Consider the following 131,293-nt stretch of genomic DNA (forward strand, 5'->3'; position numbering starts at 1 on the left):
ACCTACACCCAGTAAGGAATAGGGGGTAAACCCTCACTCTTATCCCTGCTAGTAGACCTAGTCAAGAAATATCCCAGAGCCTAAGTCTTATCTCTAAGGGTTATATGTTCCAAACTAATAAAGCCACCCCAGGCCAATTACGGGGGAAACTCAATAAACAGTGTAATTAACGAACCTAAACCTCCCCACTTCTTTCATAAATAGTTTGATAGCATCAGAGAAAGGCTGTAAAATCCCCAAAAAAGTCACCTTATTTGGCCATTACGAGCTTGAGAATACCCAATAATCTTGTACTCCAATAAGCTGACGAACGCAACATTTACTAACACTTCAGCTCTCCCCTGTGGACGCCCCTGACGATTTGGTTTTATCAAATAATCTGTTTCATTTAAAGGAAGCAAAAGTATATGATAAACATACACAATAGTATCATTCTTCATTACTTTCAAAACAACCCTCTCCTTAAATGAGATAGAAAATGTAAATTTTCTGGAGATGGTGATAAGGTGAAAACAAAAAAAAATTATCAAGACATCATGAGACGACAAAAATGAAGTAATATGAGACATGAAGAGAATACTATGTATACGAATGAAATCATCATGAGAAATATCTTTCTTAGAACAAAGATTAATCATCATGATAGTTCGTGAAAAGTCATATAATTGGTGTAAAAAGCAATATATGAGGTCTGATCAAAAAGAAATCTATTTTTTCTCATACTTAATTAAATTCTTTTGAGATTCTCAAATCCTTAGGTCGATTTTGTTGGAAGAAAGGGATAGTGGAGTCATGCCTTATTGCCCCAGGGATCCTTCCCTATTGTCTGCACGGCGTTACATCGCTAAAAGAAAAATACGCTCTGTATTTTGTTGTTAGCTGTCGATTCCCTCCTCTCACTTGATACGTCATTAGTATTATGTCGGTCCTTATTTAGGACCGACTTCCAGTCCAGTCCAGTTCCAAGAGTCGGTCCTTAAGTAAGGTAAAATCGATCCCTCGTGACGTCAATGAGAGTGTTTTTCCTCTTTTTAACTATTCTGATAAATTATATAACTAAGTGACAATAAAATGTGTTCGTATTATATTGTATTATCGCGAAAAATATAATATTTTTTGCAAGATATGTACAATAATCTTAACACATATTTCATATATCTTATTTTCCTTAACAAACCTTCGATATTTTTATTAAAAATTCCAAGGAACGACAGTTAAGGACCAATACCAAGGACCGACAGTCATAAGAATCGGTCCCAAGGACCGACTGTCTTAAGCACCGGTCCCAAGGACTGACGGTCCTAAGGACCGATATAACTGGTCCAAAGACTCGACTGGACCAAAAAAATAAGGACCTTCACAAAATTTAACGTTCTGGCGATTTCTAACTTTATTATTTTTGATGGTGCTAGATGATTTTACTCCTAGTAAATTCATTCGCTGTCTTTTCATTCTTAGTAATTTAATTCCCAGTAAATTATTTAAAAATGTATCATGACGTCATTTATAATCCATTAACCCCATAAATCATTCACATCCGTCTCCATCCACTCCATCATTCATCTCTAGTACCGACTGCCACTGCCCAGGCCTCCCACTACAGCCCTACACAAAAACTAATAAGTAGGGTAGAAACATAACCTGTATGACGTATGATTTTATTATTTATATGAAATTTTTTTGGCTACTTAAATAAAGGTTTTGAATGGTTTTGTGGGATAAAAAATTTGGACGAAAAAAAATATATATAAATTATAATTTATATGAAACTATTGATGGTTACCGGAATTGCCCGGAGTTAATTGGGATCGAGTAACAGACTAATCTTCTTTACTAATATAAAAGATAACTCCCCAGCAAATCCTCGAAGTTACACTATATCTTTTTTTCAGTCAATAGTAGTTACTCAATACTAATTATTTTATTTTCATTCTTGAGGAGAGAACATCGAAGAGCTGAGGAAATAGTAAAAATACATTTGTCAGGTTGCCAACAACAACAAAACTTGCACGCTCAAAAATGATGACTTCCTTCATCATCCTGGGCAGTTCGGTAGCAAGATTATCCAGGACTCTAGGATCCAAAGTTTCCCATCCAGATTTTGCCTGTTTGATTAGCTTCTCCTTTGATGTACGAGGAGGGAGACTGTTACAATTATCCTTCATGATGGCCCACAGTTCTCCCAAAAGCCAGGGAGATGTTCTGAACACCACCTTTGAGTAGAAGCATGAGATGAAGTATAGTCTTGTATGAAAGCCTCAGAAGGCAATGGAACAATTTTTCGGGTGATAATTGTTCCACTTGAGTTCGAACAAGTCATGTCAGGCAAAGCACACTTCTCAAGAATCTTGGTCTGATTGTAGACACTATTAATCTTCTTCTTGCAGTCAACTACATGAAGATCACTCACTCCCAGAGCCCCGAAAGCTCCCTAAAAAAGGATTGTTAGAGGGTGCTTCACAATTGGCACGTATGGAACATCATCCTTTTTCTTGCAACGATCATTTTGTGATTTTTTTGTTAGCCAATGATTTGAATGAAGCTTTCATCTGACCAGACAATACTTTTCCAGTCATTCAGACTCCATCCTAGGTTGTCCTTCGCAAATGCATCCTCTTTTTCTTCATTTGGTCTGTCAAAAGGGGCTTGGAAGCCTGCTTGTAATTTTCGTAGACATTTTGTTTGTAGCAACGAGCGTATATAGGGGGTGCACTGTTTATTGGTGTTGTATCAGTCCATATTTAGGACTGAGGACCGTTGTCCAGTCCAGTCCGAACCTATTCAGTCCAGTACAACTTGTTGGCCCTTAAAGAAGGTAAAATTGATACCTCGTTACGTCAATGAGGGTTTTTTCTTTAAATAATAGAATAATATATATCTAAGTAACAAAATCATATGTTCGTCTTATATTGTTTTATAATGAAAAATATAGTATTTTTTGCAAAATATGTTCAAAAATCTTAATAAAATATTTTATATATCTTATTTCGCCTAATAAACCATCGATATTTCTATGATAAATTCCAGGTACTGATAGTTAAGAACCGATTCCAAGGACTGGCCGGACCGGTTCTATGATTGGTTCTGGACCGAATAAATAAGGACCGACACAATACTACTGCATATCGTCTTCCCTGATCTATATTATTTATATATTTTTGATCTAAGAAACGGTGATGTAATCATATTAATATCGTAGGTTTTTTACATGTAGGATCAAGCTTGTATACATGATACTTTGTATATAGGGATCCCTGATTTATATCATGTACATACTTTTGATCTAAGAATTAACAATGTAGTCATATAAATGAATTTTGGAGTGGTGTTTTGTATGTAGTGTTAAGCATATGATGCTAAGACTTGGGCAGGTAGCGCTTGAGAGAATAAAGTACTTCCTAATTATTCTTTATTTTGAATGAGAACATCTCTGTATTGACCCCTAATAGATATGTAAAAAATTAAAGATTAATATAAAAAATGTGCAAATTTTTAGTTCCTACCATGTACGTATTACTAGAACAATCATAATAATTTCGTAGAGGTTTCGTGATTTAATCATTAAATAAAATTAAAATAAAAGTTTTTCTTTTTCCCTAAAATCATTTCAAATTAAATGTTATAAGCAATCTGAAGGCCCATTTCACAATTTTCTACCTTTAGATAGGAGTAACAATCACATGATTTATTTGAATGACTTTTGAAATTTGAATGTGCTTCTAATCTTTTTATTTATGCATATATAGTATACCTATAGAATTAAGTATTGTAAAAAAACCTATCAAAACAGTACTCTACTTTAATTAGAAGGATTATTTTATATGTAAGCTCTTTAAATATAAATCATGATTTATAATTTTATCAATAAATTTTTACGTTCCACTCTGAAGGCTCAATTTAAATAAATCCTTCTCTTAGTCCTGGAAGAGCCCTTTAGCACTTCACTCACTCATCCTTGTTGGGTTGGGAGAGACAATGGGGTACTCAGACGCTGAGTAAGCTTTTGAAGCGTAGATCATCAGTCAGGATTCTAAAAACCGCTGTGGTTGGTAGGGAAAGCTTCGCTGATACTTACTGACACTCAATCTCCGTTTGTTCCTTACCACGTTCTTGACTTCGGCGATATTGCTGGGTGACCTTGTCTCCTGGGGACGTTCTCATGAGACACCCTTCTCGAGCTTAAAAGTGTTATCCCGGATTTTGATCTCAGACTCTGTTTTGTCCTGTTTGTAGCGTATCAAAAAGTACAATCGAAAATTGTGCGTCTCCATGTTCAGCGACCAATAGAGACACATGTGCAAATGTGGCATGTAGTGGCACTAACTACACAGTGGCACCAACTACACAACCTTCATGTAATTTAGTAATAAACTATTTTTGGGTTGTTAGTCACCAGGATTACCACAAAAGTTACGGATCAGCTTTGATCAAGTTTGGTCCAAAGATTATATATGATCACAGTGAAGGTGTATTAAATTTTGAGTCGTTAAGGAAACACAAAACATTAATAAAAAATGCATAATCAACCATAACTTTAGAATAAATTGAGGTACATAACTAGGGTTACCAACCATCCCTCTAAAAATGGAATTGTCCTGTATTTAGAAAAAAAAGCACCCCTTCCGTATTGAGCTGAAACGGGACGCGCTTTGTGCTATAATATGGCCAATAAAATGTCGTTGGAAAATGAATAACAATGCGCTTTATATGAAATTTAACGAAAACCTGTTCCCAGGGCATGGCTTACTCCATCACTAGTGAGCTGATAGCATATTCACACACGTGTACGATGACACAAAATAACTTCATCCCATTGGCTGAGAAGATACTGCTGCGCGCACAGAAGATAGTGGGGAAAAACAAAGGAACATGACTGACAGTAACTCAGACGCTGACACTGCTGCTTCAAACAGCTATTCAAGTCGCACTCCTCCTAAAAAAAAATTAGGGCTCCCTTACTTATTTTTCAGAGAGTTGCCAACCCTTTACATAACTCAATTTGATTCTGCCCATTCTAGTTGATTATACTTTCATCGCTCTTCTCGGGGACAGGAAAGTATTATAGTCTTAGTATTTGGACAAATATTTAGTAAGGGATTTCGGTTCCGTTACTTGGCTGTTAGCTTTGGTTCTAGGGGGAAAAATATATATAATTAGAGCACAATAAATAAAGAGCGAAAATTTTGCCCGCTAACTGTACGTCACTCAAAGATTTTGCCCGTTAATTCTTTGGTTCAGATGTTCATAAATGTACGGAAAGCATGAACAACGCTCATTTTCCTATCCATATTGACATAAAAGTTGATGGTATGAACTCTCGAGATAACATTGTGGAAGGATAATATCCTGTGACAAAAATTATATAAATCAACAGCTCGCAAAAAAATAAAATGCAAGTATTCTTTGTGTGTGATGTTTAAAAGCAGTGGGTAATGTAATTTTCCATCATCATTTCGTAATGCACTTAATATTTTATTATAATCCAACAATAATCAGCTTTTGATTTCCCTCTTATCGTTCTGACTGCCTTCAGTTCTTATTATCTACTCTGAAACGTTAGTTTTTAAAGCAGAAATTAATAATAAGTATTGTTGGATTTGAGTTATAACTATCAAGTTTGAATAATATAGTATTTAGGTGAGTCGAGCTATTGAGCATTAAGACTCTATCTATAGGGAAACATTATCAAATAAAAAGCCAAATATTTATCTGTTTCTGGCTTTCTTCTACTCGTGGCCGATGTTCCGTTTTGTATGCAACGATATTTTTCTAAACGGCTTCGAGAGAGGAAGAATCTGGCATCACTGTAAACGCTTAAATAGCTTATACAATCTTTTTCTACAACATGAAATTAATATGTATTACAGTGACGACTGTAGTACATATTACATTTTGAAGGGGTCTTAATTTTTTTTAAGGACTTCTGTTTAGAATTTAAAAAATTGGGCTTGACTTTCAATTTTAACGAGTGGCCTTTTTTAGAAAAATAGGTTTAAACCAAAAAATTTGGCATTACCAATTTTCCTACAATGCAATTACAAAATTGTATCAATGTTGGTGAGTGAGCTCAACACGCTCCCTGCAGACGCCCCGGCATAGAAAAATTGCACAAATTAAGTGGAGACGTTGATTTTTATACGCCAATTGTTCTCATTTTCTCTTCTCTAAAAATAAGGTTTCCGTTACAAATATCAACATTCTTAACTGGCCGGGATTAAGCAAAAATGTATTCCTCGTAAACTTTTTGATTCATAATATAAAAAAATACGGCATCGTTTCAATTACATTGGGGTGTGGACAGAGGCCAAAATTAAGGTGAGTTTGAATTAAGGCATAAGATAAAGAAATAATTTTTTCATTAAATTGATAAATTCTGATTGTACGCTCAACAATTAAGTCAATTTGATGATCTCAATCATTATTAAGAAAATAATGTTGTGAATTTAAAAAGATTTTTATTTGCATAATAGGAAATCATTTGAAACAGTTATATCTATATAATGAACAGAGCGTTAGTCTGCTTAAGAAATCCTGAGCGTGCCCCGCTCCCGCTCAATGAAAAATGAACGGTGTTCATTTTTTCGCTCGTATTTGAAACTCACAACTCTGTATGTATGTTACAAAAAATCAATTCAATTTTTTTCCCCGTTTAAACCTGTTTTATCTAATAGGTAATGGTAAAAAAGACATTTTGAATATCAATATAAACTCTTGATTCAGCCACGAAACGATCATTTCTCCTCTTCAGAACACCGTTCACTTCTTGTCAGAGATCGACTTGTGCACGGAAGAGATCGCATACCCTCTGCCGTTTTCCTTGCTACTCAAACATTTTTGATCGCTCAGAAACAAAAAGAACTTACAATTGTAGATTTTTGTCTGTTCTTTGAAATGAAGCCAAGTTCAAAATTGTCAGACTTTTAGATATGACCTCGAGATGGCCTCGAAGGGGATTCTAATTTTTGAGTATTCACCCAGTATACGAATAAAATGTACGGGTGAATGTTTTTGTTCATGAATTACGGAGAGTAATGCTGAGTGGAATTGAGGATCGACATCGAAGTAATGCCTGCCTAGATTTAGATACATATAGGGGATTGGTGTTCATTTCCTTCATCTATTGCCCGTTAATTGAATGAAGAACATCTAAGCTCCTCTTCATTCAAGCATTCTTCAAAATGTCCGGGTAACCATGTTGATTTTCGACCGACACTTAATACTATTTACATGGCTACCAGTTAGTCCTTTAACAAAAAAAAAACTTCTTTTTTTTGTTCCTTCATTTATTCTTTAAGAAAAAAGAAAATCTTTTTTTCATTTTTTTTTCTTAAATTCCTGTTCGTGTCAAAATAGGTAACGATGTTAAGTCGTTAGTTTTTTGTTTTTTTTGTTGTTGTTTTTTTCAAAAAAAAAAAAAAAAGTTATTTATATCTATAATTACTTTTAGTCACATTTTTTTCCTTCACCCGTAAGTTTCCTTACGTGAATGTTGCTAAGTAATAATAACTTTTTAAGCTTATTATAGAGGTCAAAAAATTATAAGTATTATATTCTTAAGTACACAGTGGGTGCGCATGGAAAAGTATCCCACTTGATGAGTATCACAATGAAATTTGAAAGGTAATAAAATCTATGTATTAAATACACAATGTATTTGTATATGTGGTGTATCAATATAAAAACAATTTTGAACAAAAAACAAGAAATGGAGATTATCCTAATTTGGAATTTATTTAATATTTACAAAGTGCGCAGGTTATCTATGCCACCACTTTAGTGCACTCCCTATGGCGAACGCAGGCAGTTAGGCAGCTGATGTTTTTTGTTACATAGATTTTTCAACCCTGCAGCAGTTGGAAACTGTTGTGTCTTGACGAGGTTGAGGAGACACAAACTATTTAAACCAAGGAATCCGGGATGACCGAGAGAAATGAGGAGAGGAAAGACATGGAGGAGTAAAACAAAGGTGGTCTAATAGGAACAATTATATTTTTATTAACACAAAAACCTACTCTGATACATATGTACATAAAATATACGACTATTTATACTTAGAATGAGGTAAAAGACTGTACTTTACACATATATATACACACAAGAAAATATGAGAAGAGAACAAGGGGGAAGGAAACACGAATACATTACAGAAACAAATAGAAACAATTGAGGAATTCGTTGTCCTAAATATTGGAAAAGCCCAATATGCCGCGGATTCGGTGTCATTTTTGTTGGAGTCGGAAAATTTGTACAGTCTCCAACTACAAAAATAGTTATAATTTATTTAAACGAATCTTATTTATAATCTAAGGCTTAATTTGAGTATTAGTAAAGTTATTTTCTAAATGGTTTTAAATTATAGGTATTAAATACTATTCATTTAATAAACTTATCAAGTTAACTTATAGTTTAACTTTACTTCACAAATGTCCAACGTGCTTTAAAGCCCATACAACCACCCTTCCCAAACACTTCTAAAGTCTAAATTATTATGTAAGGTAGAGTATAGCCACTAACAGTGCAAAATACAATATTAGAAAATAAAAATCTGTGTTGGAGTGGGAGTTGGTGATATTCAAAATACTGGAGTTGGCGTTGGAGTCAAAGTCAGGCATTTTAAGTACCAACTCTGCAGCCTCGACTCCATGGAATCCGCGCTGGGGGTCAAAACAGAACAATTACTCCAATGGAACTCAATGAGATATTCGTTCGCAAGGTTAAGAGGGAATTTGAGAACAAGAACGGAGATTTTGAGTCAACCTCAATGTGGGCTGCGGAATACAATGTCTCCAAAACCATTTGACAGATTCATATTGGTGTACTTTAGGCTTCAAAACTTGCTGGATCTGAATCTGATTGATTTTTTTTTGTGTGTGGGGGGAGGAGCGATTGAACGACAAACCAACTCAACCCCCTGCAACACCAAAGACGAACTTATCAGTCAGATGGAGATTCTAGAATGTGCCTTGGGATCAAGTGGCGAATTCCTACTTGCGCTTTCGGCCTCGTATAGGCACTTTTATTGAGGCTGGGGGTGATTTTATTGAATAAAATAAATCAGAACCCATCAAGAATTCAATATCAAGTTTTTGTATGTTAATTTGATAAATGGTTGGAGAAAAAATGGCGTTTGGAAAAAAATCATTTTGACGATACAGACAGCTTCTGCACCCTTTAATTTGTGTAGGGTTGCAGTTTTGTACCAGTTACAAGCTCTACAAGTTGCAGCATAAAAAATGAGATAAATCATTTGAAAAAAGGATTTAGAATACTTCGGATGCAGATAATGCAGTTATTAAATATTCCATGGATGATCCACATATTAATGCTGTAATTTTTGACTATTTTATTACAAATTACTCCAATATAAGTATTCTGTAGGACAGAGGTTCTTAAATGGGATTATGTGTCTCCCTTCAGGTACTTGGAGGCACTCCAGAGGGTGCTTGAGATGACCAAACAGATGAGAAGACGACAAAATTGAATTCTGTACAAGTTGCAACTTGTACAGAAGGTATACATACAGGCAAATATTGTATAGACATAATTCGGTACATTATAGGATTTATATTCAAATTTGTGGGCTGAGTTTAGGTACCCAAGAATTGTCTCCTTAGTTAGAACCTCTACTTGATTTAAGAGGCTTATATTGGCCCAGATATGGTCCCTTTCATATAAAATATATCAATTTATTATTCGTTTATTGTGATTGACACACTTAAAGGGATAGTCACAGTAATTTGTTGGCTGAAATTGAAGATAATTCGGTTAAGAATACAGATGTAATCCATACTTAATTTTGAGAAAAAATATTTCTAGCTTGCTTTTGTGTGAACAAGGTATTACTGAATTAAGACGCTTTTGATGATCCGCTCCCTGTTGACGTTGGGGGGAAGAAAATGAATTACTTTTATAAAGAGAAGAACCTTCTACTTAAAAATGCATTATTGCATGAAAAATATTGTAATTATATTTTAATGAATATATATTTACTTTATAATGTATTTTAAAATCATTTACACCATACATAGGCAATAATTCTTCTTTCAGAGGGAGATGCTAACTCATCCACGACGGCATTTTAACTTGTAAATAAAGAAAAAGGAGCACTTGCAATTTATCTCATTTTTGAACGTAATTTTTTCATTACAAACATGTCAACTTTAGTTGTACCGATCAAAAAAAAAATAAAGGAAAAGAAGGAGGAACTTCATCATTAAAAGAAAGAGACATTAACGCAAATACAGTCTTTTTCCTTTTCATTCCTACGCATAAGTATTTCATTTCATCATGTTTGAATAGGCTTTTTTTTATTTTCTAAATTATAGGCTTTGTTTTTTAATTACGAAAATGACATCCTCACTGATTAGTTGTGTTCTGTCCTTAATTGAACTAAAGACTGGAGTCCTGTCCAGTTCAATCCTGCATATAACTCCAAAAGCATATTAAGTTCGGTCTTTTTGCGATCACTCAACCTTATTTCTTCTTCTTTCAATCAACTCTAGTACTGACAGTCCTAAAAACAGACAGTCTTAAGGTCCAATCCCAAGAACTGATAGTACCAGTGGACCGAATAAGTAAGGACTCGCACAAGACTACTTATTAGTAGTTTGTTAACATATCCGAGGATAGGGGTGCCATCTTGGATTTGATAGTATTGATTAATTATTTGATAGTTAGGTATGTACTTACTTGTTTATAAAAATAATTGTTCCAACTAGCGGATATCGATATTTTTTATTTATTTTAATTGCACATGTCCATTTGAATGGCCCATTTTTACATACTCACTCAGTACATAAAGGGAAGAAAGAAAAGGCAGAGGGTAAATATAGCGCTTGCCTTAAGAGCTAGAAGAAAAAGGTATTTAAGACAGAATAAAAAAAAGAAAACAGGAGATTATTTATAACATCTTTAAATGACTTTAAAATTGGATAATTATTTCTTAAGAGAATCTATTCTTTGCATGACCTGCTTCATTTCATTCATGATCTATGAGCATGTAGGTGTGTTCTTTATTTTATAGTCCAATACCTACTACACAGATCATATTAATGATATCATATTATTTTAAACGATTATATACGTATGTACAATGTGTGTTTTATTGCATCGATTCTATTTTGACAAGATTTATATTTTAGATTAAGAGGTTGTGTGAGTAGAAGGTTATTACAATAGATAAATTAATCATTACTAGCGGTAGTACAAGGCATTACCCGGAGTTTTTAGGTGTCAACGAAAAGACACACTTTGCTCTTGAATGTTAGTCCCCGTTTTTTATAAGGGAACTCATGCGTAGTTACTCAGTACTTAGATGTTCTCTCCTCAATAATGAAAGAATTATAAGAGGTATAAAATATGACGTGATTAGTCAGGTAGTCCTCATTCCTAAACCTCCTGAAAGTCCCATTCATTTTTTCATACATACAAATATAGTACTTCCTTATTTTTTTATATGAGTTGACCTAATATGAGATTTCATTCATTTTATAAAGGTTTTGATACCCATTCTTAAAGATGGGCTTTGTATAAGAGCGCAAGGAGAGGGGATTGGCCTAGGTTATATTATTAACTTCTCTGGGTCCAGTTTCAGGGCGTCCAGGATTATATATATATTTTTTTTTTTGGGGTAAAATTTGAAAAATTAAATTTTTTGGAAAAAAATTTCAAAACTCAATAGCTATTCTCAAAAATTAAATTTTTCGGAAAAAAATTTCAAAAATTTACAGTTGTTTACAAAAAAATCAAATTCAAATATTTAATTTTTTTGAATCAAATTTCAAAAATTCTTTACTATTCTCAAAATTTTAATTTTTTCGGAAAGAAATTTCAAAAATCCAAATCCTGGAACCGCTCAACTTCTTGGACTGCAAGAATAGAAATTCATCAATCTCATTCATGAGTAATTTTTTCAACTTGTTCGTAATTAAGAGTGCATAGATTTGTTTTGTTTTTTGGAATTAATTGTTTCTCCTTTAATATATCGAAATATGAATTAATTTCAATCACTCAACCTTCAATTAATAATTGAATAAGTATGACTTAAAACAATATAAAACGTGAAAAATCTGAGCTTAAATCAAAGTTAATACCACAAGAAAAAGATGTCGCAGCGTAATTGATTTGTTTTGTTTTTTTAGATAAATTCAACTTCGCCTTAGTATTTAAAATTTGAGAACTTGTCAGATATTGACTGGATAGAGGGCGTCCCAGTGGCTATTCTTGTATATGAGGGATAGTAATATGAACAATAGTATATTCCAAGGTTGTACCCTTATCAGTCTAACGATTCAAGCGGAACCGAACCGACGACAAAGTTGAATGGAGACTGCAGTATATTGCTTATCTGTCTCGGCTCTTGTGCTTTTGTTCCCATTTAGAAAATATAAAGAATATATCAGCTGATATATTATAAAAAATATATCAGCTTTAATCAATAATTTAATTCCCTTAGTTGTTGTTTTTTTTGTTTTGTTTTTTGTGCAATAGCAGCATTTTCCAATGTATGTTTGTTTTTTGTTTCTTTATTACGTCGCAAGGGGGATACAATTGTATCTGAGTTTCAAATAGTTAAGGGATTCTCATGGATATGGAAAAGTGGTTTTAGGGACAAGACGGTGTAAATAAAAGATGGTAAGGGAGGGTTTAGACCATGAATCCTGGTACGCTACTTAGCTTGTCAAGGCCCTATGATCTTAACCCAAGGTTTCTCAAGCTTTAATATAACATAAGCGAAATAGGTATATGTAGGATATAAGCAATTCTCCATCTTCCTGCACCAACCCCCTAGCCTTCCCTCACGGCCCCACTTTGAAACCCATAGTCTTGAGCAACTTTAGTTTTCGGGGTTCCAACTATAACTTGGGGCACTCTGTGTAAAAGGTAGCTGCGGCCCAGTTTGTATCCAATAACATGTCCTCGGTCCAAATTTTCTAGCGAGGCCCCTTGTTTTATTGCCTATACCACCTGTGCCTGTATACAAAGAACCGATACCGATAAATCAGAACTGAGATTGAAACCGTTGGAATGAGAGAACCGAGACGGGATGCAATAGAACTGCTGAACCTGAACCGGGCACAACCTCGGTTCCCTCTACTAGCTAGCAGCCTCGTCCTTTTAAATAAATGAGAGCTTCTTATCACTACAATGTATGTATTTATATAATATAAATTATAGTATAATTTAATCTATTTCATTTTGAGGTCAAGAAAAAAGTAATAATAATAATAATAATGGTAGCAAATTAAAAGGGTTGAGGGGGTTGGGTAATTTATTGAGAAGCATCTTGTTGTTGCTCTTTAATTTATGGGGTTTTTCCTTTTGGTTTTTTATACGGAGTCTCACAATACATACTCAGAAAAACTAATGTTCATTTTTTATTATTTAAACTAGTAAACATTTATTAAATACTAAATAAGGATCTAGAAGTAGGACAAAAAGAGCGGAGATTCAAATCGTTGATCGTAGACTCATTGTGAGTGTTAAATATGTAAATGCAATTACCCAGCATTCAAAAATATATAAGTAGGTTTGTTTATCAATAATTGCGTTAGTTAAGTTGACTTAGGAGCTATTAACCTACAACTATTTAATACTATCTCTTATTCATAAGGCAATGTGTATTTGTCATTATGTATGTATCAAAAACACTTACAAGGTGTACTGTACAGGGTGCCTAGAAAGTAATCCGATATTAAAATTTAATAAATAAGTCTGTATTACTACAGACACGTCCAAAAGAATAGAGACTCGTTGGAGTCAAATTATACAACGCATTTAATTAATTTATTTTAAAGGGATTTTTTCTGTACTCTATTGAAACAAAAGTTGCTTAATATTTTATTTGCTATATAATTATCGAATAAGGCCGGATCACCTTCAATAGAAGGACGAATCCGGAAAAACTGCCATGTCCTGATGAGGTAGTCCTTGGACATTGTGGCCAAGGCAAGGTCGACAGATGCCTCAAGGTCCTCAATATTTGGATGTAGCATTTGAAAGGCCTGATTCTGGATTTGCCACCATATAGAGTAATCAAGAGGATTGAGATCTGGGATTAGTGGTGGCCATAAGCCTTTATCCCAGAATTGCTTGTTGTTGGCCTACCACTTTTGGTGATTTTTCAGGTAGGTATATGTGAGAGGAGACCATTCACTAGCTCGTAAATAGGTCCAACACTCATTATTGATGGCCCTGGACACTGTAGAGGGGCTGAGAGTCTTGGCCTTGGCAAAGTCAGACATGGGCATCTTGGGATTGGTTTGAAAAGCTTCCTTGAACTTATTTGAGTCTTATTTTTTTTTTTTTTTGCTTACCACTCTTAAACTTTGTGATCATATCGTGTCCATGGTGCTTCTGGATCCGAAAAACAGTAGCCCGGGATGCTCAAGTAGTCTTTATGATATCAGGGAGCCCATTGCATAGTTAGGAGTGAAGCTACGTCAATCTTCTTCCGCTCATCAGCCATGTTCGTTGACTAGATTTAAAAAAAGTTTTTATCTCAAATATATTTTTACAGTGTTAGCTATCTGAAACCGTCGGAATTTTTATTACAATCACCCAACTCCAAGTTATAAGTCATTCAATTTTAGTCTTAATTCATTTGCAGGAACTGCTAATTAATAAATAGAAATATTTATTAAATTTAATAATAAAGTTATAACGTTTGAAATATATGTATACCTACATAATTAAATTAAAAATCAAAATTTGAGCCCTCAGCTACCATGCATTTTTTGAATCAAGGGCAAAAACTCCAAACAAACCCCACAGATTTATTCCGTATCCATTTCAAACCATTAACGGATTACGAAGTCATTGAGTGCTTTGAAACTTGAATGGCCGATGTGGCAAGCCTTTTTCTCGAAAAATTCATAATAAAAACATTTTCTAATTGGTCAGAGGAAAACTTTCGAGATTTTTTGAATAATGTTATGAATAAATTTTCCTAAAAAAATTTAATTTTTCAATTTTATTCCAAAAAATTAATTTTTCTATGAGTAACTATAGATTTATGAAGTTTTGATAAAAAAATGATATTCGAAGGATTCTTTTTAAATTTTTTTGTGATCAGCTGTGAATTTTTGGAATTTTTTGTCATCAGCTGCTCGAAAAATTTTGTGAGCAGCTATTGATTTTTTAATTTTTTCTCTCAAAAAGGTTAATATTTGAATTTTTCAAAAATTTACAAAAATCAAGCCCCCACCCAAAAATATATACATATATATAACCGTACGGACTCTCCTGCAAACATATAGTGCATTTTGATAATTTGTCTCAATTCAGGGATTGACAACGTCCTGGAGCTCCTGGATGTAGGCATTGGAGTCTATTCTTGGCCCATTGACAGGAAAAAGTTAGGATAGTATGACTTTACCATCTGACTAGGTGAAACCCAAATCTATAGCTGAGGCTGAAAACTTAGTCCGAAGCACGGCTCTACCCAGGGTTTTTATCGTTCTTGGCCGTTCTGGAGAGTCATTTTACTCACTTTGACAATTTTCGTGCAAGATAAATCCACATTGGCGTAGAGGTGATCAACAGTTTCTTCCCTTTTGAGTTGTTGCTTCGATCTCTGCCACGTGACACACACCTTTTTGAAAGATTGAAACCTAAGATCTCCAATCTTCAATGTGATCATTAGATTTGAAAAGTATTCACTATTCTAAATCTAAAAGCTAATTACTTAAAAGGAAACAAATTTAACACTCTCTATATAGTGTTCCTTAATGTTATCATAAACACAATTTGATCCAAGAAATAGCAATGTAGTCGTATTAATCAACTATTGGAGGCGTTTTGGAACGTATGTGCAGGATACATTGTATTTTGTGATCACTGATGTATATCAAATATATATATATTTATCTCAAAAATAGCAATGTAGTCGTTTTAATGAACTATTAAAGGTGACTGCATTATTACGAGGAGAACTGTTTTTGTATCATTTTGTTATTACTCTTTTATGTATATGATAATAAGGGATCTGTGTAAAGGAAAAACTAAGTTTATCGAGTAGAAGAGGAAAAAACGGTTGTTGCCCGTGCTCTTTCTTCCTCTTTGTTCATTATTTAATCAGCCGTGTGCTGTAAATTTATTTAAAAATGCATAGTACGTAAAGATATATCTATTGGAATCTAATTATAATATTTCTTCTTTAGAGCAGTAATTCATTTTTATATCTCCAAAATCATGTAACAAGCAGCTACTATAAAAAAGATCTTAATTCAGTAATAAAACGTATCTCACAGCCCTCTTTTCTTCGCACTCTTACAAAAATCCCTTCTCTAATCATAATTCATATGTATATTCATTAGAACAAGTACTGAGACCTGCCTCTATGTAGTCATTCAAATACTCATAATTGATCAGGATGATGTTGTACATAGAAAATTTTATTTTATAATATTTTTTTACTATCACAATGCATATTAATTATGAATCTGGCGTCCATCAGCTTCAAATACAGCTTCCAACCGCCTCCGGGGCCCTTGTACACATTAGCAAAGGGATCATTTTTCATTATCCTTCACTGCTGGTTAACAGGGCATCAAAATTCGGGTGGTGGACTTTGAAGGCCTTTTTCTCAATTTGCCACCAAATGGAGTATTCCAATGGATTCCAAAGGTTCTTGGACCAGAAGTTCATGTTACTACCCATTCACTCTTGTAAAATATTAGCAGTATGGTCCGGATCCCGTCCTGATGACATGCGTACGTAGCCTGCTTGGACTTGTTCATGATCTTGGTAATCTATGGGACCACATTTTCCTTCTACACCATCAATTAGTCGGTCGCAGGTAACGGGATTCCAACAGGAAACCAAATTGGATACATTTTTTCTACAATTGATGCCACAACCCCCAACAACATCATCCGGCTTTTATTTTCCAATGCTGTTGTCATTATTATTATATTCTTGAAGAGAGAACATCTAAGTATAAAGTAATATTTGTTGTGTGAAAGGTGAAGAGTAACGATGAGGATTTGTGAAAAGTTATAAGTGTAGGTCCTTGTTGGAATTGGGGTAGAATTGAGGATCAATAATGATGTAATTCCAGCCTAGATCATTGCTATATACGAAGTGGGGTTTCTGTTTATTTCCTTAATCTCATAGCTGCTTGCAGCTAATTAAATGATATGTCATGGCAGCTAAGCTGCTCTTCCCAAATATTATTCAATTTATTAAGAGGACCACATTACTTTTGGGGGTTTTTTTTAACATACCCGGCGTAGAGTATTATTTTCATCTATAATGGAATATTACCTTTCAGGGAGTTGCATTATTTTGCTGCTAGGTGGCATCCCTCTCAGTCGCTTTCTTTACAAATAAATATAAGTAATCCTGTGTGTAATGGGCATGCTAAAAAAACTAATTCGGGTCAACAAATAAGCTCGGTCCGGACCGATCTCATATAAAAATTTGGTTTATATCGGTCCAAAGCAAAAATTTCGGTCTAGTTCAGTCCCAAAAAAAAACGGTCTAGACCGATTTTATATATAAATTGTTTATAACATGACATCATATGTTTTTCAAGTAGAATGACGTTATACGAAGTTTAAACAGTCTCTTATATGTATACAATATTTGTTTTAGAACTTATCGTCTACTTTTGAGATTTTTTTGAAAAAAATGAATGAGAGTTGATATAGAAAAAAAAAATTAGACTCTCATAATATATGAGACTGAAAAAATAGGTCCATAAAGGGAGACCGCAGTCTATACTGAAAAATCGGTGCAAATTGGTCTAAAAAAATCACTTAAGACCAAAACGAAAGAATAATTCGGTGCTGGACCGAGTCTCAACACTAATGGTAAGCCTGACAATTTGAAGAATATTTTGGAGGATGAAAGAATAATCCTTATGATATTTTCTTATTAGTAGTTACTAATTTATATCTATAATATATTACTAAATGCTAAGTTTATATAATTGCGCCTATTCTATTAATTAATTATCGTCATTATCCATTCACTGTTCATAAACCACAATTTTGTTCGGATTAATTAAATATTAATTTTAATATCGTACAATTTTTATTCAGTTGGTGATTTTTTTAAATTCTAATACTATTCGCTTAGAATCAAGGAAACAATACTATTTTTATATTATGTTTAAACACATTCTGAGAATGGTTTTTATATAAAAGTTTTCGAGTACAAATAATAATTAATAAATGGAAAAGAGCAATACATCAAAACTCATTAATTAAAATATTATAAATAGGATTAGTACATAATAATATTTATTGTAGCTATCCCGAGTTACACAGAATAAATCTACAAGTATAATATTATAATAGTATGTGTTAGTTATTTTTCCCAACGACTAATATCTTCATTTAGGAAAAGTATATATTTTTATTTGTGGAATTTAGGTATCTGTTGTTATTAATAAAGCCTTCGCTGATTTTCTGATGATTTTTTTATTGTACTACTGTCATTTGGTCATCGTCTAATCTCTGATAGTGTAGTATTTATTTTATTTAAAAATATCCGTATGCATTTGAACAAATAGTCAATCAAGCGCTGCCAGACATGAACAAACCCGTTAAAGATGACAAAAGGTGAAAGAGTCGTCTTTTACATATCAGGATATATAGAAAGGCCCATTATAAATTAGTCAAAAATTGCCAAGAATACTTTTAACTACTATTTGATAAAATCTGAATGATAGAAGGTTGATTAGTTTCACTTTCTAATATATTTTATTTATCTTGTGTCTTCAATCTAAAACTTTTTATGGAAATTATGAACGATATCTTCAAATATATATATATATATATATATTAGTCGAATTCAAGGGCGAAAATAGTTCAGTTCAATATTAGCATTGTATGTCATGAGGTTCATTCTAAGTAAAATTCTTTCGACATATATCAAATGAACATTCAATGTTACTATTACATCTAAAATATAATTATGTTCAAAAGTAATTACTAAATTTTGAGTCTTGTCGATCTTATGACGAATTCTAGACGAGTTACGAGTCTTTCATTTTGAGTTTCATTTCAAATCTGAAATTTATTTTTTCTATTCCAAATCGGGTCTTCTTGGAGTTCGAAATCCCAATTTAATAAGAGTTAACTACAATCAATGTTGGAGTCTCTAATTGTGGTTAGTGAGTTACAATTGTAATTAATTAATGACCAAATAAACTGAATAATATTTTCTTCACTTCAATATTATTTTATGTATTCAGTTTAATGTAACTAAAGAAATTAGGAAACAGTTTGAAAGGTTGCGTGAGTTATTCAAGTCCTGAAGTAAAAGATGTCTTTGCTCATACACTACTGAATTGAACATTCACTAGTTTAGATCATATTTTATGCAACACTACTTTTGAATTACCACATATGACGTCACTCGATCATTTTTTTTCGTGATATATGCAGTTTCTATTGCCAGAATTCGACTTAATTGTAAATTCAATTAATAGTCGAATTTATGGGGGTTGCGTAATTAGTTATAGAGCTCAATTCAAATAATTTACAAAAAAGTCCTAGCCAGAACAAAATTTTCGGAAATTGAACACGTGATCGTCGTTTAGACACTTGGTTATAGCTTTACAGGATGTATTTGGATAATAAAAATCCAATTGTTTTCCTTTCAGGGTCTTAAGAATGAACGGAAAACAAAAACAGTGCTCATTTTTCTATCAATCTACAATCCTGAGAGCTAGAAATTAAGAATATAAACAGATATTAATCGAGTAATTATGTAATTGATACAAAATTCAGTTTGTGGAATACATATTATTTGGCATAGACAAAAATATTCAGGGATCCAGACCAGAAAAACAAAAATTGATCTCGTTTTCTTCTGTTATTTTAGAAAGAAATAATTTAAAATCGATATCCAGTATTGGCTCAAATAAACAAATAGTATATAGAATCCAAAATTGGGCATCACTAATATGAAAAAATGCAATTAATCAACTTAATTAAATTTTGAAATCCTCGATTTCAAATTGCAAGTCCACTCTCAAGTTATTTAATTAATTATTTGATAATTTCTCGAAACCATGTCATGTGACTCGATGAAACTATTCCCAATCTTTTGTGATTACTTTTCTATTTTTTCTTGTAATAGCATCAACTTGTTATAAGTATCCAAGATACTTTTCCGTATTATTATATTACTTGACTTCTTTAGGTTTGTAAATTAATTCTCCTGATATTGTCAGGAGAGCATGAATGTTTGACTCAAGTTTATTAAAGATCATGGTAAGATTTTAAATTCTAATTAATAATTATTGACCCATGTTCATATGTATTTTAATTGTAGACTCGATTACTTTTTGTTATATTCATCTTCGGATTATTTTCTCGGACCAGAGGGGGTCCTTTAAACATAACCGATATTACATCTGATGATCCATTGATGCCCTTTCCTGTAGAAGATGACGATGATATGGATGAGGAGGGCTCTACATTTCAAGATAATGATTTAAGAGACTCTCAGGCTTTAATAAACAGGTTAGACGAGTCATTTATAAGTGTAGGAGGACAATCGCATCTTCTTGATAGTGAAGGCCTAACTCAAACGGAAGTAGAGCCAGCTACATTTGAAATGTTGAACAATCCCAAGAGCAACCCTCAGACTCTGGATCAGTCTGACGAAAGTTTAGGTGAAGAATCAGACTTTGTTGATTTGGACTTAATTCCGACCGAAATTGAGAAAGAACCAGCGATACTTGAAATGTTGAACAATCCAGAGAACAACTCTCAGACTCTGGATCAGTCTGATAAAAGTTTAGATCAACAATCAGATCTTGGTGATGTGGACTTAATTCCTAACGGAATTAATGAAGAGGAACTACCGGGACTTAAAATGTTGGACAACTCACAGACTCTGAATCAGTCTGATGAAGATTTAGATGAACAATCAGATCTTGATGATATGGACTTAATTCCTACAGAATCGAAAGAGGAGGAACCATTGATACTTGAAATGTTGAACAATCCAGAGAACAACTCTCAGACTCGTGATCAGTCTGATGAAAGTTTAGATGAACAATCTGATCTTGATAATGGGGACTTAATTCCAACCGAATTGAATGAAGAGGAACCACTGACACTTGAAATGTTGAACAATCCAAAGAGCAATATATCAGAAATGGAAAGTGCAAATGACCCATTTGATGGAACGAATTCTTCCACAGACAACCAAAATATGTTCAAAATGGTTCATTTAAACAAAGTTCATAATATGACAAATGTCATAAACGAAGACACCATCACTGATGATAATTCAGAAATACAAGATCCTTCCACAAATGACGCTCAAATTTCTCCACTTAAACTTGATGGTCAGGAGCAATCGAACTCTGTAGAAAGTATTGAAAACGAGAGCTTTAAAGAACCAAGTCCTCCAGAAATTGACAATAAAATTATTCCTGAAACATTGCCGACTAGTGAAATGCAAATTGACACACTTAATCTTGACTCATTGGATACGATCCCATCAAATTTAACAAACGAATTAAATAAGAACAATACCGATGATAAGACATTCTTGTTACAGAACTTAAAAGATCAGGTTGTTCAATTAACTCAAGGTGTGGCTGGTTCAATTGAAATCCAATTTAATAATGAACAAGGAATCTTTAAAGAAGTTGATGAAAATGAATTGGATGTCACTGATCTTTCCCCAATTTCCATTACCTCATTTGGAGGGCAATGTCCACCTATGAGAAATGGAAATTTATCTGAAGCTTGTCTAAATTCACCCCCATCTACTTGTTGGACTTCAGGATCTCAAGATGCAGACTGCATTGAAAAGGGTGGTCTTTGTTGTAATGACGGATGTGGAAATTATTGTTTGGATGAAGTTTTATGCCAAAAAGTTCTAGTTAATGAGACTCAAATAATTGACAAAGAAGTTGAGATTTGCTCTGATGTTCCAGGAGAGGTTTGTAAAGAAATTCTCGTGAAAGAGTGTGAAAAGGATTGTAAAGTAGTCATTGAATCTGTTGAAGTCCTAAAAGATGTGGAAGAATGTCATTTGGAGCAGGATGAAATTTGTAAGCAGAAATTGACAACGATTTGTAAGGATGAAGAAATTCCACTTGTTGAAGAGGTTGAAAGTTGTGAAAATGTAACAAAAACTGATTGTAACAAAACAATTGTTAATTGTTCTATCATCTACAACCAAAATTGTCAATTCATTTTGCAAAAAATACCAAAGAATATAATTAAGGAAGAATGTCAAGATTTACCTCAACCTCCCAAATGTGAAATAGAGCTACGAGAAAAATGTCATCGCGAACTAGTTCCTATTGTAAAAACTTCACCAAAGGAAATTTGTGGAAATCAAACCAAGGAAGAATGTGTTGATAACACTATTGAAGAAAGTAAGAAAATATGTGTGGAAAAGCCCAAATATACTTGTAGAATCGAGAATATCCCGAAGAAAGTGATTAAAAAAGTAAAAAAATGTAAAATTCAAAACATCAAAAAGTGTCGAATGATATATAAGGAAGTTTGTAGCATCGATTCTTACTCAAAGTATAATTGCAAGAATCTTCCTCAAACCATCTGCAGAGAAGTTCCCACGAAGAAATGTGAATTTGAAACAATTCAAGAGGAAAAGAACGTTCCCCAAAAAGTTTGCAAAAATGAGTACATTAAAGACTGCCGAATGATACCAGTTCCCATCATCGTGCGTGATTGTAAAAATATAACTCGACCCTACTGCACAACAGAGTACGTAGAAACAGTCGTGGAAGTTTCTAAAGATGTTTGTGTCGATGAAGAAGTCCAGAAGTGCTCAGAGGAGCCTCTGAAAAAAGAATGTAAAGCCAACATGGTGACAGTGTATGATGATGTTGAGGAAGAGGTCTGCACCGAATCTCCGAATGAAGTCTGCGATGAAAAACCAAGTTGCAAGACCTTCACCGAAAAGGTTTGTTCATTAAAACCTATTGAAACGACTGCAAATCGCCATGTTTGTACGGAAGAAGAAAGGCCCATTTGCGAATTAGTTGAGGTTGATGTGTGTGAAACGATTCAGAGGCCTATTGTGAAAGATATACCAAAAGAGCAATGTCAGGATGTTTGTGAAGACAAACCCGAGACTCTTTGCCAAATCAAAATGGAAAATAAATGTAAAATTGTACTTGTTCCAAAGGAAGTCGTTGTCCTTGTTGAAAGATGTGAATGACATGCATTTTTTTTATAGAATTATTATTTTAGACTGATGTGACAGTCATTTCTTTTTTTAATTTCGTAATATCAGGTATAAAAATTTTTATTTAAAAATTGTAATAAAATATTTTTAATACTAGTCCGTTTTTTTCTATTAATATGAAATGATATCTCGCCTTAGAAGAGACTACAGGTAGATACAGGCATTACAAATTTTCCCATGGACACGGAACATGGGAACTTGTACTTGGAACTCAAAAAATCAACAGCATGATGATACGGGATCAGGAAGATACCGAGCATGATGACTCGGACATGGTCTAAACCATGGATTTCTCAACTTGTTTAGAAATGTATGCCTAAACACTGAAAGATGGACTCAAATACAGCTCTGAATATTGGACCTTTATTATTTTCTTTAATTATATTTAGTATTTAGAATGAGTAATTAATAATTTTTTTTGAAGTATGACGAGGATCTATAATGAAGATGCAAAATAACTAATGAGAATTATAAATTTGGTAGATACGAGTATAGTATTATATCTAAATAATTGGTTTATTATATTCATTGTACTATGTAGGCTTTATTGATGATAACCTCGACAAAAGTTGTAACGGCCTCATTCATAAGTATACATTTAAATAAGGTTGTGTCCAGTTCAGCGGTTCTATCGGTCTCGGTTCTTTCATTTCAACAGTTTCGGTCTCGGTTCTTTTTAATACACGGTCAGTTTGTAACAGGCACATAAAATTTAACAAATGACATTCAACATCATTTTGAAATATTGCTTATGGTTTTTACTGATTTTATACAATAAACTGTGCCATCGATAATGAAAAATTGATTCAATTATATACTTTGAATAAAGCTTCAAATTGTTATCGTCACTACAGTTTTTAATGCTGTTGAAATGCGAATTTTCTAAAGGCTTGGATCCCAAAACCACAAAAGCCACGTGACAAAAATCTTGAAGCCTTGCCATACTTTTTCTCCTTTTTAATCGGAGAAAAAGGAATTAAATTATATATAACAATTATACATTGAAAATTAATTTTTTTTATGTTAAAAAATAAAATTTAATAGTTGTATTTATTTTTTCTTGTTACATGTACTATATAAATTTAAAATATGTTAGAATTCCTCATAAGAAAAGTATGTAATATTGAAATTGTAGGTTTCAATACATTTTAGAATAAATACACTTAAAAAATAAAACTACCAGTAATACACGCTTTATACTTCATACAAATGGAAATATGTATAAATTTTAAATCCTATAAAATCAACAAAAAATTTTATTTTTAAATTTGACATCGTTTGTATTTAATTTTTAATCAAACTTCGAACAATGATACATTCAAACAATTGGAGTTGTCTTTTTGGGTTTTGATGATGACGATGGAATTTTTCTTTGACGTCCTACATAGTATTGAATCCCATCCTTGGCAACAATAGTTTTATAATTAAGAAGCTAATATGATTTCAATATTTAGAGGATATGGCAGTTTAATATTGTAATATCAAGGATCCATATCGTCTACTCTTCTTTTACCTTTATTCAGATTTCCACCATTTTAAGTCACAAATGATCTAGAACTGAATCATTTTCTTCAAATTGGAATATTTGGTACCTTGATAAAAACTGAGTGAGATAATTGATTAATATTGTAACCATTCTTAACTATACAAAATTGGTTGTTGGGAAGTTATACTTATGATTATTAACAAAGTCTGCTGTATTAATGTCATATTTTATTAAAAGTGTAGCTATACGTTTGTAATTTTTATGGTTAAATTTATAGAATGGGTTGATATATCCAGGAATGTTAGCTATTCCAAGTGTATGGTTTTTATTTAGATCAAATGCTATGCCACTGATCTAGCGGCCAGCAATTTTCCATACGATAATCTATTTACTATTTAATGGAGGTCACAGAGTTAGATGGAAAAAACCCTTTAATTTTTGGTTATTTCATTTATCATTTCTACATAAATTTCCCACTTTTACCATTCCCTTTCCAATTGTAGGAACTGTCTCAACTTTTCCCATATCCAGCGTAGCAATGAAGTCTAAAGTGTACAATCAGGGGCGTCCGCAGGGGGGCAAATCCACAAATTAAGGAATTCCCCTTTTTACTAGATTTTTTTTTTTTTCGTCATTCGGGCAAATTTTGTAGTAGAGTAAGTAAAAAAATTAAATATATATTTTTTTTTCGAAAAAATTGAATTTTTTGGGAATAGCTGTAAATTTTTGAATTTTTTTCCAGAAAATTTTTATTTTTTTATGAATAGGTGTGAAAATTAATATTTGAAATTTAATTTTTGATATTTCTTTCCAAAAATTTTATATTTGATATTTTTTTCCAAAATTGATTTTTTTTTTCTTGATCTATATTATATAAAATGGCGCTAGTAATTTTGACTTAAAAAAAGAATGAAGAAAGTATTCAATACAGCCTGCCCGTGCTCGCATTTGTATTGTTTAGAATTGATGGTCGTCCGTCATCCTTGAATATCCTTGCAGTTATTCAATTTTCCTTAAAAAAAATGAGAGTGATTTCAAATCCAAAGCTTATACGTCGGATTTTAAAAGGAACCTCCGTTCGTGACAATCATCATCTCTCAGTCGTGGTTCGTTTCAAACGATCTAATCATGCTAATCAAAGGAAGAAGAAGAAAGAATATCAGACTTCAAATGATGAGTATGACGGAGATGACGAAATGACGGGGGATGAGATGGTAAGGATCTAGGGTATTTCTTATCCATCACAATATTTCTATATTTTAATATTTTTGGATCGTGCTCTTTCAGCCCTCTGAGCCTAATGAACAAAACAAGAATGTAATTGATGTCATAATGTCTTCTACCTGGGTGAGGAATTCTTTTGAGTCATTTTCTCATTAATTCATATTTAATTCTCCCTTATTAGCCAATATCTGAGGAAGATTCTCGAGACGTCCAATGACCAATAAAACATATCGAAAATAAGTTGTAACACATACTACAAATACACATTCCTACATTAAATTTATTTACCCATAATGAATCCTGAATCAACTGATGAAAAATATTTATATTTATAATTTATGTCAAGTTCATATTTGTAATAATTCATTAATCTATGCGCATATCAATATACTAAGATCCAGTTAAATAACGTGACTTATTTTATCAAATATTTTTATCAATTTTGATATAAAATCTTTATTTTAGCTTGCATTTAGGGAACATTAGGATCTTGAATGGTTGTATCATGTAGTTGAATCAATTAAATACTAGATTTTCATCATATAATTAATGTTCTTAGTTCGTTCGCAGTAAAATGTTAGTGGTAAAAAGATTGTGGACAAAATAATTGCCTGATCAAATCGTGGTGTACAATTTCATTGTAAAACAAAATTGATGAGGGTAATATATCATCGTGAAGCAACATCATTGTAAACAATATTATTCTGAGTAATTTCATTGCAAGACAATATTATCTTGTGTAATTAATTTATATTCGGAATTTAAAACTATTCAATGATGAAGAAACATAACACGAAAGACCTCATTTAATATCATATAATACACCTAGGTCTTTAATACTCAGAGAGGCGGAAGAATTTAACTTGACTTGGGGCCAATCTGTTCACTTGTGGGCTGAGCTATATTTTGGGATATTAGAAAGGGATGTTTGATTCTCTAGGAAGCGTCAGGGGAAAAACTTAATATGCCTTAGACCTAGCAGTTCACCTGCACTACTCGTGGGCCGAAGTGTATTTTTTATATAGCCTATTAGCTAATTTTTGTTCCTTGATACAACTTGAAATGTCCATAATGCTCGAGGGGGGGATGGGCTGTGGTGGATTTTTTTTAAAAGCATTGAATAATTCGAATATAATAAAATTGCAACGAAATTGCACACCATAATATTGTATTCCAATTAACTTTCTCATAATTATATTGCTTACAATGATGTTGCTTCACTAGAATATTATATTACCCACGACATTTTTGTCTCACAATGATAATGAACACTACGGTTTTACAGCCCAACGATATTACTCCAACAATTATGTCCGCAACCTTTTAAGAAAATTATTTTACCGGTCACCTTCACTACTTTTAAATAGACACAGATTGAGTGTATTTTCAGTGATGTAAATCCTGTGAATTTTTATTTGGGCCGTTTTTTTGGAATTGGTAACCTATAGAATGAATTTTCTTTTCTTTAGCAATTTTCATTATTATTTCATTCCTGATTAGGGAACTTCCTTTCCTAAATAGATTTGATTATATTCAAAACTAGATTGTACATTCGTGTGTGATCATAAAAGACGGAGAGTAATCCTGAGGATTTGTTGCGGAGTTATAATTGTAAGTCCCTCTTGGACTCGGAGTAGAATTGGAAATCGACATTAGAGTAATTTTTGCAAATGTCCTTGTTTATTTCCTTCTACCTTGTCACAGCTGATTTAGCTGATCTCCTCCAAAAAAAAATCTCAAATTGTCAGGGTTCCCATGTTGATTTTCGTTTTTTTTGTTTTTTTCATTAATTTATTACTACAATATGGAAATAAGATTGTATAACGATGTAATAACATATTTTTAATACGTTTTAGGGTCAATTATATGATAACACTTGATAATAGAAGGGTATATGTTTGATAGGGCCTAAGGTTTACGACCTTTTATTTGTAGGTCTCATTTTGACGTCCAATAGTTGACTAGCTTCCTTAATATTAGGAAAAAGGGGCTTTCATTGTTATAAAACTAGGCTGTTTAGGCTCCAAAAATGTCCAATATTAACAATGTTAACGTCATCTAAAAATGTTCGATAGAGGTGACAAGGATTTTTACTTGTCTGCTTGGCTTACATGGCTAGAGAGAAAATAAAATATTCTAATCTTTATACTATTTTGCCTCAAGGATATTTGTCCTTAATATATAAATGAATGAGATTTATTGATCTTTTTTGTTAAAAATGTTCCTTTGAAATTTTTTAATCAAAAAATGTAGTATGTAATACATTAAAACCTATTAAATGGTTCTTTTCTGTTGGGAAAAGGATGGAATCATGCCCCAAAATTTCAATACATATACCAACTAAACCTCACTATAAAATGAATTCGAACCAGAGACGAAGTAGGTAATAAAATAACAACTATAATAAGAAAACAAAACTTTAAAAAACATGGCAATGATTCGAATAGAAGAATTACTAATCACTTTTCCATTAGTAATTATCATTAGACATTATGGAGTATTCATACTAAAAAGGCTTTAAGGCAAAGTGTCTGTCCAAAGGTGAAATAGTTTAAAGCAAAATGTCCTGAGGTAAAATCAACAAGCATCATATTAAATACGTTATTATTACTAAACAGTTGAAGTCTATTCAAGACTAAAAAGTAATGTCCTTTGACATCCAAAGTTTTTTTCTGTTTTATCGTTCATTATATATTAGGAAATGAGAATGTGAGTTGAGAACCCCTGGTCTAGGTCCTTCATTTTATTATGGAGACTTAATTTGTCTGGAATATTGCCCTTCCAATATAATCCATTATTTTTTACAATAAAACTCGAAGTGGAATTTACGACACTTTATAATTGACGATTTTTTGTAGGATTTAATATAGATATGGATGTAAATACGTTCGAGTACATATTTATGAATTATGATATACGATATTAATATATCTATTCATCATGAAGGAGTGAGATTAGTCATAGTCTATGAGTCATGGATTACTTAACATATTATGTTAAGTAATCCATGGATTAGTTTGTGGAAATTTTGTACCTAAGAGGATATCAATAAGAATCACAGGAATAGAACTACTTGACATGTTATCTAATATTATTAAAAGAAGGAGAGAGGAGGAAATGGAATGTGAGGAAAATAACCCTTGATGGATGATGACTGTGGTTAGCGAACGTATGCAGCAGAGTGACAATGCAAATGACAAGCTGAGGACTAAGGCGTGCTGCAGAGGGAAGAAGAAAAAGAAAATTGAAGGCGAGCTTGCATGGAGGGAGTGGAAGAAAATATTAGAAAGAAAGAGAAGAGTGGTAAGTGCCGATGGAGGAAAAGAGAGAGAGAGAGAGAGCTAGAGAGAGAAAGAAGAAGAGGAAGACGAATTCCCAATTTTTTTTAATAAAATAAAATTAGTATTTCTATCCAATATATAAAATAATAGGAACTGCAGAAAAATCTCTAAAAAGGGCTCTCAACTTTAATGGAATAGCGTAAAGGGATGGAAAATGGTTGATTGTGGCTTGTTGGGAGTGATGGTGAGGTGGGAGTGGTGACTGGTTGTAGGTAGGAGCCAAGGAAGAAGAAGTGGGAAGTGGGTATAAGTGATGAGGACAATGGAGTGTGAGGAGGATGAAGAAGGTTCCCTCCTCCGTCACCGACGATGTACTTGTGGAGAGCTCCAGATTATGATCGACGTCAACTCTGAGCATTTGGAGACGCTCCGCAACACTTGTTCAGCTCTAAGTTCCGAGCTGACCAAGAGAGAGATCCGGACGCTGGAAGGGAAACTCATTCAGCTGTTTGGGCGTCAGTGGTCTGCCGTGGAGGGGATTCCCTGCCTCTCGGACATGTATCCCAATGCGCATCAATGGCTCAGAGTCGTAGGCCTTTCCAAAGAAGGGCGGGAGGCTGTGGCCCAGCGATTTACCACTTGGGCCGCACTCGTCTCCCTCTCGGACCTCTCCATTCTTGATTCCAAAGCACTCAAAGAGGATCAGAGGTAGGATACTCAGTCTCTCCTCATCAAGCATTTCCTTTTCTCTTTTACAGGCGACTAAGTAAAGCCCTGCACAATCTTCTCAAGTTCCGCGAAGCCTTCATTAACAAAGGGGGCGTATATCAAGGAGATCTCTACTGGGATTCCTGGGAAGTTGTACCATCAGTCCACACTGAGGAAGAGCATTCCTCTTCTTCGTCCTCATCTATTCCTTCAGTCTTACCAAAAGGGGATTCAGCAGCATCTTCCTTAAGTTCCACTTCAGGTTCCATCCCTCCGCCCTCCCCTGGACCTCTCACTCTCAGTCCGCCGGTTATAGGATGGGATAGAAAACCAACGCCTCCTACAACCCCTCCATGGTCCACTTCATCTCTTCTGTGTGGAACGGCTTATAATAAAATGAACAACGCTGCGAGTAGCACCACTAAACAGTTTCCTTCTGTATCATCATCCAGCTCTGAAAATCATTCACTTGTAAAATCTCAGTCGCATGAATCAGAACTGGCTAGTCGAATTGATATTGTGGATCCAGGAGGAGGGCACTCCACGGTTATACATTATCAACATCATTCCTATTCAAGTAATACCCACTTCAAGCAGCAACAAAGACTTGGTCGTCCCAGACTAGCAACAGAGCCCTCTATCTTGCCAACAGATGAAGGTATAGAACCAGATCCTTCACCATTGCCCAGTCCAAGGTCGCCAACCTTTACTACCTCGGGGGATACGGATTATTCTATCAGCTCAAGTGGTCCATCGTCATTACAAGTCCCCAAGTCACCGAGGACTCCTAGATCTATGGGTCATGTTATTCGTCATCGATTTAAGAAGACGCTCAAACCCGCCAAGTGTGCACTTTGTCAGGAATATATGTTTAGTGGTAATGTTTATTTACTAATACTCTTGATTATAATTATTTGCTTTTAATTCATCCAAAATGATGCTTTAATAATTAGCATTATTTTTAATATACATATGAGATCCGTAATTATTTTTTTTCTATAACTATTCATTTTTTTCCCATTTTTATGGGTTCATTTTTCTGATTAATTCTTTGCAGTCCCTTTCAATTAAATTTAAATGTCGCAAAAATCCTAAGTAACGATGAAATAAAAGATTGATTATATTTCAATGGCAACAAATAGAGTCTCATGAGTCAAATGAAGAATCTAGACCAGGGATGTCCAACCAGAGGTCTTCAAGCCACAAGTGGCATACTGAATAAATTCCATTTATAGAGTAATATTTTCCCTACAAACATTTTATTATTAATGATGTACCATCAAATGAAGAATGGTACTATAATAGCAAGACCTCAACTTATGAAATCCGTACTAAACAAAGTACTTTCGTATATTTGTTATGAAATATGTATTTCACTTTCTTTTGCACTTTTCAAAAGTTTAATAGCGTAGGTCTTATTAATAGCTAATATTTTAAGGGATATTTCAACCCATTGCCAAATAATTTGAATATAAAGTCGTCCATAATTAAATGAAATTATATGCGTGTTCTTATTTTATTGATTTGTATTCAAGATTGTTTTGCAGTTGAGGGACTATATATACAAATTTATCAATTAGATTAAGACCTGCCTCATGTTTTTTTTTTCTTGTTGTTGTTTTATAGGCTTGAAATGCAAGGAATGTAAATATAAATGCCACCGAGACTGTGAGTCGAACGTTCCGCCCTCTTGTGGGTTACCGGATCCACTAGTCGCTTATTATATGAGTCATTTATCCAAAGAAGGGTCTCCCATACTTCCGCGCCATCCACATATTAGTACACTTCCTCCTCCACCCCCACCCATCTCTTCTACTAGTTCAACGGCAGCTTTCTCACTTTCATCTTCAAACCGATCTCATCATTCTTCACAAGATCCGTCGTCGAACCGAGGAGGAAATCATGATGGAAGTTATCCAGATTCATCGTCCAATACTTCTAGTTGTAATTCCTCAGCACCAAGTTCTCCAGCTGTTATTTTAACAACCAATCCTACTACTCCGCATTCAGCCTCATCCTTGTTTAGATCTCATTTCAGATTTCCTGATCCTCCAATTTCATTAAAAATACAACAGGATTATCAACAAAACCCAGTCACTGGAGGAAGCATTTCAAGTACTGGACAATTGATTCAGTATACATCTGCTTCTTTTCAACAGAAAGTAACTAGTCCTAACCCTGTCATAGACACGGTTAAATCCTATGATAGTGATAAGACTTTGTCAGGTGAGTTGTATGTACATAAATATGTACTCGAACGTATTTGCATCCCTATTATCCCCCATCTCCTACAAAAAAAACTCTTTAGTTCTAGTAGTCAAGGATGGCGATAGCTGTAGATTGTGTTGTGTCAATCCTTATATATTCGGTCCAGTTCAGTTTTAGGATCGGTCCTTCGGACTGTCAGTACTAGAACTAATTGAAAAAAGAAGAAATTTAGTCGAGTGGCATAATCAACGACGGACTTTTATAAGTTTTAGGACTGATATGCAGAACTGAACTGGACGGAGCTCCAGTTTTCAGTCCTAAACTAGGACCAATAAAACACAAGTTGTAGTTATCCAAAAATGTAACCCTAAGAAATAAGCTCAAATCTACCATGAACTGTATTGTTCTTTTATTCATCGATTAATACAGGACAATAACTTTATACTTCTTTTTATCCGACCCTTTTTGTTTAGGCTTGAGTAAATCTGTTTTTTTTTTTGTTTTTTTTTAATGTGAGAGGTGCAAATACATTGGGGTACAATAGTTTTTATTAAGGTTTACCATTTTTATAATTATCGTTTTTAATCAAAGTAATTGAAATTCACATTTCTATAGGTGCCTCTGGATCCTCTGGATCTGCTGGAACAGCTTATCGATTAGATAGTCAGGATTCAACAACTTCTATTGATGAAAATTCTAGTACCTGGGTGGGTACAAGACAAACATCTATATCAATGAGAGAGTGGGATATAGCCTACGAAGAGGTTAAAATAGGGGATAAAATTGGTTCAGGAAGATTTTCTACGGGTATGAACATTAATTTACTGCCCTAAATATTTATATTCAAAATGGCTGTTATAGTTCACCAAGGGAATTGGCATGGAGACGTTGCTATAAAAATTTTAAATATGGAAAATCTAGATGATGAAGCAACTTTGGAAGCTTTTCGTCTCGACGTAGCTACTTTTAGGAAAACTAGGCATGAAAATCTTATTTTATTCATGGGAGCTTGCATGAATCCCCCTAAATTAGCCATAGTTACTAGTCTGTGTAAAGGTATGAATTATCCTTATGAAGTAACTGAATTTTTAATTATAATCAAAATGACCTACTTTTAGGAAACACTCTTTATACGCATTTGCATCTTAGAAAAGACAAATTTCAAATTAATCGTTTGGTCCAAATTGCTCAACAAGTAGCTCAGGGTATGGGTTACCTTCATCATAGAGGGATAATCCACAAAGATTTAAAAACAAAAAATATATTTCTCGAACGAGGAAAGGCTGTAATCACAGATTTTGGTCTTGTAAATGTTGCTGGAAGGTTATGCGCACGACATGTTCGTCCTGGAATGACGATTAATACAAGGAAAAATGCCAGGTACTCCACTCACTCCATAAAGAGTATAAATATTCTTTACTTCAAATCGATTATTTTCATATGTTGTGTATAATTTGCGATTTTGTACGAGTTGCAAACAAAAAAATGAGATGAATTATTTTAAATGGAGGATTTAAAGTATTTCGAATGAATATAATGCAATAATTTAGTATTCCTTAGATGTTCCATATATTAATTAGTAAAATATTTTTGGCACATAATAAAATTTGAATGCCCGGGGATATATTACTATTAAATACATAATGACCATGTCATTTGAATAGATCAACATGAAATGATATTATCAACTAAGAGTTGGTAATTAGAATGATCCATTTTTTAATTAAATAATTCATTTTGAGACGAAGAAATTGCAACTTGTACAAGTTATAAATTGTACAGACATCGCCAACTGGTACATGGCATATATACATGAGCAAGGAAATAGATTGTACTCGACCAAAACGGATCTAATTCATTCAAATGTTGGAAATTATATGTTGTTTGAAAATCGATTATTTACTCTACATACTATGAATTCTGAAATTCGTATTCATATTAATTTAATTCAATTTTTTTTTTTTTTTTCATATAAGACAAGATTACATGAGTATTCCTGAGGGGTGGCTTTGCTATCTTGCTCCAGAAATAATGAGAAATTTGAGAGTTCAACCTGACGAAGGAGACCTTCCTTTTAATAAAGCAAGTGATGTTTATGCTTTTGGTACAGTTTGGTTTGAGCTTTTAACTATGGAATGGCCATGGAAGAATCAACCCCCAGAGACTATTATCTGGATGGTAGGTCGGGGTATGAAGCCTTCTTTGGCCAATCTTCAGGCTTCGCGTGATGTGAAAGACATTTTAGCTATGTGTTGGACTTATAAGCAGGGCGATAGACCGGATTTTACGGATATTTCAAATAACCTGAACATGATTCCGAAAAAGCGCAGTTTAATCCGTAGTCCATCTCATCCATTACATTTGTCAAGGTCCGCTGAGTCTGTTTTTTAGTAGAATTATCTAAACAATATTCAAAAAATGTTCTGTTCTTGTTAAAGCAAATGTATAATGATTAATCAATTATATTATTATAATTTTTTTTTGTTATGAATTATAACTTTTAGCATGAGAACTTAAGTATCTGCGTAAGATATCAATTTAATTCTTTAATAAATATATTGCTTATTTGTAAAAATATATAATTTAAAAAAATAATAATTCACTAAAGATACTGCCATTATTGGTATGACACATGCGGATTTTCAGTACCTCCATATTATATAATATTTGGACTATAAAAAATCAATAAAATAGTTATAAATAATTATTATTCAATCAGCTTCACTTTATTATTTGAGAATAATCATTCGATCATAAATCATTCGTCATTATATGTCCTTATCTCATAATTGAGACTCATCTGTTCAGGGATAGAAGTCATTGTTTGGAAAATTCTTTTGTATTCGATGACTAATTGCATGTTAATATTGTACATTAGGACAGTTTGTTTATCTTCAATTTTGAATTACGGCTAGTACGGAAGAGATGCCATATTTAGTCAATTAAGATTCATTATTCTTTATTGCATCAAACCATTTTGAAAAATGTTATTATAACCTATACCAATACATATTTAACTGCAGAACCAATCCTGGAATGTGTTGGAGATATATTTCTCCATAGGTGGGTCATGGATCTCATTGCCAAGTAGGTAAGTCATAGAGATCTGATCAAAAATGTATTTATAATGTCATTTTATACTCAAAACTATATATAAAAAAGCTAATAACATATATTTAAAAACATTGTATACGTAGCGTATTTTGTTCAAATCAATTTAAAAATCAAATTTTCAACGCATATTATTAATGGAAAGAAAAACATTAATTTATCACTCGATCCCTTTCGAGGACTTTTGTGCCTTCTGGGGCCTTTCTCAGCCTCTGCGACTCTCAATTATACAAAATGCGAGCTCAAATATTTATTGTTTTTGATTACCAAAAAGATGATCACGACGGATCTGCGCTCTTGTTTATTGAATTTTCTCTAACATACTTGTATCCAGAATAACTACATTCTGCTGTAAGAGAGTAGTAGCCAAAATAAAAAGTGACTAATATTAAAACATTACCGAAATGGCATCATCTAATAAGTTAATTATCAAATATGAAAGAGAGATATGAGTAATTGGATTTTATCTTTTGTATTCTCCCTTAAATTTAAATCTTATTACAACGCTAAATGATAACAAAAGGTCATCAAAGATATAAAAATCATCCGGCAATTGCACTCCATGGAACACTACACATTAATCGATTGTAAAGGTTTTCTCTGATGTTGTAGGTGCGATATATTTTTTTGTGAGTAACCAAATAACTTTGGTGATTTCAATATAGTATAACTATCTGATATGAGCTAACTCCGGTGTTCCCTTATTCTGAGAGCAAACCGTGCCAAAAGAAACATTCCGGCATTTATAGACGTGTATTGAAGGAGATGAGTTGGATCAAAGATTCTGAAAATTTCCCGTTTTTGTCATAATAACTGTTTGTGGAATCCTGGTGAATATTTTATGTCTCTGAGAGCCAAATTCCCTTGCTCAATTGCAAACTTCAACTTCGCCTTTTTTTCTTCAGGAAGAACGGCCTCTTTGACTTTTTTTTCCAAGATATACAATGCCTCTTTAATCAGGCATTCTTCTTTGTCCATTTCAATGTTTTGCAAAAGGGATAAAATACATGGAATTTGCAAAGTCTCCTCGAGTATTCCATCTTTCTTAACCAAGTGCTTGAAACGATGAGGAGGTACTATGGAACTGTGAAGAAAAGCTTTAAAACTCAGATCTTCATTTATAGTTATTCCTCTTTCAACAACTGGGAGTCCAGTCTCACTCTCACAAAATTTGAGGATATCTATTATTTTGGGTTTCATTTGAAAAACCTTAAATCCGTTTGGCAAAGAAATGTTCCCTTCTGAAATGAGGAAAGAGTAATCGTGATACCCAACTTGAATAGTTCATTTGAATCACTAAATGAAGCAACGTGTGGGATGAGAAAAGTGATGATAAGTGGTTGATTACCTTTTAATAAAGAGCTGAAAGTGGCAAATGAAGGAATTTTCTTTGCTTCGACTTTAGTTTTATTAGGTGATTCTAAAAGAGTCAAGGGATCCCTGAGTCCTTTGGGTGATTCTACCCTTTTGCTTTCCTTAATAAAATAAGTTGAAGTAGTCGTGGATGATGATGTTGGTAAGTTCGAAGAAAAGGAAGGAACAGCCTCTCTTTTTAATCGAGGCTTTTTCACTTTTCCATCTTTGATTTCTTTTTTCCTTCTACTCGAATTAGAATCCCTTGATTCATAAGTGAAATCCCCGGGCTGAAAATGAAGGGAACACAAAACCCCAACTTTTTTAGAGTATTCATCAAAATCCCAATTGTCTCGAACTTTTTTGATGGCATCAATCCACTTTCGTCTTCGAGTGGGATCTGTTGGAAATCGATGGGTTGAAACATTGGGTGATATTTTCCTCCAAGGTTGACCTACTACACAACCAGGAGCAGCACAGGCATATGGCATTCTAGATTAATTAGTCACTTAATAATAGAATATTTCAGTTTTCACACTAATTAGTAATTGAATATTTTTTTCATCAGAAAATAGATGGCTAATTAGTAACTAAATACTAATATTCTTATTATTAGTAAATACAGAATACAAAATAAATGGTAGCACTCGTATAGTCACCTGTTGTAGTAAAACTACCACACTCGTACTCAGGGGGTGAGTAGTTATGTAGCTGCAGAGTTGTCCACTTTTAAAAAACAAATATGTAGCTACATAACTACTCACCCCCCACCCCCTGAGTACGAGTGTGGTAGTTTTACTACAACAGGTTCTATTAGCTGTTTTCATTAATTCTAATAAGTTAATTGACTACTCAGCATCTATTTTTTAAAACAGCTGACTCTATATAAATTAAAAAGATATTACATAGAATTTTGATTTTCATACTAATTTATATGCATCAATCTCCCTCTCGACAGTCGAGGTTAAGTGGGAATTAAAAATCTATTCGTGTATCTCTCATCGCATTTTTTGACTTGTATCATCGGTATTCCGTGACAAATCAGGGAGTTATAGATCTCCCTGGACAAGCTAAATGATATGTACATCTGTAAATCATTATAAGTTGGAACTTGTAAAGCTTTCTTGGCATAGAATAATACTAGTAGTCTGCGGGAAAAGAAAGATAAAATACGCCTTCACAAAAGATGGCCCAAATTAAAGGGACCCTTACCATACATTACCTGTAATACATATTATAAAATCAAATAACTAGTATATAATTTTAAATATAGCAAAATAACTTGTACGAATAAATTGATATATTTCCCAAATAAGAGATACTTTTCTACTAAGAGGACACCAATAAATAATTCAAGATTTACATAGGTATATTTAATTTAAACATTACTTTGATACTGATTGAAGCTTTTTAATTTTTCTATTATTCATCACTTGCTTGTTTGATAGCCTCTTTCTACTCTGAACAGAAATATTGTTTTTCCTTTTGACTATGATATTCTTGTTCATAATATTAAAAAGCACTTGTGTGATTTTGTTGAGGAGTGAGGCCCACTTGTGACCTCGATCACACGTTGTGTTCATCATTGCTTCAACAACTATATCTGAGCTTTCTGCCATTCTTTCCATAAAAGTTGCAACAAACAATGCTCTTGGATTCGGAGACTTCATTAAATACGTTTTTTCTTCCTCATTATCAAATATATAATCAAATAAGGAGGAAGCATACACAGATGTGAGATAGAGGATGTCCGATGGCGTTGATAAACCACCCCTGCTCATGATTTCAATGAATCTTGCCAATTCAATTTTCTCTTTGTCTGATTCTGTCTCAAACCTTATTACATTATCTGGAGGAGTATCTTTTAAGGCTAGACATCTTCTGCAAGATGTACACTGGATCTTTATCTGGAGAGAAAACGCAATATATCCAGCAACAAAGTATAGAGCGCTACTCTCTCCAGTTGATGTAATTTTCTCCAACTCGCAGGGCTTCCAGTCGGTAAGTATAATTTCAGAATTAGAAATGTCGTCGTCGCCAAGGAGTTCCTTAATTTGACTAAAGTCCATGTTTGAAAATTTCACTAGTGAGGAGGCCCGTATTTTTTTTTCGCCCTCAAGAATTTTTCGCCCACTTATGAAATAATTTCCACCACATAATTGCCTGTACCAGCTAAATATTTTTTCTAGTGGATCCGATTGAAACATTGCTGTTAGAACGTAATCAAATTCCCCCGTTTTCAAGAGGTATTCTGACAGATCTGCAACTGTCAATGATGTGTGCTTTGTGACAAGGAATGTTTCTTCGGTTAGACCTCTTGATCCACTTTTTTTCCATTCTTCTAAAAATACCGCAAATTCTCTTAGGAATCCCACAGCCATCATATTTACCTTTGAAATTGGCTCCCTAAATATATCCTTCTTTTTATGTTCAAAATACGGCGTATTTATATTCATGATATTCCAGTGATTTCTCACAAATTCAATAAAATTCGCTGTTTCCATATACTCAGGTTTAGTATCAGAATAAAATTTGAGTGCAGCAATGGTGGACTCATGGAAAACGGCGTCAGCGAGTTTGACATTGGTCTTCTCAATCGTGTTTGCATTTAATACCTTGATTGAAAGCTTGTGAGCCAGCTTTACACCGAGAGTTGATTCTTTGTTAAATATTTCTCTTATATGAGCGAAGTTGGGGCGCAGAGATGGGGATCCTGGGAGATATATGTTGGGACAAACAAGATAATCCTTACTCTGGAAACAATTGTATATATTTTTAAAGTTGTGCACTGCATCGATCAAGAGGAAAACTCTTTTTGTGTTGTCGTGTGGATGAGCAATTGAGTTCTGGAGCTTTTGACCACATAGATATTGTGCATAAAATGTTCTATTTGCTGAGTGATTATCAATTGACAGTGCAACAACAGTAAACCCAATTTCCCACAGAGTTTTCATAATAGGATTATACTTGTTGAACAAGAACTCCGGCGTTAAGTTTGTTACAGGGACGAGGGCAATCACATCCGTGTACTTACTAGCAGCTGATTTTATCGTAAAGGTGAGAATTGTTTTTGTTCCTGTATCATTCTCATGCCGAAAAAACTTGCCTCCGACAAACTCCACTCTTTGAGCTGAGTAAATTTCGTCGATCATCAGTGTCACGTACTTCTCTCTACTTTTCAAACCTCTGATTCTTGATTTGAGGTATCTAATCGTGGATTGAGGTAATCCTTCTTCTACTGTGATCGCACTAGATAGTATTTTCAGGTATCTCGTAGATGGAAGTGTCAGGATATTTGAGGAATAGATTTGGTCATAGAGGGAGTGACTAACATTTTGCCACATCAGAGCAACAGAGAGGAGGCCAGGAGAATATTGTCTGCCTTTAGACTCTCTGAAAAGAAGGGACATTTGCTCCATAACAAAAGACAACTTGGAAGATTCGGCTAGGTCCATTTCCGCAGAGTTGAAGAACTGAAGCATTTGTTTGCAGATATTATTAAATACTTCCTTTTTTGATAATTGATCCTTGGACCCAAGAAACACTGCAATGTTGATGGCTTCATTGACTGATTGGACTTTATATTCTGAATTTAAGAGATAGGACACTGAGCTATTATTTAATTGAGCATGATTGTAAAATATTTTAAAGGAGAGATCATCTTCTATTTCAAGGCTAGCTGCGATATTTAACCCATTCGTATTTGGAAGGATTTTGACTAGTGCAACTTTAGGAAATTTGAGTAAAGAGAATCCTGAGGGCCATGATTCTGACAAAAGTTTATCATAAAGTTCTTGAGCTGACTGCACTTTGTTGTCTCTTATATTCTCCAGAGCTTTTTTTCGCCTATATTTAACCCGAAGTCTTTTTGCTCTGGATGGCAATTGCTTTGGCTTAGAGGATGGGCGTGGCGATGAGATATGACTCTCCAGATTTGGCCAGCTTGATGGGATGGCATCATCTTGCAACCGCCTGTAATGAAAATCAAAAAGTATGAATATTAGTATTTGGAATACTAAAAAAAAATAAACCCTCAAAATACAATTGAATTTAGTACACTTATTATTATAATAATACAATACTTGGGGGTTTAATTGACCCATGATGTCTCATATAAATATTATATAGCCACTACCTATATTTGAGTGTTTCTCCTTTATTACGGGTTTCATCGGTTGATGCCGTGATGAAGCTTGTTTTTGAGAAATGCAGACTGCATAATCTTGAATTATTTGTGGGTTTCTTATTTTTTGTTTCTTTTGGCATAGCCTTAAGCCACTTGATCATTGCTTTAGGATCCTTCAATGGAAATCTATGAAAACTCACATCAGGGTCCTTTACACTGTTGTTGTAGCCTTGCTTGCACCCAGGGGCACAACACTTGAAGCCCATAATTATATCCAAGTCCTTGGGCACAACTTTCAGGACCACGTTCCTAAAACATTGGCCATCTTTTGTTGAGAAAAGAGTGCGCTCTATTCTTACATTCATTTGACGTTAACACTAGCTATAATTTATAGCTATAGCCTATAAACCTGGCTATACAGTATTCTACGATTTTTGGTATGCAAATAAAAAATTACCCTGGTCATTCTGGCAAATTGAAGAACGTTTTGGAGAAGAGCAGCTTAGCTGTAATGACGTTCGATTAAATTTAAAGCATTAAATTAGTTGCAAATAGATAGAAGAACATGGGCTATAGTAATTAATTCAAATAATTCATTGGCTATGGCTATAAGTTATAGGTAGTTAACTGCAAATGAATGCCAGAATAAAGTGAGCTCTTTTTCTCAACAAAAGATGGCTTAGTATATTCTAGTAACATAAACAATTCAAGTAATACTAAAATTGCAATATTAAAGTGCATAATCAATCATTTGAAGGGAATACTTCTGAACTAGGCTATAATATTGTTGTCCAGACATTTAAAAAACATTAGACAGTGCTTCTAAAAATATTTCAAAGAAAATTAAGTCAAAAACGAGCCGTGTCAGAGATTCAAAAGCAATATTCATAGTACGGGGGAAGCATTGCTTACCTTTTATGGAGTGATTTTCCTTTATTACGGGATTTATCTACAGATTCAGTGATAAAATCAGTCACTTTAAAATGCAGACTGCATAGTCTTGAATTCGCTGTTGGTTTATAGGCAATTGTATCCCCTGGCATGGCCCTAAGCCATTTGGTTAGGTTTTTGGAGTTTTTCATGGGGAATCTGTGAAAGCTCACGTTCGGATCCTTAGCAATGCCGTCATAGCCCTGCTTGCATCCAGGAGCAGAACACTTGTACACCATTATTAATTAAGTTAATAAATAAATATAAATTAATTAAGTTTTGTGAAACACGTTTTCCTTTCGACTTCGTTTCTTATTATACATAAAAACTAAAAGGGTATCCTGTATAAGTTGAAAAAAAGGAAGAATGTGTGAGCCTCTTTGTGTGGGAAAAAAGTGAGCGCGATTTTAAGTCGTACTTGCAGTTGTTTTGCAAAGGGTTGCCAACGCTCTGAATAATAAATAATGGAATCCTCATTTGCAGGGTCGGGTTCTTTTTTTTTTTTTTTTTTTTTTAAGGTGGGACGATTCTGTTTTTCATGGGATAATACTGCCGGCTTGAGACATATTCAGGGATTACTCCGGTCAATGTCGATCTTCTATTCTACTCAAAGTGTACTAACAAACCTCATCATTTTTTGAGCACATACACTCGTAGTTACAGTTTTTAGTGTAAAATGTAACTACACGAATATAAATTCAAGATGAGTATATTATATATATATAAAGAGTTTCGATAGGAAACTTGCATACGAAGGATTCTGATATATTCATCTGCATCCCCCCATCCTTTCTGATCCTCTCTTCAACTTCATGTTAAGTGGATCTCGCTTCTTAGTCTATGTGCCTCACACGGTGGATATCATCTTATTTAATGGAAGAATCCTACATTGTGCATATACGCTTCACTTCGAGGTACATGAAATTTACTTCAGACCTCAATCATTGCACCTATGCTCAGGAATACATAAATTCTTTCAGATCTTTTACGAAATCCTCGTATACTTCTACATATAGTAACTATGGATTTCCATAAAACGACAGAATAATCGACTGAAAGATCTAGTGAGGAACATGGATAGCTCTCATCCTCCATCCACGGCTCCTTAATTGAAGTTCTTGAGTACTTTTCTCCTTAAGCCAACTCTGCTTCATGTTATACTCTAAGGAAACTATATGGATAGCTATATAACCTGGACACTTTAAGCCTCATCCCTGATTAGTGATTTCTTTATTACTTGTGAGCCCCTTTTGTGATTAGAAAACAAGTGGAAGATTATTGTAGACTTTAAAGATAATGTGCTTCTCTTTTCTTAATAGTTTTGTCTGCAATGCATATTTTATATTCTTCTATCACTTATAAATAGTTATTTGGAACTAATGAGTGATTATGTATTAAAAAAATATAAGTGACTTCTTAATTTCTGTAGATTTTATTGGAATATTTGATTGTCATTGCAATTTCCACACTTATTGACTCAGAAATCCTCTTCATACTTCCAATATGCTTGTTAGCATATTGGAATATTACTCTCTCTCAAATCTGGGATATTTACAACAATAAATTAATTAATAATTGTGCGCGATACGATTTAATTATAAGTTGTTTGATTGAAGACAATATTTAAAATACATTAAAAGTATATTACGATTATTTAATTCATTCGGTTTTATTTTTGACTTGCAAATGCTATTTCGTTATTGAGATTCTTGTTAGGGGAGTAGAGACTTCAAAATCATGCCTAATATTAGTTAAATAACTATTATTGGTTTTTATTCCATGCTATATAAAAGTGGGGATGCTTTAGAAAACTCAATTTCCCTAGTACACATATATTTAAATATATATATATCTAGAGAGAAGAGTTTACGAGACAAAAGAGTCTTATTCAAGGCATCATATTCGATTATGTTAGCACAATTATTACATTTAACTCTATTTTTATTATATTCAAGGTAAATAACAAATTAAGATCTTATTTTTAGTTTAAGTTTTTCAAATGAGCCTTTCATATTTAGTGCATAATATACACTTATTCTTAATATATTATTGATTTCTTCGCTATACTATATTTATTTAAAAATGCATATTATGAACTATTTTTTTCATTATTTAAAATCAACTTTTAATCTCTTTTTTTTTTAAATTAATTTTAGTACAGTAATCGTCGGAGGGTAAAAATTTACACTACTAGAATTGTCTGATAAGAAAATAAAATACTATTATATGATATATTAATACAATTAGTTAAATGAATTTGAATTTCCTCCTCAATTGACTCCTCATTGACGTCATCAAAGTAGCCAGTACAATTGTAAACAAAAGCAAGAAAATCTCTTATCGACACACCTTGTATATAGTCAACTTGATAAAATTTATATAATATAGATCAGGGAACACTGAAATGAATATGGAACGCACTCTTTTTTTCTTTTACAAGAGTACAAAGAAGAAATGAATCATTCATTTTTTATATATTCATTCCAAATGATTATTCTAGTTTTAGTGTACTTAAAGACTTTGTGGTTAAAGTTATTAACGTATTTTTGTTTTCAACAATTGTTAATTGCTATATACCTATCTACTTTTATTTGGTAATTATAAATTTTTACAATAACATACATACAGTTATACTATTCTAGGGATCTTAATTATATATAAAATCACATAAAATATGTATTACACTTGCCACGGAAATTATTTAATAAATTTATTAACAATTTCATCTAGAAATAAATTGATATTTTGGATTTGTTATATTAGACAGAATGATTTGCTGTTGTCCAGTTATTGGACTGGTTATTCTAAGAAAAAACTCATCAAAATCATAGTGAGGAAGAAATTGTTGAAGAAAAACATTTTCTTCATAAGTTGCCAAAAGACCTGAACTTATTACAGTATGGGTAAATTCCATCAGAAGAAAAAACTAGGAGCCAAATCAATATTCAAGAATCTGTAGCGAGTATTTTCCTATATTAGCTTTTATTCATATAAGAACGGATACAAACTCAACTCGGCAAAAAATATATAGTCCACTTAAACGTTTAAATTAAAATCTGATGCTGTTTCAACAGTATTTCCGGATATTGGAAAAAAAATTTTGTCAAAACAAACTTTTACTGAAAAGACAACAACTTTATCTACTTCTACTAAAAGGTTATACTTTAGAAAAGGCATATTAATGTTTCAAAGTAATTTAAAGTGCATGGTTATTTTTTCAAATTTGAGCAACATAGACTTCGTCTTAATTCTCAAATTGAACGTTTATTTAAAAAAATATGATAAAAAATTTCATGTATTTAAAAAAAAAACCCTGGATAAATCGTGTTTACCCAAAGGTAGATGCCCCAATGAAGACTTCGTCATGTTTTTCACCCTATCATCACAGGATCTTGTTCCTTACATTTTGTTTGGATTAAAATTGAATAATTACCTATATTTCTCAATTTTTTCAAGAGGACTTCCTATACCTATTGTCGAAGTGAATCAAATATGTTCATCAAAGAGTCTGAGCTATTATTCTATTATCAATAACATTTTAGCATATTTAAAAAATAAACAGAATGACGCCAAACTAGCTTCGAGAATAATGTATGGCAGCGAGATGTTGGAAGAAACATTACATCAACCAAGATATTAGTTCGTAAAATTATATCAACTTTATTATAGAACAACTTCACCTTCACTTTGTAAGTGCGAAAGTATGTACGGATGTACCTGTCTCAAACAGAAGATTCAATGTGGATAATAAAGAAAATTGAATTTTTCCTAGATATATACTGAATCCTTACTAATTTACTAGCAAACGAAAATTTTCATGTCCATCTTTTGAAAATGAGGATGTTATTCTTGAAGCTGAATTTGGGCATATGACTCAAATCTATTACATGGAGCTAGGTCAGGGATTGAGATTAGCTCACCAACTTTATAATAAAGAAATTGCTCCTCAACCAATTGAAAAGTATAATTTTGATCTTTCTGTAATGTTTTTTTCACGAGTCCACTCTAACCATTATTTGTCGAAAGATGATCAATTCAGAAGCTTCAATGAAACAGCACAAGTTATGGATATTCTGAAGCGCTTTTGGAATTGCATAAATGTGAACTCTAATACTATGTACGTCCAAAAGAGAGATGATTCATTAAAACCAATTTCTGTAAATGAGCGGGAACAAATTGATTTCTTGATTAATTTTGATGGAATTGATTAAAAAATGGGCGACACTCTCAAAGAAACATGGAGTTGGTTTATCTTTATCTTCCCAGATATTTCATGCCGCAAATTCCAAACATCCATAGGACAAGCCATTGGGCCATATATTTACTGGATAAAAATAAAGTGAAGTTTATTTTTCTACGTAAAATTATTTCGGACCTAATAAAAAGGCGTTTAGGGTGGTATACACAACTTGCCGATGGAAATTACTATATCAGTTGTCGATAGTTTTTTGAAGGTGAAAAAAAAGTTATAAACTTAAGTTCAATTAAAACTATGTGTTAAGTTTTGAATAAAAAATTTTTTTTCGTAGTTTAAAAATGGTAAGATATGAGTTATGACTATTGTGCTGTTAAATTTCAATTCAATACATTTACTTTATTAATATGATAATTCATTTGCACTCTAGTAAAAAAAGGCGCACGTCAAAAGAAGATTCATATTCATTTCAGTGTCCCTTCATAGACTCCTCAAGAGTGAAAAATAATGATAGTAGCTTTAAAAAAAAAAAAAAAAAAAAGACTACTCAGATTGAAAACGATAACGCACACATAAATGCATAGGATATACAACTCCATATATATAATGTTAAATGTATAAATATGCCTAAAGGGTCGACCAAAGATCCATGAGTCATATAATAATTAAGAACTAAATTTTGAGCCTATTATATTATATATATTATATTTACAACAGCTCCTTATGTATGATATGTATTTATTTCTAGCTTTTAGCCAAACGAAGTAAGCTGATTTTTAATCACCAATAACAACAACATAGAAAATAAACAAACATAGCTACTGATAGAAATATGAAATAAAATAAACACACACGTGAGTAACTATTAGACTGGAACAGTCAATCGAAATAAATAGTTACTATGGGACTGACAAAACAGTACCTCAGATACGTTCCGGGCTCCGTTTTTGGACTGATTGGGTCTGGAATCAAGGGAGGAGTGTTGTTTAAGGATAAAGAGATCGTTATAAGTGGATGTTCAGATGGAGCAACGATTTGGAACATTAAAACGGGAGAAAAAGTTGGGGAATTTATTTTTAGTTTGGACGGCGGAGACTCTTCCACTATCGTGTCCGCTTTGAAATCACATGTAGCATCTCTGGCCATTGGATATAGCAATGGGGATATCAAACTATTTCCGGATTTTCATACTGGTAAGGAATAAAGACGTAAATCATTGTTTAATTAACGTTCAAATCCTTGTTGTGATATTTTTGGAGACCAATTTTCCCTGCAAGCCGTATTTTCTCTCTCTATCTTGAAATTGGAGACAGCGAAAACGGACACTTTAAATTCAATCCTCGCAAGCTTTTACCAATAACCAAAGCGACGTTATATATATTATTACTGAGTGAGGAGAGGAATCTCTACTCTTTCGAATTATTTGAACAATTAGCACATTGTAGGATCTTGAAATGTCTCCTTATATAGATGAGGTTTTTTATCCGCCTTTAATGGTGTACATGGGTCGTAGTCGATCTGTTAACTCAGAAATAAGCCTCGAGATGGAGTGCATCGCTTCGCATTGTATTTTTCTCCTCATATCATTTATCATTGCCCTTTCTTGTATCTTCAAAAGTGTATTATTCGCTTACGAATATATTTCATTAAAAGGTTATGATGGTTTATAATTCAACTATCCGCTCACGCGTTTTCCAATTGTATACCATATCAATTTTTTGTTATAGACAGTGTAATATATTTGCAATACCTGATGAATTAGAGTCAAGCGTGGTCATTTCGGTAATTTTTTATAATTATTTTTTATTGCCATACTAAAATCTCTTTTAAAAAAACCTTTATTGAGTTTCATTGCAACTTTTAAATTAGCTTAGATCCAAAGGGATACGTCACATTGATTAACTCATTGAATAAATCATTCCTTAGAACCTTTAACGAACATCAACCTGAATAATCCCACCCTCGGAAAGTTAAATTTTAAAACAAATTGCAATATTTTCGTAATTAGGAAATAACTTCGCTTCGCGAAATGAATTATATATTATTGGAGATGTAATGAACTGACGCGATACTTTACATGATGAATATTAGCCAATGAAGAAACGATTCACGCTAGCACTGGGGGCATCCCTCAGTCCACAGATCTACTATGCCCCCCATATACTCTTTTAAGAAACCATCTCACAAGCTCCTCTACTTAATGAGATCTTCCTTCTACTTTCAAGATTCTCCAAAGACTTAGGAGGACCTTGAAAGGTAGAACCAACTCGTACTCAAATAATATATAGCTTTATCTATATTAGTAAATGGTTGCAATGATTGAATTTATGTACTAATTGATATTGAATTACATCCTGCATTTTTTTGTTTCTAGGCGAGAGTGATGTCACATTTTCTGGACACAAATCCCCGGTCATTTCGCTCGTGTATGATGAAGAAGGTTTTCGTCTCGCTTCTGGAAGTACAGATACTGAAATTGTTTTGTGGGATATTGTTAATCGTTGTGGATTATTCCGTCTAAAAGGACATAAAGGGCCCGTCACGGATTTAAAATTCTTATCCACCAGACCAAATATTCTTGTATCATCGTCAAAGGATACTCTTATCAAATTTTGGGACTTGGACATTCGACATTGCTTCAAAGTACGTTACTTTATTCATTTGATTTATTAACATCGACAACTTATTCTTTTTTTTTCATTATATAATAGACATTGCCCGCTCATTTAACAGAAGTTTGGGATATTTGTTTAATCAGAGAAGATAGTTATTTAGTTTCGGGCTCTGGAGATTCCGAACTAAGGGTTTTTAAACTGACTTTTCTTGAAAATTCCACCAATAATGAAGATACAAAGAAGGAGTCCACACCACCTACTCTCAAAAAGCAAAAAGTCAAGGACACGACGACTGACGCCACTGAAGAGGAATCGGATAATGAAGTCGATGATGAAAGCACTTCCAAATTGAAGATTGAACGACTTGGATCTTTGTTACGAGCTGGAAAAGGAAGAACTTGCTCTCTGATAGCTGATGATAGTAAGAAAATACTTGTGGCTCATGGGAATGATAATCTTGTGGAATCCTTTAAAATTTGTGACGAGGAGGAAGTTAAGAAAAGACTTCAGAAAAAGGCTAAAAAACTTAGAAAGAAGCAAACAGAAAATAAACTGGCTGATATTGAGGATATTGAACCTCCAGAACCCACCATTCAAGAAGAGTTCAAACGCCTTAAAACATTTAAAACGAGTGGAAAAGTGAGGTCCTTGGAGGTACATCATTTAAAAGAAGATTCATTCAGAATTATTGTTGGAACAGGGAATAATCTAATAGAATCATGGGTTTTAAATACAAGTGATAAAGGATCAGATCCTATTAAACGTCGTTGTTTTGGCTCACAGGGACATCGATCTCCGGCAAGAACTTTATCGTTTTCCAGTGATAATACCGCTATTGCTTCTGTTAGTAATGAATCTATTAAAATATGGAGCCGTTCGACTCAAACTTGTATACGAACCATGGAAAGTGGCTATGGATTATGCTCCTCTTTTGTTGTTGGGGATCGTCAAGTTGTGGTTGGTACTAAAAAAGGTAGTTTACAGCTATTTGACTTAAATTCTGCCATAATGACGGAAGAAATCGAAGATGCCCATAATGGCGAAGTGTGGAGTATTTGTCCAACGCAAAATAAGGATGGTTTTATCACATGTAGTGCGGATAAGACCGTGAAATTCTGGAAATTAGAATTTGTGGAGAAAGGTGAAGGGAAAATATTAAGTTTAGTCCATACTCGAACTTTGAAACTAGATCAAGATGTTCTTTCAGTCAAATCGAGCTCAGATGGTAGATTTATTGCTGTTGCTTTACTAGATACCAAAATTAAAGTATTTTTCACCGATTCCTTCAAACTACTACACGATTTATTTGGACATAAACTTCCTGTGCTATCATTAGACATTTCTTCGGATTCCTCCATTTTAGTTTCTGGTTCTGCAGATAGAAATATTAAAATCTGGGATCTTACACATGGACAATGCGAAAAATCTATTTTTGCCCATAATGATTCAATTACCGGGGTTCAATTCATCCCCAATACACACATGTTTTTTTCCATCTCCAAGGACGGTACATTGAAGCAATGGGATGCTGACAAGTTTGAAAGAATACTTTCTCTAAATGGACATAATAGAGAAATATGGGGGTTGACTATTAGCCCTAATGGTAAATATGTTGCAACTTCAGGGCATGATAAAACACTTCGTTTATGGGAGAGAACTCAGGAACCCCTTGTACTCGAAGATGAACGTGAAACGGAACGAGAAAAAGAAGCGGAAAAAGAACTAGCCACTGAAGACGTATATAGGAATACTGGAGGCAATGAGGAAACCTCTTTACCAACAAAGAGAACGGCTGATTCCGAAATGAGCGCAGAAAAACTGATGGAAGCGATGAACTTGTTCGAAAGTTACTATGAAGAAAAGAAGCAAAGTTCGACTGAACCAGAGCTCCCTTCTTTGATGACGTTGATGTATCCTGGGATTTCCACGGCTGAAGAGTTTATGCTCACAACATTATCCAAAATAAAGTCATCCATTTTGGAGGAAACTCTATTAGTACTTCCCTTGGATGTAGTAGTTCGTTTATTGAAAATTTTGGAAAACCTGCTTCAAAAGAAAACTGTTTATGTTGAAGTCCTTTCCAGAATATTTTTCTTTCTTATTGAAATTCATTTTGGACCACTTTCAGGCTCATCTGATATTAAGCAATTGATCGTCAGAATTAAACAAATGATAGAAACAAAATTAACTTGCATTGAGGAAACAATGGGATTTAACGTTGCGGGTATCACATTTGTTCAAAGTCGTGCGGAAGAGAGGCAGCAAGTTCAGATATTCATGGAAGCATCTAAAAAGTTCAAAGATAAGAGGAAAAAGAGAAAGCAACGGGAAAAGGCCTTACAAACTGCCGTTATGGTTATTTAATTTGTTTAAATTCAAGAATACACTAATAAAGATATCATATTTTATGAATGAGTCCTTATTTTTCTCGGTAGTAAATAAAACCAAGATATCTAGTTATCTCATAAAACAAGTTGATTTATTTCCTTAAATTTACTTCACATCAATTGGTTGAATTAAAAAGATAGTATTTATAAGAATAATACATTCAAAATCAAGGCAACCAAAAGTAACACTCTTCATCTGGACATTCCTAAATGTAGTAACTTTCTAACATACTTGGGACCTTCCCAGTAACCTCTAGAATATAAATTATTTTGTTAGTACATTAAGTTGTATTTTTTTTTACAAATTTACCGCAACATAAGCCAATAAACTTCGGGCATCATATATTTTTTCATATAATAAGTGAATGCATTGGGGTTCGCTTGATTGATGGGAAACGTCTCTAAAGGCTGAGGAGGTGAATTAAAATCAAACTCGGCAAGGATGCATTCACCAGATCTATAAAGTTGATTATTTATGTAAGATAACTCTCAAAAAAACATTGTAATTGTGAATGTTTAAAATATAACAGTTAGGATAAACATAGAACTCACAGTCATGGAGCAATGCTTACCCCAATACTAGTGGGCAAGAAGTGTACCCATCATACACTGCATTAATGTCTTTCCCTTGCATAAATTTCCATAGATTACGTCTAACCACTCCAACCTCACCAGCTATTTTCAGTAGGAAAAGTTTATTTAAAAAAAAAAAACACATATAATCAATTATAATTAGTAATTACCGACGGCAGCTGCTGTTTTAGAAGTGGGTACATTTGTACAGTCTCCGATACCAAATATATTTGGATATTTTACATGTTGGAGCGTCTCTTTGTTCACATTAAGATATCCAGATCCATCCACTAGGGATTTGCAATCGGATAATATCGTGGGAGCACTCATAGGAGGAGTTACGTGAATCATTTCGTATGGTATAGTAGTTAATTGTTCTGGATCATCCATATTTTGAAAAACAGCTTCTTTGGAGTCGGGTTTAATTTCGATAAGATTGCTTCTCAAATGAATATTAATATCTCTTTTTTGAACAATTTTCCAAAGTGCATCTGCATACTTCTTTACGCCAAATAGGACTGGAAGTGATGTATGATATCGGACGTTGGCTTTTCCTCGCTTTCCATTCTTGAAAGAAATACTTGCGGTTATATCAATAATTATAATTTAAATTTATCCTTAAATACCTTACTAAAATGTCTTTCTGCCAAATACATTATTTTCTGTGGAGCTCCTGGACATTTGATGGATGTGTTTGGAAATGTAAAAATGGCATTCCCGTTTTCAAAATTTTCAATAGATTTCCATGTATTTTTAACGTAATTGGGATGGTAATTTGAGCAAACACCAGGGGTCTGTAATGCATCTTCCAAGCCTTTAATCTTGAAATAGGAAGAAAATAAAAATAAGACTAATAAAAAGCAACTTTTTACCTTATCGTAATTTAATTGTATTCCCATTGCAACCACAAGATATTCATACTCAATTTCAGAGCCATCCTGAGTTATTACGATGTTTTTATCAGGTTTGAACCCGGTTACTTTTTGTTTAATCCAATCCGCATTTTTCGGTAGCACAGATGCCATGGACTTTTGAGAACTTTCAAATTTTGCTTGACCTCCGCCGACTAAAGTCCATAAGGGTTGATAGTAATGTTCCTGTATCATACAAATATATATGATCATTAATTTTTCAGTCGTTTATGTAAAAAAAAAAATCTACGTACATTTCTAGGCTCGATAATACCGACTTGATTAGGTCCTAACTTTGAGACAAATTTGGATGCTATTGAGCAACCTCCAGCTCCGCCACCTACGACAACCAACTTATAACTTTTTGATGCGAGAAATTGGGTTGATGTTGAAAAAGGTCTTATTCTACCCAAAAGCGTTATTCCAATCATTTTATACGAGATTATACTCTTAAAAAATTAATCAAATTAAAAGAATATTCACTCCTTGAGAGAAGTATAAATATAAAAATACAAACTGATTCTTTCACTTTATGACGTAATTAACTTTATAGGTCCATAACAAAGCCAAACATTCCTTGAAGCTTGAAAGGATCTAGTAAAATGAATCCGATGAACAACAAAAAATGTAATTGCAGAACAGACGCAAATAATTATAACTTATTAATATAAGTAATACGTAAAAAAGAACCTTGTGTTTAAGAACCCTTTTATATTATAATCGTTAGTTATTAATTTTTATAATAGTATAACTCAATGTCAAATGCAAAAAGAATCTAAATTGTGTAATATTTCAGTGTGTGTCTAGTTAATACGACTATCTAAATATGATATCAGTTATGTTTTCGTAAAGTATTATCAAATTTTATCATTTCTAAGAAGGTGGGGGGACGATTCATTATTAATTTTTTCTATGTCCCTTATAATTTAATAGATTATTACTGTAAGTAATATTTCTTTACGTAATATACACAAAAATATATCTACTAATTAGCTAAGCATATAAGGTGTGACAGATTTGAGACACTTTTGGCTCAAATACTCGGTTTGAATTGGAATCCCCAAATTTTAACACAGCAACCCTGTATATGTTTGATATTGTGGGAATTTATTAAAAGATTTTACGAGTCAACTTAATTGCAACTGTCCTCATGGCCAGGGACGTGGGGCTGGGGGGTTGTAACAGTTAATAATGATTAAATTTGAGTTAGAAATGTAAAAAAAATGGACTAAATAATATTTTCTTTATGAACAAATAACTAGACTTTTAATAATATTCAATGATTAAATTATTGTGCATATTATAATATTGAATATATAATTAATTTACATTTAAATAAATTCATGTTGATTAAGGTACATTTGACATTATTTGCAAGTAAGTATGAATCAGCAAAATGTTCGCATGCACGTCGGGCCATGCAGAGCGCAATCCAAGATTGAAGTACAATACAGCTGTTTCTACGTAAGATGGGGACGAAATATATACCTACGTTTGCTTGGTTCGTATTATATCATTTTAAAACTGGCAATTGCTTGTCTGTCAGCGCAAGTAATTTACCTTAGGTTGGATTTTAGTTTATACCCTCATCTGATCTTGTGACTTTAAAAAAAATAAAAAATGATTTCTTCATCGCTGAGATTAGTCGTAATGAGGCGATTCTGCTCATCCGCTTCTTCTCCCTCATTAATTACTCTTCAACGACGAGGAACGGATTCTAGAGTAGGCCTCATTACATTAAACCGACCAAAGGCATTAAATGCCCTTTGCGCACCCCTAATCAAAGAGCTCATTGATGGATTGAAGGCCTACGATGAAGATCCTGCCGTTGGAGCCATTGTGTTGACTGGGAGTGAGCGAGCCTTTGCGGCTGGAGCTGACATCAAGGAAATGCAAAACAGAAATTACAGTGAAAATTTGAGAGAGAACTTTTTAAGTGAGTGGGACGGTGTTGCTAAAATCGGAAAGCCCATTATAGCTGCTGTCAATGGTTATGCCTTGGGTGGAGGATGTGAACTTGCTATGATGTGTGATATAATTTATGCTGGCACAAAAGCAAAGTTTGGACAGCCCGAAATCAGTATTGGTATAGCTAAATTATTATTAAAATATCAAAGATCTTTATAATTATAACTAAACATTTGCATTGTTATACTCATAATAGGAACTATCCCAGGAGCAGGAGGAACTCAAAGACTCACAAAGGCTGCAGGGAAATCAAAATCGATGGAAATGAATTTGACAGGATTGCCAATCGACGCGGAAGAAGCACTTAGAATTGGTCTCATTTCAAAGATTTGTCCACCCGAAGCATTGGTGGATGAAGCCATTAAAACTGCGGATGTGATTGCTGGACATTCTCCCTTGATTATTAGACTGGCAAAACAAGCTGTGAATACGTCCTATGATACTACTCTATCTCAAGGCCTCGCATCTGAAAAAAGTTTGTTTCATGCCACCTTTAGTACTCATGATAGAAAAGAAGGTATGACAGCCTTTGTTGAAAAAAGGAAGCCGGATTGGAAAAATGAATAAATTATAATCCACTCAGAACTCTTCTTTTTTTATAAGAAAATTTTATAATTAATTGTTGGTTTTTTTTTAAATTATATCACTTTATTGAATTTGAGTACCTATTCGTTTTAATGCCAAGGTTTTTTTGGTTTTTTTTGGTTTTTTTTTTTTTTTTAATACAAAACAAAGACAAGCAATAAAAAACATGTTAATTATCAAGTCGTTCAGTTACAATTTTATCTCCACTTTTTCAGTTTACCTATTTAAAGGCAATATGACGAGTCAATAAATTTAGAACATGTCATAAATATGAAGAAATTTATACCAAAAAAAAAAAATATTTTCTTCACTTCCTTCATCTTTTTGGATTATAAAATGAGGATGAATACGAATTGTAGAGATTACATGCTATTTCACTTTCATGTTGGTTTATTTCCAAGACTTTTTTTGTTGCAAGCTTATTTGCTTCTTCCTGAGCCTTGACAATATTTTTTTTATAGCGGATTCGTTTATTTCCAAACCAGTTGGAAATTTGGGAGACTGTAATGTTGCATTTTTTAGCTAGATCTTCCTTGACTTCTTCACTTGGATACGGATTAGCGAGATGGGAATAGAAGTATTCATTAAGGATTTCAGTGGCTTGTTTACTAAAATTTCGCCTTTTCCGTCGAGCATCTAAGAATCTGGATCTCAAAATCATCACTGCCTCGCATGTACTTTGTTTGAGTTGAGCTTGAATGGAAGAAAACTTATGATGGACTATACGAACCATTTTATCAATTTCTTTCGGAGTAATTGGTCGTGTTCTTGATTGTTCACGAAGTAAATTCATAACGTGTGTAGTGAATTCAGTACAAGCCTGTTTATATTTATCTAATTCATGATGATAAACAAGACGAATGTCATTTAATTTGCTTCTATAGTCGGCATGCTCAATTGTGGTTGTTCCGGAAGACGTTGCTTCAGAGGCGGTAGTTGCAGCTTGTAGTCCACCTCCTTTTTCAGGGCCTGCAATGCCTTCTGCAATTAGCATATTGTCTAATCTTAAAACCCTTGGATCAGGTAGTTCATCTTGAACCATTGTCATTTCCCTTGTTACATGTCCTTGAGAAATTAATGTCTTTTCTTTGATCTGGCATAGTACGGAGAATAATGCAGGTTTGAGGGGATGATTATTAAGTCTATGCTTGCAGGTTTGCGCCTCATCCAGCGTTTGCTCACGAATACTAAGGATCTCTTTCAATAAACTGTTGATATCCGTTGATGTTGCTCTGTTTTCAGGAGGGGAGCCGACGGAAGTCATTATTTTACTATATTATTATTACATGTAATTTCATATTTTTGACGTCAGTTTGATAATTTAACAAGAAAACATGAATAATGAATTGCAATCGTACGTACGCGTCTTACAACTTTCCTATTTATTCTTAACTTTACAATGATGTAGCTACTAATCATTCTTTATTTATTGAATCCTGTAATCCATGTTTTATTTAAATTTGTTTGAAATAATAATAACACATTCGTAGATGCTTCAATCCTAATTAGTATGGTTATTTCTTCAGACTTCTCTATCCATGCGCCCATCCTCCACAATTCTCTCTCAGGCTACAAGATTTTCATAAATGTTCAAAGGTCAAAATCTTTAACAATACTCTCGCATCTTACGTACATATTATAACATATTGAAATTGAATTAAATAATATTTATATCACAAGTACACTTATTATCTATAAATCATTGGTAAAAAAAATTGAAACCGTCGAACAAGGGGAATGATAATTGATAATAGTGTTTTGATTAAAACGGTTGTCTTGTCTTAATGTTTTAAAACTTAAGGCTTAAAAATACATAATATATATTATTAACTTAGGCTAATAATGATTAATATTTATGTTCTAAATCAATAGAAAGCTTAATACTTGCAAAATAAGAAAGCTAAAGATATTTTAAAAACGACTGGATATTTAGCAAAATGCAATCATATTAACAGTGGATTTTTGTGTCCAATAATATTGAAGTTTTTTGTTGTCTTAGTTAATGTGATCATTTAGAACTATTTTTAGTGTGCATTTTTTTTTTTTTTAATTATATTATATCGTCAAAAAACGGCAATACTTTATCTTCAATGTTAATATCTCTGAGTGTTTACTTTTGAAGAATTTATCACAGTATTTTGTTATTTGCTCTCTCAATAATTATAACTATAATATATTTAAATTATGGATGATAGTTAATGAATAATTATGAATGTGTTTTTTTTAATATTTTAGTCATTTAATTCTAATACTTATATGAAATAGATTGTTTTCTGTCTATAACCTACTTATGATGTCTCAGTGGTCTAACTACAAAAATACACTAGGGTGCCGCTCCTCCTGAAGAAATGATTTTTGTATCCCTAACAGAAATATAAACATAGTTTAAACGTTATTCTACTAAAACTTCAAGAATTGAAAAAAAAAAAAGCCCCAAACTTGTAACTACCAATGAGGGGTTTAATCAGGGACAGTTTTAGGGGGCCTAGGGGTTAAAAGGAACTATATTTTCTAAAAACGAAAGGTCCTTTTGATAATGTAAACATATGTTGTCTAAAAAACGTTCTTCTTCAATCAAACATTAGCAAAAAAAATAAAATATATATATATATAAAAGGTCATTCAAAAATTAATGTATATGCATATTATTATAAAATGTATTCAAAAAAGGGCGTTTTTATTGTTTTTAAAGAAATAAAAGAAAAGTGCTACATATTTTTTATCCAAAAATTATGAAATTATTATTTCTTTTAAAAATCCAATTTAACAATTAAAGATAAAAAAAGCCCTGCAAATTTTTATTGGCTCAAGGCCCACATACCATATAATCGGCCCTGTGTCTAATAATTATTAATAACTTACTCTTAGTAACATAAACATTAGATTAATTCTCTCTTCTAAATAAAAATATTTTATTACAAAAGAAGTCATTAAAAAATTTAAAGAATTAAATAAATAAAAATATCATCTCAAGAGAGATAGTCAAACTTTAAAGAAAAACAATAGTCACGGCTATGCCCGTTCTTGAATATAGGTATATTTAAGAGACTGTCGTATCTATTTGGAGATAATCACATATTTTTCATCCATTAGTCTTTCATCAGGGACTCTCAAATAGTGATGCGTGGATGAATTATATTGGGTTATTATATATTCAGTTCGGTCATAATATTGGACTTGATAATTTATCACGTAGAACATGCTGTAATAAGCTGGAAAACCACTGCCATGGACAATGAATTGTATTTTTTTATTATTAAAACATTTATTGCTACACTTCAAACAAAACATACAATCAGTACAGGAACATGCAAAAATAACTTTTAACTTGTGGTGCCCTCGCTCAAGTTTGCCGGATTAGGTATCCTATTACAGTCCGTCCTGAACGTGTTCTAGGGATGGTTTTCATATAATAATAATTATATTCTGAATATTAATTTTGAAATGAGAGTAATACCTTGGATACGAAACATTTATTTGGTTACCGATCGTTATTGACTAGTAGTCCATGTTTTTAACTTTAATAATATCATCTTGGATTTGTTGTAAGTTTCTTCCATCCAGGCGGTACATTTCTCTAACTGTGTACCCCAAAATTTATGTTTTGTTCAAGTGTACAGCTCAAAGTTTTGATCATTTCATTAATGCACCCTGGGAGTTCTGTAATGAAATAGTTTGAAAAGATATGCTTTAGTCACACTTCTAAAAGGTCAAACGTATCTCCCCTCAGGAGAATCTGATGCGAAAACTATTCAGCGGTTCGTTTAATATTAAGAAAACCCGTTAATAATGTTCATACTGCATGTATTTATTATAAATTATTTTTAGTGTTGGGCAAATAAGGTGAAAATAATTAAGTCTAAAGGAATTAATTAATGAACATGTCAATTGAATTAGGGTCCATAAACAGGCAATATAAATATGTATGTATATATATATAATATTTTTTGATATGAGATTAAACAATATATGGAATTAAAGTGAGATAATATCTAGATTTTTTATTAAGCTAAATACACGTATTAATATAAATGAAAATGATTGGAGAAAAAAATGATTTGAACCAAGAGTATTTTTAGTACATTTTTATTTGTTAATATGAGGCAGCAACTAATTTAGTTCAATTGCATATTTAAACAAAAACCAATAAGTTAAAAATAAGAAAATATATCAAATAATATGTTATTTGTCTAAATATTGTGAGAACTAATAATTAATTAATCATTAGTCTCAAATAATTGAAAATCAAAGCCGTGTTTTGATTTAACATTTTTCCAATATTTGAAGAGCTTGGCAAATAAATATATACTATGGTACAATTAAATGATAAAATCAATGTTATGTAAATCAAAATTATAAAAAATCCATTTTTAGTTAGCCTTTTCAAAGAAGATTAACTATATTAATATTTTCCAAGGTTCTTTAATGTAGGTACATAAGTTACGTTAATATCATAATTTATATAATATATTATTTCCAAATATAATTTCCATCCCCCACTATGCTCAACTCAACAAGAACTAGGAAGAGAGGTTTTGTGAAGTAAACCAATTCCTGTATTCATCAAATATCAACCCATTTCATTCGAGTCCGAGTCAAGTGATTTATCCATTTTGGACTACGTGTAGTCTTAATAGCCAATAGGGAATAAAAATAACACATGATAATAATATTTGATCCTAATAAGTGATACTAATTTAATAGCATATTGTAGCCCCACTTTCAATTTTGATGTTAAGAGTAGTGCTTGGGTGCATAATAGTATAAAATAGGTCTGGGGTGACGTCCCGTACTCATGAATATAAGTCCAATATTTAAACTATGTAAATTACGGTATACATAGGTAAAAATATATGATGTATCATCATCTGAGACATGATTTTCAATTCCTTGGACTAATTAATGATGTACCTGGAAATACTCATCTTATGTATTCGCTCTATCAATTCAATATTTCATTAATTTTTATTGGCCAATATTTTTATAGATTAATCTTTAGCCAAATTATATATATATAATTATTATTATTGAAGCAGTCTATGCCTCCTTCAGAGAAGAGCCTCTCACCTACATAAAAAGGCAATGGCAATCAATAAACAATTATACAATTAATTGGTCTACACTAATTAAAAGAGTATAATAAGTATTAGAAGAGGGTCCATGATTCAATTTGTAAAATATGAATGACGACGCATTTATTAATTAATTATGTTCTAAATTATATTTATGAGTATAATTTTGTGTAATTATTTATTGATGATTCTATTATTCAACTGTAGAATGAGATATTATTACAATTTATCTATTATATAAAGATCACACATGATATTTTAACAATAAGTAGTTAACGTAGTTGGTATCATTGTTTGGGGGTTTGTGGTTGATGACAACAAGGGACCGGTTCGTTTTTGAGTATTTTTTTCTCATATATATATATATTTGTAAGGACGAGACATCATCAGGGGACGACTGCGAGGGTATTTATTATATCAGTACTACATATTATTATTGTGAATTTTACTGGTGTAATGAAATAAAAGATGTCTTTGGGATCCTCTTCCTCGGCGTGGCCTTGTAGCCTTCGTCAGATCATTCAAGGGGACGATGAAATCGCTGAATGTGCCTCACCCCCAAATTCTCACACTTTTATTAAAAACAATACCCATTTTCGCGGCTCTTCAGATCACGAATACGTCGTTGGAGCTACTCCGCCTCGAAGTCTAGTAGGAGCGACTTATCATGTATCTACAACCACTACTGTGTCTACTAACAATTCAGCATCGCAGGAGGCTAGGCGAAAGCTTACACTCGAACCACAATTTAAAACACCTATAAAGTCTTCCAAGAGGAAAATGGACCCGCTTGCATCTCCCAGCCCCAAAAAACGTAATACAAGGATCACTCATCCTCTTTTATATTTTATTTCATAGGGTTTCCAACCTTCACACTTACCTTGGCCAAGTCTATTAAAAGGAAATGGGACAATTACGTCGGGCATTTCAACCCTTCATTAGTAGTGGAGAAACGTTGTTCCTCCAAACTATTCCATCCAAATAATTATTTTCTAAGTAAAATTTATGTAATTATAAGATACAATCCTCCTTTTTTAAATCGACAATTTTGATTATATGTCTACTTTTTAATTAATTTATTAATTAAACTTTTTTCCTTTTTTTCCCCCTTCCTGGAAATATGTTTATTTTGCATTTGAGTAAAAAATATAATTTTTTACCCCTTTAATAGTTTAACAGAAAGTTGTAGTTATAAGGAATTATCCTTTTCATTTATGATTCCGCCATGGGTTTTTTAAAGTTAGGGAACCCTATGTATAGTTAACATATCCCACATTAATTTTTCGATGATATACATAATTGCCAATAAGTGATGATACTATTCATACAAAATTGCACTCTTTAATATGTCGAAAGTGTATTTCTTATCAATATTTTATATATTTTTTTCAGCCGCGCGATCTCCCCTTGAAAAAACTCGATATGAGACTTCGCTTGGTCTCCTCACAAAAAAATTTGTAAGCCTCTTCCACTCCTCAACGCATGGAACAGTTGATTTGAATAAGGCATCAGAAACTTTAGGAGTACAAAAGCGCCGCATATATGATATAACCAACGTGCTAGAAGGTATTGGTCTTGTGGAAAAGAATTCTAAAAATATGGTTCATTGGTGCGGAACTCCATACCATAATCTCAATTCGGATACAGCGGATCTTCATTCTGATCTGTTAGATCTTGAGGCTAAAGAAAACGAACTTGATCAACTGATTCGGAATACAGAAACTGAATTAAAGCTCATTAATAGCCAAGAACGCCAATATGCCTTTGTCACATACCATGATTTGAGAAATATCAAAAAATTTCAAAATCAAACTGTTATGGCCATCAAAGCCCCCACTGGAACTGATTTGGAGGTTCCCCGTCCTTCAGAGGTAAGAGACTACTATTCCCTAGTCGGAGTTAAGGCTCACAAATTTATTATCATTTCAGGCCATGCAAATTTATATGCACAGTACTACAGGAGAAATTGAGGTATTTCTGTGTCCTGAGGAAGAGCAGGGTATATCTGGTGGGTCTTGTTCTGATTCAGAGGGATCTTCAGGTTTGAGTCCATCCAAAAGAATTGGAGTGCCAAGTCCACCACCAAGGCTGGACCTTGAAGAGGAAAGTCGAACCTCAGACTTAGGTGGACAATCTATAAAAAATGTTTTGATATCCGCATCCGAAGACTTTGGGCCTGTAGGAAAAGCTTTACAGCTACAAACTCTGGACCAAGAAAATGGTATGACCACTTACTTACAAGCATAGATCTCTAATATAATTTTTGATTTTTTCAGGTCCAGATGAAGGATGCCAAGACTCTGAACTTGGAGGTCAATTGGCCTCTGATGGATTACTACAATTTGAACCACCTTTATCTAGTTCAGATTATAGTTTTTCATATGACGAACAAGAAAATCTAAAGGATCTCTTCGACTTGCCCTTTCTCAATTAAGAGTAGTAGTATTAGAACACTTGTGACTATAACTTTCAACAATTAGTTTCAAGTTTTAACAACGATGAAAGAGGTAACAATTAGCTACTACTCCACTCTTAGTAGTTATTAAGGGAGTGAGATAGCTATTGGATTTGATTCACCCCCAATGTGTTGGTGTTCCTTCAAGCCTTTTTATAATTTGTCCTCTTCCAGGTTGTGTGCTCAATTGTGGAGGTCTTTATGAGTACTCATCCATCAGTATAGACACTGTAATAATAAACTTTCATTATGCCTTCCTTCACAATAACAATTTAATTCCCATTCTGTTTAGCTCATTGACTTTGCGATATTTTTTTAACCTGGTATTTTATGTACAAAATCAAGAGTGAGGTCTTATTTTTGCTATCCACTCTTTCTTTGTGTAAATACTGACATACTTAAAACTCTCGTGGTTATTACATATTTCTAGTTTTGTTGTGTACAAAAATAAGTTTAATGTAATAAGATTGATTACATTGCAACGTGATTTTAATTTATTATATAATTACTATTAAACCCCTTTTTCTCTTCCTAAGCTGGAGTTTTAGGAAAATTGTTGTTTTTTTTTTATCTACGTTCATTATTGTAAGGGCAATTATCGAAAATGATATATAATGATTTTTTTTTATATAATATATTATCTATATATACAGACAAAAAACTACTGAATTGAGTGCCTGATTATTTTCTTACTTCCTATGTATATTTTTTTTAATGTTTTTCAATGTTTATTTTTTTCCTTTTTTGCTATTATGTCTTTTTTTTATGAATTTATAAAAAATCTTGATTATTCAATAAAAGAAGCGCATATCTACAAAAATAGGTAGAAGTCTACGTAGTGTCATTGTTTCTTTCCCGCCATTTTCCGGTGGTTCGAGGTATAAGGAAGGAAATTGCCGTAGACAACACTAAATTTATTTCTCCTGCTGGAAAGAAGCATAAAATTCATGGCTACCATATTGCAAACGTAATAAAGGACTACTTAATAGAGAAACTGCAACGTATTTCTTCTTCTTGAAGAAGGTGTACATTAGAGGGTCCAAAAACATAAACAATTTTATAGCATGTATCTTATATTTTGTAAAAGTCTTCAAAACGGATATTTTTTTTGTCTTAAATATATTCCAAGGGGTGAACTTTGAATTATAAAATATAATTAGATTTGATAGATCACCATTTATCTAAATACTATCTTAATATGGCTTTGAGATTAGTATAGCTCACTATTCCTAGCAACATTATTTATAGATATGGTGCCTACAGTTCAATAGTGGAAAATAATCTCTTTAATAATTTCTTAATTAATCAAGAAATTCACGAATTGTTTTTGAAAATTAATTCTTAAAAAACTAAGGGACTGTATCAAGTGTAATTGTTCAATGGACCAAATTTCATAATAGGTACAACTTTATTTAAGTTTTTCACGTGTTTAATGATAAAAAACTGTTATTTAAAAAGCAATTAAGTAATTCTTAGATGAAATTGATTAATTGTAAGTCTATGTTTGTTTATATGAGCTATTCGGTGCAACTCCATCTTACAAATGAGGAGAAATAACAAAATTATATGAGAACCCTTACTCAAGAAAAGCTTAGAAATTATTATCTTCATCATAATAAATATAATGTTTTAATCACTTATGTATAATTATATTAATCACACTATATATCATTGTCTATTACATACTAAATATGGAGCCCCGCTTTAGTACTCATGAGGTAGAGGGCCGTGCAGTTCATTTCTTTAGTTGTCCTTGTTAGACACATGACGATTTGTGAATGATGCATCAAGTATAAATGGTAGATTAGATGCACCCTCCCCGATCATTAATTTTGATTCATGGGAGTCTGCTCTAAATTTTGAGTTCATTAATAATATATATGATTTGCAGAGATATAACATGCTAAAAATCACTAACCGTTTACAACAAGCTCATTAATTAATCATCCATGAGGCATACTATTTTGACAATAAAAGAAGTATTTAAATATTTGATTCAGATGATACAAGGAGGTCGCACTCAACTGCTTAAGGGGATTGATGCTTGATTTTACCGTACTTTTTAAATGAAGATAAACGTACGATTGTCTTGCATTTTCAAGACGCTTTATATTATGACTTTCCAGCGTTTTGATAATAAATTATCAGACATTATCTATTATTTAGAATTTAGATTATTCCACCGTCAGTCTCAGTTCTTACTGAGCAACCAAGCCTTAAGCAGTTTCATTATTGAATTATGAGAGAAAATCAGGTTAATTTGACGTCTTTGATTCCTCAATTAGAAAGTATTTAAGAAACTCATTACTTAAAACAGAATTCCCGTTCATTAAAATATATAATAATTTTAAATGTTCCAGACTCCCTCGTAATAACTGAAGTGCAAGTACTCCAATTAATGCAAACCGATGACGTCATTCATTAATCGTCATTGCAACATTTTTAACTTTATACACAATTACATTAAATCAACTTCCTTCTGTATCTTTTTCCTACTGTACATAACATTTTTAATAAATTTGTGGGAGTGTATTTAATCTTCAAGTTCTACTTGATGTATTCCGGTTAATTAGTATATTAATTTATAATTATTATGTAAAATATGCTGCAACATCAAAGAATACAAGAGAAAAGGACTAAAACATAGTTGAATTAGCTATTGAGTGTAGTCCTGTTGCTTTTTTTACTCATTATTGTTAGTGACGTCATTGCTGCGAAATAAAAGCAAATCTATGAAGAAAAAAGAATAAATGTGTTGGATTTGGAGGACTTTAGACAACAGCTGTATCAATTATGTTTCTAGTCCTTTGGCTCCAGTGACCCATATTCGTATGTAGTAATCAAAATATAATTAAGGGGTTTGGGCGTCTTTTTTTCCTCCTTTTTATGACGTCATTGACTGATAATTGTAGATATAATAAATTCATCATCTTTGTGAAGTTGTAGCTGGAGGTTGTTGACAATAATAAATAATAATTAATTTTTATTTGAATTATGGACATATCCGGGGACTTCAAACATGGTTCCGAGGAGGGTCGATTAGAGAATTTCACGGGTGAGTTTTCTATTTTCAGTTTTATGTGTTAAAAATAGTGGTAGACGAGCAGAAGGAGTACTCAATTCCATTTAATTTTGGTTCATTGTTGCAGAAATGTGGTATTCAATCTTCATTTGGTGTCTGGGTTCATCTCTTTTTTTAAACGTTTTAGGTGCACTTGCAGCTTTTTTTACTTTAAGAAAACACAAGTTTGGAAGGTTTGATATTGATTTTTCTGTGATACAATTTCCTTTATTTATTCAACTTATGTCTTTTTTGGGAGGGATTTTTTTAAATTTTATTTTTGGCTTATTTTTAATAATAATTCTACTAATTGACAATTTTTATATTTAATTTCAGATTTTACTCGTTAATGATCCTATTCATGGGTTTTGTTATACCCCTTAGTCTTGGTATGATCAGCTCTGCAGCAATTGCATTTGTGTACAAAACCTCAAACTTTAAAATGGACTATTCTCATGCCATGATGTGGGGCATTGGACAAACATTGATTCATGCGGCTTTTGGGGCAACCAGAATACTTGCAACTCTCTAATTGGTTTTTATATTAAAATCCCATCCCTTGTAATATATAAATATTTGAAAAACATGTCAAGCATTCCAAAATACGCTCTCCAGGATGGCTTATTGTCCATTCGAAATACGGGGCTTCAAAAAGAGATTGAGGCTGACTTAAAAACACTTGATGAATTGAATTTTGACTCTTTTTTGGAGGAAGGGGAGGACTTGGACTCCAAGGAACTAAATGATGAAGACACATCTATGTTAGAAAATGAGGAGTATTTAAATGAAGAGGGGGATAGTGTTGACGATGATAACTTTTTTCTAGAGAATGAGGAGGATCAAAAGAAGCCTCGTAGCCTCCCAATCCCTTCTGGTCTATTGCTACAAGAGTGCTTTAAAAAAGTTTTGGGAATGGATGTGGAAAGAACTATACCTCCTCCCTCTCATGTCGTAGTATCCCCTCCATCTTCTTCGAGCGAAAATGATGAAATCAGTGATATTGATGATAATGTGTCATCTGTGGATGACATATTTGAAGGCTTCAGTAGTGGTGAGTCCGATACAGAGCCTGGCTCGGCCAAATCATCTTATACATACAAAGACTCATCAGTGAGCAATCAGTTCCCTATTCTATCATGTCCATTTGTGACCGTTGGATGCATTTTTCAGAGCATTCGACACAAAGATATTTCTATTCACATAAAAAATAATCATAAACGCTTTAAAGTGGGCAAAAAGTGTTGTACTATTGAGTTTAGAGCTCAAAGGGATTACGATAATCATTTAAAAAAAGAGCATATTTATAAATGTAGTCGAAGAGGATGTTCCACCAACGCGCTCAAGAGTATATCTGAATATGATAACCATATGCAAACAATGCATGCTACTAAGCATAAGTGTGGTAGTTGCTCATACTCCGGGAGCACGCCTGCGGAATTAAGGCATCATATTAAACAGAAGCACCAGAATGGTGAGCTTGAAGCAACACTCGTCAATAGTGTTAAGTGTAAAGTTTGCTCAAAATCATTCCTTCATAGTTCGGAGTTCGAATATCATTGTGTAAGTGTTCATTGGTCTAGTAATTTGGATGAATTTCGGGACAAAAGGGGGGCTGACGATAGCCCTTATGTAAAAAATAATACATTGGGCTTATGAATAAAATCTTTTTCCCCAGACAAACTCTAATTAAGACGGATCAAGTGAGGGTATTATTATTATTTTTTTTTATTGCTTCCTCCCATTTTGTTTCATATCATTTATTTGTATTTCACGTTCCATATTTGGTATAAGATCAAAATTGAAATAATAAAGACTCTTAATTAACCTTAAATAATAAAGAATTATTTCTCTCAACTTTTGGACGTTGGACTTTTAAAATATTGTTATTAGTATTATAAATTAAAATGACCAAATATTCCAATTAAATGCTTCAGTGAAGAAGTGTTCATCCCAACTCCAGGATTGCTCCCGTACGGCTAAAATGTATTCCTTGTGGTGGAGTAGCAACAAATAAAATCTGAAGTAGTACTTAGTAATCCCATAATCACCTCAGGTCTTTAAATCATCAATAACCATAGTGTGTTATACTCCTATAACGACAAGAAGTAATCATAATCATTTGTAAGGGAAAATATTCACTTTGAAAAACCCATGCTCATTAAGGAAATGTTACGCGCGTCAATACTTTATTCATCATTTTTTTATACTAAAAACTTTAGAAAGATTGATTGTTCATTAATTCATTTATTATAAATGACTATTTGACTTATATTGACTGCTTTTAGGTGAAAGTGCTATTGTGTCCTAGAAATTTCGAAATTTAGAGGGGATGCACAACCACTTATGATGAATAAATATGAATATACCTTTATATTACTTAATTTTTTTTTTTAAATTTTATAAAGTTAACCAAGATTTATAAAATTAAACACTTTTTTCTTTCATGTTAAAGAAAATAGTAAACTAATACAAACAAATTAAAGGACTTGAAACTTATTGTCCATCAAAAATATAGGCATCCTTCCATTGCCCACTATGTATGATATAACTTGCTCTAAAGTGTATGAAAAATCTGTTATAACATCGTTATACAATTTTATTTCCATATTGTAGCCTATAAATTAAGTATTGCATTGAAAAAAATAAAGTATTGTTCTCATATTTTCCTAATTAATCCTCTCACCCCATCAAAAAAAGTAATATTCAAATTTGTACATATCATAGGAATATTTAGTACATATATGTCACTGCTTATGATTGGTATCAAGTCGTATACCATGCAAATGTTAAGTCTTTTTTTATTATTATTTATAAATCCATTTGATGGAGTTTAATCAAGATTGGTTAGAAATTTGTAGATTTTACGTATTAAAATATTAACTTTGAACCCCAAAGATAGGGTCTGGCTCCTTCCATTATGAGGAAAATATGACGACAGTAAAAAATTCAATAGCAGCTATATTAACGTTAGAGTTTTTACAAGGGCCTTAAGTTTATACATGTAATTATAGGAATATAAAAATTTTCCAAATCCTTCGTGAGTTTAAATCAAAAAGAAAAGCAACTTGAATGGACGACATTTTTGCTACAAAGATAACTATGTAGAGTATAACTAGATTTATCTTTATCGCCAATACTTTTGAATTATCTAAATAAGGAGAAATAATTATTAAGAGCACACTAATATCTTACAGGTTACTAATAAATACTTTTTTTAAATGAGCCCTCACGAGGATCTTGTCAATTTTCACATTCCTAATGATAATATTACTAAGTAATATAGTGTTAAAAAATGGAAGTTATGATTATGTTCTTTTTTTGAAATAATAGTTTTGGAAAATGGCTAGATTAGTTAAAAATGATATTTGGAGGTAAAAATGATATAAACAACTAACCGAATATTATAGCTTAATAAAATGAAAATAGCTATGTGGAAAAATGGCTAGTTGCATCTAGACTGATATTTTACACAAAATGGCAGGAGAAAATAAAAAATGTGTTAAGGTGTAAAACACGAGTATATTTGTTTAAACTAATATTTTAAGAACAAAAAGGAAAAATGGCAAAGTAAATAATGACAGAAGAAGATTTGGCAGGAGAGAATGAAAAAAAATAACGAAATGCGTTTAAACTGATATAATGCCTATCACAAAAACATTATTTATTAATAAAAAGAAAAGAGTGAATGTGGAAATATAGCTAGTTGCATTACGACCTATATTTTTACAAAAAATGGCTGGAGAAAAATAAAACAAGTGTATTTAGCTGTAAAAAACGGCTTGATTCGTTTAAACTAACATTTCGAAAGAAAATGGCGGGAGAAAAAAGGGGAAAATGGCCGAGTAAATAATGGCAGAAGATGATTTGGCAGGAGAGAATGGAGGAAAAATGACTATGTACATAAAATATCTAAATTAATTAGAACTTATATAATGCCTATCTCAAAAATATTATTTATCAATAAAATGAAAAGTGTCAATGTTAAAAAATATAAAAAAATGTGTTTAGGTGTAAAAAATGGCTAGAATTACTTCACTAACATTTCAAGAAAAAAATGGCTGAAAAAAACATGTCAAAATGGCAGCGAAATAATAACAGTAGGAGATTTGGCAGGCGAGAATGAAGGAAAATGTCTAGGTGGAAAAAGAGCTACATTATTTTAAACTGAGATCATGCCTATCTCAAAAATATTATTTATTAATAAAATGAAGAGTGTCGATGTGAAAAAATGGATATTTGCATTTGGATAGATATTTTTACAAAAAAATTGACGGATAAAAAAAAAAATATGTGTTTAGGTGAAATAAATGGCTAGATTCGTTTTACCTCACATTTCAAGAAAAAAATTGGCTGAAAAAAACAAGTCAAAATGGCAGCAAAATAATAACAGTAGGAGATATGGCAGGCGAGAATGAAGGAAAAATGTCTAGGTGGAAAAAATAGCTAAATTATTTTAAAGTGAGATAAGGCCTATATTTAAAATAGTATTTATTAATAAAATGAAGAGTGTCGATGTGAAAAAATGGATATTTGGATTGATATTTTAAACAAAAAATTGACGCATAAAAAAAAAAAATGTGTTTAGGTGAAATAAATGGCTAGATTTGTTTTAGCTCACATTTCAAGAAAAAAATGGCTGAAAAAACAAATCAAAATGGCAGAGTAAATAATGGCAGAAGAAGATATGGCAGGCAAGAATGAAAGAAAAATGTCTAGGTGGAAAAAAAAGCTAAATTATTTTAAACTGAGATAATGCCTATCCCAAAGATATTAGTTATTAATAAAATGAAAAATGTCGAAGTGGAAAAATGGCTAGTTGTATTTTGACTGATATTTTTACAAAAATTGACGTATAAAAAAAAAAAAAATGTGTTTAGGTGAAATATATGGCTAGATTTGCTTTAACTAACATTTCAAGAAAAAAAATGGCTGAAAAAAACAAGTCAAAATGGCAGAGTAAATAATGGCTGAAGAAGATATGCCAGGCGAGAATGAAGGAAATATGTCTAGGTGGAAAAAATAGCTAAATTATTTCAAACTGAGATCATGCCTATCTCAAAGATATTAGTTATTAATAAAATGAAAAATGTCGAAGAGGAAAAATGGCTAGTTGCATTTTGACTGATATTTTTACAAAAAATTGACGTATAAGAATGAAAAAAATGTGTTTAGGTGAAATAAATTGCTAAATTTGCTTCAACTAACATTTCAAGAAAAAAAATGGCTGAAAAAACAAGTCAAAATGGCAGACTAAATAATGGCCGAAGAAGATATGGCAGGCGAGAATGAAGGAAATATGTCTAGGTGGAAAAAATAGCTAAATTATTTCAAACTGAGATAATGCCTATCCCAAAGATATTAGTTATTAATAAAATGAAGATTGTCGATGTGAAAAAATGGATATTTGCATTTGGATGGATATTTTTACAAAAGTGGTAGGATAAAAATGAAAAAAATGTGTGAGTTGAAATAAATAGCTAGATTCGTTTAAGCTACAATTTCAAGAAAAAAATGGCTGAAAAAAACAAGTCAAAATGGCAGCGAAATAATAACAGTAGGAGATTTGGCAGGCGAGAATGAAGGAAAATGTCTAGGTGGAAAAAATAGCTACATTATTTTAAACTGAGATCATGCCTATCTCAAAAATATTATTTATTAATAAAATGAAGAGTGTCGATGTGAAAAAATGGATATTTGGATTGATATTTTTACAAAAAATTGACATATAAAAATTAAAAAAATGTGTTTAGGTGAAATAAATGGCTAGATTTGCTTCAACTAACATTTCAAAAATAAAAATGGCTGAAAAAAACAAGTCAAAATGGCAGAGTAAATAATGGCTGAAGAAGATATGGCAGGCGAGAATGAAGGAAATATGTCTAGGTGGAAAAAATAGCTAAATTATTTCAAAGTGAGATCATGCCTATCTCAAAGATATTAGTTATTAATAAAATGAAAAATGTCGAAGAGGAAAAATGGCTAGTTGCATTTTGACTGATATTTTTACAAAAAATTGACGTATAAAAAAAAAAAAATGTGTTTAGGTGAAATAAATGGCTAAATTTGCTTCAACTAACATTTCAAGAAAAAAAATGGCTGAAAAAACAAGTCAAAATGGCAGACTAAATAATGGCCGAAGAAGATATGGCAGGCAAAAATGAAGGAAATATGTCTAGGTGGAAAAAATAGCTAAATTATTTCAAACTGAGATAATGCCTATCTCAAAGATATTAGTTATTAATAAAATGAAAAATGTCGAAGAGGAAAAATGGCTAGTTGCATTTTGACTGATATTTTTACAAAAAATTGACGTATAAAATGAAAAAATGTGTTTAGGTGAAATAAATGGCTAAATTTGCTTCAACTAACATTTCAAGAAAAAAAATGGCTGAAAAAAACAAGTCAAAATGGCAGAGTAAATAATGGCCGAAGAAGATATGGCAGGCGAGAATGAAGGAAATATGTCTAGGTGGAAAAAATAGCTAAATTATTTCAAACTGAGATAATGCCTATCCCAAAGATATTAGTTATTAATAAAATGAAGATTGTCGATGTGAAAAAATGGATATTTGCATTTGGATGGATATTTTTACAAAAGTGGTAGGATAAAAATTAAAAAAATGTGTGAGTTGAAATAAATAGCTAGATTCGTTTAAGCTACAATTTCAAGAAAAAAAATGGCTGAAAAAAACAAGTCAAAATGGCAGCGAAATAATAACAGTAGGAGATATGGCAGGCGAGAATGAAGGAAAAATGTCTAGGTGGAAAAAATAGCTAAATTATTTTAAACTGAGATCATGCCTATCTCAAAAATAGTATTTATTAATAAAATGAAGAGTGTCGATGTGAAAAAATGGATATTTGGATTGATATTTTTACAAAAAATTGACATATAAAAATTAAAAAAATGTGTTTAGGTGAAATAAATGGCTAGATTTGCTTCAACTAACATTTCAAAAATAAAAATGGCTGAAAAAAACAAGTCAAAATGGCAGAGTAAATAATGGCAGAAGAAGATATGGCAGGCAAGAATGAAGGAAAAATGTCTAGGTGGAAAAAAAAGCTAAATTATTTTAAACTGAGATAATGCCTATCCCAAAGATATTAGTTATTAATAAAATGAAAATTGTCGATGTGAAAAAATGGATATTTGCATTTGGATGGATATTTTTACAAAAGTGGTAGGATAAAAATTAAAAAAATGTGTGAGTTGAAATAAATAGCTAGATTCGTTTAAGCTACAATTTCAAGAAAAAATGCCTGAAAAAACAAGTCAAAATGGCAGCGAAATAATAACAGTAGGAGATATGGCAGGCGAGAATGAAGGAAAATGTCTAGGTGGAAAAAATAGCTAAATTATTTCAAACTGAGATAATGCCTATCTCAAAGATATTAGTTATTAATAAAATGAAAAATGTCGAAGTGGAAAAATGGCTAGTTGCATTTTGACTGATATTTTTACAAAAAATTGACGTATAAAAATGAAAAAAATGTGTTTAGGTGAAATAAATGGCTAAATTTGCTTCAACTAACATTTCAAGAAAAAAAATGGCTGAAAAAAAACAAGTCAAAATGGCAGAGTAAATAATGGCCGAAGAAGATATGGCAGGCGAGAATGAAGGAAATATGTCTAGGTGGAAAAAATAGCTAAATTATTTCAAACTGAGATAATGCCTATCTCAAAGATATTAGTTATTAATAAAATGAAAAATGTCGAAGTGGAAAAATGGCTAGTTGCATTTTGACTGATATTTTTACAAAAAATTGACGTATAAGAATGAAAAAAAATGTGTTTAGGTGAAATAAATGGCTAGATTTGCTTCAACTAACATTTCAAAAATAAAAATGGCTGAAAAAAGCAAATCAAAATGGCAGAGTAAATAATGGCAGAAGAAGATATGGCAGGCAAGAATGAAAGAAAAATGTCTAGGTGGAAAAAAAAGCTAAATTATTTCAAACTGAGATCATGCCTATCTCAAAGATATTAGTTATTAATAAAATGAAAAATGTCGAAGAGGAAAAATGGCTAGTTGCATTTTGACTGATATTTTTACAAAAAATTGACGTATAAGAATGAAAAAAATGTGTTTAGGTGAAATAAATGGCTAAATTTGCTTCAACTAACATTTCAAGAAAAAAAATGGCTGAAAAAAACAAGTCAAAATAGCAAAGTAAATAATGGCCGAAGAAGATATGGCAGGCGAGAATGAAGGAAATATGTCTAGGTGGAAAAAATAGCTAAATTATTTCAAACTGAGATAATGCCTATCTCAAAGATATTAGTTATTAATAAAATGAAAAATGTCGAAGTGGAAAAATGGCTAGTTGCATTTTGACTGATATTTTTACAAAAAATTGACGTATAAGAATGAAAAAAATGTGTTTAGGTGAAATAAATGGCTAAATTTGCTTCAACTAACATTTCAAGAAAAAAAATGGCTGAAAAAAACAAGTCAAAATGGCAGAGTAAATAATGGCCGAAGAAGATATGGCAGGCGAGAATGAAGGAAATATGTCTAGGTGGAAAAAATAGCTAAATTATTTCAAACTGAGATAATGCCTATCTCAAAGATATTAGTTATTAATAAAATGAAAAATGTCGAAGAGGAAAAATGGCTAGTTGCATTTTGACTGATATTTTTACAAAAAATTGACGTATAAGAATGAAAAAAATGTGTTTAGGTGAAATAAATGGCTAAATTTGCTTCAACTAACATTTCAAGAAAAAAAATGGCTGAAAAAAAAGAAGTCAAAATGGCAGAGTAAATAATGGCCGAAGAAGATATGGCAGGCGAGAATGAAGGAAATATGTCTAGGTGGAAAAAATAGCTAAATGATTTCAAACTGAGATCATGCCTTTCTCAAAGATATTAGTTATTAATAAAATGAAAAATGTCGAAGAAGAAAAATGGCTAGTTGCATTTTGACTGATATTTTTACAAAAAATTGACGTATAAAAATGAAAAAAATGTGTTTAGGTGAAATAAATGGCTAAATTTGCTTCAACTAACATTTCAAGAAAAAAAATGGCTGAAAAAAACAAGTCAAAATGGCAGAGTAAATAATGGCCGAAGAAGATATGGCAGGCGAGAATGAAGGAAATATGTCTAGGTGGAAAAAATAGCTAAATTATTTCAAACTGAGATCATGCCTTTCTCAAAGATATTAGTTATTAATAAAATGAAAAATGTCGAAGAGGAAAAATGGCTAGTTGCATTTTGACTGATATTTTTACAAAAAATTGACGTATAAAAAAAAAAAAATGTGTTTAGGTGAAATAAATGGCTAGATTTGCTTCATCTAACATTTCAAGAAAAAAATGGCTGAAAAAAACAAGTCAAAATGGCAGAGTAAATAATGGCTGAAGAAGATATGCCAGGCGAGAATGAAGGAAATATGTCTAGGTGGAAAAAATAGCTAAATTATTTTAAACTGAGATAATGCTTATCCCAAAGATATTAGTTATTAATAAAATGAAGAGTGTCGATGTGAAAAAATGGATATTTGAATTAGGATGGATATTTTTAGAAAAGTGGTAGGATAAAAAAAAAAATGTGTGAGTTGAAATAAATAGCTAGATTCGTTTAAGCTACAATTTCAAAAAAAAATGCCTGAAAAAACAAGTCAAAATGGCAGCGAAATAATAACAGTAGGAGATATGGCAATCGAGAATGAAGGAAAAATGTCTAGGTGGAAAAAATAGCTAAATTATTTTAAACTGAGATCATGCCTATATCAAAGATATTAGTTATTAATAAAATGAAAAATGTCGAAGAGGAAAAATGGATATTTGGATTGATATTTTTACAAAAAATTGACATATAAAAATTAAAAAAATGTGTTTAGGTGAAATAAATGGCTAGATTTGCTTCAACTAACATTTCAAAAATAAAAATGGCTGAAAAAAACAAGTCAAAATGGCAGAGTAAATAATGGCAGAAGAAGATATGGCAGGCAAGAATGAAGGAAAAATGTTTAGGTGGAAAAATAAAGCTAAATTATTTCAAACTGAGATAATGCCTATCCCAAAGATATTAGTTATTAATAAAATGAAGATTGTCGATGTGAAAAAATGGATATTTGCATTTGGATGGATATTTTTAGAAAAGTGGTAGGATAAAAATAAAAAAAATGTGTGAGTTGAAATAAATAGCTAGATTCGTTTAAGCTACAATTTCAAGAAAAAAATGGCTGAAAAAAACAAGTCAAAATGGCAGCAAAATAATAACAGTAGGAGATATGGCAGGCGAGAATGAAGGAAAAATGTCTAGGTGGAAAAAAAAGCTAAATTATTTCAAACTGAGATCATGCCTATCTCAAAGATATTAGTTATTAATAAAATGAAAAATGTCAAAGAGGAAAAATGGCTAGTTGCATTTTGACTGATATTTTTACAAAAATTGACGTATAAGAAAAAAAAAATGTGTTTAGGTGAAATAAATGTCTAAATTTGCTTCAACTAACATTTCAAGAAAAAAAATGGCTGAAAAAAACAAGTCAAAATGGCAGAGTAAATAATGGCCGAAGAAGATATGGCAGGCGAGAATGAAGGAAATATGTCTAGGTGGAAAAAATAGCTAAATTATTTCAAACTGAGATAATGCCTATCTCAAAGATATTAGTTATTAATAAAATGAAAAATGTCGAAGTGGAATAATGGCTAGTTGCATTTTGACTGATATTTTTACAAAAAATTGACGTATAAGAATGAAAAAAATGTGTTTAGGTGAAATAAATGGCTAAATTTGCTTCAACTAACATTTCAAGAAAAAAAATGGCTGAAAAAAACAAGTCAAAATGGCAGAGTAAATAATGGCCGAAGAAGATATGGCAGGCGAGAATGAAGGAAATATGTCTAGGTGGAAAAAATAGCTAAATTATTTCAAACTGAGATCATGCCTATCTCAAAGATATTAGTTATTAATAAAATGAAAAATGTCGAAGAGGAAAAATGGCTAGTTGCATTTTGACTGATATTTTTACAAAAAATTGACGTATAAGAATGAAAAAATGTGTTTAGGTGAAATAAATGGCTAAATTTGCTTCAACTAACATTTCAAGAAAAAAATGGCTGAAAAAAACAAGTCAAAACGGCAGAGTAAATAATGGCCGAAGAAGATATGGCAGGCGAGAATGAAGGAAATATGTCTAGGTGGAAAAAATAGCTAAATTATTTCAAACTGAGATAATGCCTATCCCAAAGATATTAGTTATTAATAAAATGAAAATTGTCGATGTGAAAAAATGGATATTTGCATTTGGATGGATATTTTTACAAAAGTGGTAGGATAAAAATTAAAAAAATGTGTGAGTTGAAATAAATAGCTAGATTTGTTTAAGCTACAATTTCAAGAAAAAATGCCTGAAAAAAACAAGTCAAAATGGCAGCGAAATAATAACAGTAGGAGATATGGCAGGCGAGAATGAAGGAAAAATGTCTAGGTGGAAAAAATAGCTAAATTATTTCAAACTGAGATAAGGCCTATATCAAAGATATTAGTTATTAATAAAATGAAAAATGTCGAAGAGGAAAAATGGATATTTGGATTGATATTTTTACAAAAAATTGACATATAAAAATTAAAAAAATGTGTTTAGGTGAAATAAATGGCTAGATTTGCTTCAACTAACATTTCAAAAATAAAAATTGCTGAAAAAAACAAGTCAAAATGGCAGAGTAAATAATGGCAGAAGAAGATATGGCAGGCAAGAATGAAGGAAAAATGTTTAGGTGGAAAAATAAAGCTAAATTATTTCAAACTGAGATAATGCCTATCCCAAAGATATTAGTTATTAATAAAATGAAAATTGTCGATGTGAAAAAATGGATATTTGCATTTGGATGGATATTTTTACAAAAGTGGTAGGATAAAAATGAAAAAATGTGTGAGTTGAAATAAATAGCTAGATTCGTTTAAGCTACAATTTCAAGAAAAAAATGGCTGAAAAAAACAAGTCAAAATGGCAGCGAAATAATAACAGTAGGAGATATGGCAGGCGAGAATGAAGGAAAAATGTCTAGGTGGAAAAAATAGCTAAATTATTTCAAACTGAGATAATGCCTATCTCAAAGATATTAGTTATTAATAAAATGAAAAATGTCGAAGTGGAAAAATGGCTAGTTGCATTTTGACTGATATTTTTACAAAAAATTGACGTATAAAAAAAAAAAAAATGTGTTTAGGTGAAATAAATGGCTAAATTTGCTTCAACTAACATTTCAAGAAAAAAAATGGCTGAAAAAAACAAGTCAAAATGGCAGAGTAAATAATGGCCGAAGAAGATATGGCAGGCGAGAATGAAGGAAAAATGTCTAGGTGGAAAAATAGCTAAATTATTTCAAACTGATATAAGGCCTATCTCAAAGATATTAGTTATTAATAAAATGAAAAATGTCGAAGAGGAAAAATGGCTAGTTGCATTTTGACTGATATTTTTACAAAAAATTGACGTATAAGAATGAAAAAAATGTGTTTAGGTGAAATAAATGGCTAAATTTGCTTCAACTAACATTTAAAGAAAAAAAAATGGCTGAAAAAAACAAGTCAAAATGGCAGAGTAAATAATGGCCGAAGAAGATATGGCAGGCGAGAATGAAGGAAATATGTCTAGGTGGAAAAAATAGCTAAATTATTTCAAACTGAGATAATGCCTATCTCAAAGATATTAGTTATTAATAAAATGAAAAATGTCGAAGTGGAAAAATGGCTAGTTGCATTTTGACTGATATTTTTACAAAAAATTGACGTATAAAATGAAAAAAATGTGTTTAGGTGGAATAAATGGCTAAATTTGCTTCAACTAACATTTCAAGAAAAAAAAAAGCTGAAAAAAAAGAAGTTAAAATGGCAGAGTAAATAATGGCCGAAGAAGATATGGCAGGTGAGAATGAAGGAAAATGTCTAGGTGGAAGAAATAGCTAAATTATTTTAAACTGAGATCATGCCTATCTCAAAGATATTAGTTATTAATAAAATGAAAAATGTCGAAGAGGAAAAATGGCTAGTTGCATTTTGACTGATATTTTTACAAAAAATTGACGTATAAGAATGAAAAAAATGTGTTTAGGTGAAATAAATGGCTAAATTTGCTTCAACTAACATTTCAAGAAAAAAAATGGCTGAAAAAACAAGTCAAAATGGCAGAGTAAATAATGGCAGAAGAAGATATGGCAGGCGAGAATGAAGGAAATATGTCTAGGTGGAAAAAATAGCTAAATTATTTCAAACTGAGATAAGGCCTATCTCAAATATATTAGTTATTAATAAAATGAAAAATGTCGAAGTGGAAAAATGGATATTTGGATTGATATTTTTACAAAAATTGACATATAAAAATTAAAAAAATGTGTTTAGGTGAAATAAATGGCTAGATTTGCTTCAACTAACATTTCAAGAAAAAAAATGGCTGAAAAAAACAAGTCAAAATGGCAGAGTAAATAATGGCAGAAGAAGATATGGCAGGCAAGAATGAAGGAAAAATGTCTAGGTGGAAAAAAAAGCTAAATTATTTTAAACTGAGATAATGCCTATCCCAAAGATATTAGTTATTAATAAAATGAAGATTGTCGATGTGAAAAAATGGATATTTGAATTTGGATTGATATTTTTACAAAAGTGGTAGGATAAAAATGAAAAAATGTGTGAGTTGAAATAAATAGCTAGATTCGTTTAAGCTACAATTTCAAGAAAAAATGCCTGAAAAAAACAAGTCAAAATGGCAGCGAAATAAAACAGTAGGAGATTTGGCAGGCGAGAATGAAGGAAAATGTCTAGGTGGAAAAAATAGCTAAATTATTTCAAACTGAGATCATGCCTATATCAAAGATATTAGTTATTAATAAAATGAAAAATGTCGAAGAGGAAAAATGGATATTTTGATTGATATTTTTACAAAAAATTGACATATAAAAATGAAAAAAATGTGTTTAGGTGAAATAAATGGCTAAATTTGCTTCAACTAACATTTCAAGAAAAAAATGGCTGAAAAAAACAAGTCAAAATGGCAGAGTAAATAATGGCCGAAGAAGATATGGCAGGCGAGAATGAAGGAAATATGTCTAGGTGGAAAAAATAGCTAAATTATTTCAAACTGAGATAAGGCCTATCTCAAAGATATTAGTTATTAATAAAATGAAAAATGTCGAAGAGGAAAAATGGATATTTGGATTGATATTTTTACAAAAAATTGACATATAAAAATTAAAAAAATGTGTTTAGGTGAAATAAATGGCTAGATTTGCTTCAACTAACATTTCAAAAATAAAAATGGCTGAAAAAAACAAGTCAAAATGGCAGAGTAAATAATGGCAGAAGAAGATATGGCAGGCAAGAATGAAGGAAAAATGTTTAGGTGGAAAAATAAAGCTAAATTATTTCAAACTGAGATAATGCCTATCCCAAAGATATTAGTTATTAATAAAATGAAGATTGTCGATGTGAAAAAATGGATATTTGCATTTGGATGGATATTTTTAGAAAAGTGGTAGGATAAAAATGAAAAAATGTGTGAGTTGAAATAAATAGCTAGATTGTTTAAGCTACAATTTCAAGAAAAAAATGCCTGAAAAAACAAGTCAAAATGGCAGCGAAATAATAACAGTAGGAGATATGGCAGGCGAGAATGAAGGAAAATGTCTAGGTGGAAAAAATAGCTAAATTATTTCAAACTGAGATCATGCCTATCTCAAAGATATTAGTTATTAATAAAATGAAAAATGTCGAAGAGGAAAAATGGCTAGTTGCATTTTGACTGATATTTTTACAAAAAATTGACGTATAAAAATGAAAAAAATGTGTTTAGGTGAAATAAATGGCTAAATTTGCTTCAACTAACATTTCAAGAAAAAAATGGCTGAAAAAAACAAGTCAAAATGGCAGAGTAAATAATGGCCGAAGAAGATATGGCAGGCGAGAATGAAGGAAATATGTCTAGGTGGAAAAAATAGCTAAATTATTTCAAACTGAGATCATGCCTATCTCAAAGATATTAGTTATGAATAAAATGAAAAATGTCGAAGAAGAAAAATGGCTAGTTGCATTTTGACTGATATTTTTACAAAAAATTGACGTATAAGAATGAAAAAAATGTGTTTAGGGTGAATAAATGGCTAAATTTGCTTCAACTAACATTTCAAGAAAAAAATGGCTGAAAAAACAAGTCAAAATGGCAGAGTAAATAATGGCCGAAGAAGATATGGCAGGCGAGAATGGAGGAAAAATGTCTTGGTGGAAGAAATAGCTAAATTATTTTAAACTGAGATCATGGCTATCCCAAAGATATTAGTTATTAATAAAATGAAGATTGTCGATGTGAAAAAATGGATATTTGCATTTGGATTGATATTTTTACAAAAGTGCTAGGAGAAAAATGAAAAAAATGTGTGAGTTGAAATAAATAGCTAGATTGGTTTAAGCTAAAATTTCAAGAAAAAAATGGCTAAAAAAAAACAAGTCAAAATGGCAGCGAAATAATAACAGTAGGAGATATGGCAGGCGAGAATGAAGGAAATATGTCTAGGTGGAAAAAATAGCTAAATTTTTTTAATCTAAGATAATAACTATCTTAAAGATATTAGTTATTAATAAAATGAAAAATGTCGAAGTGGAAATATGGCTTGTTGCATTTTGACTGATATTTTTACAAAAAATTGACGTATAAAAAAAAAAAAAATGTGTTTAGGTGAAATAAATGGCTAGATTTGCTTCAACTAACATTTCAAGAAAAAAATGGCTGAAAAAAAAGAAGTTAAAATGGCAGAGTAAATAATGGCAGAAAAAGATTTGGCAAGAGAGAATGGAGGAAAATGTCTAGGTGGAGAAAATAGCTAAATTATTTTAATCTAAGATAATGCCTATTTCAAAGATATTAGTTATTAATAAAATGAAAAATGTCTAAGTGAAAAAATGGCTTGTTGCATTTGACTGATATCTTTACAAAAAATTGACGTATAAAACTAAAAAAAATATGTTTAGGTGAAATAAATGGCTAGATTTGCTTCAACTAAGATTTCAAGAAAAAAAATGGCTGAAAAAAAAGAAGTCAAAATGGCAGAGTAAATAATGGCAGAAAAAGATTTGACAGGCGAGAATGAAGGAAAAATGTCTAGGTGGAAAAAATAGCTAAATTATTTTAAACTGAGATAATGCCTATATCAAAAATAGTATTTATTAATAAAATGAAGAGTGTCGATGTGAAAAAATGGATATTTGCATTTGGATTGATATTTTTAACAAAAAATTTACGGATAAAAAAAAAAATGTGTTTAGGTGAAATAAATGGCTAGATTTGTTTTAGCTCACATTTCAAGAAAAAAATGGCAGAAAAAAACAATTCAAAATGGCAGCGAAATAATAACAGTAGGAGATATGGCAGGCGAGAATGAAGGAAAAATGTCTAGGTGGAAAAAATAACTAAATTATTTTAAACTGAGATAATGCCTATATCAAAAATAGTATTTATTAATAAAATGAAGAGTGTCGATGTGGAAAAACGGATATTTGAATTTGGATGGATATTTTTACAAAAGTGGTAGGAGAAAAATAAAGATATAGTGTGTAGGTGAAATAAATGGCTAGATTCGTGAAGCTAACATTTCAAGAAAAAAATGGCTGAAAAAAACAAGTCAAAATGGCATGGAAATAGTAACAGTAGGAGATATGGCAGGCGAGAATGGAGGAAAAATGACTATGTGGAAAAAATAGATAAATTATTTTAAACTGAAATAATGCCTATCTCCAAAATATTATTTATTATTAAAATGAAAAGTGTCGATGTTGAAAAATGGCTAGTTGCATATAGACTGATATTTTTACAAAAAATTGAAGGAGAAAAATATAGAAAATTTGTTTATGTGTAATAAACGGCTAAATTTGTTTAAACGAATTTTTCATCAAAAAAATTGCTGAAAAAAAAGGAAAAATGACTGCGAAATTAATTGGTAGGTGTAGGTGGAAAAAACGTCTAAATTTGTTTAAACTGTTATGATATCTATCACAAATATATTATTTATTAAGAAATAATTAGTGTCCATTTGGTGAAAGTGGCTAGTTTCGTTTGAACTGATATCTGAAAGAAAAAATGCCTAGATTTGTTTAAACTCGATCAAATTATACCAATCACTAATGTAATATATTTTCAAACGTTTGTTTGTCTATCTATTATTAACATGAGAATAAAGTTTCTTCCAATCGAACGGCTGTTATGCTTGTTTATTTTTCGTTTATTTTAATATATATTATATTAGTGATAGGTATTTGATCAGTTTAAAAGAGTCTTGCTATTTTTTCCATTCTTCCACTTTTCCTTTTTTTTCTCCTGCCATTTTTTGTTAACATCACCATTTTGATAAATGATCAAATGTGATATTTAATATTCCCCCCCTAATGAGGAAATACATGGATATTCGACGTTGGGTGTTTTTGCTACGCTTATAGCACATTTATGTTGCGTTGTTCTATTTTTACAACTCCCAATTATTAAAATAATAGGTAAAACCGTCTAAAAATAGAATATATTCATAAATTGCCATTGCTTTGCTTCAAAAACGTACATAATACTCATAAATAATCATATCGATCAACCTGCTGTAATGAAAACATCCTTTTTGAGGAGAAATTTCCGTAAATAGTAAAATTTAAGTAATATTTTTAAAATTACTAGAATCCTACATCGGGAAAAAGAAGTGTTCTATCGATTCCAGTGCGTAACACAATAGTAGGGGCCTTCTAAACCATATGAATGAAGTATTTCATTGAAAGATCATTGTTATAATATGTCGATATATTTGTTATTAAATTTGATGTTGTACAAATACAAATTGAAATTGACATTCAAATTTTGAAAAGCAAATGCATCCATTTCAATAATTAAAGCCTTATATCTGTAGCTGTATGTATGCAGTGAGTCCATTCTTTTGTCCTCGAGAAAATTTTTATGGGATTTCAAATATTACTCTAAAATGAAAGAATGGATCAAAATGCCACTTGTTGTTCCAATAATATGGCAATTTCTTTTAAATATTATGTAGGTCTATTAATTAGGATAAGATATTACAGTTGTACTGTTGTACAGTTGAACATAATATGAAGAAATTGGGTTGGATATATGCTGCGTAGCAAGGTTGTGCCCGATTCAGGTTCAGCGGTTCTATCGGTCTCAATTCAGCTTTATCGGTCTCTGTTCTTTTTTATACAAGCTCATTTTAGTAACAGGCATTTAAAACAAGGGACGCCGCTAGAAAATTTGGGCCGAAGAAATTATATTGCCCGCTAGACCGATTAGGGAACAACCTTGCTCTATAATAGGGTATATTGTGCATAATATAGGTTTTTTATTTTATTAATTGGGTTATATTACAAATATGTAACGTCATTGAAAGTATAATTGTTTAATGGTTAATCTTTATGTAAAAAAAATTAGATTATTTTTTGAAATGGGTAAGATATAAGATACTAAACTTTCAGTTTACTCCATTACTTTTATGAAAATGAGAAAATTATTTTGCTCTCTAGTCAAACACACAAAAAAGAGTGCGTTTCATGAATTATTTAATTATTCTGTATTCAGCAGTGCTCCCTCAATTGTGTCAACTGTTTGAGGCGTATGACGTCATCAGTCAACTATGATTACTCATATAAATTACATCGTCTTCCTAACATAATAATCAACACAACATCATTAATTAATCAATCATAGTTGCTTCAATATATTAAATCATCCAAAATGTCTACCAATATTCCAATTAATGACGAAGATTCAGATGACTCCCTCATCATTGGCATGACTGGCGATGGAAGAGGTGAAAGAAGGGAGCTTCTCGGAAGCGGATCAGATGACGATGATGACTTTTTCCTTCAGGGTCCCAGAGTCTCTCTCCATCAATCTGACTCCAAGTCCAAGCTAGTAGGCCTTAAAAATAAAGTGGATGAAGTCACTAACATCATGAAAGAAAACGTTAATCGTGTTCTGGAAAGGAATGATCGGTTGGATGACTTACAAGAGAGAAGTGATCGACTCAATGTCTTTAGTTCTAACTTTACAGCCTCAGCATCGGCGCTGCGAAGAAAGGCTTGGTGGGAGAATAATAAGGCCAAGGGGATCATTGGAGTATCCGCCTCTGTTATACTTCTCATTATTATAATTTCGTTATTCTAATTCATACTGTCATTTTAAATATTAAGAGAACTCTTAATTCTTTATTTCTCAATTGTTCTTCTCCAAAGATTATGAGTGCTGTTTTAAGAAGCCTTTAAATTACGAAAAAAAGAGGGATATTTTATACATCAAGTTTATTTGAATACTAAATTCGAAGTTTCATTAAAATCATTTAATTAATATACAAATAATTCACTCTTGTGTTATAATATATACAAAAAATATATTGTCTAGCGAAATTATTTGATTGCCTAAATAAATGTAAAATAAAGCCGTAGATTTAAAACATTGTATAGAAAAGAAGAAAAAAAAATTAAGTATACTAATTTTAAAGAAAATGGAGCCTATTTTATTATTAATATTAAGTCATTTTTGTACATTTCATGAGATATTTGTATATATATTGTCAAACCATCCATATTAAAAATTATATATTTATTTAGATTCATTAAAATTACTTGTAAATTTAAATTGATAGAAAATGGGTACTTGAACTTTAATTTGTCCATCGTAGTCGCTGAGCAAAAGTGTAAGTCACTTTTTAATTCACATGAATGATTTATAAGCTATAAATTATAATACTTCAAATTTCACAAATGTTCGAGTAAGGAAATATTAGTATTAGTCTTAATAAATTCATCTTTATTGCAAAAATGTAATAATAAAAATCTTGATTTTGAAGATTTAAATATTACTTATCAATAATAATGTTGTGCCCACTACAGATACATCAATATTTGTAATTTTCATCAACTAAGACAGACAAAAGTTATACTTTGAACATATTAATTACTTAATTAAACTTCAACACGAAAATAATCTTGAACAAAAATAGAGAATAGGAGAAATTGCATATTTACTATTTTTATGTATATATACAAACAATCCAATGTTTCATAGGCATACTAGAGTCAATTATAGGCATTGCATTCAAGTTTGTGGAATAAGTTAAGATACCCAAGAATTTTAACTATAGTTTAGAACCTTAATTTGATTTATAAGACATAAATTAAGTCCCGATATGGTCTTTCAAATAAAATATGTCTATTTCTCGTTCTTTTATTGTTAGGATCAATTTTAGGGACTTGAAATGCAATTTGCGACACACACAAAGAGTTCATTAGAATAATTTGTGAAAGAATTTAAATGTATTCTACACTACAATTATCAACACGAATACTTATAAGATATTATGTATTTAGAAAATTATATCTTTTATTAACAGTTAGTTGAGTAGAGTTTAGGTATAATAAGAAAATTAATAGAATTTTGTGGGGAAAAAAATAAATTCTGAAGTCATATTAGAAATTAAGAATAGGCTGGAGTCACTCATAAAAACTATCCGGATCGATGGTAACATTACCAAAAGTGTTGGAGGAACTTTCAGCACTGATTTGCGAAATACTTTTAAGAAGTGAAGCATCTCCCTTTACTAATTTATCCGTATTTTTATAATGATAAATGTAAAGATCCGTGCTAGTATTCGAAAGCAGTTTCACTTCATTCATGACTAGAGTCTCCGCTGTTATTTCTGCATCCAATATAAGCCCTCTACAACAATTTGACACTTCAGTTTCTTTCATTTGAATATGAACTTCAAAGCAACATATTTCAATTCCAGTATAGCATTGAGATATAGAGCATTTATTCATGGATAGCTTGCCTCCATTGACAAAAATACCCGTGAGTCCTCCAATAATTTGAACATTAATTAATTCCAGGGAGCAATCCTTATTTAGAAAGAGAGTTTCAGAGGAATTATTGCTCGTTTGTAGGGTTACATTTTTTATTTTAATAGAGGAATTCTTCATAAAGTTCATCATGACTGAAGAATTGAACTCGTCTGGAGTTATAATCACATCATGAGTACCAATAATAGTTCCTCCTTTACTAAAATCCTCAATGGAGGCGAGCAAATGTTTTCCCGGACAAAGAACGATCACATCACCAGGAAGAAAGGCATTTAATGCTTCCTGAAAGGTTGCATGTACAATTAGAGGGACATCCTCATCCAGACCTTGTTCATTAATAGCTGTTTTGAACATGGATTTGATTTGAGGAAAAGATGAGGGATTGACGAGTGAGACTCGAACACCCTCTGGGTGATTCTCCATTTTTTTATTTTGCTCAACTCTAAATTTAGCCAAGCGAAGAGTGGGATTCTCTAGCAGTTCAACTTCCTTCCGTATCTTCTCCTCTCTTAAATAAACATCATATTTCTCAACAATAATTTCATCTGTTTCATCCTCATTGTTCAAAGTCTCGCTATCAAAGGAGCCTGAGGCGTCTAGTTGCTTAATCAAAGCCTGATTGTATACCGTTTGTGAGGCAAGTCTATCTAATCTGACTCTGACGGTATCATATGGATCAAGTGTAAGTAAATTGATGCGAAACTCGAGGTGTTCTTCCACCCAATCCTCAGAGACTTCGTCATTCACATCCCAAGGTTTCCAAATGTAGTTATAAAAAAATCTCAACTGGTCCAGAGATGTGGCTGTGCTCAGTATATTAAACTCCTTCAACTGATTTTTAATGGGATAGAGCTCCATAAGAGGAACAACCATTTCGTTGTCTTCGATAAAATTGTCATCGTCCAGAACTTCAATAGAAGCTTCTAAATCTGGGAAATTGATGTAAATGACATCTACCACTTTGTGCACCGCGGGACTGTTGGCCTTGGACGTCCAAACGGCCAACCAATTGGGAAGTTCACAATATGTTTCTAGATAGGAGCACCAAAGGGACTTGATATCCCGTGCATGGACTCCTCGATCCGCGTCGCAACTGCTTAAAATCCTTTTAAAATCCTCATAGCGACGGCTTAAACTGCTACTCGGAAAACTAAAAATCTCGGGAAGACCCTTCAAGTTCAGGTCTCTAGAGAGCTCCTCCTCTGTCTCACTATTAGGAGGCATCCCTTCCTCAACTCAATTCAACTATAGAACTGGACAAAATTAGTTGGATCGATCAACAGTCTTAAAAGTTAACACCTTCTTCTTGATCTTTCTAATATAAATAAATTCAAATTCCCGGTTGTCATGAATCTTAACAAACAACCCAAAGAACAAACGCCCACTTCTTTTCCTATGTCGCCCACCTATATCATATATGTGAATCGTTTCTAGCTCTAGCCAAGGTACTTACAAGAGAGATAGTGGTCAACTTTAAAAATAATAGGTGAGACCAGAAACATTTGCAATACTTAGTTTTTGACTCCATTACTCAGAACTGGGCTGACATAGACTCGCCAAATCTTAACACAAGTTAGCTACACAATAAATATCTACTATTGCTTTAATATAGTCCAAGATAGTCAATAGTTGTTGCACAAATTGTATTTTAATGGGACTCATTAACTATTCTGTTAGCAGGGAGAGTTACAACCAGGTCTACGGACTCGCTGAAATTTTAGGGCGAGACCGACTTTAAATTCAACATCAAGCCCTGAGTAAAACGGAATTTCAAGTCCGAGTGCCAAATCTTGCAACTTGGATAGATATAAATGTGTACGTGTGTGAAAAATTGTGTGTATTTTGGGTATCTTAATAAAAAAAAGAAACCAAAAATCAAAATGGTAATCCTGACAATTTGAAGAATTTTTTGAAGATCAGCTTATATTTAATTTAGTACGAGGAATTATGACTATATTTAGTGAACTAAATCACAAAAAAGATTCGTTCACTGAATCAGTTATAAAATACCCCTCTTTAATAAAAATAATTTTCTACTATTTTTCGGAATGATTCAAAGTGATATCTAAAAACCTGTATTGAATCAATAAAGAATAATTTTTAAAGATTAAATTGTAACGGAAAAATTGTAAACTATTAGACATAAATTTATTTAATATATTATATATAAAATATACATTAAAAAATATTGTGGATCATTGATTACTACATTACAGTATTTAATCGGATCGAACTGCAATTAATCCAAATTAGTACCAAGTAATACAAGTTGACTGACTTTAGTTAGACTTAAACATTTTCTGCGTTCAGAGATTATTTGTCATATCAATTATTATGCTGAAAACACGTTCGGATGGGACAGTACGTCGTTATCTCGCGAACACAAAAATACCCTTTGTATTTTGTTGTCAGCTGTGGTTCCCTATTTTCCTTTAATACTTCGTGGCTATTTCATAATTTATTATTTTTCATAAATACACAAATTAATGAGTTATTCTATACATATGCTCTGTTTCCAAAAGAACAAGAATATATTCCCTTGTTGATCTCTTGTCGTTTATATAATAATTAATATATATATTGGCCACTTTATTATTTATATGATGAAATTTGGACTCTTTCTTCATAGAAATAACATAATTAACTACTCATAACTACTCTTTTAATCAAATATTACTAATATTACCGCCAGGCTAAGAGGTCTGTAGGTCTTGATAATAAAATTCTGCTACAAAAGTAAAGACTTCTAAAATTGCATATGAAGAGGCTTTATAATATTCTAAATTTAAGCTTTAACTAAATTGAGATTGCACGTACTCACTGAACATGAATTTGAAGATATGAAACAAGCTTGGGAGGTTTCAAAGTCCTTCTTTTAACATTATTCTATTGATTAAAAAAAATATATATAATAATATTTTTGAAATTGGGCCTTCTTGTTCGTGGGCTCGGATAATTATCCTCTTCTACATATCGTTGCGTGGTAATATCCAGACAAGCAAACTATTGAAAGATAAAAATAAAAGTCTTATATGCTAAAACACACCCGGGCCCATGGTAGGTTAAATTCTTCCACAGCTGCTTCTCCAAGCATCAATAATCCCTTTTAATCCCATAAATCATAATAATACACTCCAGTTCACTTGATAACTTGATTCAAAAGTTCACACGTCAGTTCAACATTCCTTATATCCTAAAACTTACGTATCATACGAGTAATGATTTAACATCTTTAACTTGTCCTCTAGTTAACCCATTATTAATGTGAGCGTTTATTTTAGTTAATATTTGATTACATAAAATTGGGGCCCAGCACTTCACCTGTACAACCCATGGGCCGGGTTGTATTATATCATATTATAAGAGGTACTTGATGCTTCTAAATGCTACGGCGGTGGAGTTAAACTGCCTTGGGGCCCAGCACTTTACCTGCACAACCCGTGGGCCGAGGTGTATTATAGCTTATTAGAAGAGGTTCTTGATTCTTTGAAACGCGACGGCGGTGGAGTTGAAGCTACCTTGGGGGTCAGTACTTCATTTGCACAACCTGTGGGGCGGGGTGTATTTTAGGATATTACAAGACTATATATAGCCACTTTGCTTGTGACGATGTTATTGACACTAATTTTTACGCAAAGGCATGAACCATCAATGATGGTGTGATTTGTTCGAAGTTCAAAAGGGACGTACACTTTTCAATGTGTTCTTCAAGCTCCCAGATTGTGTAAAAGAACTAGAGCAGTAACTAAATTGGAATTTTCTCTTCTTCTTATGAGCTCCTTCAAAATGTATCTTCAAGTCTTCTGTCCTTGTAAAAGAACGAGAGCACATTTCAATTTGGACTCATAATAATTAATATCTCTGGCCTAATAACGTGAAACGAGGAACACAAAACCAAGATAATTAATTAATAGGTTATTAGGTACAAAAATCAAACACAACTGAATTTAGGACTTGGGATATGTTCCAGCAACGTATATTGAGTTTATAATTTTGTTCAAACCAAAAAAATCCATTATTTTCGATGGATATGTACAGAGTTATTGCACTTATTCTAAGCCGAAGATTAAATTTTTTTCTCATACCTCCTCAAAATGTGACGTCATTTGATCTTTAGAATTTTATGTTTATTTATATATATCTGAGACTATATAGACTTGTATCTTATTTTCATACTATACCCTTGTAGGTATGAAAAAGCAAAGAAAAAAAAAAGAGAAGAAATACGGTAGACTACTTTATATTAATCTTAAGATCTTAATTTGTCATTTATTTTTAATAGAATAAAAATAAAGTTCAATGTAAATCTATTTTATTTATTTAGTAATCAATACGCTAAAAAATTAAATAACGGAGAACTCATAAATAGAGAATGTTAGTTTTGAAGAGTATCCTTAATGTTTTATTATTTTTCAATCAATACTAAAACAATTGTATTATGATTTTCTTACATTTTAGCTCTTTATCTTCCGTAAAACAACTTTTAATTATCTAGTATGCAAAACATTTAATAATTTATTTATTCGTGTGGAGATCCTAGATCTTTGCGAAAGTAATATTCTAATATTTGGCTGTTTAGTATAGGATTCTCGACGCTTAATTTTGGGAATTGCCAAAATATTCAGATCTTTACGAGTCTAGAATCATATTCCACTTGTTTTCCAATGACAAAAGGGATTCAAAAGTAATAAAGAAATCAGGTGTGAGCCTGAAGTGTTCAGATGATATTATTATCCGTATAGACCGTATATCACTAAGTCCAACTTATAAATGGAATTTATATCAATTTGATTGAGATGAGTTATTTCTCCGGTTAATGCATCTAGAAAATTGTATCTTTATTAAGAAATAAGATTGAGTGACTTTCAAGAATTTCAAAGAAGGAGCTGTTTTATTAATGACTATTCTGTCAATAGTTTTCTTTGAAGTATATGATTATTCGGTATAAAATCAAGCGGAATTAATGTATAGGACAATGATTAACGAGAGCAGAAGTCACTATCACAGATCACCAGCACAACGAACGATCCTTCGATTAAAAGAGATGAAATCCAAGGAGTGAAGCACTTATTCAAGAGATATCGCCTTAAGAGTCGAGATCCCTAGTCAAAACACTGAGAGAAGGCGTGTGAATTGGATCATATTCCTAGGAATATGAAGGATGCAGATCCATCCAAATGACCATGAATGAAAAATCTTTCCACGCAGTTCCAACTCCTCTCTTCTCTCATCTTAATCCTCCTGCTAACTGAGTGATACTCATCACTGATGAGTTCTGAGTAATGGAATTCAATGTCATGCATACTAGGGTCTATAGGTTTTGTGAATCAAAAAAGGAGCTCTAAGTCCCCCTTTAAAGGGGCACTTACAGCTCGTTATATTAAGCTTTATACAGTCCCAGGGTAGATGCAGTGCCTAACCAATGTTTTCCTACAGACCTATCACATTACTGGCTTGATTTGTTTAGACTATGATACATTAATTATCGCATTTCTTTACTAAACAGTACCATATAATATTATTATTTTGATAGTTATGAAGTGACAATCGAATCGGATCACCCTCTCCACGATCTAACACTAATATCATTTGTCAGTTCTTTATTATTTATTGTGAATTTAGTTCCATTTTCTGTTCATAGTCGTTCTTATTCTTCCTTTTTGTCGAATAAAGTTACATTTCCCTTCGTAAGAACAAGATCTTCTCCCTCATCAAGCTCATGTCTCACATTAAGACATGAATAAATATACTTCAGTGACGTATGTTTTCATTATTCTTGTCTTAAATGCGTTATTTTTCTATATATTTAACTTAATTATAAGATATTACTTATTAGTCCTTTTTTGTATACAGTATAAGTACTTGCTCCAGCATGTAACTGTAGTATAATTGTAAGTACGCTCATACTGTATTAAGTTTGAGAAACACTGTTCTAGTTACTCACTTACAAATTACAACCACTATGAATGGGTTTATGCAGGGATCACTACTTCATAATATTTAGGGTTATCACGGTAAGCAAAAAGTGGTCAGACATCTCGCAGTTATGGCATAATTTCATTTCAGCTATTATCAGGAGAATAAATCTAACAAAGATTTATTTTATATTGACGTACACTATACATAAAAAGGAAAAAAAAAGAGTAAATGGTCGTACATCTTTTATTAAAATACATACGATATTTTAAGGACAATTATTAAATAGTATATTTATTTATTTTACAAATTTTTAATAATTAAGCCAAGTGCATATTTTCTAAAAATAATCTATATTAATTAATTGTGTACATGTTGCAACTTGTATACGAACATTGCACGATTTCTTTGTCTCAAAATAGCTAATTTAATTCATGAGACTAATCTAATTAGTAGCAATTCATGTATGCCATCTTTTCATTTAAGTTTTTTATGGATTATTATGCATATATGAGCAATGTTAACTGTGGCTATTTTAACTTTCCAATATTAAAAATAATAATTATCTATTACTCATTTTCATTAATAAAGTCAAAACTGCAGGATAAATATATCGACAATTCATGTAGTAATATTCAATTATTGCATTATCATCTTCCTAAGTACACTAAATCCTTTATCTCATTTTTATAAATCATTTTATATATTATAAATATATATATTTGAGTTACATGATAATATCTTAATTTAGAAACAAAATGGCTGATAAATGATTATTTTTGAGGACTAAAAAAAATTGCATCAATTGCGATGCTGATGAGGCTACTTGATGTATATTTCTTGAAACATTGGAAGCTAATTACTAATTACCAACAATATTAATTAATTTTTAATGATTTGAGAAACGGAAAATGAATTATATAACATTGTTTCTAAAGTAAAATTATGAAGGATTATTTTTGTCATCTATTCACTCATTTTTGTCTTTTCCAGATATAATGGAATTCCTTTGTCCATCAGTGATTAAATTTGACAATTGAAATACTTGTAGAAAATGACTCATAGCTGTGCTGCTTTTGGCTGTAAAAATAATTCAAAATCGACTGGTAGAGATATCACATTTCATAGAATTCCCAATAATCCAAAAATCCAATCAAACTGGAGATTTGCAATTCGCTGGAAAAAATGGAAATTAAATAGTCACAGAAGGATATGTTCAGATCACTTCTATAAAGAGGACTTTATAACAAGTATCATGATACTAATTTTTAATTAGAGTATATTAATTAATAATAACTGTGTTTCAGATCCACAGCGGAGAATTCTAAAGGAAGGTGTTGTTCCTTTTAAATGTTCTACCCAGACTTTGAGTAGGAAAACTCCAATAGATATACAGACACAGGAAAATATTATTCAAGTAGACCAAATGCAAGAAGAACCTTCTAGCAGAGTGAATATACCTTCAACTAGCTCAATATCTTATCTTCCTGATATAAAAAAAAGAAAAACTCATAATGATCATAACTATACCTACCCAAATGACATAGACGCAATTAAAGAAAAATGTAATTTTCTTCGGGATAGCCTTCAAAATAAGATAGTTAAAGAAATAAGTCTAAAAACAAAAGTAAAGCGATCAAAATCTTCAAATTCTAACTTAATGCAACTTCTTGATAATCACCTCCATGATAATATACTGAGAAAGGAAACTCCTTACCACCTCGATAAATATAAAGGTCTTCAGTATTATAATCATCTTTTTAATTATATAAATTTTTGGTATCACTAACTTGCGTTATTCATAGGAGTACAACTTACTCTAGTTAAGGATCTCATAAGCAAGAAGTCCAGAACATCAACTTTCTCTGATGAAGTTATGGAATTTTCCCAAACTCTTAATTTTTACAGTCCTAAAGCTTATGAATTTGTCCGGAAAACTTTTTCCTTGCCAAGCCAATCAACTTTGAAGAAACAGATGCCTTCTGTGCATTGTCTACCTGATGCAAATCACAACCAATTCTAAATAGAAATATTATTCTCGGAAGAAAAAAACTAATTTTAGGCGAAGTAAAAAATTCTGAGAATTTTTTCGCTTATTTTTAACAATAAAATTAATAGTTTGGGTGGTTATCCTATTTGGATGGTTCTAAATGGGTTTCTGACTTATCTTCAGTTCCTGGGTAATTATGTAAGTGCTCACATACCGGTCCAACCAGACGATTTCCATTATTTTATCGACATCTTCGAAGTTCATATTACCAGAACGGAATCGTTGGAACCACCGCTTTGCTGTTGCATTCGATACTGTATTGGATCCATAAATGGGAGAAAATTTTTTGAGAACCGGCTCCGCCTTTTCACTTTGTTCGTAGTAAAACTGAAGAATGTTTCAAATTTTATCTTTATTTACTTCCATTTTGGAACGCTGTTACACATAGCTAGGCTTCACCAAAAAAAAACTGTAAATGAACTTTTTTAATTGTACGCTTAACATTTAAGCTTACTTTATACGTTTTTTATGGAATGGTAAAATATAACTCACTAAGGACATCTAGTGAAAAACGCTCAAATCATTTTACTTAATCTAATAATATTTTATATCAACCAAAATATTATATGTATCTCAAATATGATTTTATTAAGAACTAATATTGGAAACTGCCAGTAGCATAATTTCTAGTCAAAGGAATTTGTGCCACTTTTTTCTGATGAGTACTAAGCAATTGTATCAAAATTATTATCTCTGCAATAATATATTAAGGACAATGCCCATGAATAACTTTTTCACTCTCTGAGGAACCCTGTGATGCCAAATATATCATTATTAAGAAGAATTGTTCATCGGACCTCAAGTTGCATATAACTCGTGGTTCTTTAGACTAACTAGTCATGATTACAGATAAGGCAATCCGAAATCATTTAAATGAAACATTCATATTAGATAAACTTAACCATTTTAAGACTACCTCACAATATTTTAAAGAATTTAACTACAACGCACGCCATGGAAACTGCAAAGTACACTGAAAACCCTTTTAATGTTTTAATTCAGTTTCTTTGAAGAAATATTTTTTCAATGAGGGTTAGTAAATCTCTTCGTGATAAATATTTATTTAAAAAGATTCTGGGAAATACAATTTAAGAGCCAGAATTGTCAGAAACCTCTAGCCATAAAATATTAATGATTAGATCATTCCAAGGTGTTTTACCAAACCATCTCAGATTTGAACTAAATTTAAACATATACTAAATTAAACATAATTCTGATGTGGTCCTTTGGGTATTTTTTAGACTAAATACTTGCTCAATAGAATATAAATTACTCAAAGTGAATTTTCTTGTTTAAATAAATTAATAGAAATATTTATAATACGAATTTAATCTATCATTCAAGTAGAAAAATGAATTAACACTATTAAAATATAAGTAGTGATGTGCCAATACCTGAGTTTTGCTGTATGAGTATTTTCGAGTTTAAAAAAAACACTCGAAGTTACTCGTTAAACTCGCCTGAATACTCGTTACTCAACATAAAACTTTTGCTTAATAAAAAACTCGTCAGACAAAAAAATATATTTTAAGGGAACACATTGCACAAAAGTCAACAAGTTTCTACATAGCCAATGAGAAAACCTACATTCTAAATTTCACAGAGAAAGGAAGTCAGTATTGGAAGATTTACATGTTAATATGGACTCGAAAAAAAAAGAAGATAATCCCAAGTTTTGAGCAGTTCCGAGGTTTTGTCAAATTTTGCAAGGGCGAGCTTTTCTCCATCCCTTTACAAAACTTATTCACATAAAATAACAATATTTGCACCAAGCGCATGTGTTTAGAACACATTTGTTCACGTTTAATTTGTGTTCAATTTGTTTCCTCTCAGTTTTCGAGTATTTATTATAATATTTATTGTTATGTATGCTCGAAGGATAAAATACATTCTCGCCTCCACCCTCTTCTTTCTTATCCTTTTTATTATTAGTTGATATGACATGTACTGTTTATTATCCTTAGTATAAATATCCAGTATGTATGTGATGCTGTTCCAACAATATTTCCAGATATTCCGAAAAAACTCGAGAAAACAAACTTAAAAGGTTATACTTTAGATAAGACACATTAGCATTTCAAAGTAGTTTAAAGTGCATGGTTATTTTTTCAAATTTGAGCAAGATGACTTCGACTTCATTCTCAAATTGAACGTTTATTTCAAAAATGTGAGATAAAAAGTGTCATTTACATAAACAAAACCCTGGATAAATCGTGTTTAACCAAAGGTAACATATAATGAAGACTTCATTATGTTTTTCACCCTCTCATCATAGAATCTTATTCCTTACATTTTGTTTGGTTTAAAAGTGAATAATGACCTCTTTTTCTCAATTTTTTCTTCCTATACCTATTGTCAAAGTGAATCATATATGTTCATCAAAGATTATGAGCCGTTATTCCGATATCAATAACATTTTAGCATTTAAAAAAATAAAAAGGATGATCTCAAACTAGCTTCAAGAATAAAGTATGCTATTGGGATGTTGGAAGAAGCAGTACATCATCAAGGTTTTAATTCGTAAAACCATATCAGCTTTATTATAGAACAACTTAACCGTCACCAAGTGCGAAAGGACGAAGATACTCTCCTGAAATTTTTAGGAATTTAAACACTTAGGCACAATACATACAAGCCCAGCTTTATATAATCAAATTAGAGAATCTGGAATTATTTAATTTCCATTTGAATCACGTATAAGAAGAATAACAAGTGTGTTCTCAGTTCAAACAAGAGCACCAGTATCAACAATTGATTATATAAAATGTAGAGTTAAACTATTGGATGAAAAAGACAGATATGTTTCTAAAATAATTTACGAAGTCTATTCCTCACAGAGAGTTAAATTTGGTCGTGGGAATTTTTTTTGGATGTTATAGGAATAGAAACTATTCTAAAACCATACTTTGTTTTATGGTGAAGAGTGTACTTGGTGAATGCAGTGACATGGTACACTTTCTTTAATCAAATTACATCAAAAATGTTTAATATGTTTGCAAAAAAAAATTGTGCCTTGAAGAAAGCAGCCATCTTCATGTAAATAAAAAAAGTTGAAATCAGATTGAATAGTGAATTAGCTCTTTTTTTTAACGTCATTTGTATATTGTACATTTATATATTTGTTTCATTATAAAATTAAGTTCAATTTAAATTATGTTATAAATTTTCAATAAAAAAATTAAGTATTTAGTAGTATTTTAAAGATTATCCCCAACTTCCAAAAAGGGTAAGTAATGACTTATGAGCTGTTAAAGTTTCAATTTACTGCATTTACTTCGTTAATATGATAAATGATCAATCCATTTGCACTTTAGTAAAAAAAAAAATAAGAAGATATCGTTCCATATTCATTTCAGAGTTCCTTTATACTTCTTATAGAGGAAGAATATATAGAGGTGACAAGGAATATATAGGAAAGACTGTTCCATTGCCGTCAGCTGATAACCTTTGTATAATTAAGGGGTAGTATGTTGTCGAAACAGCCATTAATTTAATAGGCTAACTTTTCTCAAGATCCTAATATTTATTCTCTTACTGCCTAAGTAGGCCAAGCTACCAAGTAAGCATTCTTGTCACCTCTATATTTTTCTTTTTCTACGAACAGTACGCACAGGTCATTTCATCAGCTGTATGTTTTTTATTGTATTTGGATTGATGATTTCTTAGATTCCCGCCATCTCGCAATTGAATACATGTGGAGCTCTTCCTCGGATCGATCCCTCTTTTCTACCTCCCTTGCTTCTCATATCGTCTCCACGATGCCTTCTTCTTCATCACAGAGCATTTTGGATTCTGTTCAATCCCTCAAGGGCTTATCCGAGTCCGAGATACAAGCCTTTTGGAGCTGTAAGGTAACAAAAGTCTCATTTTTCATGATGACATTAATATTAATGAGCAGATTTCTCATTTGTGCCGTTATAGATTGAAGGGGAGTCCAGAGTTCCTCACATTACAGAAGGAGATGTCAAACCTGGAAAGTTAGTCCGCTTTCGAGGAATGATTCAAGACTCATTGGAAACGGAGCTCTATCCAGAGGATTATCGATATCAAGGTTATTATTACTATATTATGGAATTAATTAACCTATTAATGGTATTATTTCCTTTCTAGATTCGTACGACGGTCAAGAGGATTTTGAGGAAAACCCGGTTTTGAAGGAAAGATGGATCTATTACATTGTATCCATACCAGGAGAAACAAATTGGGTTCAACAATCCTCCAAAACCATCCTTGACTCTATTCCCTCTAGTTCCACTCAAAACCAACGATTTAAACGACCATTGGACTCGGATGAAGACACCCTCAACGATGTTCCCATGGAGAGCAAACCCATTACAACAACTGAAAACAAAAAAGCCAAATTAACTCACGTGGCGACTGAACCCTCTTCATGGGGCCTTAATTTCCCAATACCGTCCCAACCGGGTGCAAGTTCTGTCATTGCTAAAATATACGGTGATGCCTCTCCTGACTTAGTCCTCAATGAACCCATTGATTTATTTGGGATTATAGCAATGAGTGAAGAAGAGGATATTCAATCCTCTGATGAAAACATTCAAGTCCGCGTTCCACCTCCATCCATTGTTCCACGAATACATGTACTACTCTATAAAAAGTTAACTCACATCAATCCTCTATTACCACTATCTCTCAAATATCCCACCTGTGAACTAGATATGGGGGGTGTTAGGGAAGAAGTTGTTTCTGTTTTCTCGAATCTGCTATTTGGTGATCGTCTCTCTGCAGAGTATTTGATATGCCACTTGGCTTCCAGAGTTTATGGTCGAAATGATGTACATAGTTTGGGGAAATACTCGCTAAATCTTATAAATGTACCTTTGCATGGAGATTATGTATCTCGTTTTGCGTCTGTACTTTCAAATATTCTCTCATGCTGTCACTACCTTCCTCTGACCATTCAAAATCTTAATTCCTTCACATTTATTCCACGAAAAGACTATAATGCTAATCGATTAATTTCTGGTATTCTTCAACTATGTGCCGGAACTCATCTTATTTTAGATGAGACTCAATTGGACTCGGGTAAACTAACCTCGGATGGCCTTAAAAACCTTACTGCTCTCGGGAATTTAATTACGTGGCAAAAGGTAATTAATCGTATTAATTACATTGTGTTTTTCTCCGATTTACACGCTTTATTTATGATAGGTGGAGTACAATTTCAGCTATTATCAGATGGAGTTTTCGGCGGATGTTCCTTGTCTCATTTTGTCTGAAGGTCGTTCCATGCTTCCATCTGATGTTCTCATCCCCCTAAAACCCAATCACTCAACTAGTTACTCTGTCATAGACGAGAAATTTAAAAATATCCAAGATAATATCTTTGCCGATGAAAAAATACTCAATAAATTTCGTAAATTTTTGACAATTACACAAAATTGCCCATATGACATTACGGATGAAGTTCAAAAGTCTATTCAAGATGATTTTGTGGTGGAAAGGAAAAACAATCCAAACTATTCCGCTGAGGATTTGAGTAATCGTCTTCTTTTAGCCAGGTTTGTCTCCCTCACCTATGGAAATACTACTCTTACTCCAGAGGTTTGGAATCGTGTGAAGGCCATGGAGTTTGAAAGGCAGGAACGTACTTCCGCATTACCGTCCAGACAGGCCTCTGCAATTGGACAGTCCGGCATTCCTGCTAAACTATAAAACACACCCACAAATTATATACTAAAGTTCAAATATATAATATAACAGTATATGAATATTTTTTATATGCGCTGATCACTACTCAAAAGCAAAAGGAATTAAACTAATTAATTAATTATTGTTTTTGTATAACATTAAATAAATATATATTTATATATAAGGGTTTTATTTTATTAGCATTTGTATTGGAGATTGCTACGCTAATTAAGAGTCTCCTAAGCAATATTGAACAGCTGAACTGCATAGCAATCTATATCCTACGCTTGAATTGAGGGTCAAATTGTCCTGCATACCTTATAGTAGGGATTCCTAACCTTTTCTTGACCGTAAGTTCTATTGCATTTTTAATGTCTTGCGCCATGTAAAATATGCTCAAGTAAATGGTTTATTTATGTAATCTCTCACAGAGCCCTTTACGATGATGCACCATGGAAAAGTAAGGGCTAGAGGTGCCTCAGTTGCTAAACACTTTCACGCAGCATCTTGATTAATAGATTTATCGGTCATATTAACTCTCAAGTCTCCGCACAGTTTATATTCATCATTAGGAGTATTAATTGTTATATCAAAAGCATGGTCCTCAAAACTACACATTTGGGCAAATGCTAACGTTCGTATATATGAATTTTGCAATTAATCCTTTGCTAATTGGTCAATTATTTTTTTCCTTTAACTAGTATAGAAGTCTAACTACTAACTACACCTTCGATAACTTGAGCTACTAGCAACAAAACCCATTCTATTTAATCTATTCTCCCTGATGCAAGGAACGTCAGGGATCATAAAAGAAAAGGAGGGAGAAATATTTACGTACATCGCGCGTGTGGAGAGCTAGATAGAGATTGGGCCGATTATATGAGAAATTAAAAACTCGCATTGACATGCTATATATTTATTGTGATTCTTTTGAGCTATGGAAGAGACGTCCGAAATTTATGTTATTTGTAAAAATGGACTCAATAAATTCATGTTCGATTACACCAAGTATAAATCCGTAAAGGAATCCTCTCACCTTTATGGCGATCAACGTAACAAATCTAAAATCCATAAACATAAATCATTAAATTCATTATTTGACGAGTGCTTGAACTTTATCACGATCAATCTGGATTGTTTAGAGTCTCTCATTGGATTTCCATCGGATATTGCAAAACTGATGTGGGATAGAGCCGTTCAATTCGGATTAATCTCAAGAGGAGAAGATATTCATCCATTTTTAGAAGCTTATCCTGATTTAATTGCAACTTCAGCAAATTTGTCTCATAATCTTAGACTTATTAATGAACTTGACACTATTTTCCTGACTATATTGTGTAATTCTCCCATTAAGTCCCTGGATCTAACTGGCTGCTTAATTGGTGATGATCATGACGTTTTAAAATCCTTGTGGAGGATTCGAGAGCTTGAAGAATTAAATCTATCAAATAATAACCTGTCGAGAAAAGGTCTACGTTTTTTTATCTCTTCCCCGGAAAAAAAATTATCCCATAAAGTTTTTGGATCTATCGTCAAATCCTAAAATAACGCCAAGGGATTACTCCCCTGTACATTACTTTTATTGCTCACAATATAATTATCGACTCGGAAAACAATAATGAGGTACTCAAAGAGCTTCAAGCTGCGGGATTTTCTCCTAGAAATCGACCACAAATAATCTCTATTCAGACTAATGGATGGTGTGAGTCATTATTTGATAAATTTACAAATGATTATAAAAAAAAAGACGATGATATTAATCGTAGATATATTCAAAACAAGGGGAATTTTTATCGTTCGAAATCCAAAATTACGTGTTTGAAGTCATCCGTGAATAAAACAATGCCACCAAATAAAACAATGTTTTCCAAAAACTTGAAAAGAGCTGGAGTTTCAAACTCTACTCTTAAAATAGACTCAAAAAGACATTGTGGAGGAGCTCCAAGTCAAGGCGATGACGAAGATATGTCCTCTATCATGGCAATGTACAAATAATTAAAATTGAAAGAAAATATAGGCTGATTCACTATCATGTTTTTTCTATTTCTATACGAGAAGGAAGTTGTCAGTTATCAGTGGTATTCTACAACAATAGAAACAGTTTTTTGAAGTAATTATGTTCAAAACATTAGTTATAGTGCTGTTCATTTCTCATCTTACATTTGGACTCACAAACTTATATCATTTTTCTCGTCAAGAGTTGAAAGATGTGAAAAATTATTTACAAAATGTTATTCTCAAAACGGATCTGAAACTACCTCTTTTCGTGAAAGAGGATGTGGAGGGTTTTGTAAAGACGAAATACACGAATCCTGATTATCAAGTACTTAGTGCTGTAGTGATTGAAAATTATTCAACATATATTTTATCGTATCCAGTTTCCTCTAATTATTCTAATTTTAAAGATGAAGAGTGTCGGGGTCTTCGGTTTGTAAGGCTTATTATTTATTTATTTTAATACATTTAATTAAGTTTATGATTTGTTAAATTAACAAATGTATCTACAAATAACTATTTTTTATAATAACAAATGTTTATTATAATCTATGGGTTCCCAAATATCACATTAACAAAAAACTGAGGATTTGAGGTCATAATTAATATACATATATGTCTACTGGAAGTTCAGGGGGGCATCGCATTTATGATTTTGCAAATCAGAGAGGGTACTTGTATAATCATGAAGTTTGGAAATCACAGCTTCAATATAAAGAAATTAATTATTTTCGTTATACAAAATTACAATAATTTCAATACTAATTCATTATTAGGTTCAACAACCTCCTGCTATTATCAAACCCGGAGATGTTGCAGTATACATTGTGGATAATGGCGAAAAAAAGGGACATGATGTCTGTGGATCCATTTCATGGCAGATACTAAAACCTGATGGAGTGAATAATGTAACGAGAAAGAATAAATGGAATCAAGAGAACAACGTGAAGCTTAATATTGAATTCTATGTTCCATACAGGTTAGAACGGGTTATAATATTTTCTTATATACATATATGTATGTATTTTCCTCCAATATAGTGGATCATGCGATAAGACAAATGGACGAGTGAATCGCTTCAAATCTTATATTTCTCCTCAATTCAAGCATCACCGGGGTCATCGATATTTTTATTCAGGCTCACATGCTATTCGACAGTATTCTCATCAATTCTTAATAGAAACTGAAATGGAATTTGGATGTTCACCAATGCTTCAAGTTAAATTGTTACCTATAGAGCAAGATGCAGATCAACGCTTATGGAAGGGGGAGAATGGTGAAACTGAAGAGTCTTTATTTATAACGAATTCAAGTAGAAAATCAATGCCAAAATTGAAAACGACAAAGAGTTTCTGGATCACTATGGTTTGTATTCTTTTGGGAATTTGCGGATTGACATTAATGTGTTGTATGGGATGTGCCTATACTGGCTCACTTGTGCGGAGAAATAGAAGAGAGCGTGTCATGCCGATTTAAATCAAACTATGTTTAAAAAATTACTATATTGAATATATTTTATTAAATTATAATTAAGTTATAAATCAGTTATTTTTCTTCAATTACTAATTTATCATAAATAATTATTTCAATTTCCATCTGGACATAATATATTTAAGATCAATGGGGAACTCAGAGTTCCTTCAATAAATTCTTGATTGTCTATACGACCATCTCCGTCAGTATCTAAAATCCCAAGAATATGTTCGCATAAATCCTTTAGATCCAGCTCTGCTATATCATATCCAGACATATTACAAAGGACATTCATCATTTTTGTTAATTCTTCCACTTCAATGAATCCCATTTCATTCTGAAATTAAGATCCGGAAATAATTAATGTTCATACTTAATTAATTTGAATAATATAGGAGCGTGCGCCCAGAGCAAAAGTGTAGCAAGTCACTTTTTGAAAGAAGAGATTCTTAGATTAATATACTACGACTTATGATTATTACAATTATGTATATTTGATAAATATTGTCTATTATTTAAGGCAATCCTCTTTGAAAAAATGTAACGTAGTAAGTAGTTTTGAGTTTAGGATTGGAAACCCTAGACCAGGTTGAGCCCCTTTTAGCCTTTATAAGAACGAACTAATTCGGTCCAAATTCGTTCTGGATAGTTCTCGTAGTAAATTTCGTTATATACAAAAAAAAAATCGGTCTGGGCCGGTGCAAAAATAAAACTCATTTTTTGAATGGCACTTATTTTAGAAAAGAGGACTATTTGTCTATAATGCGAAGGATTGATTATTATAAATTTTTAGTCAAGAGTTTCAAATTCGATCCACCGTTTTAGACCACGGTCTGGACCAAACCAAAAATAAATAAATATACTGCATACTCTTTTGCTCTAGATAGGATAACAATGAAACAACCTACCTTATCATAAACCTTGAATATCCACTCCAGTTTTTCCTTAGCTGAATTTCCTTTTAGTGTTTTCATAGTCATTAAATATTCAACAAATGATAGACTATTTGATCCTTCCTTTGCAAATACTCTGTAAATTATTAGTCATTACTTGTTTCTGTCTTTATTACAAGTTAAATGTGTTTAAATTACATATTATTTAAAAATATCTATATAATTGAATAGTAGTAAATACTTACAAAAAACAAACAAACTTTAATTTCAAAGGATAATATAATTGATTCCTAACGATTTTAAGCAGTATGTAGTTGATGTAATGAATTTTCTAATTAACAATCATAATCTAACGTAACAATTTTGATGTCGTCCATTTTCGGGGCTTAAACAACCAAGTATTATAACAATGAAAACCCTTTAATATTCTGGAAAATAGTTGACTATTAGATGCAAGAAATACGAGAGTACAAAAGTGGATTTAAATATTCATCATTTACAGAAGAAAACACAATTCTTTATGCCGAGCTCAGGGGCAAATAAAGGAAATATTTGAAGCCGAACTTAGACTAGCTTCAAATTTGCCATAAGCTCAATCAAAAAGTTATTTCTTCTCAGTCAATAGAAAGATCTAACGTTGATTTGTGTGTAAGACTGTTTCATGAATCGACTATAAATGCTTTTGATCATATTGCTTCCCAAAATCCATCAAATGAGTGGTACTAAACTACAGCCGAGCTGATGAGAATATTAAAAAGATTTTAGAACTGTGTAAATGTCTGCTCTACTTCCACTCATGTCTCTAAAAGAGATGCCACTCTGAAGCACATCCCCTACTATGATAGGAACCAAATAATTTTTTTAACATCGTTTCCCTAATAGTTGAGAAAGTGGCAAGATATGACCAAAAAGGATGTAATTGAAGGACTCACGCCAGAAACTTTTACGGCTGCATACCAAACAGCAATTGGTTTAAGTGAGCTATGCAAATATTTACTATATATTCAAGGAGTTCAATACATTCTTTTACAAAAAATTAACTCTGATCCAACAGAGAGAAGGTTCAGATAGTATCGTCAACTCTGCGGCTTGTAATATTTACATAAGTACAAAGCAATTCTTGGAAGCGGAGAAAAAGATACGTTTGTCTTTACTTTTGAAGACCGCAATAAAGTCATTAGGCAATCTCAAAAACATTTTTCGAGGTGAAGATGAGAAAGGATCAAGATTTCAATACGTAAACGAAATGTTATCTTATATCCCTTCCGATTGCTTCTTGGATCTTCAATTTCCTTCAGGAATTGAAGGTCTCACATATATTATTTAAGTGGATATTCTACTCATTCCCCGATTAAATCACTAAAAGAGACTAACGTGCAACGTTTTTATCCGCATCAGGAGAAATTAATATCCAGTTATGTACTGATGGAGCAGATGTGGGAGAAACTGTGAAGCTTTTTAACAGCATAAACAAAGGTGGTCTTAAAAAACCAAGCGATGTTATGTTGCTTTTATGTAGCCACATATATTCATGATTAAGTTTTGTTTTTAATGCGGAAAAAATAATCGGTTCTTTACTGTCAATGTCTAATCCAAAGATGGTATTTATCAGAGCTGATAAAGAACTGTTTTTTTTTCTCAATACATATATGGCTTTAGGTCCCTCCCCTAATTCAAAAATTGTCCCTGAATTTGAATAGTCGTGTTTCTAGGATACTTTCCTGTGTATAACTGTACCCCTTCCGAAATTACTATGACCTATTGGAAGAGAACGCTAAAATCCGTTCTGTTCAGCGTTCCGTTCATTGAATGCACGCTCCATGGAACAAAAATAATTGTTTTATTAATAAATATATTTATAATTGTATAAAGTCGGCACTTTCTGAACTTAGCTTAAATTGAGCATCTTATGACTTCTAGTGATTGGACACAGTGTAGATTATCATCAATGAACCTTCATTTTACTCAGTAATCTTCTTTCTTACACAGAGGAAAGCAGAAATCTCAATACGTTTTTCGCCTTGATAAAATCAATCCATTTGTACAGGATTTCGTATTTTAAATTCTATCTCGCAACCTTTCCTCCGAAAAGAAACAGAAAAAGGCTTAAAATCAGTTGGTAGTAAGACAATTCTTCCCAACGATGGAAGTACTATTCAATAATTGTTGAAAATCGTTCACAGCTTAGACATATCTATTTACAATTCAATCAATCACTGTTCAAAACAATGATGAGTTAAAAAGAAGCATAGCCATCCACAGCTGACAAAAAAACACAGTAAACATTTTTCTGACACATTGTTAACAATTAGCTAAACTAGTTTCTTATTCAAAACTTTTGCAACGTTGATAAGAAAGTTCTTAAAGTTATATGATAAATATCAAAAGATAATTATGTAACGGCCAATAGATACTGCAAAATGTTTTTGAAGGTGTATACATATATGTAGGTATTTAATAATGAGTCTGCAATGTAATGCTTTCTACTGCTGGATTCAACAATTTCAATTAATATATACTTTGTAGTATATAAGTCATGAATTATGACTTATAATCAGGTATAATTTATCATCAATATGACAAGGTCATATTTAGAATTGTAAGCCATTAACATTTTTGTATTCTGCAAAAAAAACACAAAAAAACACCCTGGTAATCCTGTTTATTTGAAGAATGTTTGAAAGGGGTACAGTTTAGCTACTATGACGCTTAATTATATTAGCTGCGAGCAGCTGCTATTGAAGTAAAAAAACAAACGCCCAATTCCCTCCTTACCTAGAATGGATCTTGTAGTAATTACTCCGATGCCGATCGTCAATTCTACTCTGAGTCCAACAATGACTCAATCGTAGGGATGTAATTCCGGTGTATTTATTAGCTTGCACGTTTTTTTTCTTGTTTTTTTTTTTGGAATTGGTAATCTGAGTAATAAATTTTCCTGAGGCGTTGTCCTTATTATTTGTTATTTAACTCCTCAGTTCCTGAATTTAATTATATTCAAAACTGATGGAATATTATTGTGTGCTTATAAAAGACGTAGAGTATTTATGTAGGAGTTATGATTGTAAGTCCTTGTTGGACTCTGAGTAGAATTGAGGATGTACATCACTCTAGGCAAGGAGTGGGAAGGAAGGACAAGGAAGGTAGGATTTAGTAGGATTCACAATTCAATGTTCCTCCAGGCACGAAGCCAGTTTCCCCCTGGTAAAAAGAGAAGAATATGATCGACTACGTCACAACAATAGCACTATGTATATATTAGGTCGGTGTTAGGAACATAGTCTTCCTTGTTTTTAGATTGAATTGTTTATTTTTCCCTTGACCTCTCTTTCCCTTGATTCCTTTTTTAATTCTTGCCCATGTCCTTGTTTATTTCCTTCTCCTTTTCCTCCCTTATGACAGCTGATTGTAGCTGATGTAATGAAAGCATTCTTCAAACCGTATGGGCGTTCATGTTGATTTTCGATTTCGGTTTTTAAAATGCACAAAATACGCATCATTTTTACCACTACTCACACTTATATCTCTCAAAAAAAATCAACCTGATTACTTTCCGCCTTTCATGAGCAACATAACTTGGGACTACTTTATTTTTAGATTTTCTCTCTTCAGAAATTAAATTAAAATGATCATAGCTCATGTAAATTACACCCCAATTATTTACACTTCGAATTAATTTCTTTTGCCTAAAAACAATTCAAATCCGAGGTGTTATTCCTGTTCAAATAAAACTTTGATTTAATAAACCTTTGAATAATAACCAAAATACAATTTAAACTCTACTGCTGCCGCGTTTCCATACATAAAGGAACCCTTCCAATATACCCAAGCCCACAGGTTGTGCAGGTGAACTTCTGGGACCGATTGAAGTTAAGTTTCTCCCCCCTCCCCTCGTTTCCACGAGTCTCAAGAAACCTTCCTAAATACCCCCGGGATCTCAGGTGGTTCAGGTGAAGTACTGGGCCTCAATGCAGTTGAACTGTCCTGTCACCACAACATTTTTAAGCACCAAGAACCCCTTCTAATATGCTGAAATACACCCCCACCAAGGGGTTGTGGCTGCTGGTTCCCGAGGCATGTAAAATTCTTACACGCCCGCTTCCCAGAGAATCAAATAACCTCTATAGTATACAAAATACACCCCAAGCCTCAGGTTCTACCGGTGAAGTGCTAAAAAAATGCTATTTTAAGACCTCAAAGGCCCAAAAAAATGTTATTAAAACACTTTCTGGAGCCATAAAAACCTAGATAAAAAATTTGTGAAAAATCCATTCATAAGTTTGGTTGTGACTTAGGTACAAATACAGACATTCACATTTAATATATATTTATTTAGATATGTCAAATATGAACAGATATTTAAAATCAACAACAAAAGTTAACTTTTATACGTATGATTGATTTTTTTCATTGTTAATAGTTGCCTCTAACCCATGGAAAGGGTAGAAAATTCTCGAATGCCAGACTCTATACGAAAAAAACACATTCCCGATTCGTAATTAGTACTTGTCAAGTACTATTATAATTGATTCCATTTTTTTTCCTACTGATTTGAAAAAGCTATTCAATTAAAGACTAATAAGCTACTTAGGTGCCCGCGTTTTTCCAAGAGAGCACACCAAATAGATACACACGGAATAGATAACTTGTGGACCCTGTAAACAAGTCAAAAATCCGCTAGACCGACAACACTGATCAACAATGCTGACGTCACATGAATATGCTTTATTCTACTAATAGAAGGATAGGCAAAATAGCCATACGTATGTCACAAAAATACAGGGGAAAAGTAGTGTGCGCATTCCATGAAGAGAAATATTCCCTGCATTAAAACAACTTAGCTGTTGCTTTTGGACTTTAACAACAAAGGTACAATATATGTACCTACATGTAAAACCAAATCATGACCATTACATACTCTAGGATTTAATTGTTAATTTGCATGTTTCCCAAGATTTCTCATAGCCCCTTTTTATGACAGTATGAGGGAATTAGGGTAATTATAAGTATGAACGTACATACCACACATTCCATTTAAATGAAAACCAAGACACACGATTTTGATTCAACCCATGAGTTAACATTTTTATTCATAACAGGCCAAACACGAACAAAAATTAAAGTAAAACTTTTCTACTCTAAGGGATCCTGTGCTCATATCTGCATAAGAAACGTGGTAGAAAAAGAGGCAAACCAAAGTACTAAGGAATATATTAATTATTAATGTTGTCTCAGTCCAGTCTGGGGATCGGTCCTTTGAACTGTCAGTTGACTGAAGTCATCCAGGATCGTCGAACTTTTATAGGTTTTAGGACGGACATGAAGGACTGAGCTGGACCGATCCGAGATTGAACTGGACGGGCCCTAAATAAGGACCAATGCAACATCACATATTATTACGATAGGATTTTGGAAGAAATAAATGAATTATTGCTTTAAGAACTTTCTACATTTAAAATAGGATTAGTGAAGGGAAAATATCCTAAAATTATATATGTTAACATATAACAACACATGGGCTGAAAAAGCCAATATTACTATTTAAAAAAAATTAAACCAAAGATAGTCAATGATTGTTCTTTCAGAGGAAGATTTTAAAACCCCGCAAATCTATTAAAGAAGGAATAAAATACCACATGCAACAGCTGTCTTTCCTTTTCTTATCGCTAAACTGTGCTTTTCTCTACCAAAATCCCATCATAGTGCAAGGGTGTTGTCAATTTTCAACTCTTTGTCCCATATCAAACCGGACTTTGAATGAATTTATTTAATAATCCCTGAACAGGATGTAAAAAAAAGGACATCTCCGGCCCAAAAAATGGTTTGTGACCCCACAACAAAATCGAATGGTAGAATTTTTCTTAAACTTTAGATGAATGCTAACTTATACTGAAAATGTCCTCTAGAAGTGAGAAATTAAGTAAAGTTATTTAGTGTAAAATTGACCGGAGCTGCATGTGATGGAAATCTTGGAGGTAGTATCGAATACTCTAGAGAGACACTCAAGGACCAAAGAGGAGAAATATTTCATGTGAACAGCCGTTGAAACGAAACCAAACTGTATTTGCAAGTGTAGATGTCAAATTATATAATGGTGATGTCATCAGGGACGTCTGCAGAATTTGGGAGGCAGAGCCTTGAATATTATTTTTCTTGTGGTAGGAAGCCTGTTTTTGACCAAATGTGTTTTTTAAATAAATACCAAATTTGACATATAACTTTTTTGAAAATTTTTAGAGTTAAAATTTTTCGGAGCACTATAAAATTGAAGGAATAATCTTCTTCTTGTTTTTTTAAACATTTTGTAGGGTGGGTTTAAAACTATAGTCTCCCCTTAAAAAAAAATATTTTGAACAAACAGAGTCTGCTTACCTGAATAAAATTCAGGCAAATGCATCAGAGTTGCCTGCTTCGGTTTTTAGTGGGGTATTTTTTTATATTAATGTTCCTTTAATTGGTCAGATGAAGTTTTTATTCAGGATTATCAATAAAAAATACTTAAAATATTACAAATACATTATCTGATCTAGAAGGGATCTGTGAAATCCATATACATAAAGTATCTTATTATTTTCTTCTCTAGAAGTGAGTTTGAATCAATCCTACGAGGAAAATAATTTATCCAGAGCGTGTTGTCCACTGAGTTACATGGCCTATTCGGGGGATTCACGTTGTTTTCCCGATTTAAATAATGTTTCGGATATGATATTGGTATTTACTTTATATTTTTTTAAATCAAATGGAGGATAATTGACTCAGTGATCCATAAAACATGTCCTTCCTGTATGTACAAATAAAATAAATCGAAAATAAACATTTGAAGAATTTTTGGAAGGAGAGCAGCTTAGCTGGCCTGACGTTTAATAAAACAGACAGCTGCAAGCAGCTCTAACAAAACACTCTGTGTACGGCAAGGACATATAGGAGGCGGAAATTACTCAGATCTCGGTCCTCAATTATACTCCAAGTTTAGAAAGTACTTCCACTAATCACTCCTGCCCAAAATATTATTGTTACTTGCTGTCTTTCATGAGTACAACCAATCGTTATTACTTTATACTTATATTTTCCCTTTGAAGTAAACATGATAGCCCCTTTGGAACATAAATAAGCCTGTTCAAATTGACAAATAGGGAAAGTCGGCCCCGCTTTCTAGGACATATTTTATACTCCTTTGATCTGACTCCACTGCTCTTTTACCAATAGCTACATTACTGGCGAGAATCCTTTAATAAGGATTGTACAATGAAATTACACATACCAAATATGTAGCCTTTGATTCAATTTAGAAAAATGATTGCACACACATACCTGAATATTGTCTCAATTTGTTCGTCTAAATCTGAGGAATCCACAAACAAGTCGTCTCGCTCCATTAGTACTTTTTCCAGCTCAACTTTCTTCATAAGGCCTTTAGGAATCAATTTACGAAACTTTTCATACTCTCCCAATATTTCTTCTCTGCTTATCAAACCCTCATCTTTTTCATCAAGTGAAGTAATAAATGTCTCTAAAGCCTTTTCTAGCTCAGGATCCTCTTGAGTTTTTTTAGTAGCTTTAGTAGTCAAAGATCCTGTTGACTTTTTCCGTCCTCGATTGGATATTTTTCTCACGGTGTGTCGAGAGGAAATAGGTTTAAAGAGTTTAACCTGAAATGTATGGAGAATGTACAATAGTATAGCTTGTTTGTCAACTTCTTTATAATTTTGATTACGGCTAGTTCAGAAAAGTTCTCAAGTAGTAAGGCCAATTTTCATTTTCTTACAAATCATCTTTAGGTGGAACCAAGATGAATAGAAATACAAAAAAAGTATTTCTATTAACCTTGGGTAATAATTTTAAATTTTGAAAGGAGTCGAAAAGTTCTTTACTTCGTCAATAAAGATAGAAAGTCAGCATTAATCCTTATTTTACACTTATTAATGATGATGGATATGAATAATGTTCTTTTTTAAAGCTACCTTATGGATAAAAAAAAAGATATTAAGATGATATTTCCTTTTCTGAAAATAGAAAATAAAGAGGTGAGTTATTGGCGAGTTATCAAATGTTACTAAAAAAATTATAAACCCATTTTATAAGTTAAAAAAATGCATATCAAAAATAGTTAATGCAAACTAACTAAAAATGTTTGACTAACTAAAGAGTTTTTGCCTATTTTCATAATTTGATCGATATGTGTGACCTACAGATGACCGCATAGGCCAATGCAATTTTGCATAGGTTATTATTATACCCCATTACTGCTTTTCCGCACTAGCTGTAATCGAAAGTCGACAAAATATCCACGCTTATCTACAAGTAGTAGTGTTTTTATTAGGTCCAGCCCATTCTCAGGATTGGTCTTTCGGACTGTCAATACTAGAACTGATTAAAAAAAAAAGAGGAAATAAATTTGAGTGTTGTCATCTAAGACGGAATTTTGTAAGTTTTTGGGACTGATACAGAGGACTGAAATGAACTGGACCGAGACATAAAACGGACTTGAGTCTTCTGTTCTAAATAAGGACTGACAACACTCGTTTAAACGTACAAAAATGACATTCTTTGTTACAGGATTTGAATATTTTTAATGAGCGTAAAAGAACATTTAATTTAAAGCTATAAATCAGTGGGTTTCAAATGAGGTATGCTTAGTCCTTTGAGTACTTGGAATCACTCCAAGGGGTACTTGAGATTTTAAAAGAATAGTTTACAAGTTGTATATAACTCAGGGACGTCCACAGGGGTTGGGTTAAAAGGGTTGTAGCCCCCCAAAATTAAGAAATTTTTGTTTTTTTATTTAATATTTGATTTTTTTTCTTTCCAAAAACTTTCATATTTGAAATTTAATCTAATCTTCTGTGAATAACTATGGATAATTTAATTTTTTCTCCAAAAAATTTAATATTAAAAATTTTTCTCCAAAAAATTTAATATTAAAAATTTTTCTCCAAAAAATGATGGATGGATAAAAATTTAACTTTTGGGATCAGATGTAGATTTAAATGTTTTTCGAAAAAAAAAACTTCATTTTTTAATACACATGAAATTAAAAAAGTTAATAATTTTTTGTGACCTGCTATGGATTTTGAATTTCTTTTTTCCAAAAAAAAAAAAATAATTTTTTGTGAATAGTAAAATATTTAATTTTTGGATTTCTTTTGAGCTAAAAAATTCCAAAAACCAAGCCCACCTCCAAAATAGAATCCACCGGACACCCCTGTCACTGAAGCTAAAAACACTTTGTGCAGGTGAGGGGGTACTTGGGTTAAATAGATATTTTACAAGTGGTAGATCATTAAAAAAAATGTTGAGAGGCCCCGCTATAAAGAAACCCAAACTTACATCACTATTTTGGCTGGATTTATTTTTTCGCTTTTCTTTTAATTCCTGTTTAATTTTTTGAATCTCTTCATCGTTGTCCATATTGGGATCAATCCGTTTTTTTTATTTATTCAGGGCGAAGTGATTAGTTTGACACTTGTGTCTCGTATGATAGGTTAGTATAATATGAAGGATTACAGAGCTCCTATTAAATTTATAACTTTTACACACACACACACACAAAAACAAAACAAAAAGGGACTACGGAGAAGAGTAGGAGCTGTCATAAATGGTTTACTCAACTTTCTAATTCTGCAACATTACATACTTATTTTATTTAGAAGTCATTTGTTTCATAAGATAATGTGATATATAAATATCGTAGATATATTATTCAAATTCAAAGTGGATCTCGTAACTCTTAGGCTGAGAATGGAGTATTATGTCAAAAAAGTAACATGAATTGTTAAATAAAATACAAATTTCACATTTAATAATTACAATTTATTTTGTCACCTTCAAAAACATCTCCAATGGATGCAAACAACAATTGCTTACATGTTTTCCAGTCCTCGAAACATTTTTTAAAGACACTTTTAGGTATGAACTTTAGCTTCTTCACCGAATTTTGTTTTAAGGATTCATTAGACACAAAACGGATTCCAATTTAAGTTTGGGTAACAAAAAAAAAGTATCACGGAGCTAAATATGGTGGTTGATTGATGGTATTTATCGCGTGTTTGGCTTTGAATTCGCTCGCAATCGATGGTGCTGTAAAATTCTAATATAATTTTGTAGGTCAGGATGAAATTTTTAGGGGAAATTAGGGACAAAAATTATTTTTTTTGTGAATAAGTGTGGATTTTGAAAAAAAAAAAAAAAAATTAATATCATGTAAACCTGTAGAGGCCCCTTCACTAGTCTGGTTAAATTAATTTTACCACAAGTTCTTTTGTGGTAAGGTTAAGAAAAGTTACCCGACCTGTGTAATAGATCAAGTTTTATAAATCAGAAAAGTTTAATTTAAAGTTTTGTTTTTCGTAGTTGTGCATCTTCCTATCAGACGAATACCCTCCCTCGAGGTCCATACAAAAATTTCGATATTTCAATAACTGTTTTTTTTAATGTTCCTTTAATTGGTTAGATGGAGTTGCAGGGATTTAGTAGAAGTAAATATTATAGTATATCATAAACTCCATATTAGGGTTGATCCATTTGACCATTTTTCACATTTCACATTTCGAGTAGTTTGAACATGTCATAATAGTGAGAGATTACTTATATGAAGAAGAAAATTTATAATCCGTAACTCAAATATTTTTTTTGAGGAAATTGCCTTAAAGATTTATCATATCCACCCTTTCATCATCAAGGAAATAGCTCCATATAGAGTCCATATGACCTAGGAATTATCTTTGAAGTTCATGTAGATGTATTATATGACCTTTTCTAGGAATGGCTGAGACGCGAACCTACGTATATTGAATTCAAGGGAATAATTTCTACCGAGTGTGATGTCTATTGATCTCCGTTTTTTTTTTTTTCATATGTTTCACATCAATATCACAGCTCAATTATTATTGAAGAAAGATACTACAAATATACTGAATGTCGTACACACATAAAATAATTAAATTCCCTTAAAAAACAAAAACACTAGAAATGTTAAAATATTTCTTTCTACAATTCATAGATTCCAGGTGTCGTCGATCTCTAGAAACATTCCCAGAAAATTAATTAGTAAAAAATAATTGTTTAAATAAACAATATCATATCACACGAGTGACTAGTAAACACAGTCTTTATTTTTCCATGCTAACGACTTCTTTAAAATTAAAATTACCCACCTGGGCCACTCTTCTTGAGATATGGCAACCAAAGGATACCTTTTTCCCCACCATTGTCTGATACTTTGCCACTGCTTTGAACGCTATCCTCAAAGCCACATTTCGTGCTGCGTTGGTGCTCTCCCAATATTCTGGAGAATACCCTCTGCACGGACTTTCACCGCTTCCCCCTATTCTTTTGCTCTCCTTAAAGTCGTGCTCCAATGTCTGCATCTCATTACCGTGACAACAAAGGCTCCGCTCATCGTGAAGAGGAGGCTCATATACCCTTGTTTCGCTGACAGTCTAGGGTTCCATATTGTTTTTACATATTCTTTTGTTTTTTGTTTTCCCCATTTTTGTTTCTCTCTAAATAACTTTCCATGAAGAGGGGATTTTACAAAAAAAGATGCAACATTTAATTAGAGAAATACTATATTTTATTATTATGGATGAATAGTTGATGTTTGGGGATTTTGAAAAGGCCTCAAAAAATATGTGTTTTTCTCCCCCAAAATTAATCCGTTTCAAATTGGACAAATTGCATTGATTTAAAATTTTTGCATGACATCAAATTTAACGGCATCAATCTTAGCTCCCTAGCTTAATTATTCAAGGAGTTATTGGCGTTCAAAGAATTTTGAAAATTTTAAATAATGTAAATATATTGGGGAAAAAAACAACATTTTTTTAAAATTTATTGGAAACTGAAGCGATTTATTGATTTTCATAAACCGCAGAAACAAAAACTATGGATATAAATCGTAATTAATTTAATTTTATAGAATATTAGTTCAACTTATACTTTGTCGATATTTATTTTCGACGGCAAACGAAAGCTCTTCACTACATACTCCAACGGATGAGAGCAATAGACTGTATTTCCAAAGAAACCTTCGAATCTTACCTCTAGAATGAAACAATACCCATCACGCTACCCCTTTTACAGTATGCTTACCATTCATTACAAAAATAAGGAGTTATGACGCCGCACCTTGTATTATATGCAACGCATACAGAGTGGTTTTTTAAATCTGGAACAAATTTAAAAGTAAATATCGTGGCAACCCAGAAATCTATGTATATAAAAGTCTGCTCCTAAGAAATAAAACTGAATAAGAAAAAAACAACAAAATCTTTTAGATGTCCTCTGAATATGAACGCTATATGGCCATTATATTGAGCCTCCGTGCTGGGCACATGCATAAGGAAGCAAATAACTCCATCGTTTATTACGTTAGAGAGCTTAAACTGATGTTAACAGATCTGGTGTAATTCGAACCGGATTTATTCTAGAAAAATCAACATCTTTAAGGCCTTTATGTTTTGGGTAAAGGAAATGTGATCTCCTAGCTACACGGATCTGAACCCTTTGGACTATAATGACTGGGGTGTCTTGGAGAGAGAGTCTAATAAGACTGTTACATTCTCGAAGCTGTGTCCAATATGGACAAGGATTTTGTTCATCAAGACCTCTGCCAGATGCAGGGGAAGGTTGGAGACTGTGGTTGAAGCTAGAGGTGTTTGGTTTGAGTGGTGGACTTCACATGGACCTCATCATGTAAAAGAAAGTAATTGTGAATTTATTCATCATCCCCACTTGGTTTTTCGTAGACTTATTTGAGTGAATTGTAAGGCTTGTATTCAAATTTATAGGTGAGTTGAGATACCAAAGAGTTTTAGCTATAGTTTAGAACTTTTATTTTATTTATGATTCTTTTATTATGACGAGCCATTTTGGTAAAATTTTACGGTGCGAGGAGGGGGTTAATAAGAATATTTTGTTGATAGAAGTTGACGATAATTATTCACGGAAGAATATAAATCTACAATGAGTTTGGAGAAAAATTAAAAATTATTCTAGCTTGCTTTTTTTGTTTTTAGTTTTTTTAAGAATAAGTCTTTTCATTGAGAGGGAATTCAATTTTAGAAAAGTACTATTTTTAAGGTTAGGGGTAATTGATAAACACCTTGGTTCTTCATTAACATCAATCTAAATGTAAACTCCCTCCCCCGTTATTGGTACGTTATAATTTTTAAAATAGAGTGATAATTAAAATATATTAATTAAGAAAATTTTATATTTTTTTGTCTGCATAAATGACAACAAGTCCTTGGGTACCAAGGTGACTATACATATAAAAAGGTGAGGCTGCAAGGATATTTTGCGTTTTTGTTTTTTTCATTATCAAGAGAAGAAGGGGAATTTAATGACGTCACTGTTGATACACATAGCACTCTGTCTCCTATAACTGTAAATTTATCATTTTAAAATCCAGACTTAATTCAGGCAACACAAACTAAGTCAATTAATTAAATAAATATAATTAAAATTCATTTACATTTATAGTAGACAATGGTAAGTTTAGGACCGTGCCAAAAAGTATGAAAAGCAAAGATATTTAACTTATATTGATATTAATATCTGTAAAAGTAAATCCTTTCCAATACTTATTTCGATTGTTATGAAAGTTGACGATTTCCTTGCTTGAACCTTTATAGAATAATAAAATCAATTTGAAAACTAATTATTTAAAAAGAACAACATTAATTTGCATAGAGTATATATTAATACCTAATAATCTGTATGTAAGGTTACATAATATAAGAGTGCTGAATAAAAGAATAGCAATAAGTAAAAATTATAGAATTTTTTTTTATTTTTTACATCCATACTTGAATAATGATAATGGTTTGTAAATTAGATGATTATGGGGCCTTTCAAATTCGTTTGGGTTTTTGTCAATTGCGTCTTCATGGTTGAAATGAAAAGCTTTGAAATGTTTTTCCAGATTATGAAAAATTTAAAAAACTCAAAAGAGGGGATCGTAAGGCCGGCTCTCCTTTGAGACCCATTCAATCCAAGGGCTAGACTTTTCTTCATAAAATCCGAAGCCACATTTCTATTTCTCCTAGATTTGGATAGAGGTGGTCTTTAAATTTTTTAGCCCAAAAATCCTGCAATATAAGCCAGACCCTGATCTTAACAATCATTGGAAACTTGAGTGATTCTTTTATATCTGCTGCAATTACTTTTTCGGCTTCAAGAAGTCCAAAATCTTATAAATATTTCCTATAATTCGTTTACAAATTCATCATGCTCATTTTTTTTTTTTTTTTTTTGTATATTTGATGAATAGAAGTGACTAGTTATTGATTTTTTAACTATCCTCATCATTTCAGTCCTCTTCAACAGTTGGATTTCTTAAGACAAGTTCATGACTTTTTCCAATGAAATTACTTTTAATCTTTTGAGGGACTCCACTAGGGATGGATGAATATTGTTTCATATGATGGCATAAATGCGTGAGAATACTTTCTCCGTATAATCTTGATTTAGATGAGTGTTTAAAATGAATTTCATTCTATACTCCTAGATACTTTGAAATAATGATTTTGATAAAAGAATGGAGATAAAAATTCCCTTTTGAAATGGAAGCTGAAAAAAATTTTTTCTCCATCACTTTCATGGGCAAAACTAACCGCTCCATTTCGTTCAAAGCATGCATTTGTTCTTCCAAATGTATACCAAATCATTGGATGTAAAAGGCCTATATTCTTGCAGTGGTACATCACTAAAACAAAAAATACTTTGTGCTGGTAAAGGGATACTTGGTTTAAATAAAAATATTTTGCAAGTGGTACATCACACAATAAGGTTGAAAATCCCTTGTGTATATGATTAAAGCAAAATTTGAAAATAGGCTGATGACTAATTACTCTGTGCAATCCCGGATACTACCGCTAGTAATCAATAAATTAATTTATGTTTTGTTCTTATCAACCTATAGCTTTTTTGGAAATTTACGCTCACTGCAATTTAGACAATATTCACATCCAAAGTGTATTTTATAATTGTCCATTCAAAATTATATAACAAGTAGCTTATGTTAACCGTGGTATTATTTGTTAAGATAGATAATTAATATGTATGCATTTCAAAAGTTACATAATATTTTTTTACATTATTACTAAGGGGGGGGGGGAATGAGAGGATTTTTCTTAAGATTTTTTTTTGAGGGGGGAGGTTAAAATCTTAATAACCTACTTTTTTATGCAAGACATATTTTTTTTCAATGAAACACACACCCCGTGACAACAGGCCTGGTTTTGACATCCAAATTTTACATCCGACTTAATGTTCTTTGTTTTCAAACGTATAACCTTTTTTAATGTGTTTTATATATATACAAAATACACTTTTGAATCTTCCTCCTCCTCCATTTTTTTCTGCCTAGCAACAGTTTTGATCCTTCAATCTACTATTAAAAATTAGAAGGGAAGGGGAGATTGCATTAACCAGTTAACTCGTCTTGGATGAGCACTTCTGAGAATTCCATCTGTTCAATAATTTTTGAGGTAGTAACATGAAGGGAGATTGCATTAGCCAGTTAATTTGTCTTGGATTGCCGCAATTCAAATAAACACTTATTGCTGCAATTTAAATGAACACTTATAAGAATTTAATCTCTTCAATAAAGCAAAATAGTGATATTGTATATAAGTATTCTATTGAAGCATTGGAAATTATGTAGGATAATAAATTATTTGGGGTAAAGTAATTTTAAAGTTATTATGTAGTTGGTGCAATTATTAACTATTAAGCGACCTTTACTTTAGGCAAGTAAAAAGTAGGTTAGTTTATCTACATGGGGTTGAGGAGAAGGGTTTAATTTACAAAAACTATTATGATAAACTTTTTATTTGTGATAAAAAAAAAAAAAAATATAATATAGGAATCATAAATTAGGTTTAGCTACATACTGAGGGGATTGTTACCTTTTGCTATCTGTTGATTGTTTACTGTTATTTGGTATCTTTGCAATTTGTTGGATTGTATTCAAAGCACGTGTAACTGTGGGAGTAACAATACCTGTTTAGGAGTAATTTTGACGAACATAACTTTTTTGTTATCAAACCAAGGAGGCTACAAAAAAAATCCTTCTTGGGTTTTTAATTATTGTTTTGGAATAAATTAGGTACATTCGATTCAAATAAACAAACATAAGTTATGAATAACATTATCTATTTTAAATTATTTAACCGCGAGCATTTTGTCTCCAAATGCGTACCCCCTCCCCATTTGTCCGGGGAACGGACAGGCTCATATTTCTATGAAACTATTACATATTGGATTTAAGTTAACTTTTTTTATTCGGAATATCCCTTCACTACCCTAATAAAATTGCCTCGTGAATTATTGCGTTTGCCATATCTCATAGGTCAATATTAATGTTTTTCTCTGGAAGAAAGATGGATTTTAAAATATTATCTTTAGCATTAAACCATTAGATGGAATGACTTAACAAAATATTCATTATCATTTGTGTATATGGGTTCCTTTACTATATATATATATATATTATACAAGGATGGATCAATCCTTCCTTTTTTTTAAAGGTCCATTCATTCGTCATCATCACAAATCTCCGCCTATTCATTTATTTGATGATTATAATTACCTTTTTTAAACAACCTAAGTCAAAATTTGTTATTTCGTGATATATATATATACAGTAAAGATAAAGAGGGTAACTCCAAGTAGCATGAGACTAGCCAAAGCTGTCCAAATCCACTCTAACCACTACTCTCCATCAATTAGCCCTCCGACATAAGGGTATTCGACAAAAACAGTACTTAACATAACCCCCAATAGATTCCAAAATTAACCCAAGACAAATAAACTCCTCTATTACTGGAGAAGAAGCGCCTTGGAACCTGAATTGTGTCCAAGTTGTGACCAAGAGACTTTATAACACCTAACTTGCTTTTATCTAATTACATCAACATCAGCTACTTCAAACCCAAAAGGATGCTTATTTCCAAAATGACCTAAAACTATCCGTAGGTAGCAAACACCTAAGAAAGTGTACGTGTAAACCATTGAACCCCGTTAATAAAAAAAAGGTTGAAGAGTAATCTTAAAATAATAACACCACAACAATATAAAATTCTATAATTTAACCTTAATAAAACCCTAAATAGACCAAATTTGTACATAAAAACCCAGCCTAGGAAGAAAACCCCCTAAAGATAAAAAAGGTACAAACCTCCCTCCATGGTAAATTAAACAAGTTTTAAATGAGAGAATTGACTAGTAATTAAAAGCTATTCAAAATTGCCGCCCTTTGTCTTTATGACCATGGTCAAAGGATTTGTACCCACTTTGCAGGTGACTCACAAGTTATCTAAAGATGACTTGATATAGAACAAAAGGTGGCCTTCATGGTCCTGGTAATCTTATGGACCATCTCCTCAGTATGGGGCGTTATTTGTTTTCATTATTGTGGTGCCTTAGTCCCAACAATGATCAAAACGTTACATGAATAGGTTTATTTTAAATATATACAATTTTTTTTTTGGGGGTGGGGGCTTTGGAAACTTTTAGACGGTGCTCAAACCTCCCTCCCCAATGAGGCCAGTGACGCCACTGCTCTCAACCTTATCTTACAAGAGAAAAATCATGATAATTCCCATCTGCATAAGAGAGAGGCCAATTATTACCGTCCCAAAAAGTATTTATAGTCAATCTGATAACTATTGTTGTAAAAAAAAAGATCTTATAATAGCACATTATCCAGATTTGACCAACTCAGACTAGAATAGTCATGTAAAACAATCGTGTAATTAGTGTCTAAAGGAATTAAAAAAACATTCTTAATTTAAACTATTATTGTTGGGTTAACATAACATAAATAAATAAACTTTTCATTCCTTAAGACATTTATTACAAGATTGCTTCATTTCAATTCCCATTTTCATTTCATGACTATTCTAGACTGAGTTGATAAAAAAAAAAGAGTATAAAAAATATAATGTTATTGATCCATGATAAGGCTCTTTATGAAATCGATCTTTGGCCTTTAAATGTACAATATATGAATGTGGACTAAGTATGTGAATGAGATCTACACGTACATGATTTCTGCCATAATGTATTTAGAAGTATGTTTTTGGCAATTATCCAAGTTCTACCGGGTATTTGATATTCAAATTCAGTTTTATGACTTTGTATAAATGTTGTGTTTTGTTAGTTTGCAAGCCAAAATGGTTTTGCATCTCATAATTGTTATTTTATGTATTACTTGGAACAATATAAATGTCAGGCATTTGCTGAAACTTATAATAATCATAATTAATAATAAATAATATAGAGGGGGGATTTTAAATACGTAACGAGTTTATACCTCAATATCTTGTCAGCCCTGAGATCTAGAGGGTAGGACAGCAAAACGTGGACTGGTTAATTAATGTTCATTTTCTCATTACTATGAAAAGCTGAGTAATTATTCTTTTTCTGTTTACACCGTCCTTTTTACATACACAAACTATATTAATCATTTAGTCATTTCATCATCATGAAACAGCAACATGTAAAAAGGCAGTGTATCTCAGATCTCCTAGAAGCTGGAGTTGATGTGTTCTAGGAGCCTGGTTTTTAAGGGTGTCAAGATGAAAAAAAATGGAGAAGACCTCTCCATGATGTCAAAATGTGGAGGGCATAATTTAAAAAGGGATACAAAGTTCTTCTAAAGCAACATGGGATTAGTTTCTTTCACAAGAACACCACGCACCCCTCTGACAGAGGATATGAAAGCCAGGAGACTAAAGAGATGCAAGGAAATCTTGACATGGACAAATTAGATATTAATTTTGATATTAAACGATTTCGATATATTTTTGGAGGATTGATTGGAAAACTTGTACCTTGAAGCTTAAAAGGGTAATTATAAAACCATACCTGTGGTATTTGAAGCTTAAGGGATCATTATAAAACCAGACACAGTGGTATTTGAAAGTTGAAGGACTCATTGTAACACCACGCACATTTAATAGGGTTTCCTAGGGTATATCGAAAAAATAAACTAACGCGTTCATTAAGGGTTCATTTCAATAACTCATCCAATCGATCAGACTTCTTTGAGTGTATTATAAAAAGGGACTGTGGTGTGGTATTTGAAGCTTAAAGGGTTCATTATAAAACCATACACGTAGGCTTTGAAGGATAAAAGACTCATTGTAACACCACACAGTTTCAGTCAGACTTCTTTGAGTATATTAGCAGAAGGGATTGTAGTATGGTAGTTGAAGCTCTAAGGGATCATTATAAAACCATACGTGGGAGCTTTGAAGCTTAAAGAGCTCATTGTGTACCAATATATTTATTTTAATTATATCGAGAGTTATGTTAAACACACACGAATTAATATAACTTATTGAACAACATTTTGAAAGTAATCTATCTATTCAATTCAAATAACGTCAATAATTAATAAACTGCCGAAATCTCTTGAAAGTCCGGAACCTTGGGATATATTTCAAGCAAATAAAACGAATAAAATAAATTCGTCCGAGGAAGAAATAACCGTTGAAATAGAAATTAAAACTATTCGTCCATTATGGAAAAAAGGGATTGAAAAAGGTAATCCTCAAATGGATGATGAAAAAATAGAAATTAAAGTCAATTCAGAAATGGCCGTCGTCAAAGATAAACTATGGCACAGGTGGGCATTGAGCAAATATTTAAATCAGAGTCTTTAAGAGCAACACAGTTGTTGCATCAAACCGAAAGAACGTTAAGAAATCTAGAAATTAGAGATAAAACTGATTTAAGTGCGGAACTAGAGGATAGACTCGCGAAACAAACTTCTTACAAACCGGAAAAAGAATCGACGTAAGAGAATTGAAACATATTTTCTTAAAGTAACCACCAACCGGTTTAAACCTAATGAAGATCCCATTCCGGAAAAGTATTTTCAAATAATACAAGAGTTTGACACTCTTCATGCGAGTTTAGAGATGGAACTCCGTTCCAGACCTGCAGTGGAGAAAAAAGTCGCTCACAAATAACAAAAAGATCTGGAGAATAAATCTATGACGTCCCTTCCATAGAAAAAGAACATTAAACAATTTAATGTAGGGAGCCTTATTGAAAAATTCAAGGGTGAACCTGAGGACGAGAGTGTCTGCTTTAAATTTGCTAATTAGAAAACATCTTGGGATTCTTTTGGCAAAGATATGAGATATATGTCAGGATACAATGACTCTATCTTTTTCTAAAAATTAAAAGACTGTCTTGATGATCCAGCTTAATCGTTAGTTTCCCTCATTTCAGCGTCATCCGAATTTGCGTATGAGGAAACAATGCAACAAATTTTCTGAGGCTAATAAAGATCTAATTAAGTTACCTCAAAAAAGCAATGGATGGCAAACAAGATGAAGTTACCGGGGCGGAAGCTATGCTAATTTCAGGCGTGGTCTGAAGGACGTTTTCGAAAAACAAAATGTAAATATGTTTGAATTTGCAATAATACATTCTTTCTACAAGGCCTTCACTCCAACGATGAGGGCAGATTGGAATGACAATAAGTGAAAAGTAAAGCAAGACTATCTGCTTGAATTTGAAGAATCGAAAAACTCTGACAACTCCATTCTGGTATGGCGGAAAACTTGGCTACATATAATACGTGGCTGAAATAATATAAAATTAGAATTTCATGGTCATCTCGAAAATATACCATATTTGTAACATTATCTACACTCAAGCAATAGATCGCTCTTATATCAAAGTTTAATGAGTCTAAAGAAATCTGTAGAAACAACAATATTTGTTGCAAATGTCTCAAGACATAATAAACTGAACACTGCTGCAAAAGTTATATGAATATAGGTGTAAAAAATATGAAATATAAAAGCATACAATCCGTACGGGCACATGTAAAAATAACTTTAACTTGGGGTTACCTTGCAAAACTTTGCCAGATTAGGTATCCTACTCCAGTTGGTCCTGAAGGTGTTCCAAGGATGGTACATTGTTCAGCCAGCCCCGAAATTAGAATTCATTAAGAAACTGGAGAGACTGGAGACGGAATGTCCTTGAAAAGGTGGACTATTGTCTAAACCAATTGAATTTTAAACCACACCCACGATATAATGAGCTAACTTGATGGATTATAGGGTGATAGTGTGTGCGTAGGGTACAGTGCCCAGTGGCAAACTGAACCAAGGAGTTTAGTTTTCCTTTTGAAAAATCCAAGAGATGCTTCCACCTCCCAAGTCTAACTCTTGGAAGCATCGCAGGGCTTTGACAGCAATAGTCAAGGTTCGACCAAAGTATCTTCCATTTGTTCTGGGAAGAGATGACTGAGAGATACCAACAATTCAGGTAGGAGGAGGTGGATCCACAGCTCCAGCTGTGGCTACCATATCCGCCACCTCATGCCCAGTGACATCACTGTGACCTCTTAGAATACCCAGCAGAAGGAGATAAGTTGTTTGGGATTTATAACTAGGTGTAAGTCCTTTTTGGACTCGCATTAAGTATTGAGGATCCACAAAAGAGTAATTCCTTTCTAGTTACAGAGTGGGATTTGTGTTTATTTCCTTCCCATCATGGTTGATTGCAGCTGATCTAATGAATAGTGATGTCCAAATTATGTGAATAATATTTTTTGGTATTTTTTGGTTTTATTTACAATTTCTTGAATTTATTTGCATTTTTAGGTAGAAAATGTGTATTAGTACAATTGTTCCATAGTAACAGACATTCTTTAAGTTTTCCCCTCCAAACACGAGTCTCTTAGGGCCCCAATCCCCGTTTATCATATCAATTTCCCGCCAAAGCTATTGAGGTTTTTAAAATTCATTTTTCCTATATAAATATTAAGTGCGTCGTCTATTTAGCTTTTCATTAATTATCGATATATAACTCGACTGGGAAACACTTAGCTTTTATACCATGTTTCATTAAATATTATAAGCAATTGTATGCATTAATTGGACATCCCTACTAATAAAATATCAAGACTGCTCTCTTGCCTAAACTCAAACTATTAGGGTGATTACGTTCAATTAGAGCAGTTTCTTTCTTTTAGCATACCGACATGTCATATTTTTTGACAACTATAAATGTGAAATGTGAAAGCTCGTAACCCAAGGTATAACTCTAAAGAGTCAGAAATGTCATAAGAAATGAACACCTCATGTTATAATGTAATAATAACCTCTTCAAAACAAAATGTTCGGTATTGTACTTAGATATAGGTACATACTACTATGAAGTCCTAGGCATTTTGCGTTCTTTCTGAGTCGGGTTTTATTATAGTTGCTTGACATTCCCATGCTTTCTTCTCTGCATACAAATACGTTGGTATTTCTCAAACATATTTTGCACCATATTTATGAACCTAAAAATACATAATACATTTTATTTATAGCAAAGTTGACGGGATTGATTCATGACTTACTATGTCGAAGCACGTCATTTACTTTGGTTTTTTATTATTGCTATATTGAGTGGGTGGGGGAGAGTAAGGGAGGGACAAGACAAGTCTTGAAGCTCAATTTCAATTTTCTTTCTATGTATGTTAGTAAAAAAATACATTAGGCTGTACCGTTTTTGAGTTAATATATTAAGTCAGGTCATTTTTGATGTGGTAGAGTGGTTGGTTTGTGTTGGGACCATGATCCAGTCACGTCTCACTAGTCTGTCCTTAAAAAAGGTAAAATCGATCCTTTGAAACGTCAATGAAGGTTTTTTTTTTTTCCTTTTTAAAATTATATTGTTTTGTAATAGAATCAATTATGTAACTAAGTAGCTCTATAATACATATTATCATGAAAAAAATTATATTTTTGCAGGATATGTGCAAAAACTACATAAATATCTCATAAATCTTATTTGGCTTAATAAACCGTTGGCATTTTTAAAGGATATTTAAAGGGCCAAGGGTGTTAACGACGTGGCTTAAAGACTTATACTCCTAAGGACCGGTCCCAACTGGACTGGACCGACACGACACTCGAGTAGTTGTAAAGTATTCCAATAATCTGTTTAAAATTGTATTGTCAACAGTGTTCCTAACAACTTAGAAGCTAAGATATGCTCAATGATTTGCACTTTCCCCGTTTTAAGAAAGACCAGGGAGATTGTTCGGAGTTATGTATTAGGGATCGATAAATAGGGAAAAAGAACAGCAAACTTTTCTTTAATAGTATAGATAGTTAGTGATGAAAATCGTGGGTATTTTGGACATGTTGAAAAAAAAAATAAACTGAAAATTAACAAGGACACCCCACCCCTACAATTTGAAGATTGTCTTGCAGGCGGACAGCTAAGCTCTCATGACATTTCAATAGATCTGCTGTGACGATGGAGGAGGTGAATAAACAAGGCATAGACTAACCTTAGTACCCTGTCAATCCTCAATTCTATTTTGAGTCCAAATAGGACTTACAATCATAAATCTGCAACAGATCCTCAGAATCTATTTGTCTTTTTTGTACTCACACGAATGCTTATTCAGGTTTTAAAAATAATTGAATGTAGTATGTAGAGAAGGAACTTCACTACTCAAGAGTTAAATAACAATGACAGGAGCTGAGGAAAAGAAAACTCATTCATCAGATTACCAACTCCCAAAAAAAATCGGACCATCGAAAAATACACAAGATTTACATCAACATATATATGTACTCATTTTGTTTTAATAAGACGCGTAGAGCTTTAGCTACAAGTACACTTTTTATTTAATAAATCAATTAGTCACGCAGTTTTAAGATATAATCTGCTTCCAAAAAAAGTGAGATTTGGACAGACTTACACACTTTGCTTGTTTTTTAAAATATAGATCATATTTCTCCTTTTTGTTCAACAGCTATCACTTCAATTGGGATTAAATTTTGTTATGCTATGATGGTTAAATAGAGAAATGATTCAACACATCTTAGACCTCTTAAATGATTAAAAACAAGGATAATTACTCATTAATTAATTATACTATTTCCACCCAAAAATACCATTCTTCCTTGGATTTCAAATTGCTTTTTAATGCAATATACGGCCTTCCTGTTAATTCTGAGGTCATTTGTAATCTTGGTGGGGAATTTCCAACACAGAAATTATTTTGGCTTCGTTTTTTTGAAGATACAACGAATATTACTAAATAAAAAGAATAGTAAATGATTATTAGTATATAACGCAACCTCGAGCTCTGAGCATTTCTTTAAGTGTAGCCTTAAATATGACGCATGGGATACGTGTAAATATGAAAAAAGATTACAAATTGGTCCTTCTAGAGCCTTGTAACTCTGCCAAAGTTAGTTTTTTTTTATTGTTCCCAGTAGAAAAGCTCCATATGCAGAGGGGAAATGTTAACCAGAAAACAAGACAGTCTATTGTACATACAAAACCAAATAAGAAACTTTACCTAGTACTCAAAGCCACGGCTATAAATAAATAGCATATAATATTTATTTATATGTATGTATTTAAAGCAAATGAAGGGAGTCTAATCAATACTGTAGGTACTTAGTTATTGACTAATATGTAGGACCATAGAGAGAAAGAACAATCTAGAGGTGAAAGGGATTTTTACTTGATCGCTTGACTTAGTTAGGCAATTGGAGAGTAAGTATTCTGACCTTGAGAGGTAAATGCAGCTGATGTGCTGATTTTACTTCTAAATACCGGGTAGTGTAAGTCTTGCAACACCTCTTTAACTGTATTTTTTTCTGTAATGCTATACAAAAGGAATTGGTGTTCCAAAGGGCATTGAGGACCTCTCCAGCTTCTATTTAAATTCTTAATTTATCATATATTTTATAATAATTTATTAGTTTCCGACACATTATGAAAATAATGACAAAGGTTTCAGAAAATATTTTTTATACGTTTTTATTAATAATTGATGGACATCAAAATAAAAGGGAAGTGAACGATTCTGAGTCCAGTAAGTGTAATTGTTTCAATTAACCAATTTTTGCCTTCAACAGTCAGTTAAACAGACATTATAATCAATAAAAGTCAAAGCCCATTTATAGTCAATGTTACTTACTTATGATCATTTCCTTCAAAATTCTTCGATCATTATTTTGTAGGGAGTGAGATTTTCTACCAGAGAGGTCTGCTCATGGCAACATACAAAAACTGTGTCAAGAAAATATGGCAATGGAAAAAATGGTAGCAGAAAAAAAAGGAAAAGGGTGGAAGTGGAAGGAATGGCAAGATTCTTTTAAACGGATATAGTACCTATCACCAATATAATATGTATATATTAAGATAAAAGAAAAATAAACAAACATGAGGGCGATTCCAATAGAAAAAGTGCTACTTACTTCATTTTTACGCTATGAGAACGATTACAATTGACTTATAGGCTCTTTGAATGAATTGATATGTGTATTTTTCTAGTATGACATTTGAATATGTAACTACGTATTTAATAAATAATAATGGTCTTTAGTGATATTTATCAAAGAATATGAATATTAGAACTCTATAAATTCATTCATTTCAATTTAGAATGAGAATTCGTCTCCAACATGTAAAACAAATATTAATATAAATTCCTTTGTCAATGTTTAATTCCATCAATTAATTTATTTATTAAATAAATGTCAATTATATATTATTAAATATATATATAATTTACATTTTATTTTACATATAAATGTATTAATGCGAGATATTCAAATGTCATTGTATCATACCTAGTTGAAAAAGGCACATAAAAATTCATTGAGTCACTTATTATGGTTCTCATAAGGTGGCTTGATATGTACATTAGAAGTATGAATTAAGAGTTTTAGATAAACAACTTTGAGAATTGAAGTCCTTTAGATAATTATATAATATAATATACACCGGCCCACAGGCCGTATAGGCGAAGTACTGGACCCTGAGGTAAGTTGAATTTATCCACTGCTGCTTCCTTGACCCTTTTTATATCCGAAAATACACACCAGCTCACAGGTTGCACAGATGAAATGCTGGGCCCCAAGGCAGTTTAAACTCCACCACCACCACCGCGTTTATAAACACCAAGGAAGCCTTCTAACATGATATAATATACGCTGGTAAATCCCCTTGATTGTGTGTGAATTTCTAATCGGATTTTTTTTTCTAATCGCTCACAAGTGTGATTATAAGTAGTGGTGTGGAAGGTCATGCATAAAAATGGAGCTAGATATGCTAATTAAAAACTCAAAAATTCAAATCAAAATACGGAAAAGTGACAAAATGCAAATTCATCCTATAAAATAGGATGAATTCAGGTAAAAAAAAATACATACATAATTAAAACTTCTCTTTCAAGCAGTTCTTTGTCCCATTGAATTATCATATGGGGATGTTAGGCATCGCCTTCTTAGAGTACTTCTCCAAGAAGATATTGGCAAGGGGGATATAAGCAGAGACCAAGGCTTACACTGTATCAGGATTGAAGACGCCATCGCTGTTATCGTTGGAGGGGATGAGGTTGAGCATCTTCTATGTAGCCCTTGTTGTTTAAATATACATTCTTTTAGGGTATCATGCACCGTCTAGGACACACTTCCCTTTTGCTTTAGCTATAAAGTTGTAAAGCTTGCATAGGAAATACTTTGTTTCAGGCTCATAAGGGCAAATCTTGGTGACAGGGAGCTTCTTAATTAGCTCAGAGGGGTTCACTATCTTAGGCATGGTCGATTTAAAATGATGCTCTTTCCCTTTTAAGGAGTTTAAATATATTGAAAATAAATTATACTGGATGTACGTTTATATTTATAGAGAAAACACGGATTGTAAGAAATCTAAATAGCTTTGGTGGCGGGAGTATGGATGTAATAGAAAATCAAGGTTAGACAGTCATGTAATCGGCCTTGCTAGAATTTTCAGTTTGATATATCGTTCTAACTGCTCGTCAAGACAGATAAATTTTGATAATTTCACATACCAATCATATTCTATAAAGACAATATTAAAAAGCGTGGTGGAGATCATCATTAGTCGAACACTCGTTATGGTATAACCTTGTATTTCTATTAACCTTGCTTGTTCCTAAATAGATCATGGCACAAATGGATTCATCCTTTCCTCTTCCTTCGCACTTAATTCTCCCTTTACTCTAATAACTAGCCTTT

At 32.2% G+C, this 131,293-nt stretch overlaps 14 protein-coding genes, 1 long non-coding RNA gene and 1 other non-coding gene across 27 annotated transcripts; 9 read left to right on the forward strand and 7 right to left on the reverse strand.

Moving 5' to 3' along the window:
• The first annotated feature begins 20,064 nt into the window (after window positions 1-20,064).
• LOC121130236 (uncharacterized) lies at window positions 20,065-23,286 on the forward strand. The gene is made up of 2 exons (XM_040725991.1): window positions 20,065-20,225; window positions 20,287-23,286. The coding sequence occupies exons 1-2, from the start codon at window positions 20,196-20,198 to the stop codon at window positions 23,161-23,163; spliced, it is 2,907 nt and encodes a 968-aa protein (XP_040581925.1). The 5' UTR covers window positions 20,065-20,195; the 3' UTR covers window positions 23,164-23,286.
• A 5,898-nt stretch (window positions 23,287-29,184) lies between these two features.
• On the forward strand, window positions 29,185-34,804 carry LOC121129998 (kinase suppressor of Ras 2). Its single transcript, XM_040725680.2, has 7 exons — window positions 29,185-29,889; window positions 29,940-30,766; window positions 31,516-32,115; window positions 32,713-32,904; window positions 32,959-33,153; window positions 33,216-33,477; window positions 34,074-34,804. The coding sequence occupies exons 1-7, from the start codon at window positions 29,495-29,497 to the stop codon at window positions 34,486-34,488; spliced, it is 2,886 nt and encodes a 961-aa protein (XP_040581614.1). The 5' UTR covers window positions 29,185-29,494; the 3' UTR covers window positions 34,489-34,804.
• Window positions 34,805-35,664: 860 nt separating this feature from the next.
• LOC121129999 (uncharacterized) lies at window positions 35,665-37,276 on the reverse strand. Of its 2 annotated transcripts, XM_040725682.2 has the most exons (3): window positions 37,185-37,276; window positions 36,557-37,053; window positions 35,665-36,449 (listed from the first exon to the last, which is right to left on the reverse strand). In XM_040725682.2, exons 2-3 carry the CDS (start codon window positions 37,050-37,052, stop codon window positions 36,013-36,015), a joined length of 933 nt encoding a protein of 310 aa, XP_040581616.1. In that variant the 5' UTR covers window position 37,053; window positions 37,185-37,276; the 3' UTR covers window positions 35,665-36,012. The 2 variants fall into 2 exon arrangements, with proteins under 2 accessions (XP_040581616.1, XP_040581615.1); XM_040725681.2 differs by having other exon boundaries at window positions 36,557-37,251.
• Window positions 37,277-37,846: 570 nt separating this feature from the next.
• LOC121130169 (DNA transposase THAP9) lies at window positions 37,847-42,037 on the reverse strand. Of its 3 annotated transcripts, XM_040725923.2 has the most exons (3): window positions 41,600-41,985; window positions 40,697-41,509; window positions 37,847-40,533 (listed from the first exon to the last, which is right to left on the reverse strand). In XM_040725923.2, exons 2-3 carry the CDS (start codon window positions 41,050-41,052, stop codon window positions 37,947-37,949), a joined length of 2,943 nt encoding a protein of 980 aa, XP_040581857.1. In that variant the 5' UTR covers window positions 41,053-41,509; window positions 41,600-41,985; the 3' UTR covers window positions 37,847-37,946. The 3 variants fall into 3 exon arrangements, with proteins under 3 accessions (XP_040581857.1, XP_040581858.1, XP_071749878.1); XM_040725924.2 differs by lacking the exon at window positions 40,697-41,509 and having other exon boundaries at window positions 41,600-42,037; XM_071893777.1 differs by lacking the exon at window positions 41,600-41,985 and having other exon boundaries at window positions 40,888-41,054.
• Window positions 42,038-46,602: 4,565 nt separating this feature from the next.
• Window positions 46,603-50,897, forward strand: LOC121130401 (WD repeat-containing protein 3). The gene is made up of 3 exons (XM_040726156.2): window positions 46,603-47,005; window positions 48,187-48,455; window positions 48,524-50,897. Exons 1-3 carry the CDS (start codon window positions 46,714-46,716, stop codon window positions 50,789-50,791), a joined length of 2,829 nt encoding a protein of 942 aa, XP_040582090.1. The 5' UTR covers window positions 46,603-46,713; the 3' UTR covers window positions 50,792-50,897.
• Window positions 50,880-53,049, reverse strand: Sqor (Sulfide quinone oxidoreductase). 6 transcript variants are annotated; one of them, XR_011783921.1, is made up of 9 exons: window positions 52,989-53,044; window positions 52,816-52,892; window positions 52,553-52,747; window positions 52,260-52,484; window positions 52,014-52,208; window positions 51,558-51,954; window positions 51,367-51,489; window positions 51,125-51,271; window positions 50,880-51,067 (listed from the first exon to the last, which is right to left on the reverse strand). XR_011783921.1 is itself a non-coding variant. In XM_040726158.2 (9 exons), the coding sequence occupies exons 3-9, from the start codon at window positions 52,727-52,729 to the stop codon at window positions 51,007-51,009; spliced, it is 1,305 nt and encodes a 434-aa protein (XP_040582092.1). In that variant the 5' UTR covers window positions 52,730-52,747; window positions 52,816-52,892; window positions 52,989-53,044; the 3' UTR covers window positions 50,880-51,006. The 6 variants fall into 6 exon arrangements, 3 of the variants coding, with proteins under 3 accessions (XP_040582092.1, XP_071749859.1, XP_040582091.1); XM_040726158.2 differs by having other exon boundaries at window positions 51,387-51,489; XM_071893758.1 differs by having other exon boundaries at window positions 51,387-51,489; window positions 52,812-52,892; window positions 52,989-53,034.
• Window positions 53,050-53,052: 3 nt separating this feature from the next.
• Echs1 (Enoyl-CoA hydratase, short chain 1) lies at window positions 53,053-54,922 on the forward strand. Its single transcript, XM_040726162.2, has 2 exons — window positions 53,053-54,384; window positions 54,463-54,922. The coding sequence occupies exons 1-2, from the start codon at window positions 53,919-53,921 to the stop codon at window positions 54,831-54,833; spliced, it is 837 nt and encodes a 278-aa protein (XP_040582096.1). The 5' UTR covers window positions 53,053-53,918; the 3' UTR covers window positions 54,834-54,922.
• Window positions 54,823-56,416, reverse strand: LOC121130403 (homeobox protein extradenticle). Its single transcript, XM_040726161.2, has one exon. It carries the CDS (start codon window positions 56,113-56,115, stop codon window positions 55,168-55,170), a length of 948 nt encoding a protein of 315 aa, XP_040582095.1. The 5' UTR covers window positions 56,116-56,416; the 3' UTR covers window positions 54,823-55,167.
• A 3,800-nt stretch (window positions 56,417-60,216) lies between these two features.
• LOC121130251 (transcription factor E2F2) lies at window positions 60,217-63,198 on the forward strand. The gene is made up of 4 exons (XM_040726012.2): window positions 60,217-60,737; window positions 61,316-61,794; window positions 61,853-62,144; window positions 62,200-63,198. The coding sequence occupies exons 1-4, from the start codon at window positions 60,392-60,394 to the stop codon at window positions 62,355-62,357; spliced, it is 1,275 nt and encodes a 424-aa protein (XP_040581946.1). The 5' UTR covers window positions 60,217-60,391; the 3' UTR covers window positions 62,358-63,198.
• Window positions 63,199-64,905: 1,707 nt separating this feature from the next.
• LOC121130208 (transmembrane protein 170A) lies at window positions 64,906-67,277 on the forward strand. The gene is made up of 3 exons (XM_040725968.2): window positions 64,906-65,433; window positions 65,528-65,633; window positions 65,776-67,277. Exons 1-3 carry the CDS (start codon window positions 65,373-65,375, stop codon window positions 65,969-65,971), a joined length of 363 nt encoding a protein of 120 aa, XP_040581902.1. The 5' UTR covers window positions 64,906-65,372; the 3' UTR covers window positions 65,972-67,277.
• A 1,102-nt stretch (window positions 67,278-68,379) lies between these two features.
• Window positions 68,380-68,801, reverse strand: LOC139907317 (uncharacterized). Its single transcript, XR_011783828.1, has 2 exons — window positions 68,649-68,801; window positions 68,380-68,587 (listed from the first exon to the last, which is right to left on the reverse strand). It is a non-coding gene; the product is annotated as an uncharacterized lncRNA (long non-coding RNA).
• A 15,239-nt stretch (window positions 68,802-84,040) lies between these two features.
• On the forward strand, window positions 84,041-85,065 carry LOC121130162 (vesicle-associated membrane protein 3). The gene has a single exon (XM_040725914.2). The coding sequence runs from the start codon at window positions 84,163-84,165 to the stop codon at window positions 84,592-84,594; it is 432 nt and encodes a 143-aa protein (XP_040581848.1). The 5' UTR covers window positions 84,041-84,162; the 3' UTR covers window positions 84,595-85,065.
• Window positions 85,066-85,771: 706 nt separating this feature from the next.
• On the reverse strand, window positions 85,772-87,663 carry nesd (nessun dorma). Its single transcript, XM_040725915.2, has one exon. It carries the CDS (start codon window positions 87,507-87,509, stop codon window positions 85,920-85,922), a length of 1,590 nt encoding a protein of 529 aa, XP_040581849.1. The 5' UTR covers window positions 87,510-87,663; the 3' UTR covers window positions 85,772-85,919.
• A 3,006-nt stretch (window positions 87,664-90,669) lies between these two features.
• On the forward strand, window positions 90,670-97,440 carry LOC121130017 (uncharacterized). Of its 3 annotated transcripts, XR_011783782.1 has the most exons (5): window positions 90,670-92,044; window positions 93,195-93,451; window positions 93,509-93,937; window positions 94,007-96,478; window positions 96,613-97,440. It is a non-coding gene; the product is annotated as an uncharacterized protein (transcript). The 3 variants fall into 3 exon arrangements; XR_011783784.1 differs by lacking the exon at window positions 96,613-97,440 and having other exon boundaries at window positions 92,039-92,176; window positions 94,007-94,771; XR_011783783.1 differs by lacking the exons at window positions 90,670-92,044; window positions 96,613-97,440 and adding an exon at window positions 92,125-92,299 and having other exon boundaries at window positions 94,007-94,771.
• Window positions 97,441-97,844: 404 nt separating this feature from the next.
• On the forward strand, window positions 97,845-103,424 carry LOC121130016 (mini-chromosome maintenance complex-binding protein). Of its 2 annotated transcripts, none has more exons than XM_071893631.1 (6): window positions 97,845-98,102; window positions 98,173-98,302; window positions 98,362-99,359; window positions 99,421-102,331; window positions 102,672-102,874; window positions 102,936-103,424. In XM_071893631.1, the coding sequence occupies exons 1-4, from the start codon at window positions 97,944-97,946 to the stop codon at window positions 99,922-99,924; spliced, it is 1,791 nt and encodes a 596-aa protein (XP_071749732.1). In that variant the 5' UTR covers window positions 97,845-97,943; the 3' UTR covers window positions 99,925-102,331; window positions 102,672-102,874; window positions 102,936-103,424. The 2 variants fall into 2 exon arrangements, with proteins under 2 accessions (XP_071749732.1, XP_040581636.1); XM_040725702.2 differs by having other exon boundaries at window positions 99,421-102,327.
• On the reverse strand, window positions 103,405-113,756 carry LOC121130019 (guanylyl cyclase-activating protein 2). The gene is made up of 4 exons (XM_040725706.2): window positions 113,589-113,756; window positions 111,573-111,910; window positions 104,277-104,397; window positions 103,405-103,705 (listed from the first exon to the last, which is right to left on the reverse strand). Exons 1-4 carry the CDS (start codon window positions 113,667-113,669, stop codon window positions 103,481-103,483), a joined length of 765 nt encoding a protein of 254 aa, XP_040581640.1. The 5' UTR covers window positions 113,670-113,756; the 3' UTR covers window positions 103,405-103,480.
• Window positions 113,757-131,293: the final 17,537 nt, after the last annotated feature.

Source organism: Lepeophtheirus salmonis, chromosome Z, assembly GCF_016086655.4.
Source record: "Lepeophtheirus salmonis chromosome Z, UVic_Lsal_1.4, whole genome shotgun sequence".
NCBI classification, from domain to species: Eukaryota; Metazoa; Arthropoda; class Copepoda; order Siphonostomatoida; family Caligidae; genus Lepeophtheirus; species Lepeophtheirus salmonis.

Excerpts from the sequence above, each read along its gene's own strand:
- LOC121130236 (XM_040725991.1), top strand. The coding sequence starts at position 20,196 with ATGTTTGACTCAAGTTTATTAAAGATCATG. Across the intron at positions 20,226-20,286 it reads CAAGTTTATTAAAGATCATG|ACTCGATTACTTTTTGTTAT; the intron begins GTAAGATTTTAA and ends TTTTAATTGTAG.
- LOC121129998 (XM_040725680.2), top strand. The coding sequence starts at position 29,495 with ATGAGGACAATGGAGTGTGAGGAGGATGAAGAAGGTTCCCTCCTCCGT. Across the intron at positions 29,890-29,939 it reads GCACTCAAAGAGGATCAGAG|GCGACTAAGTAAAGCCCTGC; the intron begins GTAGGATACTCA and ends TCTCTTTTACAG. Across the intron at positions 32,905-32,958 it reads TTCAGGAAGATTTTCTACGG|TTCACCAAGGGAATTGGCAT; the intron begins GTATGAACATTA and ends TGGCTGTTATAG.
- LOC121129999 (XM_040725682.2), bottom strand. The coding sequence starts at position 37,052 with ATGCCATATGCCTGTGCTGCTCCTGGTTGTGTAGTAGGTCAACCTTGG. Across the intron at positions 36,450-36,556 it reads TTTCAGCTCTTTATTAAAAG|AAGGGAACATTTCTTTGCCA; the intron begins GTAATCAACCAC and ends TCCTCATTTCAG.
- LOC121130169 (XM_040725923.2), bottom strand. The coding sequence starts at position 41,052 with ATGAATGTAAGAATAGAGCGCACTCTTTTCTCAACAAAAGATGGCCAA. Across the intron at positions 40,534-40,696 it reads GGAGAAACACTCAAATATAG|GCGGTTGCAAGATGATGCCA; the intron begins GTAGTGGCTATA and ends TTTTCATTACAG.
- LOC121130401 (XM_040726156.2), top strand. The coding sequence starts at position 46,714 with ATGGGACTGACAAAACAGTACCTCAGATACGTTCCGGGCTCCGTTTTT. Across the intron at positions 47,006-48,186 it reads ATTTCCGGATTTTCATACTG|GCGAGAGTGATGTCACATTT; the intron begins GTAAGGAATAAA and ends TTTTGTTTCTAG. Across the intron at positions 48,456-48,523 it reads ACATTCGACATTGCTTCAAA|ACATTGCCCGCTCATTTAAC; the intron begins GTACGTTACTTT and ends ATTATATAATAG.
- Sqor (XM_040726157.2), bottom strand. The coding sequence starts at position 52,729 with ATGATTGGAATAACGCTTTTGGGTAGAATAAGACCTTTTTCAACATCA. Across the intron at positions 52,485-52,552 it reads GTATTATCGAGCCTAGAAAT|GAACATTACTATCAACCCTT; the intron begins GTACGTAGATTT and ends TGTATGATACAG. Across the intron at positions 51,068-51,124 it reads GTTTATTGGCTTATGTTGCG|AGGTTACTGGGAAGGTCCCA; the intron begins GTAAATTTGTAA and ends TTTATATTCTAG.
- Echs1 (XM_040726162.2), top strand. The coding sequence starts at position 53,919 with ATGATTTCTTCATCGCTGAGATTAGTCGTAATGAGGCGATTCTGCTCA. Across the intron at positions 54,385-54,462 it reads ACAGCCCGAAATCAGTATTG|GAACTATCCCAGGAGCAGGA; the intron begins GTATAGCTAAAT and ends TACTCATAATAG.
- LOC121130403 (XM_040726161.2), bottom strand. The coding sequence starts at position 56,115 with ATGACTTCCGTCGGCTCCCCTCCTGAAAACAGAGCAACATCAACGGAT.
- LOC121130251 (XM_040726012.2), top strand. The coding sequence starts at position 60,392 with ATGTCTTTGGGATCCTCTTCCTCGGCGTGGCCTTGTAGCCTTCGTCAG. Across the intron at positions 60,738-61,315 it reads ATCTCCCAGCCCCAAAAAAC|CCGCGCGATCTCCCCTTGAA; the intron begins GTAATACAAGGA and ends TATTTTTTTCAG. Across the intron at positions 61,795-61,852 it reads AGGTTCCCCGTCCTTCAGAG|GCCATGCAAATTTATATGCA; the intron begins GTAAGAGACTAC and ends TTATCATTTCAG.
- LOC121130208 (XM_040725968.2), top strand. The coding sequence starts at position 65,373 with ATGGACATATCCGGGGACTTCAAACATGGTTCCGAGGAGGGTCGATTA. Across the intron at positions 65,434-65,527 it reads TCGATTAGAGAATTTCACGG|AAATGTGGTATTCAATCTTC; the intron begins GTGAGTTTTCTA and ends TCATTGTTGCAG. Across the intron at positions 65,634-65,775 it reads AGAAAACACAAGTTTGGAAG|ATTTTACTCGTTAATGATCC; the intron begins GTTTGATATTGA and ends ATTTAATTTCAG.
- LOC121130162 (XM_040725914.2), top strand. The coding sequence starts at position 84,163 with ATGTCTACCAATATTCCAATTAATGACGAAGATTCAGATGACTCCCTC.
- nesd (XM_040725915.2), bottom strand. The coding sequence starts at position 87,509 with ATGCCTCCTAATAGTGAGACAGAGGAGGAGCTCTCTAGAGACCTGAAC.
- LOC121130016 (XM_071893631.1), top strand. The coding sequence starts at position 97,944 with ATGTGGAGCTCTTCCTCGGATCGATCCCTCTTTTCTACCTCCCTTGCT. Across the intron at positions 98,103-98,172 it reads AAGCCTTTTGGAGCTGTAAG|ATTGAAGGGGAGTCCAGAGT; the intron begins GTAACAAAAGTC and ends GTGCCGTTATAG. Across the intron at positions 98,303-98,361 it reads AGAGGATTATCGATATCAAG|ATTCGTACGACGGTCAAGAG; the intron begins GTTATTATTACT and ends TTTCCTTTCTAG.
- LOC121130019 (XM_040725706.2), bottom strand. The coding sequence starts at position 113,669 with ATGGACAACGATGAAGAGATTCAAAAAATTAAACAGGAATTAAAAGAA. Across the intron at positions 111,911-113,588 it reads AATCCAGCCAAAATAGTGAT|GTTAAACTCTTTAAACCTAT; the intron begins GTAAGTTTGGGT and ends CATACATTTCAG. Across the intron at positions 103,706-104,276 it reads TATTCAAGGTTTATGATAAG|AATGAAATGGGATTCATTGA; the intron begins GTAGGTTGTTTC and ends TCTTAATTTCAG.